General features: G+C 40.4%; 1 protein-coding gene across 1 annotated transcript; it reads left to right on the forward strand.

Moving 5' to 3' along the window:
- The first annotated feature begins 42,002 nt into the window (after positions 1-42,002).
- On the forward strand, positions 42,003-111,186 carry prkx (protein kinase X-linked). The gene is made up of 8 exons (XM_044187946.1): positions 42,003-42,742; positions 60,894-61,062; positions 71,408-71,671; positions 80,578-80,697; positions 92,546-92,641; positions 97,173-97,230; positions 105,929-106,006; positions 107,268-111,186. Exons 1-8 carry the CDS (start codon positions 42,595-42,597, stop codon positions 107,391-107,393), a joined length of 1,059 nt encoding a protein of 352 aa, XP_044043881.1. The 5' UTR covers positions 42,003-42,594; the 3' UTR covers positions 107,394-111,186.
- The last annotated feature ends 32,993 nt before the right edge of the window (positions 111,187-144,179 follow it).

The following is a 144,179-nucleotide window of genomic DNA, read 5'->3' on the forward strand; positions in this document are numbered from 1 at the left end:
GTGGCATGGTTGAGGTGTGGTTCTGCTCCTGAAACTCTGCTAGATAGCTCCAAATATTGTCATTGCACCCAAACACAATGTTGAGTTTTATAAAATCTGTATATATAAGATAAAACTGTAAAATGCAGTGAGATTTACAGAAATGTTTCTACCTTCTTGTGCATCACATCATTACATTTTCTTGAAGAAAATGAAAAAAATTGTAAACCTGTCAGCTTTCTCACCCATTTGGAGTTTACACCTCAGGTATTGAACAAACCTTCTGACTGACAGGTGATCTCTGAGATGTGCAGTGTTGGAACACCAAAGCAATGGGATCTTAGCACCACAGATGGAGACACACTGAAAAGAAAAGCAGTGATCTCAAGGACTAGCACTGTGCATGTATGATGTAGGCTAAAACACTCTGATCATCACTGAAGCATCTCAAGGTAATAAAAGCTTCTGCCTCATCAGTATTTTATCCCTAACCAAGTCAGAGAGAGCTGCTGCTGTCATGTCTTCCACCTCACAGCACTTTCTCATTGCTGGAAACATGTTTCTGTGCAAAATGAATAAGCTATTGTGACAGAATAGTAACAGGAAATATTCAAAAGCGATAAAGACAATGAAGATGTACATTATATTGTTGCCTTTATACATGTGTATCTGCATTCTTCAGCTACACTGGAGACGTAGTAATGTTTTGTCCCAGGGCATGCTGTCAGGTATTAAACACTCTGCACAGAATTTTTAAACAGGACTATTTTTAAACTTTCCATCCAATTTGCAGTCTTGCTGGATGATTACCACCAGAATAACTATGCTAATTGTTTAATATGCGCACTTTGCTCTGCATCAAAGCAGAGATTTTTGCACTTTTTCCCACAAGTTCAAAGCTGTCTTTATGCTGAACAAATGGCCCTGACTGTGGAGGCTGCTTTTAAATGCACCAAAGAGAGCAGGGTTAGAAGACGGCCATGTAACTGCGTAATTAAAACAAGGTTATCAAAGTCGAAAGCATAGCGCTTTTGTCATATATTTGCTGTTAAAAAGCTATAGGCTCCTTCTGTGGTCTGTGCTCCAGGCCTTACAGATCTTAATTGGGCACTGGTGTCAAGTACTTAGGTGCTAGCTAATGTGATTTAATTTATTCACTTTCTTCTACACACAAAAACCCCTGCCTACACAATGAGAAAATCACTTTTTTGTGTGTGTCTTTGAGTAAGTCCTCCTCCAATTGTCCCCAGCAGATTTCTTAATTCAGAGGGAAAATTTCAGCCAAGGTTGATTGAGTTGGGTCTCTAATCTCTCTCTGCTTTTAATGTAGGTGGGGGTTGGGGGCGATTTCTCCTTGAAGTTCACAGAAAAACAGTCTCTCCATACTGCTGCCTACCTGCCATGTGGCGTCTCCTGGGGTGGGGGTGGTGGAAGGAAGATTTTTGGCGTGACAGACACAGCCTCAGCCTCAGCTAAGGAAGCAGAAACCCTTGGAGGTCTAAGTTGACTGGCAGTTAGTCGACAAGGTTATGATAGCAAAACTGGCTGCGTGGCTCAGAGCCACTGCATTAATCCTCTCACTCTGCCTGCCTGCGCCCACTTTTGACATTTCAGCCACTCGATTACATCACATCTGGTCAAATGGGGAAAAAAGCATGAATGTTGCTGCATTTTATCATCAGTAACAACATTTTAAGATTAACCCCAACCTCTCACAAGACACTGAACATACCTAAAACATTTACTTTTATAAAATCCCTAAAAAACCTAACCCTTCATGAAATCTTTAACATACCCCTACCTGTCTATTCACAAAATCCCTAACATGCCTGATCCTAAACCTGACCACTATTCATCACTTCAACCCTAACCACTCCTCCAAAGACCATTCACTCCTTTGCATATGTTTTATTGATTGGTTAAACATATGCACAGTTTCATTTCGGAGTTGGTAACCTAGCAGCATTTCAAATCACTCACTTGGGACCTCATATATTTACAATACAACAGGGGCTGTTAGTAAAAGGTCTCACGGCACCAAAATATTCATCCTTTGCCAAAATAGAGTGTCCCTCATGAGCAATGAATCATCCACCCACTGTGTTGTGTCAGATTTTGTAAAGAAAGAAAATAGACATTTCATGAATAGAATCTCTCTCTCTCTCTCTCTCCTTCCCTCACCTCCCTCCATTTCAGTCATCCTCCCGCTCCTCTCTTCTCATTTTGCTCAGTGTTTAATGTTTAATTTAAACCTCCAATGCAGAGCGGAATCAACAAGAGTGTGTCACAGCTGCAGCTGGCAAAGTTCCACAGCACCCCCACATGGTGGTGAAGGGGATGCCCCCTCCCCCGTGGCCAGACATGGAAAAGAGACAAGCCTCCTGTTTGCTGAGGAGGTGTAAGGCGCAGCAGGCGCAGTTCAGCCATAGCCAGAGGGGCTTTGCTATGTTTAGTCAGGAAGCCTGTAAGTTGTCATTACGTACTCTCCAATGCCCCCTTCTCCTCCTGTGATAGACAGCTCGCATGAATGTGTGTGAAGGGAAGAGGAGAGAGGGGAGGAAGGAGTCGTAGAGGTATGATTATAGACATCCCTGCTCTGCAGACATATACTGAGGCCTCTGTAGTGAAGGCTGAGGCTGACAGAGACCCCCCACACCCCGCACAGCTAAGTCCTAGATGGATTTCATGCTCCTTTCATCCTCGCATTGATAACATCATTATTAGCATTACATCAGTCTCTCTTAGCAAGACTGAACTGACATATTGGGCAGACTCAGTAAGTTGTTTTTGCTTAAAGCTGCACTGATGAATTTTTAAATATTAGATTAAATGACAATGTGAATTGTTATACGTGTCGCTTATAGTGACAAACTCAGAGAATGTTTTCCAACTCTGCAGTTTCCCCCAGCTTTACAGATCTTTTTAGTGTCTTTAAGCTTGTTTTGGTTTTATGGCTGGCAAACTCTGCTCTCATCAACATTGTTTCTAGCAGCAGGCAGCTGTTTTCAGTGAAAAAGCTCTGATAAACCCACTGTACACTACCTGCTCAGCACCAAACAGCAGACATACACAGTTAGTGACTAGCTGGTAAACACAGTGGATTATTGAGGACCTGAGCTTGATGACACATACCACCACGGGGTGAGAGGGGGAATTTTTATTTTTATTTTTATGCCCATTTACAAATCACTAATTTTGATAACCATACCGCTCTTTTTGAATGTACTTTTCCTGCAGTTCCTGGCATACATTGGTTTTTGTTCATTGTGCTAAAATCAATTAACAGACTCTTTAAACTTGCTTGAGTTGTACAATCTGTCACAGTAGACAACCTAACAATGCAATTTAGTAGCTAAAACCTAAAAACACGTTGATTAGCAGGATGCGAACCTCGGGCTCTGGTCTCAAAGTACTGAAGAATTTACATCTTTACAGTATAGGACATCACATTTCCTGGACAGGAAAAAACATGACCAGTTAACATAATCCAAGCAGCAATTACTCCAAAACATATTTGGCAAAGGAAATTAGTAGGATATTAATATATTTTGTAGGACACAGGGCTGACTATTCTGACACGTCCGACACGTTATATTTATAATTGTTACAGTTCAGTTCCTGGAAGTTCAGGAAGAGCAGACAAGACACACAGGGAACTGGCATAATAAACAAAAGATGACTTTATTTACTTACTGCAACAGGATATAATACTACAAAGGGTGGCTGAGAAGCCCAGATAAATGTCCAACAAAGAGTAATCCACAAAAGGTCCAACAAACAAAAAAGTAGTCCAACAACGGTCAATCCATAAAGAATCCGAGAACAATAGAGAAACGTAGGAATAAGAAATTCTTATATTGTTAGTAAACCCCAAATTAAACTGGATTTGGCCTGTTCTCACAGGCAAAATGGTGGGTTTACAACCAAAAAGAAGTGACAGGTTTGCCTTTGGTTGCCTCATTGTGTAGGCGAGGCAGCAGACTGTGTCAAAATCCCATTAAGAGCCTCATTCACTGCACTCTAATACACCATCACCATCAGATGGTCAGCAAGTCATTTGCTGCAGGCTGCACATTTTGGGTTTGCTTAAATAGAATTATAGTTGGTGCTTCTCTTTTACTTTCCTTACTCCCTCATCTGGCAGGGACATCAAACAAACAGATCTGAAACCACAGTGAGGTATTGGTGTTTGCTTGCAGCACCACACACAACGAGAGCCTGCACGTTTATTTAGAGTATACTGCTGGCCTTTACCTCAATGGGACTAACCTGGTTGAATAAAGGTTAAACAAAACAGTGCCATTTCTGAATAAAATCTTCAAGGTTCAAGGTATATTGATTTGTCATTCTACAACACAAGGCTGCACAATGAAATATTAAAGTTGTAGCCCCCTTCACGATACACACACAGAAAATATACAAATATTCAAAATAAGAATAGAATAAAAATAAAAACAATGTCAAATGGAATGTCTGTTCACTATAAATACATCACAATATTGACCCAGGTTCATGAAAGTGTTTGCATTGGCTGTTAAAAACACGTTAGCTACCCAAATCCTGTAACATACAGCAACAGACACCTTTACTGTTTATTCACAGAGGCTCAGAGTTAATTAACAGAGGAAGAAGCAGGTAGTTAACATGAGCAATAAAACCACCACAAAGCAGCAGCAGTGATGGCCTGAGGCAACTGCCTAGAGCGTAGGGCCCCCATCCTTAGGGGTCAGGGGTGTAGGTGTGATCTGTGGACCCAGAAGACTGACTCTATCAGTGTTGCCATAACCACCCTGCATAAACATAAATCATATTTACTGCTATGTTCCCCAAATAGATCTACCTGTTCAATTACATGCTTTGCTGACGTACAGTATAACCCGGTCATCACTGACCATCATGGTCAATGATTATCTTTTCTCTTATTTTGACATGGATCCATAAAAATGTCACCATTGTAAAACTCATGGAGTGAATATTTAACACACTCTGGAGAAATGATGGGAGGTTAAGATGATGAGGGAGAGCCCTGAGGGTAACATCTTATCAGTGGTGGAAGAAGTATTCAGATATTTTAGTCAGTAAAAGTAGCAATACCACAGTGTAAAAATACAAGTAAACAAGTAAAAGTCCAGCATCAAAATCTTACTTAAGTAAAAGTACAAAAGTTTTAGCAGCAAAATATACTTAAAATACCAAAAGTAAGTCCTCATTATGGGGCACCCTGGTAGCTCACCTGGTAGAGCGCACACCACACCTCAAGGCTGAGTCCTTACCACAGTGGCCTGGGTTCGTGTCTGGCCCAGGCCCTTTGCTGCATGTCATCCATAGCACTGCATTTTTATCCCATTACTGCATGTTACTAACTCGACATCTTCTCTCTCCCGTAGTTCTGTGCTTTCTCGTTTCTCTTCTCTCTCCTTCTGTCGCTTTCAGCAGGTATTTCTGCTTCCGTAGCTGCAGAGTCTGGATCGGTGGTTGTGGGCCACCTGCTGCCCCCGTGTTCCTGCCCGACAACTGCCACTACAGTTGTTGTTATTGGCTCTGTTACTGATGCTAACATTATTATTCTTCCTATAGCTGTCATTCCTATTATTACTAATTTATTAATATTAACACTACAATTACTATTCTACTATTTAAAAAAAATACTAATTCTACGTGGTCTTTGCATTATGCCTACTTCCCCACCAAACCCCTCCCCTCTCTCTTTCTCGCTCACTCTCTCTCTCTCTCTCTCTCTCTCTCAAAACCTAACACGGCAGCAGCGAATGGCCGCCCACCATTGAGTCTGGTTCTGTCCAAGGTTTCTGCCTGTTGAAGGCAGGCCACTGTCGCCAAATGCTTGCTCATGGTGGGATTTGTTGGGATTCTGTAATTAATATTATAAAGAGTACGGTCTAGACCTGCTCTATAGGAAAAGTGCAATGAGATAACTTCTGTTGTGAATTGGCGCTATGTAAATAAAATTTTATTGAATTGAATCCCCTCTCTCTCCCTTTCCTTTCCTGTCTCTCTCTACTATCACAATCAAATGAAGTGGAATTACTCATTATGCAGAATGGCCAATTTCAGAACACATTAATGTGTACATCACTTTAATGTTGCAGCTGGTAAAGGTGGAGCTACTTTTATTACTTTATATACTGTATATATACTTTATATATATACTGCTGGGTAGCTTAACCTATAATGATATATCACATTGTATTAGTTGATATAATTTTTTTATTAATAATCTAAATCTGCAAAGTAACTAGTAACTTCAATAAATCAATATCAATATCACATTAGCTAGCACCTATCAATAAATGCTAGTATAAGTAAAGTACAAGTACCTCAAAATTGTACTTAAGTATAGTACTTGAGTAAATGTACTTAGTTTCATTCCACCACTGTATCGCATATAAAGCCCAAAAAGCCTAAAGATGGTCCTGGTGCCTACTACAAACCTCAAAATCATCTACAGTGGAAGACACTGCAATGATCTCTGGGAAATTCAGTGTAGCAGCACCACATGAATGTTTCACAACAAAGATGGAAATAAAAACTACTTTTAACTACAATGATAAATAAACTGTGGGACTCTTGTAATTGCAAGAAATGACATTGAGTGCTCTTGATTTGAAACTGCAGCTACTGAGCAAAATGTCCTTCCTAAACAGCTGCACATTTATCACACTGATGTTGTGTAGCAACAGCAGAAAAGTGGATAAAAACACATCCAAGCAACAGCTCCCTATCTTAATCATCTGCAGCGGACTCTGACAGCTTCCTGTATCGAGCCACGCTGCAGCAGATTAACTCGTTTTCTCAAAGAACACTTAGATATCTTTATCTCCCTGCTCTCAACGGGATCCTCTTGTGTCTCTTTTCTTGGAGACACTTTGTACAGAGGCACAAAGAAGATGTCGAAGAACAAAATATTTGCATCATTAGCAGGACTTTTCCACAGGTGGCTGAGATATTGGGCCATCAAAGTGTCTAAAAGCCCAAAGTACAAATCTGATGGAGGGTGCTTTCATCTGCGCTGTGTCCTTTTATAGCCTAAAATAGATGCAAGGCAGTGAGAGATCTCAGATTGCAGTCCTTTTTGACTGCAGGAACTATTCCAGCAACCCAGGAACATTTTGAAGGACTCGGGAACTCTTCCTGCATTCCTTCAGTACGAACCTAATTTTAGATCCTGGGCTGCAGTTCTTGCCCCCCCAAAAATCCTTGCTCTCAATATAGTACTCCTGGCCAGCACAATCACAGTCGAGGTGGATTTTGCAAAAATGAATGTCACACTGACAAGCCAAACAGAAGGCTCAAAATTGCCACAACTTGTGTACAGCATTCAATCAGAAACAAGCAGCAGTTGTCACTAGTACCATTTTTAGGACCTGGAAAGGAAATTTCTTTTAATGTCCTTGATGTTTAAATGGCAGTTGTGCAGCCAACATCCAAACAATACTGAACAGTAACTATTTTGTTCATTGTTTCATTGTGGAAACAGAGAAAAACTGAAAAAAATACTAAGTAGTGGGCATCATGGTGGCCTAGTGGTTAATAATTTTATTCATTGCCTTTTTATTGGGCATCAACCTTGCGTTTACGCGCGTATTGGCAGAAAAGAATAAGTAAATAAAGCTTCAGGTCATGGTCACACCTGTGAGACACAGCTGAGCCTGCACAGAGCCGGTGCAGACAGCTGCATAGATTGAAATGAGAGCGCATCTGTTGCGTGAGACGTGCGAGTAAAAAATGCATCTGACACGCTTGCAGTGTAGACACCAAATGAATGGGAATGATTGAAACGTCTTTTTACCATAAGTGTAACAATATGGGGGCATTTGCGGGGATACAATGATTCGCAACTTAAAAAGAATGCGGGACAGGGGCGTAAAATGGGGGGGGCCCCTTGGACCCCCTACTTCCGGCGCCGTCCCTGTCACCTCTCTGCTGTACATAAAGGCAAAAATATCTAAAAGATATCCTTCCTGCTTTGGAGCAGTTGTTTTTAATCTCCATTTCCACCTCTTCACATCTCCTTTACAATAACCATTCATACAACGCCAGTTTTGCACAGCAATTAGGTTGTGTTGTGTTATATTTAATTTAATAACATTGAAACCACACAGTCTATTAATCTGGTATTGGTATAATTTGCCTAATCTTCACAGCTCTTGATATGCAGAGAAAATGCATATAAAGAAACACCTTTTATGACCAAAATATTTCCATTTTTTGATACTTTCCGAATTTCATTCTCCACTGTCTGTAGCTCTCAGCTCCAAGCCCACTGGTTCTTACTGAAGACAGCTCACAAATATATACTTTCATTTCATATTCTTACGCTTTTTCATTGAAAATGTATTAAACCAATATCAGTCTTCTGGGCCGGGAGACCCTGTATGAGGTCCCAACCCCAAGGTTGAGAAACGAATCATGGAAGACTAAAACCTTCTGTTAAAATCCAGGATAACAATACTAGTGATACTAATACTGCTAAGCCTCCTAATGGTATAAATAAATAATAATACAATACTTAAGTTATACATACAGATCAAAATGTCTCATTGAAAGAACTTCAGGTTACGGTCTTTACACAGACAAACAAACAAAGCACTTTAAAATAACTTTTCAAACAACGTAATCAGTAATGTCCATCATATCAGAGTTGATGGCACTGAGTGAAGCAGATGAAGTTTAGAAGTGAAGTTTAAGCTGACAGACTTCTGACCAGAGAAACAACTCTGCTATATATTTCCAGTTGTCAGACAGAAGCAGTAAGCTGATTTTATAAACAGCTCTTCAAAGTAAAAAAAAAAAAAGAAAAACATTTTTGACATTTTGTGTTTCTCCCACAGTATAGCTGGGGGCATCAGACGGCAGATTCAGGTCAGGCAGCCAAGGCAGCCCATCTTCTCTCCTGGGTAGACACTGTAAATGAGTAAAGCTTGTTTAGCACTCGCACCAATCACTGTGTTCCTGCTCTGCCTCATGTCAACATCTCCGTCAGTCAGAGCCTCACACATTGACAGGAGCTGATACTACTGTAGCTATCCTCTGATATTTTCCAGGTAACTGAACTGATATTTACAGTGATGCGCTGTTAACTTGGCTTCAAGGTTTACTCAGTTGCCACTTCTACCAAGCCCTCTTCCACTTCCCAAACCATTACCCCTTTCCTCGTGGGTGGTGGTTCCCTATAGTTGAAGCCCCATGTTGTTTTCTTTGTCAGGCTAAGCCATGTTGTGCTCTTGTTTCCTGACTTTGTTGTAGCAATGTCGCCGTGTGCCCAGATCTCAGTGTTGTCATGAATGATCAGAATGAAGGACAAAACTATGAAAATGAGACCTGAAAGTCCTCTGAATTCAAGCACACCGGGGAAACACACAAGGAAAACCTGTTTTATGATGATATATGATGATACTGTTAAATTAAAGAACACCTTTAGGCTACAAAATAAATTGCATCAAATATCAACGTATACACTAGCAGAACAATATCCGCAACATGAGCCCTTATGTCCAAACCAACAATAAATTCCATTTTTATAGAGGCACTTTGCAGCCTGTGCATGCAACTGATAATAAATATGCCACTGCCTTCCTCAGTATAGCCTCACTAGAATTAACCAGAAAAGAGGACAAAACTCAGACAATGAAATTAAAATGACTGACAGTAAATGAAAAGTCTATGGACAACACGCGGGAGCAACACACATTATTAAGCCACATAAATTAAATAGCCTGACACTTCTTATAGAATCAACAGTAGAATAAAACATCACCGTGGCAGACAACACAGAGATGTACAAACAATATAAACTCCACAGTGACTGTAGCTCACAGTCACACACATATATAAGAAAAGGAGAGACTGCACAGTTTTTACACACCACGTAGCGCACGCACACACACACACACACACACACACACACACACACACACACACACATACAACAAGTGGTTGCTGATGCTCTCATCTGTACAGTGAGTCAGAACCATACGAGAGTTTGCCTTATACAGTCCAAATTGGATCGATGGTTACAATGATACTATATGGGGTGACTGCATATATGTTAATCGGCTGCGCGTGAACAGTCCACACGGATCCTGACACACACTGGGAAATGACAACATTTTCGTCACATGGACCCTCCTGGCTACATGGTTATAGTAAGTGTAAAGTCAGCTTTAATTGTCATTGTTTCAGATCTGTGGGGGTTGAGTGGGTGATACTAAAGTAAAGTATACCAAAGTTGCAAATTTAAAATTCTACACATATAGAGGTAGCTTTAAGTTAACAAAAACAGTGAACCTCAGCGCTGTTTGGTTTTTGAATCGCTCCAGGAAAAAAGGCATTCTGGATTTAGAAGGTAAATTAGTTTTTGTTCCCTGAATGTAACATTTTTGCTGAAACTAAAATAGTATTCAGGTACTAACAACATTTCTGTAATTATTATTCTGTGTATTACTCAGGAACGTGTTTCCACAGAACACAGGACATGATGCTTGGATGTTCCATTGTCCAGCCTAAACAGAAGACAGGCTCATTCAGCGTGTTCTCGGATGCCTTTGACCTTTGTGGTTTAGTCTCATGTTATCTTTGCAAACCTCAGGCCTGCACAATTTGTCTTTCACGCCACTCTGGGCTCTCCACACCTTATCAGTTAGAGCACAGAATAATGGTGCAAAAAAGCTCTCTGTTTGAGATTGATAAAGGAAGGGAGACAGTTTTCCCCATCAAACACTCTGGGCTTATCTGAGATGCTCATCTCGAGAGGTGGTTGGACAGCACGTCTGCCCCCAGAGCCATCCTGGCTGTTCGACTGTTCAGGAGAGAGTAGATTCTTTCAGTATGGCTAAGTCCCTGCTAGAGAACCTGGTTTATTCATTAAACATCAGGGTAGTCGCCTCAGATGCTTGCTCTGTTGCAGTGACAGATGGCCAGACGATCACTATGTTACTGAAACAATGGCCACTTTGTGACAGAAGGACCAAGTGGTGCTTGTCAGAAATAGGCCAACTCAAATTGCCCTTAAAATGACATAGTAAGCTCTTATTGTCTGATGCCAGAGTACTGTGGGTAAAATGCAGCAGAGTAGCCATGCTGAGAACACATCTTTTGAACAAAAATAGCTGTAGTGCTGAACACAGGTAACTGTAGGCTCAGTGCAGGTAATACAGAGATAGTCTGAGTTTTTCTTTTTGCTGCTGCATCCCCAATTTAGGAGGACATTTTATTTCAACCCTATTGCCAGACAAGAATGTAGATATTGGATAATTCTGTAAAACCCCATATTAAGTTCAGTTACAGTGTTTTTTTTTACATCCAGTGCCAGCATTTTTAGTACTCTCCCTTTCTAAAATATTTGGCAAAAGGTATAGTTAAGGTTAGGGAAAGATCATGGCTATGGTTAATAAAATGGTGAACGTTAATTTCAGGTTTGTGACGGGAGGCAAACTTTGGTTTCCTACATGAAAGTGACTGCTACACGGCCACCCACCACCCTGACGTCAGTCCCCTCGATACAAACATAATTCCTGGTGTGTGTGTCATTTGTGTTAAGAGGGCTTGCAGTTCACATAGATTTCAGGCACAGCAGCCCCTCTCAGGTGTCCTTTACTTCAATGGACAGCATACATACAAGTATTTCAGGACCCAATCAGCTCCTTGGAGTGGTTAATTGGTGTACTGACGGGTTTACTTTGTCTGCTAGTTCACTCCAGAGAGTTCGATGGATATGTTTGGGATAGAAGTTGTCTTTCTGGCTGTATAGGAGGTTATTATATTCAAGTATGCTTTTTATTTTTTTTGTCTTGATTGTAAATATATGATGAGTGAGTGTTCTGTGTTTTAATATGTGCAACTTGATTTGTTGCATTAGATGGCGACATGTGGCTTAGCAGTCAGTGCCAGTAGGAGGTTAATTTACCGGCAATTTATGGCAGTATTAGTTTTTAACTGGGCATTATATTTGCAGTTCTATTGTTTATTTATTATTGTGAAAATTTTCCATCCTCATCCACATGTCAACAAGTGTCATTTGATGTTGTTGTGCAATCTTATAAGTTAATACCTAACTACAAGGAGATAGAAGTTTTCTTATACTTCATAGTTTGGCTGTCCACTTTATTATTGACACCCTGTGGAGGGTTTTATAGAATTTTTATTGATTGTGTATCATGTGTTATATTGTATTTCCTTTATTATGATATTTCTTTCATTCTCTTGTGTTCTTGAAGCCACACACACAGGGTATATGGCCTTTTAGTAAAGTACAAGAAACATTTGAAGCATCTTCTACTGAATCCTAACAGATACACCACAGTGATTATCAACTCCACAATCAGTTGTAAAGGCTCAGTAAAAGCATTGTGAAGTGGGCTCTTCCTCACAGGCTTGACCTGGGAGACATGGAAAGTGGAGTGGATCCACATGGACCGAGTTAATCGACAAGGACTGCAGCTAGGTTGATCACTTTGGAGATGGGGAAGGATCCCACAAAGCGAGGAGCCAATTTCCTGGACTCCACCCTCATCCTCTGTCCCAGGATGTAGCAGGGGGCCGGTTGGCACTCTTCTAGTAGTGGTCACAGGCGCGGAGAAGTGTGGATTGGGCCCTCATCCAGGTGTGGCGACAGCCACAAACAAATTCCTGGACTGAGGAGATACTGGCCTCCCTTTGTTGTTCAGGGAAGAGTGATGGTTGATAGCCGAAGGTTGTTGTTTGGACCACGAGGCTGTGGGAGGAGAAGCATCGCAGAACCGTCACCATGTCCTGGTTCATACCATGTCTGCCCATTGGACTGCAGGTGGAACCCAGAGGCTGTTGACAAAGTCCAGGGAGATGGGGGACCAGGGTCACTGACAAAGGATGAGTAGTTGGCACCTGCCATCAATGTGTGAATGTGTATGAATCGGCTGAATGACATGTAGGGTAAAGCGCGTTGAGTGGTCGGAAGACTAGAAAGGCATTATACAGTCCATTTAAGCACAGTCCATTTACCATTTACCACCCCTGCAGTTCACGATTGCCAATGTCGTAGTTCCTCTCTGCTGGCGATAGTTTGTGGGAGAAGAACGTGTAGGGGTGAAGCTTCTGGACGGATCACTGGGAGAGAACAGCACACACTCCTGTCTCAGAGGCATTGACCTCCACCACAAGAGAGGAAGGGGCAGTTCGTGACTGCCTTGACCTTGGTGGGGTCCATCTGGATGCTGTCTGCAGTAAACCCCAGGAACGGCACTTTAAAGACGTGGAACTCACACTTCTCCGCCCTGACAAACAGCTGGTTCTCAAGCAGCCTGTGGAGGACACACCACACATCTCGCACCTGTTCCTGCTTGGAAAAGATCAGAATGTCATCCAAATATACAAAAACAAACTTGTTCAGCATGTCCCGGGGCATGTCATTTACTAGGGTTTGGAAAACTGCAGGAGCATTGGTCAGACCAAAATGCATCACCAGATATTCATAGTGGACACTTGATTTGATTTCACTTTATTATCAGAATATTTCTGAAAAGTGTCTTGAGTCCCAAGAGCAGCAGTTTCATATACAACAAAACACAACATTTAACCAAACAACACAAACATACTGCAAACATACATTACATCAGACATTACGAGTAAGTGGCTGCAGTGCAATAAATTTCATTGCTCATTTTTACATTCAGAGCTTAGTAAACACAGGTCCACTGAGGCCTTCTTAGAACCCAAACTGAGTTAATAGTTTGACAGACTGAGGAACAAAAGAGTTCCACAATCTCTTCAGTCTAATCTGTGGGACTCTAAAGGCTAAAACACACTGCTGCCGAATGGCACGCATCAATTTATTATTATTAACTGTTATTTATGTACAACCCTTTATGCCACTGTCCTATTTCCAGCGTCGCCGCCCTTGAAAAAACACTTTTTTGTACTTTGATACAATTTTGGCCCAATTACAGACATTATTTACTAGTTTGTTGCTTGCTTTTCACTGTAGTTTTAATGTATTTAATTTTGGCCTGTATCTACAAGGCAAAAATTAAATACATTAATAAACTCCACTTGCTCCCTGCCTTTACATCTCGGCATCTCGGCTCCCGTGGCAGCTCGATTTCCTTTCCTCACCTCTTGTTGTCGCTGTCTCTCGTGTGTGCAGCACTTGACGCGTGTCATATGCTGTGCTGCATCATATGCTGCACCGCGGCGCTGCAGCAGCAGTGTGTTTTCCACTTCTGTTTGATAGCAAAAGCTGATATTCATCGAATAAAATATGAACGGGGTCTGATACAATATTACCAACCAGACAACATTCCTATACGCACTTGACTTGACTCAAGCGTCTGACCCGCAATCTTTGAGCAGATACGTAGCAGTCTAGCCAGTCGTGCTTTAAGCTGAACAGAACTGTACCATGAACTGATTCCATACTGCATAAAACTCTGTATTATAGACTGGGAAAAAATATCAGGATCTGTTTGATTGTCTCCAAATGACCTCAGTCTCCTAAGAAAGTAAATACTGTATGTTGCTGTACCTTGCTACAGATACAATCTATATGTGCAGTCCAATATAAAGCAGCATCCACATAGATGCCTATATATTTATAGGAGGAAACTTGTTTTAAACTGTGTGTTATGGACAGTAACTGGTAGAGGGTAAGAGTTCACTGGAAGACCAAAAATTATTTCTTGCGTCTAATAATAAGTGAGTTCTTTTCACACCACTCCACTAATCTGTCTGCACAATACTGATGAATACTAGGATAATTTCTGTGCCTAACAAAGACAACAGTTTAGTATCATCTGGAAACTTCAATAAAAATGTATTGGTGTGTTAAAGGCAGTCTCCCACTCCTAATGCGTACCAAGTAATAATCATTCATGAGGTCTAACTTAGGAAAAACAGTGGCTCCCTGTAGCAGTTTGAAAGCTGAGGAAATGAGTGGGGCACCCGTTTTGAATCACTGATGTTTTTCTCCATTGCTTGAGTTTCAGGGGCAGGCAGTGAATGAAGCCGGCCCTTGGGTGGAAACATGCCCAGGAGGAGGTTGATGGCGCAGTCATACCTCATTTAAATCTAGATATTCAGAATTAATTCCCTGTTCTCCTTGAGGCGGAGCTAACGCTCCTCCGTGGGGGACCAGGTCCAGCCCAGTCCATTGCGGAGGTAAGCTGCTACTCGTGGCAGTAAAATGTGCTGGCCTGTGCTGCCAGTTCTTTATGAACAGAATCCGAGTTGGTTAGGTCCATAATGCCAAGATCGTACTGTAAAGGCTCAGTAAAAACAGGTTTGAGCCCAAAAGCAGGACTCTGAAACCAGGCCGATATATTAAAAAGTTTGGTCGAAAACAGGCAAAAGTCAAAGCCAGCAGGGGAGATTAGGCAAACTTATCCAATAGGGGATTCGAGAGTCCAAAAGGCAGTCTGGAAGAGAAAGTACAAGTACAAAAATCACAATAGATGATCTGGTGGGGAATGAATGGAAATGGGCTGGTATATATGCTACTGGGCTGATGGGGAAGTGGGAACAGGTGTGCAGGTGGGCGGGGGTGATTGCGAATGGTGGGAACACATGGGTTACTGCAGACCAGGTGGGAGTGGCAGGGTCTGAAACGACAGGAGAGTTAGAACAACATATACTGAACGATATTTTGGGATAAGCTTTATTAAATGTTAACGTTAGGGCTGCAACTAACAATTATTTTCATTATGGATTAATCTGTCGATCATTTTCTTGATTAATCGATTAGTTAGCTTCTGACATGGTTTCATTTAAATAACTGTTTGGGGCTCAGCAAGGTCAAATCATCCAACATTTCACAAAAAAGCAAAATGAATGCTTTGTGTATTAGAACTTAGTTTTCTTCTTTCCTCTTTCATTAATCATCTCACAATCCCACAGATTTATCTGGTGACCCTTTGGAGGGGCCCGACCCCGAAGGTTTGGAACCACTGGACTAAACTGACCACTGTATATAAAACAGTTAAAACTAGCTCCACGTCATAGTCCAGTAAATCTGTGGTTTTACCCAGGGAAAATTGCAATATTAATCATTCAAAGTTTTCCCTAGATCCCTAGGGACATCCAAAAAACATATTAAAAGCATACCATTATATACTTAGTGGATCAAGGTAAATTCACACAAGGTAAACGTCACACAAAGAAGTGCGTATCTCTGCTTCTGAACACTATTTTAATATAATTTATGTCTATATATTAGTTTTCTAGAGTATTCTTTCAAATACAACCATCAGATGTGTCCTGTTATGAATGGATATGTGCACTTTGGGGGTACCCTTACCCCTAGTTAACCTTTTTTTGAATCCAAACAAAGACAATCAGAACTATTTATTATCCTTGTATTTTATGCACAAACGAATGTGTCTTAGTAATATGTTTTCCATAAAAACCATGATGCATATCAGCACACAGATTGAAACCTTAAATGAGACCAAGCTTGAAACATGCCTTGACTGTAGGACATAATATTCACTCCTTGTCCTCATCTAATTGTTGTGCTGACATATTCGCAGACACACCTCTGCACTCTGAACAGGCTATGGGGAAATCAAGTCCTTGATAACAGCATTTGCAGCGCATAGTGCCGCAACCTGACTTGCAATTGCAGCACACAAGCTCCAACAAGGATTGAGGAGGAGGGTCCTGGTCGGAATGGATGGGAATGAGGCCTGATGGTACACTCTGAAGCTGTGAAACATGTCAGACGAAGATGTTGGTGGCAAGTTGCAAAGGTGGATAGTCATTTTGCTGTCAGTCACCTTAGCATAGAAACACTTCAGTCTGAGGTCATTAAGAAAATCTGTTTCTCCGCCTTTGTAGATCAGTATCATTGCCCTTTCCCCTGCAGCAGCAATTTCATCCTTGGTAGCAGATTGTTTTTAAAAAAAAAAAAAAAAAAAAAAATGCTGGCCTGTACTGAGGGAGTCACTTTCTCGAACGAGGCGCAGAGATACCCCTTTCCCAACTCCAAACACTCTGGATGTTTTATCACAGTCAAGCATGGCATGCGCGAATAAGATGCTGATGCTAACATCCTCACCCAACACATCTCTTGCATCCCCAATATTCAAAAACCTGCGACTTGACGAAGGCGACGTCTTGGGCTCAGACATGAAGTACAGATCTCCTTGCTGATAGAGGTCTAACAGAAGAATGAGGAGGTCAGTGACATCTCCAACAAGGACAGTTCTTTGTTTCAATGCTGCTGTCACTGCCATTTGAACTATGAGCACATCTGCGTCTCACTGAGCATTGTGAACGTCAAACCCTGCAAGTTTTAGTCCCTCCCCCAACAGGTTTATGAAACGTTGTTTGTTGTCATTGTTTGACAGAAATTCCTATTCATATAATTATTATTGAAATTACATAGTGTGTTAACAGTGATATGTTGGAGCAATTTATACCCAGTTTAGATGCTGATACACCCATAGGAGCAGTGTGGCAAAATTTGGTGTTAAAAATACAGGTATAAGACATTAGAATATCCTCTGAAAAAGGATTTTATTGGAAAGATTGACCCCAAAACCTTGGGTAAAGACACCAAATATGTTGGATAGGTGTACATAGACCCTCCAATACTAACACCATTTTACACAGACCACGTCACTCTAAAACGTCGAAACTTTGCTTTTGACCTTGAAAAAAAGTTTGTTCAACTAAATCCATGAAGGTATACTTTTAATATATGATGCAGGAGGGTATTAGGACCAATTAAAACTATGAAACATTAGTATTGCAATTTATTCTGGGTTGGGCCCTTTTGAGTTAGATTGACTGGACTATCAAGCAGCTACAACAGTAAAATGCTACTTACATATTGATGCATCAGTATTAATACTTCTTGGATCACTGCAGGACAGATATTTCAATGAGATCAGTGATTCCTTGTAGATGTCCATTTGTTTTCACACAGAAGTTGTTCTAGTGAATTTCTTGAGCTACTTGGGTTTTAATTTTTCAGCCTGTGCATTTTGTGCCTGCAAGCAGTTGCAGAGGGTTCAAAGATTACAACTCAAGGATAAACATTTTACAGCTTTTATCAGGATTTGTCAATGTTTTCTGTTTCTATTTCTGCTGTGAGTAAGTCTAGAATGTTCAACAGTGCTCTACTTAGAGACCACTTGTTGTTGATGAATCAGCTTCAGGGTGAACAAATCTGTTCTCTGTCTTGCTGATATTGAGCAGAAGCCTCTTTTGGACGATCCACCTCCCAGCTGCCAGGGGTTTTACAGAATAGTCGACTGAGTTGTTGTAGACTACGTGGTTTTAGCACTATGCAGTAATAAAGCAGTGGAAATGCATCACACAGCAGATATGCAGCTGGGGGCACTGTGGGTAGTTGTTGACAAGTCATAGTTGTCACGTGTGACTTCAACACTATGCCGTGTGGGGTGCTACAGCAGCAGACAAGCAGAAGGAAACATGTACGTCCCAATGCTCGACTACAATCAACAGTGTGGAAATACTTTACCAGAGCAAATAAACCCATCAGCTGCAATATACGTAAAGCTAACCACAGAAGGACCACAACAGTACCAGCGCTATAACTAGGGTTGGCAACTTCCTGAAATAGAAATACAAAAAACAGTTTCCATTTACAAGACTATTCCGTATTTTACGGGATGGTTGGCGACCCGAGCTATAACCATTTGAAGCTACACCTGCTTATGGCTAGCTCTAGCAGCGGCAACTTTAGCGTCACTATTATGTTTATTTATTTCAATAAACCAATACTTTCATAAACTTTATGCAACCTGTGGACATCGTGTTTATTGACAAGATTGCTATAGTTTTACAAGTTATATCCAAAGCTGATCTTGTATTTCAAACTGTTTGAGCATGTAATCACAGTGCATCATAGTAGGCTACTCAGAGCTTTTGAGATGATCAAACGACTGAAGGTGGACATAACTTGGTTGTTGTTAAACAGATTTGTTTGAATTGCTGCTATGTTAAATAAACAGAATTTAAAAAAAAAAAAATGTATTTAGAGGAAAGACTCCCGCTACCCCTGCAAGAAAGCAATCGCATTGTTACTGCAGTCAGATAGTATCTCCAAGGTTGGTCCTGCCTTCATTAGTTAACCATTTACTGGTTGTATTTGAGACCTTTTTTGATGAGAATTGATCATTGTTGTTGGGTGAAAAAATATGACGTATCTCCCATGATTAATCGACTACTTTTTGGGAGTAGTTGATGACTACTAAAATGCAGCAGTTGTGAATACCCTGTCAGCTGCTTCTAAAGTCCTGTAGCGCATCTGCTTCTCTTTATTAACATCTCCTCCTTGTTATCTCTACATTCACCTTTATCACTGTACATGTACACACTGTCCTCATAGTGTGTACAAAAAAAAAAAAAAAATCACTACCTGTTGTATGTTAGTCAAGCTGGGGAAATCAAGCAGCCTGGCGTAAGACCCAAACGCAGACGTCCAGACAAGGTGGGTACAATATGAGTAATTTAATGAGAGGAAGAAAAAGGCTTACGCTGATGTAGGCTGACAGGAGTCACACAAAAATACAGGTAAGCAGTCCAACTAAAGCAAACATAAATCCAGCAAACAGGCAAAGTCCAAAAAATCCAGCAAGGTCCAAGAGAAATAGTCCAAAACACAGAACACTAAGACCAAGACGTTTGACGTGAGTACAATGTAGAACGAAGGAAGAACACAGACTAAATACACTTAGGTTAGGGAGATAACAAGACACAGGTGCAACTAATTAGGGCATGGCAAACAATCAAAACTGGAGGGAAAAGCAAACAAAGACAGGAAGTGAAACAACAAGACATGAGGGAAGGAGGCTATTTCAAAATAAAACAGGAAATAACAGAACACAAACCCAAAACCATGACACTATTAAGAACTGTTCCTGCTGCTCCTCTGGGTGTTTTTTGTAACATTGCCAAAAGAGCTTAGCAAAGCAGTCTGGGGCCAAATTGTTCCCCTGATTGCAGAAAAACCTTTATAGTGTCAAATTGCAGGAAAATTGAAAATGTCCAATGGGACAGTACACTGAGTAAATGATGAATGTGACATACAAAGCCAAGAGGATTGGCTAACATTTCACAAAATTGTGTTTACAGGAGAACCAAAGATTATCATTTATGAACCTTTGTATAAACAGTTACCAATACAATGCTGCATAAATCCTCCAGAATGACGTGTGGGTGGAAATATACAGGTGTTTCACTTTTTTCTGGCCTTGCTGACTTTCACAGGATCAGCTCCACATTAAGCAAAGAGAAGTGTGACTTGATTTTGTAGAGATATGCCTTTCCTTCTGGCTTTAAGTGGAGTGGAAGAGTATTAATTTCCCAGTGGGACAATGAGCCTTAATATGCAGAATCAGAATTACAGTACATGCTGGTGTGCATGTAAATATATGCAATGCTTTGAACACCAAGAGTTCATCCTCAACTTTTGCGATGACTCAGTCGGTAAAGAGACTTGCACTTATGTATGCAGAAGTATGAATAACTGGGGCATTGTTCCATGTAAAGACAACATGCACAATAAGACTCATAACCTATAATGCTGCTGTTCATCTTAAAATATTTACTGAAGATTAGCAAACAGTGCGTATTTACCTTAATTTAATTCGTTATTTCGTTATTCATTATTTTTTCTTCCTGGGAATATTTTCTGATGCAAAGCATCTTGATAATTCAGGCTTATTATCAGTTGACCTGGCTTGACTCAGTTAAATTTACATTCCATGACATGCTAACAGATTAAGAGTTGACAACCATGCTATTGGCTTTGTGAGGCTGTACTCAGGCACAGCAGTGCTTTGAGCTAAATGCTATCAGCATGCTAATGTTTACCACGTTCACCATCTAAGTTTAGCATGTTAGCATGCTAACATTTGCTAATTAGCACTAAATACAAAGTACATCTGATCATATTATACATTATATGATATTAAGTAACTTCGATCGACCTTTACTTGCTGCCATGTTCTTTTGGTACCATTTGACTCCGACTGTAGAAGCAAGTTAAAAATCTGTGTATCATACATTGCCATCCAGTCAAACCAGCCATTAATCAAGTGTAAGGTCTAGAAATTCGTCTTTAACCAAACATGCATCCCAGCAAGTTCCATCCACACACACTTTTTTTTTTTGCCAAGAAGCCTCTCTGGTCTTGTTAGTTGCTGCTGTGTTGCAATGATTTGTATTGTAGAACTGGATTAGCACCACTCAAAAGGTCACATTATTTTGTTGAACACAATGTGATTATAAAAGTGTTCTCTTTGAACAAGAAAACTGTCGCGCACAACTACAGGAAGTACAGTAGGTCAAAGTTGGAGCAGGAATTGCGTCTGTATACTGTGATGGATGTTTACAACTGACAGTTTGGGTAACAATTTTACAATCCACATTATTTTTCCAAAAAACTCAAATATGTAAATGTATGTATGAGATTAGAGATGTTATTAATAGGTTATCCACACACAATTAACAGTGGCCTGCTTCATTTGTGGTTGAATGAAGGTACCACTGTTGTTTTTGCCTTAAAAAATGTTATCAGTATGGTATTTCTGTTGGTTGAATTGAAACTGTTTGAACAAGTCCTCCAAATTCAATTCAATTCAATTCTTTTCAATTTTATTTATATAATTATTATATAATTATACAATTCATAACAGAAGTCATCTTATTGCACTTTTCCTATAGAGCAGTTCTAGACCGTTCAGTATAAAAACATTTACATTTACAGAGACCCAGCAAATTCCACCATGAGCAAGCAGTTGACAGGTGACAGTGGCAAGAAAAAACTTCCTTTAAGAGGCAGAAACCTCAAGCAGAACCAGACTCAGGGTGGGCGGCCATCTGCTGCTGCTGGTTGAGAGAGAGAGAGAGAGAGAAAGAGAGAGAGTGCTGGAGGTAGGAGAGCATACAGTAGCAGCACAAATTAAATGACAAAATATGTTGTTTGTAACTGCCATTTAGAACGACATAGAAGCAAGGGCATAGGTTTCGTTTAAACATTGGAGGGGACACATATTGAGCGTTAAACACTTCACTTCCTTCTGGTGAATTTTTCTGTACCAATTTCTGCCTTTTCTGCATCAATTTTGGTGGAAATGTCTTCATTCATGTAAAGGGAAATACAAACTTCAGGCGGCAGGTGACAATTCAAAATATAAAAATATAATGGAATATAATGCAGTAAGGCTCTCAGGCATTCTGTATTGCTTTCAAATATATATTCCCCTGTAGATCAACTTTTCTCATTTAATATCATCCCTGCTGAGTCAACACACATGTAGGCATGATTTAGTCTTCCCTCCTCTTTTGAGTCTTTTGTTTGGGGAAGTAACCTCTTTAAATGTGCAGCGAGTGCACTGTTCTTTGCTGTGGTGTGCTGGGGTGGTGGCATCAAGGCTGGCGAGGCCAGCAAACTCAACAAACTGGTAAGGAAGGCCACTCTGTGGTTAGGATGGAACAGGAAAGCCTGGAGGCAGAGGCAGAGAGAAGGATGAAGGACAAGATCAAAGCCATCCTGGATAACTCCTCTTACCTTCTTTACGGCAAGATGTAGCAGATGGGCAGATCATCCCACCCAGGTGCAAAACGGGGCGCTTCAGGTGCTCATTTGTGCCCACTGCCATCAGACTGTACAACAGCAGTGGAGACCACAGGCTATAACACCACTTGCTCTCTTCACTTGTGTGCATTGATTACTATTAGATGATAAGAGGTCATACACTGTGGTGGTACCGGATCGCAGTTAACTTGGTGTGTTCAATGTTGTTATTACCAATATGAACAATTGCCAAAACTATTAAAAAATTAGACTGAAGTTGTGATAAACCGTAATTTTCCTTTGAATAATATTGCACTTTGTAAGGGAAGCCTTAGGTTTTTAAGCACCCTTTATAAATGATCCTTCTTTTCCTCTATTCCAGCAACAATGGTCAAGTGTTACCTTGGTAGTCATAATCTGCTCACTGCTAGCCACACCCACAGCAAACAGTATACACCCCAAAACCTGCCAATGTCACTGAAAATTGAATGTAGTAGGTTTAGGCGTCACCACAGAGTGATGGACTGATAATGCAGAAAATGTCGTCTACTATTATCATAATGTTAGGAAGCTAGAACCAATTTTGAAACAGGAGTGATTTCACTTTCCAAAAGTTGCCTCCATTAGATTGCATCTCCTATTTCTCTTCTGCTTGTAAAAAGGGTGAAAGTGTTACAGAAATGTTGTTTTTTGGGCAAATTGAGGCAGATGGATAATGAGAATTGCTGGCCTCAGGCTCTGTCAGTCTGGATCCCTCAGCTGTCAGGACTGCTCTTTTTTTCTGCAGCCCTGACAACTCTGTACTGCTGTGTTTTCTGGTGGAGATGTGAGAGCAAGAAAACACCAAATAGGTTTGTTGGAGATCAAGCACAATTGTCAACTGTCCAATTCAAGTCAAGTCAGGGCAACATTATGCCTGTGTACTTTCGATGACACTGAAAACACTGAAATCATGCTTGCTCTGTCTCATTTGCAGTTGAAATACTTGTGATAGAAAATTATTGGTGATGCTGCCCTCACAAATCTACATTTTGTCATTGTAAATTAGGTTAATTGTGGGCACAGGTAAATGCACAGTGAATGGGAGTTTTCAGACACTACCAGTGGACAGCTGCCAAAGCTTCATCCTTAAATACTGCAGCATAACCCAGGCCTCATTTCTTGACATTTTATCAGAGGCTATGAAGTCAACATCTGGATCTCATGCAAACATAAAGTCCATCCTGGTTTAATTAACCTCACTGACAGACCTTTAGATTTAGATTCAGCATATTTGCCTTACTGCTTTACCTCCATGTTAGGTTTACCGTGGGTGTTTTTCACAGTAATGGCAGCTGAATGGGAGCTCAAAGGGAATCCTGTCAGAGGACTTGCTTTACAGACCAGCTTTTTATTTAAGACATTTTCTAACACTTCAACTGACTGACTAATTCTTAAAGCAGAGACTTAACCTGTCGACCTAAGTTGTGATTTATGCATTCCGAAAATAAAAGCGGTTGCACCACGGAGAAGTTCTGCCACACAGCATAATTTTTTTCATTAATTGCATGTAATTTTGCAACACAGTAATTCAGTAGAGACCTAATAAATGTATTGATATATTTCAATATCGATCTAGCTTACTACGATATGCTACGATGCTAAGTGGCTCATGCTATCCAGAAAGCTAATGTGCGCGGTAACCATGACGATGGAACTCTCTTTGATCGTAGATTGGCCATTTGCCTTAGTTATGACTTTATGTCCAAACTAGTTATGCCCCAAGTAATCGTAGTGCAACCAGTTTTAGTGTGCAAGGCAAGGCCAGTTTATTTATATAGCACATTTCTGCAACAAGGCAATTCAAAGTGCTACAGACAAAAAAGCACTCAAAAAACTCAAAAGCATTGCGACAAAGTGCAAATGAAACACACCACAAAAGGATATTTAAATACAATTTTAAAAAGTCATTAAAGCACCAAGAGAATAGAAAATAAAATCAAGCTAAAATAGAAGTTAAAATAGATTAAAACAGGTGTAAATTTCAAGAATACTTCAGTGGTGGCAATTTGAGACTTAATAAACGAAATCTATAAAATTGGCACCTAGGCTTCTGAAGCCATAAGCATAACAGAGCCTCCCATTTTCTGCAGACCTGCAGTTTTATGGGAGTTTGTTCCAGATATATGGACCATAAAAACTAAACGCTGCTTCTCCATGTTTAGTTTTGACTCTGGGGATAGAAAGCAGACCTGTCCCAGATGACCTGAGAGGTCTGGATGGTTCATAGCGAAGCAGAAGATCAGAAATGTACTTTGGCCCTAAACCATTCAGTGCTTTATAAAATAACAGTAGTATTTTGAAATCAGTTATTTGACAAACAGGAAGCCAGTGTAAAGACCTCAGAACTGGAGTGATGTGATCCAATTACTTGGTTTTAATGAGGACTCGAGCAGCAGCATTCTGAATCAGCTGCAACTGTCTGATCGATTTTTTAGAGAGACCTGTAAAGACACCATTACAGTAGTCGAGCCGACTAAAGATAAATGCATGGATTCTTCAGGTGATAGTAGGCTGACTTTGTAATTGTCTTAATGTGGCTGTTATTGTTATGTAAATTTGTGTGTTGTCTGCATAAATATGGTAACTTATATTGTTGTTTTCCATAATCTGAGCCAGTTAAACAGAAGAGGCCCCAGAATGGAGCCTCGGGGAACTCCACATGTAAATTTGTCCGCTCAGATGTGTAATTACCTATAGACACAAAGTAGTCCCTGTCCTTTAAGTAGGATTCAAGCCAGTTTAGTACTGTGCCAGAAAGTCCCACCCAGTTTTCCAGTTGTTCTAGTAATGTTTTGTGGTCGACCATGTCGAATACAGCACTGAGATCCAATAATACCAAAACTGAAATTCTGCTTGATGACTGCTGTTTTCAGGGCCTGTGGGGAGACACCTGAGAGAAGAGACATGTTGATAATTTGTAGTAGATCTGAGGCCATGCAATTAGAAACATTTTTGAAAAGCCTGTTGGCAGAATATCAAGGCAGAAGGAGGAGCATTTCAGATGTTGGATAATGTCCTCCAAGTTTATATGGTTGATAGGATCAAATTGTGTCATGCGATTTGAATTGCTTTTAAGTGGACACAGGGACAACACATATCCTGTACCTGATATGGAGGCACTGACTGCCTGTCTAATTTTCAGACGTTTATCAGTGAAGAAGGAGGCAAACTCATTGCAGGCCCTGGTAGATAAAAGTTGAGAGGCTACTGACACAGGAGGGCTTGTTAGCCTGTCAGCAGCAGCAAACAAGGCACATGCATTATTACTGCGATGATGTCAGAGAAGAAGGACCGCCTTGAATTTCTCAGTTCTAAATTATAAATGCAAAAGTCTCTTTATAGATAATGAACCTGGAGATGTGTTATTCGCCACCTGCGTTCAGCTTTACGACACTCTTTTCTATTCTTACCAGCGTGGCATTTCTCCATCTTTTACCAGAGACCGCCTGTTACGGTCTGCGGGCGGTAGTTCATTATATCCTCATGATAGACAGACACAACTCTAAAGAAGCTCAGGAACAGCAGATTGCTACAGCTCAACAGAACGTTCAGGAGGCCTCTGTGGCTCAGCAACAGGGGATTCCAGCAACTCAGAAAGTTCAAGAGACAATTGCAGCTCCGGAGGTTCAGTAAACAGCTGCAGCTCAGGCTCAGCGTGTTGCTGTGATCTATCAGAGGCAGGACGTGGCTGCTGCGATCCAGCAGAGGCAGGATGTGTGCTGTAGCACAGAGAGTTCAGGGGGCTGCTACAGCCGACGAGCGGCTGGGCAGCGGTGAGGACGAGCGGCTGGGCAGCGATAAGGCATGATGTCGGCGGGAGTCACGCTTCCTTCTGGAGGGTTTTCCAGAAGGTGCCTCTAGCCCTTAGCTAAGGCTTGGAGGACACTGCATAGTGTGCAAAAGTCATGACTGTCTGTCTGGAATGATCACTGGTGGCCGTCAACCAACACTCTTTTAAGTTAACCAGGTCCAAAATCAATTCCACCAGTTCGTCTGAATAAAAGTCCGCTGGGTCCATGATGGTCAGATTGTTCTATTACATTTAGTGTTGAACAAGAAAAACTGTGAACTGGACCCAACTGCAGACTAGGAGGCAGAGCTGGTGCAGATAAAGTAATAAAGTTCACAATTGCTTACACAGGAATTAAGGCAGAGATGAACCAACCAGGACAGCAGTCCAAACAGGCAATAGAGTCCAAAAGGTAGAAGACAAAATCCAAAATTCATTAGACATGAAAAACACACGGCACAAAGGCCAGGACGCTTGACACCAGGTTCAACAACGATCTGACACAGGACAAAGGAAGAACACAGACTAAATACACTCAGATAGGGGAGACAACGAGACACAGGTAGAACCAATAAGGGCAAGCAAACTAATCACAACCAGGAAGTACAACTACACAAGACACATGAGGGAGAACTCTTACCAAAATAAAACAGGAAATAACAGAACAAAAACCCAAAACCATGACAAAATGGCAGAAAATCTAGATCTAGAAAATCTAATGTAGAGCACATTGAGCTGGATTTCTGCAAGAAATTTTAAGTCATTCGGACTTATGGTGTGAGGGGCGTGGCCTGTTCAAAATTGCATTTTTGGGTCTTTATTGCAGCAACACCATGTGGCCGATTGGGCTCATATTTCTGTGGAAGCACATGCACATCATTTCCAGTTACTGGGCCATGTTTCGTGTTTCTAGCTCATGAATGCAGATTCTGTTACTGCATTGCCTATTTCCCGCCTCAAATGTTTTCAGATGTTTCTCATACAGATGCTAAAGGATGCCTTGTGCATCTGTGTGAGATGCCATGGCGCGTGACAAAATGTCGGTATTTGACAAACTGGGGATGAGAACCCTGTGAAGAAGAAGACTACTAGTAAGCAAACATGTATTTAAACAATGTACGATTAAAAATATGTAAAAAAAATCCCCTCTGCAAATGTTTTATGAGGAAGGAAATGCATTCAGCACGTTTGTTAAGGATACACACAATGTGTTTTGGTGACAAACAAGGAGTGAAAACATAAATTTTGTTTCTTTACAAGAAAACTCCACAGGACACCTTTAACCAAGTGTTGTAGTTTCCTAAACCTAACCATACCTCAACCACAGTTTATTTGCTGTTAATAAAATCATTCCCTAACCTTTATTATTCCGTAGCTACCATGCACAGATAGTGTAGAAAGCAAGAATTAAAAAAAAAAAAATTGGCACGAAAGAAATGAAAAGTATGAAGTATGAATGAAAAGTAATAACAGCATCAGCACCAATGCATTTATTGCTGTCTGTTCCCCAAATGCTTATTTCACTCGCTGATCAAACAGCACATAGTCATGATGAGGTTGTTCTCACGGTTGCCTTTTTAATTAAGTATATCTGAAATATCATACTTTGTAAAATAGAGTGGAAACACACAGAAGAACCTCATACCAAAGCCTCACATGGGTCTTAACACCTCAGGTTATGGGTTAGTCCCCATTTAAGTGGTGTTAAGTTCCTGCACAGGAAAAAGGCTATATACAGTATGTGTTTTTTGGTATGCCTTTATAATATATGGTTAACAATATGGTTACATGATCCATCAGTAATCAGTGCATCAGTAAATGCATGACTCAGAAAGAATTTATGTATGAATTTAAGTATGACAGGACATGCTGAGTACATTATGCTCTCATCTTATGGGCCACAGTCATGGCCAGTGGTAATTAGCAGGGAGTGGTTATTTAACAAAAGGTCCACAAACTAAACTAAACCATGTATGTACACACAAGTTAAAAAAAAATGAAATTTATGGTCTATGAAATCATCACATTGTAAATTTTTTTCATGTTCAGAACAGTTATTTCTTCTCCTTTTAAAATGACAATCTGTTACAGCTGCAATGAAATCATTTAGTATATCTGTTTTTTCATATTCAGGATTTAATCTATTATTTATTTGGTTTAAAAGTAGAAACATTGACTTCTTAGACAAGGTTAATGATGTTGACTCAAGGGGAATGCTGAAATGGTATAAATCAGAATAAGCAGACTCAGTAGAAATAATGAAAAAAGGGAAATATCACATATTTGTTAAAAATTTAAAATGATATAATTTCCACTGAAAAACTTTTTTTTGTGCAATTTATTATCCCCCAAGAGAATCTCCATATTTTAATGAGGAGATTTTCTCCATCACAGAAGAAGCGATCAATGACTTCCAGGCCCACGGATCTGTGCTGATCACTGGAGATTTAAAGCCTAGAACTGGTGAAGAGCTAGACTACTAGTTCTGAAGGTGACCGTTACATCACTGGAGCTAACCTTAACTTCCCTATCCTTCCCAACAGGAATAATTCTGACAAAAACACAAACGAGTGGAAAACGAGTCTTACAGCTTTGCAGAGCGCTGGGTCTGTACATTGTAAATGGAAGGCTGCGAGGGAACTCCTTTGGACAATATATACTGTTCAGAACTTGGCAGCAGCACTGTTGATTATGCTATAACAGATTTAAACCAAACCTCTCTGAGAGCCTTCACAGTGAAAGAACAAACACAAGGCCCAATTTGTTTCGACAGGATGCAGAATTGTAAAATTTGGACAGAGCACGAGCACAAGTGTGTCCTTTTGTGAAGTCGGTCTTTGTGTGTTAACTGCTTGTTTAGTTTCCTCTCTGTGAGGCTGAAGTCGAGAAGTGTAGATTGTATAAAAGGTTCAGATCACTCTCAGACTGAACATTTTTTTCAGGGAAATAGGAGTATCAAAGTTAGATGCTAGTTCTTTAACAGATGTAACAAAATAATCATTGAAAGCGCTAGCAAGCTTTTCGGCTTCAATGATAAGAGTACCTTGTAGAGAAATTTGAATATTGTCATTATTTTTCTTCAAATTTTCACCAGTGATAACATGTATGTGGTTTCATTCCACATAGCTCCAATGTAGGACTCTCATTGATGGCTCTGCAAACTGTGATACATGACACATTATTTGCCAAATGACTATTACTCACATACTGGATGACTTTCCTGACATTGTTTTTGAAATGTGTAAAACTGATGTGCTGTAATTTTTATTGCTCCATTTGATTGTGATCATTGTATATTTAGTGTTGTCCACTACAGTTCAAAATTTGGAATTTTAGAAGACAATTAATAGACACTAATAGTTTTATTTTTATTTTATCCTAATATTGTCTTTTCTGTTTCTGACAAGTCCCTGCTTTTCTGTATGACATTAAGCTCTGTGCTGTGACAAACTATTTTACATTGATTAACAGATCCCTGTGAGTGAAACATTTTGTTCTATTGTAAGGAGAGACCAGGCCAGCCCTGTGAGGAGTCACACCTCACATGGGAACTCAGCTTGCTTTAGAATCTCAGCTGCTTTCCACCTTTTGCTCTTTTGTCATTACAATAGCAACCACAGTCTGATCTGCTGGCCACTGAGCAGCTCCACTGGAGCAGTTGGGGTTAAGGGCCTTGCTGAAGGGCACTCCCCACCGTTTAACAAATTTGTGATATAGGTAAGATTTTCATATTCTGTATTTTCTCTCACGAAATGTAAGAAATCACATATTTCACAAGTTTATCACGTGAAACTCAATTTTACATGTATACAAATATGTATACAAATATACTGTATAAGTACATGTGCTTTTTGTACAATTCACACATGATAAGTTAAACTCATGTGAAAATAATTTCACTTATATCAGATGTGAATCATCTGTACTGCATGATACAGACGTGATGATTTTCAGATATTTCACATGTGAAATGTAAGAAATTATATGTGAAAATGACAATTTCACATTAATATCAGAAACAAATTCACTTATAGGCACATGTTTCTTAACATATGTTAAACATCACATATAGGCACTGTGGGTTTTGGACATTTTAGATTTGAAAGAATTCACACGATACAGAAAAAGAAGAAATCACATGTTAAAACAACTATTTCATACGTTTCACATGTAATCAAATTTCAAATAAGGCACATGTGGTTTTCAGACATGATTTTTGTTATGGAAACAGAGTACTTCGTGTAGAGTTAGGCAGCTACAGTCTTCATATTAACAGGTCCAACCCTAACTCTTATTGATATACTCTCCTAAAATCTTGAGTAAAGCTTAAATTATGCAGTATTAAAAACATATTTAATTTTTAAGTCCCTCTTATATCCCCTTCCCCTCTTTGATTCCTCATTGAATACAGGGAAAGGGCATGTAAGGACAGGGACAAAGAGAATACTTAAAAAAAAAGACTTTTAAAAGAGGAATTTTGACCATTGGGAAGATTTGTGAGAAGGCAGATCATAACATAAAGCAGCTTAAGCCCATGTCCCCACCAACACTGTTTTCACTGCTCAGTGCCCCCCATCATCAACTGATAACACTGCAGCTGCTGAAACACCAGCCAGGAAGCAACATTAAGGGCAGGAGGAAACTTCTAGAGAAGGAGGGTTAGACATGAAATGTGTTGTGGAACATGCGTGGGGGTCAGGGAGGAACACACTTTGCAAAGGCAAATTACACATTTGGATGACGATATGACAGTATAACTGACTTCAGCAGATGGGAGAAGCATTTATGAGACAGATAATGGTGGTGTCAGCACACTACAATACCCACAGAAAGAAGTCGCATTCATGCATTACATGACTTATGTTAAAGAAATACTTTTTGGTCAAGAACACATTGTGACTTTCATGGTCACAATGTTAACATTTCAAGGTTAAAGATTCAAGGTACATTTATTTGTCATTCTACAACACAGGGCTGCACAATGGAAGTTGTAACCCCCTTCACGGTACATACCAACATATATACAAATATTTAAAATTAGAATAGAATAAAAATAAAAACAATATATACTTCTCTACATATATTATACAAGGTAGTTGAATGGTAATGTGTAAAACCAGCATGTCCTTTGTTTATGGTGGAGTGCAGCAGGGTGAGGCTGTGGCTGGGGTGGGTCTTTTAGTATCGCTATTGAAATGCAAGGAATTATTATGGCCTGAGTGTCAACAAGCGGCGAGGGTACTATTAATGGCTCTATAGTGCCATATATAGCAAAAATTGGGAGGTACATGTATCACCCCAAGACATGCAAACAGCCTTGGCATGGGGGCACAGCTAATTTCGATGCTTCGCCATGACACACAAAGCTGTTGTATCTTCACTTTACATTGTCCAAGCTTCCCCAAATTTCACATGCTGGATAAGAGTCTAGGCCTGAACACATCCACATCCCCAAACTGAGTCGTAGTCATAGCTCCAGGCAGTGACAACAGGAAGTCACTCTTCAAATGTTCAGCCCCTCCTTGCGATTTCACCCACATGTACGAAATTTGGGAGGCACATGTAAGATGCTAAGACCAAAAAAAAGTCTCTTAGTGACATGACCTAAACCCAACAGGAAGTCAGCCATTTTGAGTTCATTTTCATATTTTTACCGATTTATAGGGGTCATATTTTAACAAACTCGTCCTAGACCGTTAATCTGATCAACTTCAAACTTAGTCAGCATACATAAAACAGGTTGCAGATTAAAAGTTATCAAAAGTTTGAGTTTTTGTCGAATGATTTGGCTGTTAAGGGGCGACGTATTTCGATGTTTCTCAATGCAAAGACCTTGAGAATTTTTTTTATGTAGTAGAATAGTAATTGTAGTGTTAATATTAATAAATTAGTAATAATTAGAATGACAGCTATATTAGTGCGCATGCGCCAGCCCGCATGCTGCCTGTTGCCGTAGCTCCATCTCGTCGTCTTACTTTTTCCAACTTTTAACTTTCCCTTTTCGTCCAAACTTGAGTAACTTGTGTGTAAGTATAATTTAAACTACACTCTTTACAAAAATGAGAGTAGAAAGTGTTTTGGTACTTTTTTTCGCCGTGGAACTTCTTATTCTGCTACTCGGTCGGGGCACCGCTGCAGATCAGCTGTTTGGCCGCATTGTTTACACCAGGGAACAGGTGATCGCACTGAAGCCGAGCGGCATGGCGCCCAGGACAACCAATGTCCCCGCTGAGATCTGGAGGAGGACACACAGAGGATGCAGAGGTGGAACGAAGCGGCGAGGGAAGCGAGAGGGGTGCAGACAAAAGAGACAAAAGAGAGAATAAGAGATTTAAGCCGTGTCTGCCTTCTCTCGTAATGGGCAACATGAGATCGCAGGCAAATAAAATGGACGAGCACTCTGTACTCTGTGAGCCTCATGGAGAGGACATTGATGGGCTCACTGAGTGCATCAGTGACTACATTTTTATTACAACTTCTGTGTGGACTGCAATGTCCCAACCAAGATGGTCCATTATTATCCAAATAACAAACCGTGGGTAACAAAGGACATCAAGGACATCCTGAATGCCAAGATGAGGGCCTTTACTGATGGTAATAGGGAGGAGGTGAGGGCTATCTAGGCCGACCTGAAGGTGAAAATCATGGAGGCCAAGGAGAAGGGCCAGGCGGGAGACCCGGGGCGGACGGCCCGGGGGCTGGACAGGTGCGGAGCTGGGGACCTCAGAGCTGATCTCCCGAGGTCTGTGATGGAGACTGACACAGACCAGACAGAAGACCGGCGGCGAACACTGAGAGTCACAGGAGGCCGACGGAGAACACGGAGCCCTTCTGGAGGCCGGCGACGAAGGCGGAACCCTTCTGGTGGCCGGCGACGAAGGCGGAACCCTTCTGGAGGCCAGCGACGAACACGGAGAGTCGCTGGAGGCCGGCGACGAACACTGAGAGTCGCTGGAGGCCGGCGACGAACACGGAGCCCTTCTGGAGGCCGGCGACGAGACGCTGAACCTTCCGGGAGGCCGGCGGCTGACACTGACCCTTTCTGGAGGCCTGACCATCCACTCAGGGACCAATGGCGGTACAGCGGGTCGGGGGACTGGCAACGAGACGTCAGAGCGGGGAGCCGGCGACGGCGGGACATCAAGACAGGGTGGTGAGGTGGCTGGATCTGGAGCCGGCGACTGGGCCTCGGGACAGGGAGCCGAGGTCCGGAACTGTTGAGGTCCAGCGGAGAGTCCAGGGAGCTGCCGAGGTCCGGCAGAGAGTCCAGGGAGCTGCCGAGGTCCGGCAAAGGCGGTGAGCGCAAGCTGCTGTGATCCAGCGGCGGAGGCGAGGACAGGGTGCGGCTGCGATCCAGCGGCGGAGGCGAGGACAGGGTGCGGCTGCGATCCAGCGGCGACAGGGAGTGATGGCTGCTGCCATCCAGCGGCGACAGGGAGTGATGGCTGCTGCCATTCAGCGGCGACAGGGAGTGATGGCTGCTGCCATCCAGCGGCGACCGGGAGCGATGGCTGCTGCCATCCAGCAGAGACACGGAGTGGTGGAGAGTGACCAGAATCTGCATGCACTGCACATGCATTTTTCGGCATCATTTTGAGACAGGATGTGCCTGATTTTTGCAATATTATGTAGGTGAAAAAAGGCAGTCCTTGATGTTTGTTTCATTTGGGAGTTAAAGGATAAATCCTGATCAAAGATAACTCTGAGGTTCCTTACGGTGGTGCTGGAGGCCAGGGCAATACCATCTAGAGCAACTATATCTTTAGATAATTTGTCTTGGAGGTGTTTGGGACCAAGTACAATAACTTCAGTTTTGCCAGAGTTTAACATCAGAAAGTTGCAGGTCATCCAGGTCTTTATGTCCTTAAGACATGCCTGAAGTTTAGTTAACTGGTTAGTTTCATCCGGCTTGATCAATAGAATTAATTGGGTATCATCTGCATAGCAATGAAAGGTTATGGAGTGCTTCCTAATAATACTGCCTAAAGAAAGCATATATAAGGTGAATAGAATCGGTCCAAGCACAGAACCTTGTGGAACTCCAAGACTAACTTTGGCGTGCACGAAGGACTCACCGTTAACATGTACAAACTGAGATCGGGGGATAGGATTTAAACCAGCTTAGTGCGGTTCCTTTAATGGCAATTAAATGTTCCAGTCTCTGTAATAGGATGTGATGGTCAATGGTGAGGGCCTTCCTATATGTTTTAAGACTATCTTGCCAGACTAAACGGGATTCTTCCAGGTTGTTGGAACGCCATTTCACACAAAATTTGGGCCAATACTTTCCCGAGGCTCAGTGCAAAATTTGGCACCAATCGGCCACTATGTGGCGCTTTTGTTGCAAAATCATGACGTATGCGAAATGTACTGTAAAACTAATCTTAGATTACAAGTCCAATCTGCATAAATTGTAGCAAAAACAAAAATAAATAGAATGAGTAATCTAAGTCATGGAACAAGCAGCTGGCAGTGGCTTTAAAATCTTGAATGACAAGATTTTCCAAAGATGTCACTCGACTTAAGGCTACATATGCTTGGCCAGCTGAATTTTTTTTTTAAATGACACCACTGCTTGTATGATGGTGGTCTATACAGCACTCTGAAATTGTGTTTCAGAGGCTGAACATGAAACACGATAGCTTCCAAGTCAGTGAATGGCACATCTAGAATGTTAGAAATGATGTGTTTTTTGTGATAGAAGCCAACACCACCATGTTGTTCTTTCTTTAAACCAGATAAATTGCCCTTTTGCCAGCTGAGAATATTTTTTTAAATGACACCACCGCTTTGTCTAAAGTTGAGCCTTGCACTTTATGTATTGTGCAAGCCCAGGCTAGATGTAATGGAAATTGACATCTAACTCCACCACTGTTTGTTGCTTTGTTTTCATCAGCACCTATTGGGGTAGCATTTTCAAGTCCTGGCACTGAACATGGAAAGTTAAGTTTTCTGCCAATCCTTGTATCATCAAAATTGACATAAATTTACAAATTTCCATTAAGAAGACCATCTATGTATTTAGTCTTTCTACCCTTAGAGGTTGATATGGCAATGAACCATTATTACCAATCGCAAAGCTGATGTGTATTGTTGTAGCATTAATGTTAAACCAGCCACACCAGTAGGAGCACTTGAATGTCATCTAAAACATGAATGTCATCTGGATTATTAGACATTCTTGCTAACAATCTGCATGCCTCATAATACACTTTCCTGTGCCTGGTTCTACAGAAATAAATACATGAAATTGGTCAGAATTGTTCCCATTTACTTTATCTAGGCACCATTGACGTATTTTGTAAAACACCTGTGCCTGTAGTTCATTTAATGAGTGCTTAATAGATCATGCTTTTGATCGATTAATTTTCTGCATTTGAAGTTCAACTGACACTGCCATCCTTTCTAGTGGCTATAAACCTGGATTTTCTTCTTTTTCATTAGGACACACATCCCTGTTAATACTCATTTCTTCGAAACATTCTAATCACTCTAATTCTGCTTCAGGACAAAGAGCTGCTTCACGCTCATGGGACTGTTGGTCCGACTTGCACTGCCTCTGTGGGCCGCATGTTGCAACTTGCACCAGAGGCTTGGACTCCGTTCATACCTGCTTGTAGGTCTAGTTGTCTTTGTGATCACCACATCATCGACACATTTGCTGATGTACGATGTCACTGATGATGTATATTCCTCAAGGTTGATGCGGTTCTCCTAGATGACGGCATCTCTGAACATGAGCCAGTCTGTGCAGTCAAAACAGTCCTGTAGAGTTGCTGTAGTTTCATCTGTCCACACTTTAACTGTTTTCTTTTAAATTAGCTGGGAGTAAGTGGGCAGGATAAACCATTTTGATTTGATCTTTCTTCTGTCACTGTCAGTTTTTGGTATAGCTCTAAGTGAAAAATCATCACGTGGTTTATTCCATCTCTTTTTTTGTATTTAGGGGTGTAAGGAATATTGCTGCCTCTGGGGGGCTTTAGATGGTTTGTCTCATTTGGTTATCTAAGAATGTCTGCATTATCTCATTTTAAGTTCCAAGAGTGTTTCAGGTGCTCAGGTAGATTTAAATTCAGAACAGGCAAGGATCTGAAGGAACCTGCACTAAGTAAAAAAAGATAAAAAAGATATTTCATGTTCAGAACAAGGGGGTAGCATAAACAGAAAGCAAATAAAAAAAAGTTTATTTGATATTCACAAAAGTTAAACATTTTGAGAGGTTTTTGTCATAATGTGTCATACCAGAATTAAGTGTTGAAATTCCTTTTCTTCTGATCACTGAGGTCATTTTAATAAACTTAACACATTCTGAACACAGAACACATTCTTTGTTAACAAAATAACTTAAAGTCTCACTCATCAAGATAACCCTCTCAGTCACATCAGGTGAATCAAAAGCACTTCACAAAACCTTATCTTTTTGACTGAAATCCTCCTAAAACCCTCTCTTCCTTTCTGTGTTTGACAGACAGCTTCAGAGGAGCTGCAGCGGTATCACAGTGGAGTGCCAAATAGTTTCACAGCTTGAGGACGCAAGTGCAAATGTTAGGCCACCTCTGTTTAAATCAAATGCATCATTATTCCATTCATGCTGCAGACAGTCTGACGGAAAAAAAAACAGGCTGCAGCATGAATACTAATAGCAGCCGTTCTGCTTTGCATTGCTAATGTGGTCAAAAAACTTGCAAACCATGAAATAACTGTATGTGCAAATCAGGAAATCTGAATCATATGATAAAAATGAACATGCTCGTGTTACAACTTCTATACTTTATACTTTAAATAGCTGTGATATGCAGAATTGTGCTGATTTATTTAGGCCAGAGGATGGTAATGTCATACGGAAGGAGTTATGTCAGTGTAAAATACAAATTTGTAGGACAGACAGGATTTCAAAGAAAGCAGAGCTGCTACACCTCAAGCCAGATTTAAATGAACAAGTCTGAATTAGTGAACCGTGCGTCCAACCAGGACTTCAGTTCTCTTCTGCCAAGTCTGTCTGACTAAGAAGTGAACTGAACACTGAGGTCAGCTGATTTAGTATGGAGTATTTATTTCTGTTAGTTGGCACACGTGTCTTGAGTTTCATCTTTTGCTTTAGCAGTTATTTTTCATAGGAGTTGGTGAAGACCAAACCAGAGCCAAAGGAGAGTGAATATTGAGCTTACATTCATCAGGTGGACACAAACACAACAATAAACGAATGCTAATGTTGCTCTATGTCTGCTGGATGTGTAAACAAGCAACTGTTTACCATATCAACTTTATAAGGTGATGCTATGTCAGTTTTGTGTTTACAGCTTGTTTTGCTGCCCCCAAGTGGCAAAAAAGAATGTTGCTTGAAATTGAACCATTTATTCCAGTCCAAGCCAAGACTGGTAACTTGCAAGTCAAGACCAAGAAGTCCCAAGCCAAGTCTAAGTCCTACACTTGTGTCAAGTCCTAAACAAGACACTATCTATCTGCTGTTCTTAACTGCCAAACGCACCTTTCCCCTACTGCTTGTATAATGTGATTGATTCCAAGTTTATCCAACATCGCCTCAAATTGGAAATGTTGCAGGTGCTATTGCACACTATAAATAATCATAGTGTATCTTTAGCACCATCTCTTTGCTATTGATGACATGGTGCAGAACAACGCTAGGTTAATTTTCTGTTCTGGGAAAACAAATCTCTTGGCAGTCTGCGATGACTTTGATTATGAAATATCTTGAATATTGACATTTAGGCGTGGCGGTGGCACTAGACGAAAGCTCAAAGTATTCTAAATTAAAGGGTTCATTCTCGGGGAAGCTTAAATGTGATCAGTACGTTTTATGGCAATGTGCCAATTTTATTTTCATATTCCTTGTGATATTTCTTCCACTCAAGTGGATATTGACCTAGATGAAAAGTCATAGGGTTGCCAAAACATTAGGGCTCACACATTAGAGCATGAATGTATTCACAAAGGATCACCACATATTTAGGAGATGTTGTCTATGGACTATACATATGGACGGACTAAGTTTGCAATTTTGATTGATCATTTTATAATGACATGGAATTGTGTATATCAGATTGTTTAACTTAATCACACATGGAGTCTTCTTTGGGAGAAACTTTTAATCCATGTATATTTTAAATAAAATTCCCTTTGTTACTTTTGTAGATTTTTAAGATACTTAACATTATTCAACTTGTGTATTTTACTACTGTAGCTTTCCTTGATTTGGATTTTTATTTAGGCTACCCCTTGAGTTCATAATACCAGTCTTTATCACCACACCCTCCCTCACACATCGTTGGTTAATGTCATTGGTGGTGCCAAAAAGCAATCATCCACCAGATTGCTGTTCGCGGGAGCGTGCACAGCCTGTTAAAGCTGTATCGCCTAGTTTAAATACTTCTACAGCTGCTTTTATCTGGATCAAACAGTCATAATGTGCAAATACATATAACTTTATGTCCGTGTTAACAGCAAAGGTATGTCTTTGTGAATCTGTAACATGTCTTGTAACCAAATAATCACAATTGTGGCCAAAGAAGTGTTTGCAGTTTATGGTGTAATCAGGCATGCCATTTACGTAATTATAGGCAATAACGTTACTATAGTGCTAATCACTTTTTGGCAAGTGGAAAATTATATGTTATTGGTTGCATTGGGCCTTTTATTTCAACAGGTAAAAATGACTGGGTGGGCTATAATATGTAAAATATAACCCTCATGAATGAAATCAAGTCATTTTGAGGCAGAAACAACACATCACACATTTCAGTCACAAGGTAGGAGCTGCAATCCTTTTTAGCTAAACTGCATTTTATGGGTTGTAGGCCTATTGCCGCTTTAAAGACTTTTAAACTGTTAAAAAGGACTGCATTGGTTGGCACAGAGCAGGTAAAATAAGAGTCATAATGATAACTGCAAAAGAGATAATTTTAATTAAAGCAATTGAAACAATTGGGCCCTGGTTGCTATCAATTTTTAACAGCTCTCTATCCATGGGCTGACTACTGACTACTACCCTGACTACTTCAAAACTGCTTGTGTTCAGCCACTCCTAAAAAAGCCTGGGCTTGACCATATGGTTTTTGAAAATTACCAACCAATTTCAAAATGACGTTTTATATCAAAAAACACATGAAAAATTGTGGCTAAGCAACTTCTTGCTGCTGTGGAAGAAAACTATCTTTGAAACCTTCCAATCTGGTTTTCGTCAGCATCACAGCACAGAGACTGCCCTTCTTAAAGTCACTAATGACCTTTTAATGACGAATGATGCTGGCATATGTTCCATTCTCGTACTGCTTGATTTGAGTGCTGCTTTTGACACGATCGATCATGGCATTTTATTGGACAGATTGAGGAAACGGATGGGCATATCGGGCACTGTACTGAGTTGGATCAAATCTTATCTTTCAGACAGAAAATTCTGTGTGTCCATTAACAATCATAGGTTGTCATTTGCTACTGTCAAGTATGGGGTACCTCATGGGTCAATTTTGGGACCAATTTTATTCTCTCTTCATATGCTTCCACTAGGTAATATAATTTGTAGACATGGTGTTTCCTTTCCTTTTCCTGTATGTCCCCGTTAAGCCAACTGACCTCAGCATTCTTTACAGGAGTGCCTTATAGATGTTAGAAACTGGATGTCAAATAACTTACTTCAATTGAACTCAATCGAAACAGAAATTATTGTCATTGGCTCTTGTAACACAAACAGTAAAACACTGCCATCTACTGGGTACCTGTCTGAGTACATAAAGCCTGTTGCTAGAAATCTTGGCGTGTTTGACTGTAATTTAATCTTTAAGCAGCACATTACAAAACCATTTTTCAACTAAGGATCATTGCCAGAATGTATCCTTTGTTAAGTTTTAAAGATACAGAAACAATTTTACATGCTTTTATCTCATCATGCCTGGATTACTGTAGCAGCCTTTTTACCTATATAGAAAAACTGTAGACTGACTACAGACAGTACAGAACTCAGCTGCCAGGCTTTTAACCAAAGTAAACAGGGTTACACTGATTTTAAGGTGCTTTTAATTACTTACAAGTCACTAAATGGTCTGACTCCTCAGTATATCTCAGGTCTTTTTTCCCCTATGACCCTACTCGCACCTTGAGATCCTCTGGCAAGGGCCTTTTATGTGTTCCAGACTCTTGGCTAAAGACAAAGGGGGACAGGGCTTTTGAAATAAGAGTCGCAAGGCTCTGGAACACCCTGGCCAAGGAAATACGTCAGGCTCAGTCAGGGGCTTCTTTTAAATCTAAGCTTAAAACAAACATTTATCTTACCACCTGTTCTGATTTCATCTGATTCTAGTTTTTATTATTTATTATGGTTTGTTTAATATTTTTATTCTATTACTGCTGTGTTTTATTTTATGTTTGTGTTCTTTGCTTGCTATGTGAAGCACTTTGTAACTTTGTTTTGATAAGTGCTATATAAACATAGAATATTATTATATTTATTGAATCTTCTTCCGCATAAAATGGACCAGCCCTGTCTCCTAGAAATTACATTTATACGCAGCTAATTTGCAACAGTAAATAAGTTTTGAGGATAACTAAATCGCTACCTGGATTATACTGATTGTGTGCCACCTACTTCAGTCAAGAACATTCCTCTTGTCATTAGAATGGAGAGCTATGAAGAACAGGCATATAAACACTGTTGTTGCAAATAAGGCAAGAGAGGAATGCTGGCAGAATACGTTCATATATTAATTTTACCACTCAGTGCACTCTCAATGCCTCCCGTTTATTTCTAATGTAGCAGCTGCACATTCAGAGCTCTGAAACTTGATACTTAGAATCTTCACCTCGCTGTCTTCAAATATTTGTAGCTAACATTTGAAGACAGCAAGGTGAAGATTCTAAGTAGAGAGAAGAGTTGGTTTGAACGGGCTGTCAAGGAAGCCATTTTTGTGAAGAAAGAGAACCCCTCTTTGAACAGAAATGGTGGTCTGTGATTCAATCTGCCCAAAGTCTATCATAGTGTATTAGCACCTTTGTCACGCCTATCACATGCTAATCAGGTACTTAACAGTGATGAGGTAGATGCAGCCAGAAAACAATAGGCCTGATTACTGATTTCTGGGCCATCTGGGAAACTATTAGGTCAGTTTCAGGTGAAACTAGCTATTAGCAGATACTCAGGTAGACTCCTTCCTGAGGGCAGGGCTTATGTAACACAGAGTAGCTTAAATTTCTAGTTCCCGTCCCATTTTTTCACAATTGAGAATGATTTCCGGATGGGAGCCGAAACGTCTTGATTCTGAAAACAGCATCCAGATGACTACGACTGAAACCTTTTCTACCATGGTGATCTAGCCAGGTTAAAAGAGAGCCACCTTCGTGACACTGAAAACTCTGGCTTTAGGCTCAACATAGCTGGCTAAGCCACTAATCTCGCTTCGTAGTACACCCACAGACTGTAGTACACCCCTCACCAGTGTCAAGGTAGGAAGGTAGGCTATATACAGTCAGGTAGAAAGTAGAGGAAGTTGAGCAGTTTAGCACCAAACGTATTTGTAATAAAAAAAAATCTCCAGTTCAGTACAAATTTATCTTGAAAGAAAATAATGACATTCTCTCGGGGACTTTGCTTTACTCAGTAAACGTCGCCATGCTGGTTAATCATTTTTATTTTGAAAGTCCTGACCGGAAATTATTTGGACACCGATACTGTACCTCTTCCTGGTTGATGTGGACACCGGGAAGAACTGCGGGGTGAGGTCTGTAACTGAGTAAATAATGGAGAAAATCAGTAAACTTGAGTCAGAAAAGCCATGGGATTCGTCGAGTTAGTGAGGTTTTAAAACTCTCTTTTATTCCGGACTAACAGACATTTATTCCGGAGCTTTTCCTGTTCCGCTTCCCTTTCATACTTCCAGTGTTGCGGTGCATCTCCCATTAGCTCACTATGGATTGTTAGCTGCTAACCAAAGTCGCTAACGCTACATGCCACTGCAGTGCACCTGTCACCAGCTTCTTTGTCTGACTCATGTCGGTGGCTTCATTTCCTATTGTCTGTTAGTTAATTAAACTTGTTAACATAAACGCTTGCTCCCTTTTCTGCTCACTTTCTTCAACGTGGAAGGCGTCACTATCCGAAAACAACCTGCACTGCCAAAGCTAGACAAAGAAGATGAACTGACGATAACTCCCTGCGTCCAGATATGTATAATATGAACTCTGTATGCGTCCCGCTGGATATTTTTAAACCGAAATAGTCCGCCAGTCCCGACAGTAAGAAATGGCGTCCTCCAAAGCAACAGTCGTAGTCAACAGTGAGACCAGCTCCCTGAGAGAAAGTAAAAGCAACGCCAGCGGTTCAGCTGGAGAAGCATCACCAAATAACCGTTTATATTGCCTTGATGACCTGGAGACCATTGCCACAGTTGGTGAGTTTCGAGAACATGTCACGCTCATTAATTGCCCTGTACTGGAGTGTTGTCCCAAGCAGCTATAGTGAAACATAAAGTAGTTCCCAAACTCCAGGACAGGCAGAAGAGTGAAATGTATTATGCTTTTAGTAATACAACATAGTGCAAGATAATACAGTGGGGTTGGGTATTGAACCTCAATACTGCAGTAATGAGTACCAAAAACTGTCAAGCAGGGCTGCAACTAATGATAATGTTCATTATAGATGAATCTGTTAAGTATTTTCTTGATTAATTGAGTATTGATTTGGTCTATGAAATATCAGAATAGTTAAGAAAAGTTGACATTTTGAAAGTGCATGTTTTTCAACAACCAACAGTCAAAGAAGAGTTCCAGTTTCTTATCATAAAACACACAGAAAACAAGCAAATAGCATTAGGCTATCGAGTAATCTGTCAGTTATTTTCTTGATTAAACTATTAATCATTTCACACAAAAATGAAAGACAATTTCCAAGGTGGTGTCATCAAATTTCTTATTTTGTTTTTTTTTATAATGTAAGAGAGGGAGGGAAAAGCAGCAGTTTCTCGTTTGAGTAGCTGGAAGTTTGACATTTTTGTTTGAAATAGTCATTTTGAGGCAAATGCTTAAAATATTAATCAATCAAAATAGTTTGAATATCTGATTATTTTTCTGTCACTAATTGATTAATCTACTAATCGTTGCAGCTCTACTGTCAAGCATCAAAAGTTGGCGTTGAATGCTTGGTCCGAGTCTTACTCTTGTTGTGCTTTGATCAGATTTTTCATAATTAAATTAGTTCTTGTACAGCTGCTTGTGTTAAGACAATAAATGCTGTTGCTGTTTGGAATATTTTATTAAATAAAAAAGATAAGATAGTTGTAGATAAAATAGTGATTACATTCATGTTTCAGTTTGGTACCGAAACTGATATTGTACTGCAATCGAAAAGTCTGAAATGATAACCTGGCCTTGTACAGTACATGAATAATGCATTTAATTTCTGTGATTGAGCTTGACTTATACAAATGAGATCAGATGAATAGAAAGACAGTTCTTCAACAAGAGTTTTCACAGAAGAAAAAAAGAGAAAAAAAGAATGTAGTGCTGGGTGATATTTACTGGTTCAAATTTCATGATATTTTTGACAGAATACATCAATATGGATGATTGGAAAATACAGTTCAAATAGATAAATTAGAAATAATATAGATCACTTTGAACCAAGAAAAGACAACATGTAGTAATATAATGTAATCTACATCACATTACAATATCGGCCTGGACAATAAACCAAATTTAGCATATTACGACATTGTGAATCTCTTCTCGAACTAAATTTACTTTTATCTAAGTTTTCACTAACTACAGTGTGACTAATTAATGTGAATCCAAATAGCTACAACAATCAGTGACATTCGACCAACCAATCAGCCGAAAGTCTACTTGAGAAGTCCGGAATCGTAAACTGGGTCATACTGTAATAAATTCAAACATGTACAGACAAATTCTAATATTTTTACATTTGGTGATATTGAGTTAAATGTGACAGCTCATTGTGATATAGATTTTACGTCGTATCGTCCAGCCCTGCTGGAATAGCATAAATCTGAACTGATAGTCTCATATTAAGATATGAGTACTTTATCATTAGGTCACCCGGTCACAGCTGACCTACTTTATCCTTTATCTTTTTGTCCTTTTTGTACATTTTGTTTGTATAAACACTGCTGCTGCTGGCTGAGGTTGTTCCACCACAATCTGTACAATGGTCCTATACATTTGTTGTGTGGAAAACTGCACATTCTGTGCTTTGATCAAAATACTGTAGGGTATGTATTGATCATGTTTATTTTACATGGGAAGGTAATTTAATTAAGAATAAATCAGAACACATTTCATTTTTGAAGGGCTAAAAAGAGCAGAATTTCTCTTCACCAAGCAGTGAATGTTTCGTCATGCTGTAGGATTGGTGTACAGTATGGAGAGTTCAAACCTTAAAATTGGGAGTTTAAAATTTGGTGAAGCCAAACCACATAACCCGTCAAGCATAGTTTTGTACATGTTTTGTTTTGTGCTGTTTGCAGAGTGTGTAGTTCTTAAGTGAAAACTCAGCATGTCGCTAACGTTAGCTTTTGGCTAAGGTAGTAATAGCATGACAACAGTTAGCGTTATAGCATTTAACAAGCAGCATGTGGGCCGTATGTGATTTACCTTCAACCGACTGGTCATGCGTTTCCGTGTCACCACGGCTTCCTACAGCGCAGTAGCTGAGTTGCTCCTTGCCCAATCAGAAATGTTCAGCGCAGCAAGCCCCACCCCGAAAGTCCCGGTACTTCTGAGAAGTACTACCCCCGAGCAGGGACCTTTTGGGGGGTAAAATAATGTCCCCGGAACTTAATTTAGACCCTGGTCCCTGTGGTGGAAATGCACTGAGTTCCTCCAAAGGTTCCTAGTCCCTGGGGAAAGTTCCTGCGGTGGAAACGCAGCTCATGATTCTACCTCTTTTTACTCAATTGGCAATGTAAGGGAGCATACCTTAAGAAATGACTAAAACGTTATGTGTTTATTGGCTCCAAATAGGAATGAAAATGAGGTATAGGCCTACACGTGTTTTGGGAGGAACACTGACCTTAACTGAGGCAAGAGAGGCCTGCAGTTCTTTGGATGTTGTTGTGGGGTCTCTGAATGGCTGAAGAAGAACAAAATGAAGACTTTGGAGTGGCCTAGTGGAGATATGTTGATGTTGTTTGCGAATGTTTATTCAACATCTGTTGCATAATGGCCGAACCTTATATGGATTCAAATGTGAATTTGATACAGCATTCTAGTGAGGCTGACAGACGAAGAAGAAGAACAAAATGAAGACTTTGGAATGGCCTAGTCAAAGTCCTGACCTGAATCCTATTGAGATGCTGTGGCGTGACCTTAAAAAGGCAGTCCATGCTCAAACCCTCCTTTTGACATTTCCATCAAAAATAAAGTTAATCCTCTTGGTCTTCCTCGGATGGTGGGAGTAGATGAAGACTTTTGTGTTGGTTTTTGCAGTCATGTCATGTTCTGTAAGTCAGAGGTGTGCACACTGCCCACTAAGTGAGGCAGTATTCAGAGAAACTCACATGCCAAGGTTAGTCCATGTTCAGGCAACAACCTGCCCTTAGGGGAGTTAGTCATGACTGTTTGACTTGTCCAAAGTTTGAGTCACGCCTACATCATTGGATTACACAAGAACTTAGTCAGAGATCTTCTGTCCCAAGAAAGAAGCTTGCATGTTAGACAAGAGCACACATACAGGGCTGCATTTAATTTTTAATCACTTCATTCTTTAATCAATAAAATGTCAAAAACTATGACACATGCCACCCATAAGTCACCAGGTTTCACAGTGAGGCCCTGAGGCTAAGCTCATGTAGGTATTCAGTTTACAAAAATATGTTCTTAAGCAGTACTTTTTTTAGAGCCCAACCGGAATGGGATTTTTGAGGCCGATACCGATTTTAGAGGGGAAACATTCACAGATTACTGATATGGCAGCTGATATATTGAATTTTGGAGCTGGAATGAAAATAGACCTTTTCTATGTGGATTGTGCATGACTATGCAAAGATATTCAGAAGGCTGCTTTACAAATAACTTTATTAATTACGTGAAATTATTTAACATGTTAAAAGAATATTTAACATACATTGTCAACCAGAATGATGAACAGATGCTCTGACATTTACCTTTCAGTCTGCTACTGACTGACAAACTATAGTTGGCTAGCTCCCTCACTAACACAGCAAACAGTTGCAATAAGCAGGCTGAAGGTGTAACTAACTTCGGGGCTACCCTCCACTATATTAAGCTGCTGGTAATCAAAACTCAGGAAGTCTGCTTGGTTCTTGAGAAGCTGTCGCAGTTATTTTCAGAGAAACTGTAGCTCATACTGAACATTCACTGAGGGCTTCGAAAGGAGCTGCGCAACTCCACTACTTGCAACAGTATTTAGTTTTAGCTTCGTTTTGTCCTGTATTGTATGGAAGCGCATAGGGAACTATATTAAAATGATAATATAAACTTCCATAATAGCATTAAAATTTTCCACATGTAATTTGAATATTGGTTTTAATAACGGAAGTAAACAACACATGCACAAACAGGGGCTCTCCTGTTAGTTAGTTTCTGGAGTTTAACAGGAAAAAAACGGCATGTCTCTAGCTCAAACCGTCGAGGGGTAATGATGCTCTAAAGACAACATATTTGGGAGTGTATACACCCCCGTGGGTTTCCGAGGGTTTTAAGCACTGTGCCCCAAGTCTTATGATGATATAGGCAACACTGCTGTTTACTCTGGCATCGTGTTGGCTAAAATGTTGGTGACATTCTTATGTAAACAAAAGGGCAATATCGAGGTCGGCAAAAATGATCGAGGTCATGTCCATATATCGTACAATAAGTCGATAGCATAATTATCGCGACAGGCCTATTGACAGTGTAACCTGATTTTCTTTTTATGCAAGCATTATTTAAAGGACCAGTGTGTAACATTTAGGAGGATCTATTGGCAGAAATTGAATATAATATTCATAAGTATGTTTTCATTAATGTATAATGTTACATTATAATGTGACATATAGTATAACGCTGACGCTGTGTGATTATTACTATCACCCAGCGCGCTGACGCTGTGTGTGATCAGAGACGGCTCAGAGCGTCTTTGGTGTGATTTGACAGTGCGGATTACAAAGAGGAGGAAGAGAGAAAATAGCGAGGGGTGCAGAGAAGAGACAGAAAGAGTCCACGAAAACGCTGTACAGTGTAACTATTGTAAAACTGAACTAGCCTACCACAGTAGCACGACGTCTATGCTTCAGCATCTCAGCAGAAAGCATAACGTTACAGTCTATGCATCCAGTCCACAGAGCGGACGTGACACAAGGTATATGAAGGCTAGTAAAGAATGTAGGCTACGTTAATTATGGCTATGTGTATGCTACATGGCTAATTTACAACTTAAATCAATGTGGTGTCTAGTTATGGGACATCATAACTAGACACCACATTGATTTATATTTATTTATTTAAGGTAGCTAGGTAGCTAAGATATTAACCACAGAAAATAAAATGCTGCAGTCAAAAAGCCTAAGCTTCATTCAGGTTGAATGATCAAGATATTTGTCCATTGGTGATTACAGATGCTAAGGGTGTGTTATATAGAATCTTAATCCAGTTGATGAAGTAGGGGCCAAAGCCAAAATGCTTTAAGGAGGTGAAGAGACCCTGTCAAATGCCTTTTCAGCATCTAAAGTTAAAGTAATGCCAGGATGTTTAAGATTTGTATCCGTTTTGGTTATGTATACATTTATGTTGAATAATCTTCGCATGTTTTCTGAGAAGTGTCTCCCTTTGATGAAACCAGTCTGATCCGGGTGCACAAGTGATGAAATTACAGATTCCAGTCTTAATGCCAAAGTTTTGTTTATAATCTTTACATCAGTGCTTATTAAAGATATAGGGTGGTAGTTAGAGCAGTGTGTAGGGTTTGTGTTTGGTTTAGGGATAAGTGTAATCAAGGCAGTGTTCATATGGTGGGGAATTTTATAACTGGAGGATTTCGGATATCATTTTGAAAAATATGGTTGAAAGGAGAGACCAGAAATGTTTATAAAATTCTGCTGGGTATCCATCTAAACCTGGAGACTTATTGTTGGGCATGAGTAGTAGTGCTTTCCTCAGTTCACCTAGGGTGAGTGGTTTATCCACATTCTCTGCCTGTGATGTGTCTTTGGGAGGGAGACACTCCTCAGAAAAATCTTGGTGTCTGTAGATGTGGTGTCACGGTCTGGGGTGTATAATTTGGGATAGTATTGTTTGAATGTTTCATTTCTTGCAGTTTGATCTTGTGTAATGTTTCCAGAGATATCTTCTCTTGATGTGAACTTAGATTTTTCAGTTTGTTGTTTCAATTGGTTAGCTAAAAGTTTGCCAGTTTTATTACCAAATTCAAAATGTAGTTGACAGCTCTTTCTCATCTGCAACCGCACCCAGCCGCATTTCACCAACATTTTTGTCGTTTTGTATGAGGGTACTTTTGTGTCTTTATTATGCATGAAAAAATTGATTTGAGAGCAAAACTATCGGCACTGCAATCAAAAAATGTTTTACTGCAAGTAAAATGAATGTTGTTAAAAATGTATTAATGCAAATCCAAAAGTTTTGCTTTTGAATCCAAAAGTTTTGCTTGTTGTTGAGCTGACTCTGCTTATGATGTAGCTAAGACATGTCCCTATTGGCCAGTCTCGGTCAGAGTGACAGCTTGGCAACATCCACTGTTAGTAAATGGGAGAGGGAATAAGTCCACGGAGAAGAATGTGTTATTGTTAAATGTCGTAGCCACTAATGAATGATCCTTTAGACAGTGGTGGAATGTAGCTAAGTACATTTACTCAGGTACTGAAGTACAATTTTGACATACTTGTACTTTACACTGTTTCAATTTAATGCAACTTTATATTTCTACTCCACTACTTCAGAGGCAAATACTGTACTTTCTACTCTGCTACATTTATTTGACACTTATAGTTACTTTTCTCATAAAAAACATGATATTCTTATGTGATATGATGCATTACTGTGCTACTAATCTACCCGGTGGTATACAAAGTATCTAAAATTGGCACAACATTAAAATATTCTTACACGTATTTGTTAGTGATAAAAACAGAAGAATATACTATTCTATAATAAGACAACACTCTCTTAAAATGCGCCATTCTACATACTGAGTACTTTTACTTTTGATATTTTTTTGATATTTCTTTTGATAATTATTTCTGATAATGCTTCTGTACTTTTACTTAAGTAACATTTTGAATTGAGGACTTTTACTTATAATGGAGTGTTTTTAGACTATGGTATTTCTACTTTTACTTAAGTAAAGGATTTGAGTACTTCTTCCACCACTGCCTTTAGATACACAAAAAGTATGAATTCATGTTTGATGTAATGTGTTGATTGATACGCTAAGTTACCGTAACAGTCACTCATGTGAGCGAAAATAAGTTTTAATATTTGTTTTTACATTGTTTAACAAGACCAATTCCAATCACAATTATCCATTTACTAAAATACTTAAAACCCCAAATCATGTCTCTTGGAATTTATTACATTTATAAATATTTACACATATAGGCTCCTAGATATACAAGTAAGATATCTGTCAAGTATAGGAGACAAAGGTGTTTACAGTTACCATTGAGCCGTCTGGTGATATACATCCATATATGTACCAAAAAAGTAAAGGTCCACCTTTTCTTTCATCTCTGTTATCATCCCTCCAGACTATTTCACTGTTGTGTCCTCCTCAGTGTCAGTAATGGAAGTGGAAGTTGCACCAGCTCAATCCAGTTACTGCCAACTGACCTTGAATGTGCCAGTAAAATGTATAATTTCTTTTCAGTTTTGCCTGGCCTTTCACATATTTGACATGCCTCGCCTCTGAAATGTTACAGATGTCTGGGAATTTACATTCTGCAAGCCCAAAACTAGGAGCTGCATTAGGGTCATAAAGCTTTGCATCTGGGCTGGCACCAAGGTGAGGAGCACTGGGATGTATGACAAAGCCACAGAGGGAGACATTTACATTGAACAGTTTTGAGTATTGTTCCAGCACCTGAGGTTCACGCTCAAGGCCCTAGCAATGAAAAGTCATTGTGCTAGATTGTCGTACTCCCTTAAGTATTTGTGCTGCCAGTCCGACCACAAGACTCCCCTCACACATGGCAAACCTCATAGAAACTACTGGCTGTTACTCTGGGCTTGCACATATCTTTCTATAATAGATACTCAGACTGCTCTTGTGTGCCCTCCTTTGTCATAGCTGCTTCTCTCTGTGACAGTTAGGCTCTCCAAATGGAGAGTGGTGGCAGTTTGGGACAAGGAGTTTGGGGAATTCTGGGGTAGCTGGGTGTTTGACATGACTTGTGGCCACAATAGGAGGACACTGATATGACAGTGGTGAACCTCGCAGCACAGGTCCAAACCTGTAGTCAACCAGTGAAAGCTCAGACAAGCCACGCAGCACCGAGGATATTAGCGGTTGGGGTCTGAGGCTTTTTAGTCCCCAAGGGGACAACACTGATAAGTCAGGGAAGTAATGTTAAAAGTGCAGGTATTAAATTCATCATCCTTCCACACTTCTCTTGCAAGTTTAAATTGGTAACATGCAACAATATGATCATGAATCAACAGCCAACACTATAACAATAATTATGACCGTTACCTATTTATGCTTGATAGAGCATTGATTTACATACGCTCCTGGAAGATGGCTTTGGTTTCTTCACCTCCAAGTCCTGAATAGGCTCTCCACAGATCCCCTGAGAATGATATGAATAAGCAGCCATGATTGTAGTAATGTCTTGCTTTAATATATCATTAGTCATTGTCATAGGGTTTTACATCATAGGGTTTTTTAATGTTGCACAAAGTTACCTGTGTCCGTGGCCGATGCCATGTTTGTAGAGTGCTTGTGCAGGCCATAGTTGGTGGTACCGCCTTCACCTTCATGTTGTAATGGGATTCTGAAACATCATGGCCATGAGATGGTGGCATAGAACTTTGCCTGCTGCATGGGTGCATGATGATATATTTAAATGAATAGGCTCTGTGCCAACCTGGAAAACAATCTACAGTAAAATTAAGGTGCATAACATTGTAATGTGATCATACAGAGCAAAGCATAAATGTTATTAACAATTGATTCCCGTCATACACAAGCTGTACAATACTGCAGGACAATACTATTGTAATATTTTATCTCTCATTTCCCACAATGACAACACCATGCCCAAATGTATATATTAATTTGAAGAAATGAGCCAATAGCCTACCTGGGTATGATTTTTGAACAAGCATCTGTACAAAATGTACAATATAAAATGTATCTTATAAAGATGCCCACTGTTCAGCGTCAAAATGTAAATGTCAAAATGGCCCATGTCTCCAGATAAAAAATGTTATAGTCACATAGTTTTATCACTATTTAGAGTGCAGGTCAGTCTTTACTTAAAGCCTACATTATGTACACCTGTATAATAGCTTGATTGACATTGTCATGTCAGTCACTAAAGGTTTAGGTCTCTATTTCTTTATGAAAGCATTGATTACGAGTCCATATGTCTCTGATCTTGGCTGACACAAGTCTCAATATTTACTGGAAGAAAAAGGCCTCCTCTTCAGCAGGGCTGTGTTTCATATACGTACAGATGTGTGCTCGGTCTCAGTTGTAGATAAATGGTAGTTGTCCTAAGGAAATTTTGGGTACCTGACACAACATTCAATAGATGATTGCACAGTTTATTTGTGGTGGTGGCCATCTCTGTGTGAGGGTTGTGTTCGTTCCAGCAGTGGAGCACATTGAGCTTCGTTCAGGAAATGCTCCAATGCACATATTTGATTTTTAACTTGTTTTTACACAGTTTGAGTACTTCGGGGGATTCGTTAATGTTTTCTTATTTCCAAAATGTTCGTAAGAAAAAATTACAAGTGGTCGGACCACTCAAGTCAGTCTGTACCACTGGATGTGAGATGATGGCGTCATGTGCCATTAATATTTTTGGCGTGCTTGATTAACATTCCAGCACATTTGAGTTGCACTTGCCAGACTGTGATGCCTGATATGTGCAGTTTGATGTTCTCAGAACTCTTCATGAGTTCTGTATCTGAGGTGTTCATCATTGTCAGGCTGTTTTTGGGAATCATGTCCCATTGTCTAGTTCCTGAGACCTTATTACTACACCTGACAACCAACAGATGTTTTTTGTTTCTTATTTTGATATTGACCCCAATATGTGTTGATAACGCAGCAGAAAATGTCAAAATATATATCAGGTTTTACAGCTGTTTCTAAGGTTTCTGTGTCTGAAGATAAATCAGTACCGGTTGAGGGCAGGACGTGATGAATTTTTTCTCTTTAAATATATCAGTGGAGAGGGAAGATCTAACAGAGAGGGGCAAACTATTCCACAGCCTAGGGCCAACAATTGAAAATGCACAATCACCTTTAGATTTTAACTGGGACCGTGGAATGAAGGGCAGTGATTGGTCAGCAGATCAGGGCTGGGTACTGAACTTTGATGATGACGACAGCGTCCGAAATGCTTCGAAACTTCGAGTATCAAAAAAATGGTTTGTCATTCGGTACCTAAATTCGAAAACTAAGGAGTAAATCTCATCAGTGTAAGTGCACCAATAAGCATGCAGCATTCTTGTACCAGAATCAGAAACACTTTATTGATCCCCGAAGGGAAACTCTTTGTTACAGCAGCTCACCTTTACGTCAGTGCACATGGGAGAAAGTACTGTAAATTTAGTACCAGGTGGGTATAAGTATAAAATAAGTGTGAAGTACCATCATCTAATAATGCTGGTGATTGCCTGTCTAACGTTTCACGTCGCAGAGGCATGCAAGAATAACACTACGTTACGCCCAGAGACAGGGCTTTTTTTTTTTTTGTACCGCCAGCTGCTTATCTGCACAGATAACTTAAGTGAACTTTGTGCACGGTGCTTGTTAATTCGCCAGTGCAGCTAACCTATATCTCTGAGTCTGTTCACCACATCGTCCACCGGCATGAAAGCCCCGGCGCATCCTCTCCTCGCCACCGTGGGAATGGTTAACCTGGAGCCGAGGCAGAGAGCGTTTCTGACGGCAAACGTGGTGTTGCTTAACGTTACAGACTGGCAGATGGTTGTCAGACTTGGGCTAGCTGCTCTTTAGCACAGAGAAAGTAAGAGGTCCCACTCTGCCACTATTTCCCAGTACCACAAATGTCACCCATTCCCTTCTTCGGATTAGGCAGACTAGACGCTACAATAGCATATTGCTGCCATACTGTTTGTTATTAATGTTCCTTTCAACATTTATTTATATTTCTTGTAGTCCAGTCCGTCATTTTCCTCATTTAGTCCAGTTATCCCGGTTGAGTAAAGTGCGTAAGTAAGAACAGTTTCTCCTGCTGCACCCAAGTCTTACTTAGTAATTGTACTGTCATGTGTATTGAATTTTCTTTTTGATGCCAATATTATAATTTAGAGGTTACATTTTGGTATCAACAAAAACATATGAATGTAGCTCTTCTTGCACCTGAGTAAAGGAAAAAGGTGGAAGATCTGCTAGCAGTGACGTGACTGTCTGTCAGGTACACAATGTGAAACAATACATAATAAATAAAAACAAAACAAAAACAAAATAAATGCAAACAGTGCTGTGTTTTACAGTTGACAGTGTAACAGTGGGGGAGACTGATCAGATGGTGATGGAACTGATAGCAAACACTGCAGTGATGACACTGCATCCCTCAAATTTTTGATTTTGCAGGCAGATTTAACGTACATTGTGATTTATAATTTCATGCTGCGCACTTTATGGAAGACATCTAGCTCAATAATATGCACTAAGCTACATGCAGGTAACAAAGCGTGAGCTTAGTGCCTGTCAGGGAGGTGTGCAGCAGGGAATGGCATTCTTTCTGTGCTGTTGGGAGCAAGCTCCAAGCTTATGGGCCCCGCATAAAAATCCAATTTGCCAAACCATTTTGTCTGATGAGAGGGATTTACTGCCTAAAACAAATCAGCTAAAGCTCTTTATCTGCCTGCTGTTGTTTAATTGTCATTGAAATCATGAGGCAACTCTCTTGCGCCATTAGATTTATTTGTTGCTGTCGCATGCTGTGGTAGCCTATGACCCAGAGAATTTCACTTGAAGGCAACACAGTCCTGTCAGAGCACATTTATTCATTGGCACCATCCCTATCCCCAACATGATATTTAGGGATATGTTGATTTGGCTCGTCTGAATCTGTTATTCATAAAAGTTGCATCCTGCCAGTACAACAGGCATCTCAAGAGTTGCGCGCAGAGCATTTGTTTTCCTAAGCTTCAGAAACAGAGCAGGTGGAAGAGTAGTGAGGGATGACCCAGTTTGCAGAAGGGAAAATATCAGCTACAGTACTACTATTACTCTCTGAAATCAACTGGCCATTTCTAGGCTCATTTCGAGTCTCATTGTCAGTTGCCTTTGTCCCTGATTGGTTTCTGATAACAGCCCTGACTCAGAAAGCACCAAAGAAGCAGCCCTATGATTTATAACATTACACATAAGTGTGTAGAGAAAATAGGTTATCTTGTTTTTCTCTCCCCTTCATGTAGCATGTGTTCAAACGCTCACACAATGTAAGCCTTGTGCAGTAAAGGGGTTGTTCAGCAAGGTGAAATGTTACACTGGTTTAGAACATTGTTATGCAGAGAAGCAGTGGGGTTAAATACCTGACAGCTCCTCCTATCTCATCATCAAAAGCAATGGCTTCTCCTCGTGTTGTTCTTGTTGTGGAACTCCAATTTGAGGTCATTTTCATACATTATTTTCAGGCTAAACTTGTTTGGAGGAAACGGTTCTGCCACCCTTTTGACTTTGACGAAACTAAAGGTCTCAGTATGCTTCAAACGCAGTGATTGTCGGCTCGCTTGAGAGTGTCTGAAATCCCCTCCCCCCACACCTCTACGTCATCGTCCAACATTTTGTAACTTTACAAAACAATTACGCCAACTTCACACAGTCATTGGTCAGGTGTATGACAATGAACTTCTCTCCTAAGCCCATTTCTTTTTATTCTTCACACAACTACTTACGTCACTTCATGTGAACAACCGAAAATCACCTGTATTAACATCATATGCCAACATGAATCTGTATGGCCCACAATTAATTTCAATGGGTCCTCGGTTGAGAGGGTGGACAGCTTCAAGTACCTTGGTGTCCAAGTCCCAGTCATACACACATTTTCACTATTCCTATCCTATTTAATTATAATGCACAATTTGAAAGAACTGGTGGGGATTACATTTCACTGTTGTTGTACCTTATACATGATCAGTATTAGTGTTTATTTCGGCCACTAAGTAACAAGAAATGTTACATAGTTTGTCCACCAGAGAGCACTGACATGTTCATTTTTACACTGTAAAATGTCCCACACTGCTTCAATAACCAAATTTTAGGAAGTAGTAAAAAATGCATGTGTTATTTGCTTTTGTCAAACAACAAATACCAGCTGATATATTCTCATCAGATTTTTTAAAATTCTCATCATCTTTGGTCAACTAAAGATGACAACTATGTAATGAAGACACTGTATCTGAACTACCATAAACACATCTTTGGCATTTCTGTGCTGAAGTTTGTTGTTACTTAGGCTAATCTACGATAAACTAAAATTGCTGATGATCTTGGCTGATGTAACAGTCAGGCTTTAGTAGTTATTGGTGTGATGAATTAGTGAAGACTTATTTCTTACAGGTCATACTGTTGATTTCATTTTCACATTTATTGTTCTTATAAAATGGCCTTACCTAACCCAACCATTACTGGCTTTATGAGATCTGAGCTGTTTCTTTGTTGCTATGGAAACACCAATAGGCCTGAGACAAAGGTTCATTGTTGGTAAAGCATAGGATCGAAACAGCCTGCATTTCATTAGCAAGTTGCAGCAGTTCCATGTCTGACTCAGAGTGGCTGTTATATCACATATTGTCATCGGCCATTTATTGTCTCCCTCACCGCTCATCAGCACTGCAGAAATGAAATGCCAAATGCTTCTCCCTGTCTTTAGGAAGAAAACAACAACACAGAGTTCAGGGCAGTATGAGGCCACAGAAACTGTAGTCATTGTGTTGTAGTTCTGCTTCAGGAGGACTTTTTTTTTCTATCCTTAAACCGCCTGCTCCTGCAGGATTTCCAACTGTTACTGCCCACACTACTGCCTCGCCATCCTATTCTGATGTGGTTCCACTAACAGTCTGATCACTCATGTCCACAACCGTGTTTTATGTTGTCTGCCCCATCCCACAGAGAAATGGATTATTATTATTTATTTGAAGAATATCAGCACAGTTACTCAACAAGCCACTTTTACTAAAAATAAATACTAGCCTTAGCCACAGTAAATACCTTTTTAAAAGTAAAACATGTAAAAGTAAAAAAAGAAAATAAATTGAGGAACTATGTTACGTTGTTTCTCATAGCAGCAGATATAAACCAAATGTGTAAGACTTCAGAGATGGTGTTTACAGATTATATGGGATTAAAGATAGCAATCTCATTGAATATCACTGACTTGTACTCAAAAGGCATGTAACTGACTACACAGTTAGTCTAAAAAGACACAGAAACTAAACTGAAACTAAACTTTGATGTGGTTTTGACAGTTTACTAGAAAACAGTGCTTGCACATGAATGGTTAAGACCGATAATAACAGCCTGTTATAGTTTCATCAGAGCCTGATATACTGGATTCTTGAGGCTGATGCAAATATTGCCGTTTGTGTTTGTGTGTGTATTGTTGTTACCGATACTTCTTAGTTCTGTCTGGTGAATAAACTATGTAACTGTGACACTGTTTCTAAATGACCTTAAACATATCTTTGACATTTGTGTACTGACCTTTCAGGTACTTATCAGCCAACATGCTCTGATACCAATGTCCTGTATTTATGATATGAAGTCCAGTCCTTAAAGTTTTCAGAATCCGGTTTATTGCCAAGTAGGTTTTCATATACAAGGAATCTGCCTTGGCATTTTACTGCAAAAGTCAAGAATCATATATACACCAATTCACCAATCCCCTGCTGCACCTCCTGCAGTTCGCCTACAGAGCCAACAGGTTTGTAGATGATGCAGTAAACATGGCCTCCAGCTGGGAGAGCTTGTCCTGCAGCAGAGCCGGGATGATGACGTTAAAGGCGGAGCTAAAATCCACAAACAGGATCATGGAATAGGTTCCTAAAGAGTCCATGTGCTGGAGGATAAAGTGGAGGGCCATGTTTACTGCATCATCTACAAACCTGTTGGCTCTGTAGGCGAACTGCAGGAGGTGCAGCAGGGGATTGGTGATGGCTTTTAGGATGACTTCATTACCAGAGAAGGCAATAGGTTTGAACTCAATTATGTCTTGTGATTCTTGGTTTTTTGGGGACGGGGATGATGGTGGAGGTTTTGAAGCAGGATACCTATTGGCATGTCTCCAGTGAGGTTTTAACAAGGTCAGTTAATTAGTAATTCAAACTGATTAAGAGCCATTTAGGTTTTGGTTGGTGTCACTTGAAATGCTCAGTTAAGCTACATTAACCTTACCTTGGCCAAAACAACTGAGCGTTGAAGTGAGCTAACTTTAGCTTTATTCGGCTCAGTGACAGCAGTGTTCTCTCAAGGAGAAGATCTGCTGAGTGCGGTGTGACACAATAAGTACTTTTCCCCTTAAATTCCTATGAGACGCGAGCACTTCACTTCTCAAGGCATTGTAGCTGGTGGCACATGATGCATGTCCAGTAATGGAAAGTAATGTAACTAAGTACATTTACTCAGGTACTGTACTTTAGTACAATTTTGAGGTACTTGAACTTTACTTGAGCATTTCCATTTCATGCCACTTTCTACTAGGGATGCTGAGATCGATCGGACAGCGATCGTTATCGGCCAATATTCAGTAAAAATATACGATGGGGAGATCGGGATTAATGCTTTCTAGTCGGCGATCGCGAAAAGCGTTCGAGGACGCACATTGCATTTGTTTACTAGCGGATTTGACTAGCAGCGACCACGCAGACTCATCGCGGCGACATACAGCAGGCTCCTTTCCAGTCAAGAAGAAAGGAGAGGGAGAGCTGTTGACGAGTCAGAGAGGGAGAGATGGTGATGCGTTAGAATTTGAAAAAAGAAAAAGCTGAGTGATTTTCTGATTCTGAACAATTTAATTATAATGACTTGAACAAAACTTTGGTCAAAATCATTGGTGTTGCTAGTTATGCGTCCTGCGTCTTTGACGTGTTAAAATCCAAAAGGACGCAGAAAACTCACTGTTGATGCGTCCAGGGGACGCACCATATTTTTCCCTGATTATGCTACATTGTGAACAATAAATTCATGTTGAAATCATAGAAAGAAATAAACAAAAGAAACCTTGCTGTCAAAAACCCAGTTTCTTACCGTCTGCGCATATACTGTATCTCTCCAGCACAGTTATGTGTTATAGTGCAGTCAGTAAGTCACCATCTCTGGGGATACACAGGTTCAGGGTTCGAATCCGCAGGTGGCCTAAGTCCTACTTGCCAACAATGTCGCAATTCATGCAAGTGCACATGGTGTGTTTTCAAGTGGTGCTTGTCAGTTAAATAAGAAACAAGCTTGCAATCTGTTTTTAATGCCATACTGTGAAGCACTTTGAGCTGCATTTCATGTATGAAAGGTACTATACAAATAAAATTATTATTATCATCATCATCATCATCATTATTAACAAGAAAGGTGGTGGTGTTGCTGCTATTTTTTTTATCACGTAAAAGCATCTTATTTGGTTCTTACTCTACTTTTGAGTATTTAACTCTGGTAATCAGACCTGTATATCCCTGTCTAGTGCTCAGTTTACATCCCTCCAAGGCTTAAAAAAGGCTTTATATCTGATTTTGGTGAGCTTTTATCTAAAATTACTGTTGAGTATGACTCAATCCTTATCACTGGTGATTTTAATGTTCATATTGATAACACCACAGACCATTTTGCCATCCAGTTTACTGACATGTTATCAACCTTGGAGTTCATACAGCGGACTGCAGGGCCTGCTCATAATCAGGGTAACACTCTTGACAATCTGACCTGTTGCTTCTGCCCTAGCTGGCTCTCCCAGCATGTTGGCTGCTGTCCTCCTCCTCCTCTCCTACATCTCTCTCTTCATTAGCTACAGCTTACCCTTCTGATCCTCTCTTGCTGCTTCAGCTGCCACAGCAGCACTGGTTGAAGCCTGGAAATATTTGAAACAAATTAATTGGATAGCTAATCACACTGGTCGAACTGTTCAGCTTTCCCACGTTTGTTTCCTTAAGTTTCTAAGTACTCTGTTTTGCTAATACCTCTGGTCCAGACTGTCTTTGAGCCTCCTCAGGACGAGCCCTTTTGAGTCCTTGAAAATATTTTTTCAATATTCATCTGGATTGAGGGAGCAAACATTCAGCATCAGACTTAAAGAATTAACATTAATGTTATCCACTTGCATGAGCAGTCGATATTGACTAGCAGCTATACAGCGTGCTAACCTTGATAACCCAGCTCAAAGTGTGCACGGAGAGGAGGGGCTATTCACAGACGGGTCCGTTGTCATTAATGTGTTTTGTGAGAGAGAGCGAGAGAGGGGCAAGGAGGGGCTGACCAACAGTCCAGGGCCGACCAACCGTCCAAAACCCGAAGATATTCAATTTATTACCATGAAAGGCAGCAAATCCTCGCAAATGACAAGCAGATGTTTTGCACTTTGCTTGAAAAATTACAAAAGCGATTGATGGATTATTAAAATAGTTGCCTTTTCAATTGATTAATTGACCAATCGTTTCTGCTCGAATACCTAGCTCTACAGATGATAGTACAAACAGATTAATTGTTAAGAAAACAAATAATCTAAAAGCCACTTTTGTTCAAATAACTTAAGTCCTTAAGTCCTTACACACTTGGCACTAGCAAAGACACATGTTTTCCATTAAAGATCAGACAGGAGAAACAGTCTGGATGATGTATGTAGAGCTGAAACAGTTACTTGACAGGAAATTATTAGACTAAATATTTTAAAAATCAGTTAACAGAATTTCCAACCATACGTTAATTACAGCTGTTCCAATGTGAGGATTTGCTGCTTTTCTCTGTTTATATCATTATCATATCATTGTAAACTGAATATCATTGGGTTTTGGACTGTTGGTCAGAGATTTGAAGACATCTTAGAAATTGTGATGGGCATTGGTGTATTTTTTTTACGCATCACTTATATCAGTTTTTCATTTGAACGAATTTTAAGACTTTGACTGAGTCATTTGCATGGAATATTGGCTGATACTGATAATCCTTTTGTGATTGAGATCACCAAATATTTGTTTCGCATACATTAATGATAAGTGACAGGTTTGAACATCAGTGTAGAACAACACAGCACCCAAACATAATCAATACATGCAGAATGTTAGATAAGCGGTTATTTGTCATGGTCTAGTTCCCCTGTTTGCTGTGGATTCCTGTCAGAGTGGTTAATCCTCGCCCTCTCCTCCCCCCTGTCCCCACCGCCTCAGGCACAGGGACTTTTGGCCGAGTCTTCCTGGTGAAGGACAAGAAGAGCAGGGCCTTCTACGCCCTAAAGCAGATGAAGATCCCTGATGTGATCCGACTGAAGCAGGAGCAGCATGTCCACAACGAGAAGGAGGTGCTAACAGAGGTCAACCACCCTTTCCTCATCCGACTGTGAGTCTGCTTCCCAGTCTTACCCACAAACACACCGGGTAGAGGCAGGGATCTGGGTGACCATTTCTAATGAAGAGGTTCAAAGTTCAGTGTCTGCTTGTGCATTCGGACACATTGATTCCAATTAGAAATACATATCTATACTACTCTGTAATTCTGTTGGTTTTATCGCCAGGGCAGGTTATCGGTACTCTGTACTCGTGAAATATTAATAAAATCAATAGAATATTAAAAAGCACCATTATAGTACCATCAAATGATGCATGGCACCAATGAGTACTTTCAAAGAAAACTAGGGACAGAGAATGAACAGTTACATTTATTTCAAACTGCAGTTTGAGAGTAATAAGTAACAATTCATGAGTGTGATAGTACAAGCAATCTCTAATGCCACATAGTTGTAGATCATATAGACATCACACAAATTAATACTAAGGTCCTTAATCTGGAGACAAAATCATGAAAAATGTTGTCCCTAATTATTATTATTTTTTGGGCACCCATATCTCAAATTTCCATTGTACCTTTATCTCGGTCAAGACTCAGCGTCCACTAATATTGTAGTATTTGTTTAGCAATGATTCACAAAATTCACAGTTCAATTCAGTACATTATAGTGGCATCACAATGACTTCCCATACATGAAGATGCTTTTTACTGATATCATATTAGATGATATTTTTACAGTTGTGGTGCACTGCTTGATACTAAAAATAATAAAAAATTATAATTGAATTAAATTTTATTTATAAAATAAAAAAGAAATCATAAAAAATGTGGCAATATACATGCCCCTATACAGTGGTGTGAAAGTGTTTGCCCCATTCCTGATTTCTTATTTTTTTTGCATGTTTGTCACACTTAAATGTTTCAGATCATCAAACAAATTTAAATATTAATCAAAGATAACACAAGTAAATACAAAATGCAGTTTTTAAATGAAGGTTGTTATTATTAAGGGAAAACAACATCCAAACCTACATGGTGTGAACTAGTGATTGCCCCCTAAACCTAATAACTGGTTGGGCCACCCTTAGCAGCAACAACTGCAATCAAGTGTTTGCGATAACTTGCAATGAGTCTTTCACAGCGCTGTGGAGGCATTTTGGCCCACTCATCTTTGCAGAATTTTTGTAATTCAGCCACAGTGGAGGGTTTGAGCATGAACTGCCTTTTTAAGGTCATGCCACAGCATCTCAATAGGATTTAGGTCAGAACTTTGACTAGGCCACTCCAAAGTCTTCATTTTGTTCTTCTTCAGCCATTCAGAGACCCTACAACAACATTCCGTAAGTCACGCAAATGCTTGTTTGCAGTTGTTGCTGCTAAGGGTGGCCCAACCAATTATTAGGTTTAGGGGGCAATCACTATTTCACACAGGGCCATGTAGGTTTGGATTTTGTGTTTACTTGTTATCTTTGACTAATATTTAAATTTGTTTGATGATCTGAAATATTTAAGTGTGACAAACGTGCAAAAAAAACAAGAAATCAGGAAGGGGGCACTTTTTCACACCACTGTATATACAGATATGTAAATAAATGCAGACTGTGGAATTGTATAAAATAAAGACATTTCATTCCCATACCATAATTTAATTTTCAATATCTCATCCATTTAGCCAATTTTGTTCCCGAATAGCCATATACATTTCTCCATATTTATAAGAAGGCTTAATTTTGCATCTGCCCTCTTTCAATTTATTTTAAAGGAATTGTTCATATGAACATTTTGGGAGTCAGGACATGGTAAGCCTAGCTTAGCAAAAAGATGGGAAGCAGTGGGAAATCAAATTAAATTTTCACCTATTTGTCCATAGTCTCAGTAGATATTATACATAATAAAATAATTCATAGACCTATTCTGATAGGAATTTCCATAATACAATAAATGTCGTGACTGATATAAATCCAATATAATTTGAAAACTTAAGGAACAGACTTGAGTGAAATCAGCATGATTCTCTCCACATCCCTTCCAACACCAGGATGGTACAGATCAGTCACATTGGTCTTTATTTGGTATAATAAAAATACTGCATCTGTATCCTGTGTCCAAGCATATTCTTTACTTAAATGGGAAGCAGTTTTATCCCTGAGCAAATTTCTTCCTGTTTCCTAGTATGAATAACAACTTCTAAAAGTCTCTCCCATTCATGCTTTGCTGTAGTTTCAGTGTCAAAGTCTGATATATTTTCAATACAGCAAATGTAACAATGTCTGAGAAGATAGCTTACATTTCTCCTTTCTACTCATAAAAACACAGTGCCTGATCAAATTATAGTGGTTTCTAAACAGTATTTATGAAGCAAAATACAACCTCACTACTTTTATTTGCTTCATTATATTAAATGAAGCAAATAAAAAGGCTCACTATGTGTAGCTTTAGTTGTGTTATAACTTTGCAAAACATGAATTACTGCACTTTTGTTTCTCTTATGTTGCTGTTCTTACTTTCGTCTAACAGACGACAGCAGCCTCACAGTTTTCTGATACTTTCATAGCTGTGATCAAAGCTACAGGAAACTCTAAATCATGAATTTCTAGATAGCTCTTCGTTTTGTTGGTTGCAGGTCTCCAGACTAACTTTTTTCACCACCATTCCGGAACCGTTCCGAAAAACAATTTTGTCCTGGAGTGAATGTAAACCATCCCAAAATGTGTTGTTTCTTTACTTTGTTAGTATGAGCTATAGTTGTTAGTGGCATTATCAGCGAAAAAATAATATACTCACACACAGCCAGGATAGCGCCTGGCCAAAGTTAGCTAGCTGGTAGCAGGGAGCTGGCTAGACTGTTTCAATTAAATGATGAGCTCGAACATATTTGCGAGGTCCGGCTAGCCAGCCTGTGACTGAGGGGATAGATGGACCGGTACTGCGGGAACATTTGCCATCAGATCTCACCAGTTAAGCAGGTTAAATCACACATTTGGTTAAGATTAGACCAAAGCCTGGGCATAACTGATAGAGACGTATATATATGTGCTATTTACATACCCCCAGTAAATTCTGCTTATTTTGAAGAAGACATTTTTGAAACTCTCCACTCAGAAATCACCTATTTCCAGGCCCAGGGAAACGTGCTTCTAACTGGAGATCTGAATGGACGAACAGGAATTGAACCCAATGTCATCGACCTACAGGGCAATAACCATGTGTTTGGTCAGTCTCCCGTTTTTACCACACCAACCATCCCCCCCCGGAACAACCTTGACTCTGAAATAAACCAAAGTGGCAGGGAGGTAGTGCAACTCTGTCGGGCCGTAGGCCTGTACATACTTAACGGTAGGTTCAGAGGGGATTCTTTAGGGAGATTCACATACTCCTCAGCTCTTGGATCGAATCTAGTATACTATGCAATCACTGACATCGACCCCTTCACTATCAGTGCATTCACTGTCAGACAGCAATCCCCCCTTTCAGACCACAACCAAATAAATGTGTTCTTTAAACTCTCAGATCAAATGAATGACACAAAAGGGAACCCAGTAAGCTGTACAAATTAAACCCTACTTACAGATGGGCCCAAGACAGTGGAGACATATTCATCATGGCCTTGAACTCACCTGATCTGATGAATGACATATAAGTATATAACCAAAATCAATGTGTCCCTACCAGAGATGGTGTATAAAAGGCTATTGATGATATCAATGTGATATTTCAAAAGGCAGCTATTAAAGCTAACGTTATAAAACAAAAACAGAAGCCTGTTAAAAGCAAAATGCCAGCTAATGGTTTGATCAAGAATGCAAGACCATCAGAAAAACTTGAAAAAAATAGCAAATGAAAAATATCGCAAACCAAACAACCCAGCCTTACACATTAGGTACAATGACATTTTAAACAAATTTAAATGCACAAATAGGAACAAAAAAACAAAATTATACCCACAAGAAAATTGAAGATATTGAAAACGCCATTAATCAAATTCATATCATAACGCAAAGCAACAACAAGCACTACCTATCCAAAATAGTGACATCTGGAGAGCACATTTTGAAAATCTGTACAAAGACATACAGATGTGCTGTAAAAATTGGAGACAAACAAACTGAATCCTTCACCCAGAGAAGAGATGTGGTCAGGGCTGCAACTTAAGCCAGACTTTATTTAATGTGTATATAAATTAACTTGCTGTACAGTTAGATCAGTGTGCTGCTCCTGGCCTCTCCCTCCTAGACAGAGAGGTGAAGTCCCTGTTTTATGCTGATAACCTTGTTCTACTGTCTCCTACTGAACAAGGACTACTGCAACAGCTGGACATAGTAGAAAAGTACTGTCAGAACTGGGCCCTGGCAGTAAATATGAAGAAAACTAATGTCATGATTTTTCAAAAATGCCCCAGATGCCAGGAGAACACATACCTGTTTCCCATAAATCATATAATTGAATGCAGTATGAGTTATACCTACCTTGCTATAACCATAACAGCATCATGAAGTTTCAACATGGCAGCTAATGCACTAAATGAAAAAGCTTGAAGAGATCTAAATGCAATTAAGAGAATTTTATAATTATCAAATTAAAATTAAAATTTGGCTTAAAATATTTGAAAGTGTTATCCATCCACTGTATGGTAGTGAAGAATGGGATCCACTCAGTCATTATAGTTATACCGTTTGGGACAAACATCCAACAGGATCTTTACATGCAGAATTCTGCAGATGCATATCGGCAGAAAAACACCAACAAATGCATGTAGAGCAGAATTAGGCAGAGACCCACTGATAATTAACATTCAAAAGAGAGTGCTCACATTTTTTAAATCCAGCCCCCTAGACACTCTCCATTCCAAAGCCCTCCAAACCTAAGAGCTGAGCCCAGAAAAGAGTCACCTATGTCAGTTGGTGCTGAGACTAACTGAACCCTCTCAGACACACTCTGGAAAGCAGTGTTGTTGTGAGACTGGTCAAACATTAATCAGAATAAACCAAATTATGACCTCTCAAAATTAACAATACTTCTAGGAGAAGGAGACAGGGCATATCCTGCATATCCATATATATTAACATGCCACAACCTGATGGACAATGAATGACCTAGACACACACACACACACACACACACACACACACACAAAGTTGCAATGTTTATGTAGTTTTTACTTACTTGTATTTGTATTTTTAACTGCAAGTCAGTATTTATTATTATCATTATTATTCTGTGTATGTTTTTATTTCACACATGCTTTGGCAATGTTAACATCTGTTTCCCATGCCAATAAAGCCCAATTGAATTGAGAGAGAGAGATTTTAGATTTTTAAAAACCTTTATTTACATAAATAAATTAGTTAGCTAAAGTCAGAACATTATTACCATGAAAATAAACCAAGCTGTACACAGTGCAGTTAAGACCACAAACACTTCAACAGCTACCTAAAAATCGTATTGAATCTTAAGTCATCACCATCCATACATTGCATCATTAAAGCACCACGTTTTCATAACATCATCCATGTTACTCATTCCTTTAAAAACAATCTAAAATCAACCCAGACTCTGGCTTTCACCAATGATATGAAAACAGGAAGTGCTTCTTGCCCTGTCCTGTCTTCTACTCTGTTCTTCCTGCTGCTGTAGATGGACAGTTTGACCTTCCCTACTATCAGGTTTAGTAGTTGCTACTTTATAGCCGACTCCTAGAATGAAGGCAGTCTTAGACCACCTCTCACCAAACCAACTAAAAACATTCTCCTGTGCATTAAAAAGGTTAGAGTCTTTTGCATCCATAAAAACAATGAAAAACAATCTCTACTTCCCCACAAAATGGACATTCACTTGAGACTGCAGGGTTGATCAGAGATAAAAACATTTACTGCAATGGCACCATGTAAAATCCTCCACTGTAAATCACCAGTCCTTCTCTTTTAGAGGTGGTTATATAAAACCCTCCATACTGGTTTCACACTTCGCTTCCATTTAAACAAGTTGCATGTCTTATAAGGTACTTGATAAAAAGGAGGTAATCCACACAATTTTTTAAAAACTTAAAATCCATTAAAAGGGCTCCATGCAGGCCACCCGATGCCACAGAGCAGATGCTACCAGGTTGTTAATAATTAGTGCTCTGCCTCTAAAGGACATTTATGGATTCAGCCATTTCCACTTATTCAGTCTTCCTTCTACCTTCTCCACCACCCCTCCCATTTCTTCTGGACTAGGGTCTCATTGCCAACATGCACTCCAAGATATTTGAAACCATCCTTATTCCAAGTCAACCCCCTGGTAGACTGGGCAGACCCCCTCTCCAACTCCCAACTGCCAGTGCTTCACTTTTTGACCAATTGACCATTGCCTATCCAGTTTTTTTTTAAATCTCTTCTTGATTTTGGACAAGAACAATGACATCACCTGCGTAAGCTGATAAAATGTGGCTTCTGTTAAAATCCTTTAAAATCAACCTTCAATGTTTGCCCTTATTTTGCACAACATGGGACAGTGAATAGACAGCCCTGTCTCACTCCCCGACACACTTTAAAAGAGGCACTCAGATGTCCATTCAATTTTAGTACACTCTCAATCCTGGTCCTAGTCCTGGTACAAAACCTTGATCATAGCTTTAAGACCTGGGCTGAGGCTGAAGCTCTCCAAAGTCTTCCAGAGATAAAAAAGGTGCTCAACCCAGTCAAAAGTCTTTTCCTGGTCTAGAGAAATGAGAACGGTTTCAATTCCCAAAGAACCAGAGATGTCCAAAATGTCTCGAATTAAGGACACATTGCCTGGTAGGTCCATCCTGGACAAACAGTAAGTCTGATCTTGCTATATCACTAGGTCCATCACCTTTCTGTCTGTTGGCCAGCGCTTTGGACAGGATTTTATAGTCCGAACAGAGAAGAGACACAGGATGCCAGTTTTTGATCTTTTGTATATCTCCTTTTTTTGGTAAGAGAGTTATTACTGCTCTCCTGCAACTTCGCGGTAGCAACATGTCTTTAAAACTCTCATTAAAAACAGTTAAAAGATCTTCACCTATCTCCCCTCAGAACTCTTTACAAAACTCCACTGGAATCCCATCAATGCCAGGGGCCTTTCCCCCCTCCTTGCCCTGCAGGGCCGTAAGAAGTTCTTGCAACGCCAGTGGTTCCTTTCAACTCAGTGTTAACGTCTTGTGGGACTTTGGGCAACCCTTCACAGAAGGATTCAGTTCTTCATCTTCTTTATACTCACTGCTGTAAAGCTCTGCATAAAAACACACTGTTCGTCTCCGTATCTCATCTTGAGTCTCTGATTTCCTGTCCTGTAGCAGAGTGCAGAGCATTAATAAACCTGCTCTGCCTATTTTTCTTCTCTAGTCCAAAGAACAACTTGGACGGTGCATCCATCAGTACTGCACTCTGGAAACATGACTGGACCGGCACCCCCTGAGCCTTAGTGCCTAGTAGGTCTGTAAGAGCAGATTTTTTTAGACTTGAGATCTTCAATATGACCTCGATTTCCGATGGGTTCTGCAGTTCCACAATTCCAGTCTCTAGATCTTCCATAGATCTGGTAATGTCCCTTGTGACATTGAGTGTGTACTGCTGACAGAGCTGCTTTATTTCTACTTACCAACAATCCCACCACTGTCTCGGAGATTTAAAATCTTGTTTTCTGCTCTTAAAAACTCCCCAAAAGCATCACATAATAGAGCTGTGTTAAAATGCCACTATGCACTTTTAGGTTTTAAATTAATGATTAAAACATTACAAATAACCAGAGCATGGTCAGTAAAACAAACAGGCAACATTCAGCACTTTTTAAAGATGTTGTCTTTTATCATCATTCATCCTTCTCCACACATCTACTAAGTCATGTGCTTCCAGTAGTTGCCTCAGTGCACGCTGTGATGCACTGTGAGCTTCCAAGTGATTTCTGTCTAAAACATAATTTTCAGTACAATGTAAAATCTCCTCCTAAAAATAAAAAATCCTCAACATTAACTTTACTTAAAACGGTGCTTAGAACCTGTAAAAAAAAAAAAAAAACAACAAAAAAAAAAACGCACTCTGTCAGGTCCTGTAGTAGGAGCATACACATTCATAAAAGCAATATTAAAATGTTAAAATCTTGCCCTCACCACCATCCATCAGCCCTCCACCACCTACTCTACCTCAAAACGACACTGGTGAAAAGTTCTTTGAGAAGCGGATGCCCACCTCCCCACTAAATTCTTTCTTCCAGTCAGGCTTATTAAAACTGTCGCTGAGTCTCAGAAACATCACATCAGTGCCTTTAAGTCTCATCAGCTCATACAGCAGACATTTTCGCTGCATCTCTTGCCCCGTTTATATTCAGCGTACTGATATTAAAATGACCCATGGCAAGAGACATTAAAAGCAAACATAACAACAACACTGACCTATATTTAGGATGTAAGATCTTCTTCATCATCATCATCATCATCATCATCTTCATTAGTTGCCTGATTTTATGAACAATCTCCTTCAGTCTGTACACCTCCTGGCCACTGAGACCTCCTCTCCCTTTACTGCTCTTATGTAGCCGGGTAGAGTTAGAGAGCAGCTCTTTGTCAGAGAAATAATGCTCCACTTTCACTCCCTTCATGTTTTTAGTTTTCTGTAGGAACAGTTTGATTTTTCCAACACTGTCAGCTTTAATTTATCCTATGGCTATCAGCCACTTTGCAGCCAGATGATACACTCCCACTGTCAGCAACAGAGCCCTCCTTCATACTGGATCCAGACTCTGTATCTCTCTGTATCCCTACTCTCCTCCCTCTTGTCCTGCTCGCTGTCCCTTTCTTCGCCTGTGAATTTCCACTGTTACTTCTAGTTTTCTTTTCAGATGGGGCACTTTCAGAATCTCATCATCATCCTCCATGTCAACTTCACTTCCTCCCAACACTGCGTCTTCTACAAATATTTTATTTACACAGCTTTCCTGTTGTTTTACAGCTTCCTGTCCCTTACCTGTCTCCTCCTGTCCTCCCTCACTTACCAGACTGTCCTGTTGTACTCCACCTGTCTCCTCCTGTCCTCCCTCACTCACCTGATTGTCCTGCTGATCTCCACCTGTTTTCTCCCGTTCCTCCACACTGTCCTGTCTTGTCTCCTTATTGCTGTCTCATTCTGGTTCCGTTGTTCAGTTTCCTTTCCCTTGGCAGCTGCCTTGTTAGAAACATTCTGCCCTGACGTAGAGTTTTTCTCTGGACATGATCTGATGAGATGTCACTCTCTACCTGAACTCTGAGAATTCAGATTTAAATTCAGAATAAGGACCAGGAGCGCGGTACACTATAACAAATAGAATTGGCCGTCGAATTGGCCGTCCAGGTTGGGTGTGAATGACTAAGAACAAGGCTTTCGAATTAGTTATAATTTAGTTTAGACTTGTGGTCACTGTGCTATGCCATCACCCAGGGATTTACAACTTGTCAGTGTCACTCAATATGGCTCCCAAAACGTTTTCAAATTATAAGACGCATTTGAACAGTTTTTTTAATGCCACTTATCTTCATCTGGTTTACCATGTCTGGGGTGTCACACCATCTAATGTAATTTACTTTGGGGAGGGGTGTTGACTACCTTCTGTTACTAAGGTGGTACAAATCAGACTATGATAAAATAATTAAGATAAAATTTTTAGAATTCTTAAATTCATTGCAAAGCCTGACAGATACGGGATTTTTGAGATTGATACCGACATATAATATAAACAAACATTTTAAATAAGGATCCCATAAACTTGAATATTAAAGAATAGTGACCAAGATGTGAGCGAGACATTTTATAGCGCATACTACAGTTTATCTGGAATAAGCTAATATCAGCCAGCCTATTTATTGGTTGGGCGCTAACCTTTTGTAAATAAGGACCCAAGTAAAAAAAAAACAGACTAAACTGTTGTGGGTTTGAGCAGTTACCTGATTATTGTTGTAACACAATAAATAACTTTCACATGGTTGTATGCTCCACATGTGCAGTACTGTATATTTGGAAATAAATGTGATTATAGATCGAGGTAACTATATCTTGAGAAACCAGAAAAAGCAAAAGGAAGTGTTGAGATAAAATAGCAGTGTAGGACAGTAATTGTCTTTGTGGCCAGCAGCCAGCACTTATGGAAAACACTGGAGCCTCCTCCATCTTCATCAGTGACAGAGCTCTCATGTTTTATTCCTCTGAAATGCCCTTCCAGCTGAAATAGTTGTTGAACAGTGCTCCAAACCACACCGGGGGGTAAAGTCTTCATCTGATTTCCTCAACTCGTACAGTACTCTACAATACTTTAACTCTTTTACCCTCCTGTGGACATGTAGCACAACTGTGGACTGAAGAAGTTACTTAGTGTTTAGAATTTATTTAAAAAACTATGTTTTTTGACCTGTGTGGTTATTTTTCAGGTTTTGGACTTACCACGACGAGCGCTTCCTCTACATGCTGATGGACTATGTGCCAGGCGGCGAGCTGTTCAGCTACTTACGCAGCCGCGGGCGCTTCAGCAATGCCACTGGGCTCTTCTATACCTCTGAGATCGTATGCGCCATTGAGTACCTCCACTCCAAAGAAATTGTCTACCGTGACCTGAAGCCTGAGAACATCCTGCTGGACAGTGAAGGACACATCCGCCTGACTGACTTCGGCTTCGCTAAGAAGCTCTCTGACAGGTGATAGAAGTAATATCAGTATCCATTTTGACAACCACAATTGCAGAGTGATTTGGAAGTTAAAATCACCTAAAACGAATCAAATTGACTGTGAATGGAGTAGCCTATAAGCAAGGTAAGAGATAAAAAGGAACATAAATATCAGTTCATAAATCGTCTACAACCATGGAGTTTTAAGAAGTGATTTAAAAGATATTGATTTTCAGTCTGAGCTCAGACCGGTAAGTCCTAAGTCTAAGAGGCCTGATTGAAAAGAAGTAGTCAGCTTTAGTTTTAAATCCCGACTTGTTGTAATCTGGATTTGGAGGGGTCATTGTAAGCCATTTGTTTATTAAAACTTTTTAGGAGCCAATAACAATAACTTGTTTGTTCGTGGACACGGGGTTGTGATCTGACTTGAAAGAAATAATCAAGAGATTCACTGATAATGAAATAATCATTAGTTGCAGCCCTAAATCTGAGTCCTACAGGGTGTAAGCCTTAAAAATAGTTAATCCAATTTAATGGTGAACCTAACTGGTAAGCTGTTTAAATAGTGTTGGTGTGATCTTGTATTTTTGCTTCAGTAGTACTCTGAGCGGTTGTCTTCTGTACAGATAGGGGTGTCAGAGTGACTGGGTCATAGATAAAAGCATGGATCAGATTTATTACAAGCTTTACATATAAAGAAAATGCCTCATTTTAAAAATATCCTTTAAAGAGGATGTCTGTCTGTTTACTATTTAAATTTTCACTTCATTTACCATATCTGAGAAGTGCCGTCACTTATTTTAGTTAAGAGCCTTTCATACATGGCATACGTAATATTGCCTGCTTCAACTGTCTATTAAAGTGATGTCCTTTTGTCATTCAGACAGAGGTGTCCATTACATAAATGTCCAATATGGTTTTATTTTCTATTCAGACGACAGGACATCGTTTATTAGATAGAGCATCTATCCAATAGACTAAAGTCTGACAATGCACATGCATAGAAAGACATTAAGTAGGTTCTGTCATCAGTCCTATTTGCTCACATGCTGTATTTAAAAGTGGCGCTACTTTTTTTTTTTTTTTTACTTTTGTCCTGCACTGTGAGGGAAAAATTATTTTAGAAAATAATTTTTTCTATGACAAGAATTGTCTCAAGTGGCTCATTCACAGTGTTTCATAGTTTATTAAACTGATATTATTTTCTTAGAGCAGAGGAGAAATCTGAGAGCAGACGTTTCACGGGCGCACAGAAGCAGCCAGAGTGCGAGGAGAAGGGCTGAAGCTGGAGTGCAGGAAATCAGTGCGAACAACAATATATCTGAGTACATGCATACAATTTAAGCAGAAGCAGAGCAAATCTAAGCGCAAGCAGGTGTTATTTGAGTGCAAGGGCAGGGTTTTGAGGGAAAGCATTACAAAATCTGAACCTGAAATCAATCACTCATGCTCTCAAATTGAAAGACCATGCTCTTGAGAGGGCTTTCTTTGGGAAAAGCCTAATACCTGCAGCCATAGCCACCTTAAATAATAGGCCTCGCTGAACTGGCTAGAGCGTGTACTGTTGTCGGTCATTTTATGTTGTTACTGTGTGAGGTTGTTGTCTGATGTGTACAGTGCTGTAGAAAGGAATTTCCCCTCAGGTACAATAAAGTCTAAAGTCTTGAATAAAGATTGGAAAAAAGCCCTATAACGGTGGGGTCTATTTTGATTTCCTTCTTAGGGCGTTTTCATATTATGTACAATTGCTTTGTACCGTGCCTAAGTATGAGTTTTCTTTAGTTTATTGTAACTACGCGCATGAAAATACTCTCGAATTATTCCATAAATCTCTGCATTTTTGTGTGTAGTGTCCATTTGTGATTATGTTTTCATCTGCCCAAATTTCAAGCAAGCATTTAATTTCTTCATTAGACCAGAGTGATCCTTTGTTTGAACGGGACAGTTCAATAGTTATGACATCAAATTCTAAATAGCAGTCCACTTCTGTGTTTTGGTACAGTAATTTTCACACCTCATGCGAACCGTACCCGAATACACATGAACTACACTCAAAACCACTTTTAGAGTGGGCGGGATACCGTGTACACGAATCTAACGAACTGGACTTTGGGGTCAAGTGTTTTCGGATCCGGGCCCAGGTCCCTGATGTGAACCTTATAGTAGTAGTTAATAGTCCCTTAGTTGTAGGTACCTACAGAATTCGTGCTTACCCAATGTTTATCTTTCTTTTGGGCGGCTGTGGCTTAGTGGTAGAGCGGGTCGTCCACCAATCGGAAGGTTGGCGGTTTGATCCCAGTTACCCCAGCCCACATGTCGAAGTGTCCTCGGGCAAGACACTGAACCCCAAATTGCTCCCGAGGGCTGTGCCTTTGGTGTGTGAGTGTGTGTGAATGATTAGTTACTTACTTTTATTTTTTATTATTTTTTATTATTCTGAACCGTAATTCTTAGCCTGGCATCGCCAGACTAATTTGAAAATGCGTATTAGTCTGGAACCTCTTATTTTTGATTTCCAAGGGGTGTTATCAATGGGCGAAGACCAAAATGCCTGTGGACCATGGATCCATGCTTTGGACCAACTGAAAAGACCTACAACTAATCAGAGCAATGAAACGTGCTGAGCGACACGTGCAAGTTGCGGTGCTTGGTCTGTTTTCAAGCAGGAGAAAAAATGGCGGCCTGGTCACAAACTTGATCAAATTACTGCTAAACTGTACACTAAAATGTGTTTCTGAAAACATTTGACGAGGGAAATAGGCAATGCAGTAACAGAATCTTGATTCATATTTGATCAGCACTGCCTAGTTTGACAGTTTGAGCTGAGTTTTGTGAGCCTGGTGCCTTGCGCTGGATCAACCAGTCAGAGCTGCGAAACGTGTGACTTCAAGTCTGGACCCGTGACGCTCCTCTGTCAGTCATCGTATCAAACCCTCCCCATATTAGATAAACGGTTGTGATTGGCCCAACCAGATCCAGGACGGGTGGAAATCTGTCTGAATGGGAGGGGGCCAGACCTATCTGCTGGAGCAAATGAAACATGAGCTCGGCAGATTCGTCTGGTTCCCAGGCTACATACTTCTACAGTAAACAATGTAATTGAATCCATATGATTTTTTATTCTCCAAACTCTTTTACCGCTTCTTTCCACTTTGCTGTGTAATCTGGTTTGCACCAACATACAATATATCTTAAGTGGGCTTCAGTTTTGGGAGACCCTCTATCTTTTGGTAGCTGGAGAGTTTTATACCTAACTCTAGGCTTTTTGCCTCCCCAAATAAACCTTGTTATTATCCTGTCCCAGGTCACAAATTGGTGTAGGGATACCTCTGTAGGTAGGGAATGGAAAAAATAAAGAAGCCTAGGTTGCGCATTAATTTTTATGGTGTCATTTCTCGAGTTAAAGTCTAGCAGTAGAGTAGACCATCTTTCAATGTCTTTTTGTATCTCCTTATTTATCTTGTTATAGTTTGCTTTGTATAGTTTGGATCAGGGCTATTCAATTACAAAATCAATTGGGCCAGATTTTAAAACCAGGACATGTAGATGGGCCAGACATTATCAGCAGCATATTTAAAATCTTTTTTTAAGCTGTGTGGTGCCTCGGAATATTATATTCTTTAACTACCAAAATGCACTCATTGCAAATTAAACACACTGGTTTGGCGTTTGAAGATGGCAGTAAAATAAACAAGTACTTGCAGGCAAGGTTAAACTGACTGTTTTCTGACATTGTCAATTTTATTTTTCAGGGTGGACAGAGACACACCAGGTCTGGTTTTTATAGAAGTTCTTTGGACGTGTTAAACCTCTTAAAGCCCACTGGGTTGCCTGCTTGAGCTAGTTCTAAGCTGCTTAGATCGCGCATACAAATATAAATGTTGAAACTTTTGTCGATGGCTGCACATCGTTAGAAAAAGTGGTGACTACCTATCTTTTGAAGCAGTCAAATATGTTTCTTGATTATTTATATTCCTTTAGTTTGTAAGGGTCCACCGATCAAAATAATCACTCGTTAGCTCCTTTCATACACTATATATGTAGTTTACTTATTTACTTATTATTTTGTCATATAGATGACATTTGAGATTTATGTATACTTGGCCACTCGGAGGTTGCTTTTGGGCCGGATGTGGTCCGCGGGCCGCCACTTGAATAGGCCAATTTATATAGTCCTTTAGTACCCCCAGATATTTAATTTTCTTCCTGCATCACTTTTGATGGAGTGTAGTTGTGTTAGTATGTGTTTTTGAAATATTAATTTTGTATCCTGAAAGGTGTCCATATGTTTCTAGAAGCTTCATCAATTAAGGAAGTGACTTATTCGGTTTTTCAATGAAGGCAATGACATCATCAGCAAAGAGTCCTATTTTATGTTGGCCATGTCATTTACCATAACTCCCTTAAGTTCTTTTTTTTGACGAACTGCTTGTGCCAAAGGCTCTATAAAGAGAGCAAATAGAGTGGGTGATAGACAACATCCTTGCCTAGTTGACCTCTGTATTCTAAATTTGTCTAGCAGTGGGCTGTTACGCCCTGTAGCGTTTCAGTGGACAGAAACCCTTCATTTGGAAAATTCAAATTCACTCATTATGTTCCACTCGGGCGACACCTAGTGGTATAATTCGATATTACTGGTCCTGGCTTAATATCAAGCCAGTTTGAACAATTTAACATCGCTGGAGAGAGGAAGGCAGTTTGATGCAACCTGGAGGAGGTTGTGACAGCAGACTTTTCACTCCATCTTTGCGTGAGGACATTCAGAACAGGTAGAAACTTTGACTTTAGACGTGATCAGATGGCAAGTTTTATGGAGTAGTTTCTTAGTCTTTCGATCACACCGAAACCTCAATCTCTTGCTGTTTGCTGCAAGGGTTAGCAACATTTTGTTTCCTCTTTGTATTTAATTAGTTCAGCCCATTACCTCAGTGCTTGATTAACTTTTTAAATAGCTGATGTAGACATTTAACTACTGTGGGCAAATACAGTGTTTGAAAGTAGAAGAAAGCCAAACGCTGCTCATGTCCTGTGTGTGTTCATTGTCCTTGAAAAGCTCATATTTTCTTTTGGGAATTCTCCCAACTCCAAGAAACCCATGGCAGTTCCACTGAAGGACAAACTTCCCTCAACTGATGTCATTTAGTCTGAATTAAATATACAGTGAGCGAGGGCTCCTGGCGACCTAGGCAGAATTGTAACGATGCACTGTAGAGGAGAGAGACGCCTTTATATTTGCTCTGCAGCCTCACTACAGCAATATTTCTCCCAAGGGTTTCACCCAGGGCTGCTTTGACCCCCGCTGACATGTAAACATAATGGAGTAAGATTACATTTTCCCCTGGACTGGGAGATCAAAACAGATGGGGAGTAGATATCTCTCTGATGTGCAAGTGACTCACTTATATAAATGGAGGGCAGCAGAATTGCCTGCGATAGGAAGACAACTGCCTCATTGCCACTAGCTCTCTTGTACTTTCCATGTTCAGGATGTGATGGAACGTCATCACAGCCCAGTTCTCCCCATGCTGCAACAGTGTCCCCTGCTGACAGACACGCTCATCGACACATTTACACATGAAGCCCTTTATGATGACACACGACACCCTGAGGAGCAACAACACACAATGCGTCTTCTCTCCACTGTGGCCACACCTCCTCCGTACATCACGCTTCATTCCCCCGACATCAGCAACCTCCTCATCCTCCATCAGGACCAACATAATTTCCATACAAATTACTGTTGCCGTGGCAACTGGCCGAAGAGGTCATTACCCAGGTGATATCAGTGACAGGCAATGAAATTCTGGCGCTGGGCCAAGTACTCTGCATCAGAGTACAAGTGGTTTTCACAGAGAACACTGCATGTTTGTTACACAGTGTCAATCAGCTGCTCTGTCAGCCAGGAGGATGGAGGGCCAGAGGCAATAATCTGCTTTAGACTTCCTGTTATCGTTCACGCTCGCCAGGTATCCTATACTTATTGTCCAATACCTGGATTAGGACTGGCTCTTATTACAATTTCATCCTGTGGCCAGCCAGCCAATACTGACTGGCACTTCCAGATCTATTACTCCTGTATCCACACATCTCTCTTTGTACACACAGTGTGTAATTTACAGATGTATACAGATCGAGCAGAGGCTATCACATGTTATCACCTGTCAAACAGTAGTGGCCACTTAACACACTGACAATAACTGACAATGTGGAAGGGGGGGTTCTAAACATTACATATTAATGTGGGCAACCTACTTTTAACTATGGTGATGCACAATAAGTCTACTTGTTCCTGGCAGTGTTTTCCCTGTTTCAGAAATGTTCTGTGTACGAGGGTCAAGACATGTTGCTGCCCTAGAAAAGAAAATGACACACATTCCTTTTGATAATCCATCATTTTAAGTAATTTTTCATTCTATTTGCAGGTTTAATTTGTTTGTTTTAGTAAAGGGAGAAGAAAAAAAACATTAAACTCTACCAAGGATAAACAGAGAGCATGGATGCATGTAGTAAAGTATAGCCAGTCCAGCAAGTACAAAAAGAGTTTGCACAACCACATTTTAATCTCTTTTTAATTCTATTCATCCATTTTTCAGTATGGCAACTTATTTGACCAAAATTACCCAGCATACATCTGCTGGAGAGAAACTGATTGATACTCATTGTTGGTGACAGGTTAAAAAGACTCAACACTGAGAAAATAAATAAAAAATAAAATAAATAGCTAAATAAACATCAGTACTGTTCAGTAACAGTCAATTGCTGACTATTTCAATACTGCCAGTCAATTAGAGGCAGGTTGTAAAACAAGAAGCATAGCTTCTCTGCATTTACACCTGCCAGGGAGCTAAATATTGATCTGAAAAGTAACTAGTAACTAACTATAGCTGTGAAATAATAAATGCAGTGGAGTAAAAAGTACAGTATTACCCTCTGAAATGTAGTGGAGGTGAAGTATAAAGTAGCAGAAATGCCATGGAAATACTCAAGTACAGTACAAGTACCTCTAAATTGTACTAAAGTACTTGAGTAAATGTACTTAGTTACATTCCACCACTGCTCCCTACTAAACCGCGTTTTCTCTACTCGATCAAGTTATTCATGCTACAGCTTTGATCCGATTCCGAACCATTACTTCAATTGATTGAATTCCAGTCAGAAATACTTTTTTCTTGCTTATCAAAACATGTCATCTTAAGTAATATTTCGCTGTTAATGTATAACATGTATGATAAGCTCGTTGTCACAGAGAGTAAAAGATGGGGATGTTGTTTATTTACTTTCGAGCATTGCGTCTCACCTACTGGGTAACAGCGTAGCGTGAAAACCATCTCTGATGCTTACCTTTCAATCTACTATGTTACTGACTGTACTGACAAACTATAGCTAGCTAACATAGCAAACAGACAAACGGTTATAAGCATGAGTGACATGGCGGTTGTCAGGGACAGGGTTAACGTTATATTAGTTATATTGAAAAGGGAAAATGATGGGGTCATTGTTTATTAACTTTCCAGTATGTAATTCACAAACTTGTTAGCAAACATCGTTTTCTGCATTATATGCTCTGTAAAAAAAAGTTTTTGGGAAGCCCTGGTAGAGTGCGCACCATGTACAAGGCTGAGTCCTTACCGCAGCGGCATGGGTCCATATCGGTGCATATTGGAAAACATATACGCCGATACCGATATATCTGTGATAGGCCCATATCAGGCCCATATTGGCTTATCGGTCGGGCTCTAATGACAGTAGAAGGCATGTACTGCCTGAGTCAATAACTCTTATCCAAGCTTGGACTGGTTCTGAATGCTGCAGTGACACTAGTCACAAGATCCAATATTATCTTAATTTTAGCATCTCTACATTGATTGCCTGTACACTTTAGAATAGATTTTAATGATTAACTTTAATGCATGTATTGGGGTGGCTTCTAGCTAGCTTTATTGGCATGACTGCATACAATACAACATTGCCAACGCATATTACCACAAACTATACAATGATAATAAACAAAATAAACCATAAACAATTCTCAATAATAAACATTCTCTCCAATGTTTTTTTTTCTTTTTTTCTTTCTTTCTTTTTTTTTTTTTTTTACAACAATGGTGGATCGCGGAGCTCTCTACATGGCCCTGGGTTGCTCCCCGCTTCAGCTCTGGGCAATCAATCAGTGCTGGTTGGTGTAAAATGCATCATTACGGGTGCACCAGTGCGGGAATGTTGCCACAGACACCAGATTTAAAAACTCTGTATACTGCAAAATACAGAGAGATTTACCTGCCAGTGGTAGGCTTAATCAGCATTGTGTGAACTCGTTTGGCAAGGGCTTGAATGTAATGGACATTCATTTATATGTAAAAGTCCCGCACTCTAGCTTTAAAGTAGGTCTCTATGATTCCAGTCCTTTGCTTTCAAGGCCCCTCAACTCTGTAACAACCTGCCTGACGTGGGAGTATTTCATGTGCATTAGTTATTCTTATGATTAATTCATTAATCATTTCAGTCTATACATTTTAGAAAATGGTAAACGATGTCCACCACAATTTCGCAGATGTTGCTTTCATGTTGCTTCTTTAGTCCAACCAACAGTCCAAAACCTAAAGATATTCTGTTTACAATGTTAAAAAATAGAGAAAAGAAGCTAATTCTCACATTGGAGCAGCTGTAACCACTGAATGTTTGGTTTGGCTTTGACTTTAATTAATTTACTTTAATGATTAATTGATTATCAAAATACTTAAACTAAATAATACTCAGTCGAGCAATGGATTCATCAACTTATATTTAAAAAAAACAACCTTAAACATGTGGCTCATAGATAATAGATGAAGCCTCTTGGAAATAGAGCTCAACACATTCTCACCAATAAAGAACCTTTAACCTTTGCTCTGTTTTAAACATGTTTCCACACCTTCTGTCCCTCTCTGTCTGTTCAGGACCTGGACTCTGTGTGGCACTCCTGAATACCTGGCTCCTGAAGTCATCCAAAGCAAAGGTCATGGCCGAGCGGTGGACTGGTGGGCTCTGGGCATCCTCATCTTTGAAATGCTGGCTGGGTAAGTGCTGCAGTGCACTGTATACATTACACTCAGCCCATTTTAAACACTGGGGGGCACTCTCCTCCACCAGAGCAACTGAGGTAAAGTAACACTGATCCACACCACTGGTAAAGAGCATCTAGATTTCAGCCCGTTTGACAAATAAAGACACAGTTTATCTAAAATGTTGTTGTTTAGTGGCTAGTAACAGGGTGGGATCTACTGCTGTGCACAACATGTCTGAGAAATTAGGCCTGTCTGAGCGATCAGTGAAATGTCTGCTGAAAGAATTTCTCATCTTCTAACACACACACGCACAGGCGAAACAATTCCTCTGTGAACTGAATGGTTTGAGCTATTCTCCATGTGACTGGAATAAACTTGATGATCATCTCTCAAAACAACTGGATAGACACACAGGAGGTGGACACAATAACATGAACACCTGTACGCTATGATGCAATCCAACATAAGAGCCCTGCAAGAAAAGCGAGTGAGAGAACAGAGCAGTGGAGGAGCCTGTGTACATGGAACAGAGGAATTATTCAATTAATCGTACTGCTGTTATTGTCTCAGTGTGGGAAATCTATTCATTGTGTGTTTATTGGATACTGCAGAGCTGCGACAAATTAATCTGTGAATGGGAATCATTGTTGTAGATGAAGAACAATGACGTTGATCCCCTTTAGAAAGCACTCTATTTATTCTAATATTCCCCGTCATTCGTGATGAATAATAATGTCCGTGCCTTATTGGCATTTTGGAAAGAACAGGCCTGAAGGTTGAGACTGACTTTAATGTTGATTGAGACTTTGTTTCAGGGACATACCAGGTGATATTCTATGATCCAGCAGTTAATTAAATGAACCAGTTCAATAGCATGGCTGGGCCTACCATTGGCTGGATTTTTTTGGCAATATTCATTTGATTTTCTTTTTATATTTGGGTCTTTTCATACAGAAAAAAAGAATAACAAAATGCAAGTATTCTGTTTTCCTTCAAGATTTGGTTGCCTCTAACACAGTATTTAGAGCACTTACTTTCTCCTATGACACCCTGCTTAAAGGGTCAGTTCACCCAAATTACCTTAAAAATACATTCTCATATTACAGGCAACATACTATTATTAGTAGGGGGTATGGCTCAGGAGTTAGAGTGGTCGTCAAGTAATCAGAAGGTTCCTGGTTCAATCCGCAGGTTCAGTGTCCTTGAGCAAGACACTTGAACCCCTAATGTCGGATCACAGAGATCTCCAGGCTTGGGCCGAAGAATGAGTCTGGCTTCCTTTTTCAGCACTTAACCAATATCTCAGATGAACAAAACTGGAGACACTGCAATAGAGTTTATTCTTTCACAAGAGATAAACCCGAGTCGGTACCGGTACTGAACTAAATACCAAGCTCTGTCTCTTTTATAGCCCAAAAACGTCTCCTTCTCTGATGGATTCTCCACTAATAATCCAACTTTTCCAAGAAACAATGGTGTCATGTCTTCCATGATCTCATCTTAACGGAGGAGCCAGGAGAGAACCTGATTTCTCCTGTCTCAGCTGGTTCAGACCAGTTTTCTGACACTGTAACTGGGCTCTAGAAAGTACCGAAACTTTCAATGATCTCATTCTAACAGAGATGGGGAAAAACCTGATCTCTTCTGTCTCAGTTTTGACTGTATTTTTTTTTACTTTAATATCTTCACACCTTATATGTTCTTAATATATTTCATTTCTTCACACTTTATATGTTCCATTACATGCCATTTCTTCAGTGTTATACATCACAATCAATCAATCACACTTTATTTATATAGCACTTTTCAGACAAATCAAATCCAATTCAAAGTGCTTTAGGGATTTACAACATTTTGACTAAAATGGATTTAGAGACTAATGCACAACAAAACAATCAAAAACTAAAATATGTATAGTTAAGATAATAAAATAAAATATTAATAAAATAAATGATAAAATACCTAAAATTATTTAAAAAATACTACGTTAAAGCCAGACTAAATAAATGGCTTTTCAGTTTACGTTTAAAAATATCAATGTTTTCAGCTGATCTCAGATCCTCTGGAAGGCTGTTCCAGCGGCTTGGACCATAGTGGATGAACGCAGCATCTCCAAATGTTTTTGTTCTGGTTTGTGGAACAGCTAAAAGAGAAGAACCGCAGGATCTGAGGGGCCTTCCTGGTTCATAAACTAAAAGCATTTCTTAGAGGTAGCCTGGTGCAAGGCCATGTAGTGCCTTATAGACTAATAAAAGTCAAATAAAAAATTTTAATCAATACGAAAACTAATAGGTAACAAGTGTAAAGACTTTAAAATAGGTGTTATGTGTGCTATCCTTTTGGTCTTAGTCAGCTCTCGTGCAGCAAAACTTTGAATTAATTGTAGCTGATTTATTGTATTCTTTGGAAGCCTAGTGAGGAGAGCATTACAGTTGTCTAGCCTTCTAGTTATAAAAGTGTGCATCAGTCTCTCTGTGTTGCTCAGAGAGAAAAATGGCCTCACTTTGGAGATGTTCTTCAAATTAAAAAATGCTGTTTTTGTGACACCCCACATATGAGCCTTGAAATTGAAATCAGAGTCAAAAATCACTCCTAGTTTTTTTTTTTTTTTTTTTGGTTCTTGGCTTGGGTTGAGTCCTAGTGTATTTAGTATGGAGGCCAGTTTTGCTCTCTGAGCCTTTGAACCAATGATCAGTACTTCTGTTTTATCCTGGTTGAGCTGTAATTCTGTGACATCCAGCCCTTTATATCTAATATACAGTTAAAAAGTAAGTCAATCAGCCCAGTGTCATCAGGAGACATGTCCACGTAGAGCTAAGTGTCATCAGCATAGCTGTGGAAAGAGACACTGTCCAGGGCTGTCTCTGTGCTGTGATGTGTCCTAAAACCCTGATTGAAACATTTCCAACTTGGTGTTTGAGTTTAAAAAGGTACTTAGCTGATTAAAAACTAGTTTCTCTACAATTTTGCTTAAAAATGTGAGATTTGAAATCGGCCTAAAATTGCTGGGTGTTAAAATATCCAGGTTGCCTTTCTTTAAAAGAGGCTTTACTAAAGCAGTTTTAAAATCAGTGGGGAGGACACCAAGCTGTAGGGGGGGATTTATTATGCATGTCTTCAGATACAAAATTAAAAATAGTTTTAATAAGGGAGGTAGGAATCGGGTCAAGTGAACATGTGGAGGGCTTCAGTTCTGTTACTATTTTCCTGAGAGTTTCAACATCAACCAGGTCAAAACTATCCAACTTGACATTACTCTGTACACAGGTTATAGGTAAAAGTGCAGTGTGCTTGTTCTGCTGGCAGATACCAGATCTAATGATTATTTTCTCCCTGAAGTAGCCAGCAAACTCTTCACATTTAAAACCTGGAAGCTTGATACTGTAATACGCTTGCCATGATTTTCGAATTGCCTTGTTGTAATTTTTCAGTTTTTCTGTGAGTATATTGTGATGTATTACTAATGTGGTAACTCATTCTTTTACCATCTGTGCACAGCAATTCTACAGTCTTTTTTTAGTTCCATGGTTTGACTATTTTTCCATGGGGCAACCTTTTTTGTAGTTTTTTTTTGTTTTAATAGGAGCGACTGCATCAAGCACTGTTTTCATTTTATCATTAAAATCATTAACTAAGTCTTCACAGGATGATGGTAAGATGTTATTTTTGTAAGTTGCAATATGTGATGTGAGAGTTGTGGCTACTTCAAGGGGTAATGTAATGTTTTTGACAATATGTACTGTTTTACTTGGCAGTGAAAGATCAAAACTGTTAAAAAACACACAGTGGTGGTCAGACAGAGCCAGATCAGTGACAGAAGGTCTATTGATGTTCAGACCACATGATATATTTAAATCCAAGGTGTGTCCATGTTTGTGAGTTGGTATGTTAATATGCTGTTTAAAAGCCATACATTCCAACAATTCTAAAAAGTCTTAATTCCAAATTAGTCCAAATTATCAACATGTATGTTAAAATCACCAATTAAAATGCAGGAGTCATAGCTTGTGTAATGATAGTAGGTCTTAGAATGCCATTAAAAACGAGGAAACAGATCATTTAGGAGATCAATATATTGTCACTGCAAGGAAACAAGGCTGAGAAATGAAAAGAGTAGCATTATATTCGAAGGCATGAAATGTGTCTAGGTCCACATCCCTCCCCTTTAGTGTCTCTCTTTAGATTGCAGCTGTCCCTCCACCCTTCTTTCCCCCTCTGGACGAATAGGAATAGGTGTCGGTGGGTGGACAGGCCTCAGTCAGTGTGGCAGGTGCATCTGTGCCCAGCCAGGTCTCAGTGAGAAAAAGACATTGATGAGGTCATTGATACAAAAAGATTTGTTTGTTAATGCCCTTATATTAAAAAGAGCCATGTTGATTTCTGTTCTTTTTGCAACCAAAAATGAGATCCTGGTTATGGGAACTGTAACCAAGTTATTTATGTTTGGCCCCTTTATACCTCTGTTGACAGTGACAACAAAGGTAGGTAGTCAGGGTGAAATACACTGTACTATGTTGTGGGCGAGCACCTGAGAGTCCCTGTGGTTGGGGTGCAGTTCATTGCGCTTGAAGAAGGCAGGACGGCCCCAGAAAAGATCAAAGTTGTCTATAAAACTGACCTTAAATTTGGCACATGCAGTTTTTAGCCATGAATTTAAGCAGCACAGACAAATGAATTTTTCTATGCCCCTTTTGTAAGTCGGTAGGGGTCCTGAAATTGCAATGTTTTTTTCCATTTGCTTTAACTGTGAAGTTTTAAAATGTTTTTTCAAAGTTTCGGACTCGCGGTGTGAAGTGTCGTTGCTGCCGATGTGTGCCACCACAGTACTTACGTTAGCAGTGTTTTCCAAGCACTGCTGGAAGATGTGTGTTCAGGTCCAACAAACAGGCTCCAGGGAAACAGTGTACCACTTCAGTGGTTCCGTGGGAGGGGAGCGAGAGCCCCCGAAAGATGGAATCACCCATGACGATGGTGGAAGCAAGCAATGGTGAAGGGGTGGGTGCAGCGGAGGGATGGTGGTCGGGGGACGAGTCTGGGCTCAGCACCGTAAAATGGTTTTTCAGCTCTGGACGAGATGATAGAGGGCGGAGGATTTCCCTCTGTCTTCCCCGCCTGCCTCTGTCACCCACCCTATTCCACTGATGTTCCCTCTGGCATGGTGTGAGCATCCCAGAGTTGGAGTTGCCATGTCGGTGGTCAGTGGTTGAAAGGACTCCTCAGCCAGTGTTTCCACACTTGGCTCTTGAACTGGGAGAGTTGATGCAAGGAGCGCAGAGTTTTGTACTCCAATGCCAGCTGATCCGATTAAAACTGTCTTAAAAGAAACATCGAAACTTCAGGACACTTAATTCCACAGTGTTTAGCTCAGTCATTTGAGTTTCGTGTTCAAATCAGTCAGCTTCTCCTGTAGTTATTTTATTTTATCACAGGGCCCTCTTCCTCTCGGTTGTAGTTGCACCCTGCATTTCTTAGGAAAAGGTCCTGAGGAGCTCAGTTTGCACAGATCTGAAATGTTCTTGTCTTCGGTTTCAAATAATATTAAAACTGGTTAAAATAAGTAAAGTTAAAACTCACTAAGACGATAAAACAATTAAAACAGTCAAATAATCCGGGGAAGACGGAGGCAGCCATCTTGGGAGTCACAGGCTGGTTATATGATAAATACATACACGACATTCCTCCTTTTGGGACTTGCCAGTCTCACCCTCCATGAACTTTTTGAAGTTCAAGTTATTAAGCCAATACCATATCACTGGCATATTAGTGTTCTAATTATAATTTGCTACATGCTCATCTCTCAATCTCTTCAATTTCACTATGGCTTTTGGGAGGATCCCTTCTTCCCTAGTGTGCATTGTAATGACAGTACAACACTCATCTCCTATGTAAATGCATACTCCTTGTTCCTCTACCACTAATGTGTCTTTAACAACTCTATTGTGTAGAGCCACCAAAGAGGTTGAGTGCAACTGCTCATGTATGGCTCCCACTGCTGATATTGTCCAATTTATAAATTTTTGCTGATTGTACCATAGATGATTTATCCATCTACTGTTGCACGCTGTATACTGTGCATTTCTATTGCCCCCCAAATTGGTATCAGTCCCACTGTCTGTCCGGAGATAATCCAATCTTCCCCTGTAGCCGTTGTGTCTGACGGAACACTGTGTGGTTCCTGATTCCAAGCAACATAGACTTTTTCGTCTACTACCCAATTTTTGCCAAGATGTCTTTTGACTCTATTTTTAATTCTATTTTTACTCTGGGGCGTGGGTCTCTTCTCATCTCGAGATGAGGTTTCGTTTTGGTGTGATGGGCCAAGCCCTGCTTCTTGCTCTGTCAACATTACTGGTGTGCATATTCCCGTCCAATTTGCTGGTAGTACTACTTTTACTTGTTTATACATTGATATTTTGAGCTCACCACCCCGTCATTGCTGCATCATTCATCTACAGGAACAGTGTCCAATTTAGTAGCTTTTTGGCCTAGGGTTAACGTTTGGTTATGTGTGACTGATCTGACTCCTACTACTAAGACGCAGTCACTCAATTGCTCCTGTTCTGGGACTGGTTTTGGACTGGCCAATGGATAAGACTAAGTATTATTACTATTTTCCATAGTCTCCCTTCCTAGTTTTTCTACCCTCATGACCCTGATGGCCCCTGCCCTGGGTTGGCTTCATGCTCACCTTGACCTGCTGCTGCGCTTGTAAGTTCATTATCTTCTGTTTCTAATTGCTCAAGTTGAGGTCCTTCATATGGGCCTCTAATATATGGCACTGGCATTGGTCTCCCTGTGCACATTTCATGCGTTGTTGGTATGTTAGTCTGTTATCTGTAGTCTGTAATCTCATTGACATCAGTACTGTGCACACACTTCTCATTCATGCAATGTCCTGTCAACTGTAGCTGCCAAAAATGGCGACCACAAGGTGGTCTGCTTGAAGACGCTTGAGGACCTCCCCCCTTGCGCAATGGTTTGAACCATGCGCATTCCTATTAGTAAACTGCGTCAATGAAATAGGCAACACAAAGTGTCCATGACAACTTCTCCATAATCCTTTTTATTGCATCTAACAGTGTGGAGAATGCTTCTCTGTGCGTAAGTGGCTTTCCATCAGCCCTTAGGAAGCCTCTCTGCTTACAGATATTTCCATAAACGTGGCACGCACCGTAAGCAAATGCTGAGTCTGTATATACATTAATGGTGCTTTCCCTGTGCTTATTTACACGCGGCTGTTAAAGCGTTAATTTCTGCAAGCAGTGCAGAACATGGTTGAGCAACCTTGGTTGCCTGAATTTCTGTATAGGTATCTGTTATCTTTATTTAATTGCACAATGGCATAACCTGCCTGTAGCACCTCTAAAGCAGGAGTCGTCTACAGCGTGAGATCTGCTGTGTGAAAATATTACCTTATAACCTGTCTTTCTAGCTTGGGTCAGAACAAATTGAGGGCTTGTGAGCAAGGCATGCAATTGATGGGACATATACACGCATACTGGGTGTCACATGGGTAATGAGGAGGCTTTTTGAAAAGCAAAAACTGCTGCTGCCAATCGTGGATAACAAGGTGGCAAGCCTGACTCAATGGAATATGGCGGAATATTGGAGAGCAAAGTGTGTGAACAAAGTGTGTGGGACTGGGACAACAGTCGTCTAAGCATCAACAATGGCATTAACAGTGCGGCTTCTGAATTGGAAAGATTGGGGTGTTGCAGGGGCTCTTTGTTTTTATCAGGACCCCTGCCTTTACCAGACCCTCTATTGTGGGTCTGATTCCTTCCAGAGCATGCTGTTTAAGTGGGTATTGCTTTTGGTATGGTAACCTAGCTTCTGGTTTTAGCTTAATGCGTACGTGCTATGCTGACTTAACCTGCCCTACATCTGTCTTATGTCTTGACCACACTTGCTGTGATATTTGATTTAGCAGAGTCTCATGTTCTGGTGTTAAAGGCATCTGTGTGGGTGCTCTTGAATTTACTAAAACCTTTTCTGCCTTTCCCTCATCACAGGCCCTCAACAATATTCTAAGGTACTGTTTGTCTGAGGAGGTGTGAATGTACTGGTTCTTGGTTGGCTTCCATTCTTGCACTTTCACAATCGGGCCGTGTTCATGAGATTGATGTCCTTTATGCCACTTGTAGTGTGTGAGCCCGGCCTACCCTCACCCCTACATCAATCTTCTTTTATATCCTGGTAGGAAAAGCTGCATGGGTTTGAATTTGTATAAGGAATGTGACCTTCTCCCAGCATTCATTAGGGCAGGCTTTGAAGTGTTGCAGCCCTGGCAGAGATTGGACACTGTGCTGCCCTCAGCATATTACCAGATGTGACCAGGGAGGGGCACTACTGTAAGACCCCCCCAGACAAAGAGCTCTCTTCATCTTGCAGTATTGTGTAGCTGTTCATCAGAGGTCCTGATCCAAGAATGTAGTGGCTGCTTCTGAAAACTTAGCTGTGGTAGATCCTCCTCCTCTGGGGTGATGCACAAAAACATTCAGTGAAGGGTCAGGGACCCCATTGGAGGAAGCCAAACGTAGAAGAAAAGAATCTGTCTTCCCTTCATAATCCTGCCTTCAGGGCCAGATTTCTGGTCTTAATGGAAACCAATCATCCTGTGTGTATATGGAGTTGTACATGAAGACCTGCTTCAGTTTGTAGGAAAACCATGGCAACTTACTTAGAGCGGTTCACTCAGTCCCACTGGCCTGAGAGTTTGGCTCAGGGTCACTTTCATGTTAATTATTGAAATAAGTTGCATCAAAAACTATTTTTTTGATGAATCCCAATTTAGAATTTTAATCAAAGCGTGTCTATTTCCTGACTCAATTTTATGGATTGACTGCATAAAAATTTAATTGACCCCTTTCCCGTCTCTCTCCTCTTCTTGGCTCCTTGGTCAGTCCTCATCCACCTCGTTCAGTGGAGCGTCAGTGTGGTGATTAGATATGGAGATCCTTAAGGAGAAACACTGCCAAATTAAACCAGCCTGTCACCCACAAAGTCAAAGTGTCATGGAGTAGTTTTGACTTAGGAGACACAGTTTACTACTGGGACTCCTTCCTCTAACATCTGTGGTACCTTTTTAACATAAATCACACCAAAGACAGAAAAAAAGAACACAGGTGTAAACCTTCTAGCAGCTCCAAGAGGCTGCAGTGGTCATTATACTCATGATACAAAAGTGTCTTACTACAAATTTTATTTGTGTGGCTCCAAAGGAAAGCTCATGGGGACATTAAAATACAAGATACTTCCCCTTGGAGTATGAATATGCTCAGTATTTCCTATGACAATCTGTGCATGAAGCCTCTTTCAGACATGCACCTCATTACAAAAAGGTGATGACAATTTTACAGGTTGGTCTCGTGTGAATATATGCTGGTCACTTACGTATAAGTCACAACAGTAATCTTACTAGGTTGGATGTGTAACATCTCCGTAACACTTTGAATACACTGTCTGAACTGAATGTTGTGACATTAAAACAGAGGTTGCAGTAGCACAAAGTTAAATATGCACAGAGAGAAATTACACACATGCCTTGTCCACCGTATTAAGAGCTCTCTAAAAATGTACCACTCAATTATCTCTTATGCACAAAGAGAATAGAATGAGTTTAATGAATCGGGAAACACTATGAATGAGCCAATTTTGAGTTGTTGAGAAAATTCAGCGCATTTGAGATCATTCTAACAAAGAAATTTAAGAAGTCTTGTGCAACCACAATAATAATCAGACCAGCAAGTCCCAACTTAACATCTTGTCATTCATTCTATGTGTGGGCACTGACAGACATTAGGCATCCTTCATCACTAATAAAGCCATGTGGCCACAGCTATGTGTAGAATTTGTATGCGTTCATAGCATCTTCCAATTTATTGTAACGGAATTGTCTGTTTGTAGAAAAAGGCAGGTGAAAGTTGGTGCAGTTCGATGTGTTTACCTACTACCACTGGGGGGCACCAAAATCTGAAAGTTTTGAATTCAACGCATAGTGGCTTTAATATTTATACAGCTGGAAACTTCAGCCTGATTATAGCGCTACAGTGGAGGTCAGTGGGAGACCAACATCATTAGGAATCTTCTTCAGGAGAACATGAATATCCAAATCAAGTTTTTAATGGCAATCTGGACTGTAGTTATCTGGATATTTTTCTGTGGACAAAAGTGTTGAATGGATAAATCGACTGCATCCTCAGGCCCCTCTGCTAGCTGTGTATACAATAAAATTGAAAAGAATAGAATAGAACTTTACTGTCCACCCTGGTGGAAAATTGACTTTGGACCAACAAATAGATAAAAGTTGTGTCTCTAAGATATGAGCAAGCCAATTGCCTGTGGGATAGATATCACACCTTTAAAGTTTAGCCTATCTAACTTGGAGTACAGGAGATGTAAAAGTTCCCCTGTGATACTCAAAACCTCTGTTTCCAAAGAGCCCCCGACTTGCATGTGCTAGAAGTGATGTCAATGCATGCAAAGTCAATAAAACAAGGTGACTGAAGTCAGATGGATATAGCACACATTGAGGTTATTTTTATGCTATTTTTATGGATAAAAAGCCTGCATATTCTCAGCCCACCGTGACACTCAACTCCACTGTTCATCCCTTGGTTTTAGGAAGACCTTACACAGAAAAAGATGGTGTTGTCTTATTTAAGTGACAATCTGGTGTGATTACAGTATGTCAGTGAAGCACTGTGGTGACACACCGTTTTGGCGTTCACCAAAAGTCATTTGCTTTACAGTGCTCCACACTGTACTAAAAAGGGCTGTTTAAAGCATTATTCATTATCCACTACACTCCCTGTATCATTGGAACCACCCCGTCTTTCACATACCACATCTCAATCAGCATAAAAACCTAATTCAGACTGTGAATTGGAATAAAAAAAGATGTTGAAGCAGTCAGGACTCATCACATATTAACAACTTGTAAATGACATTTCTGATGGCAAAAGACCAAACTTGTTTTGTAAATCTATCTCCTCTTGATTGTAATGTGATATTTTGGTTCATAGATACAGTTTGTTCTCAGGGTGTCAATGAGAGTTTTAATATCACATTGTTTAAATACCTTTACTATCCATATAATAACAAATTCAAAGGGAATCATTTCAAGCCAAAACATTTCTACCTTAAACCATTCTGACCATTTACTGTTTTTGTGTAAAGTATTTGTCATATATTACATTGTCTACTGTTGGACTATCAAATTGTCGTATCATGTTGTCCTCCTCCCATTTTGCCACAATGACCCAGATTCTCCACCTATGACGGCACTAGTTTTGAAACAAAAAACACGGGAGTGGAGTCTGTGGTGCACAGCCAGCTCCCAGACGCTCCCATCCCACAGTCTCCTGACTCTGGAGCTTTTCACTGGGAAGGCAAGCGGTGTATGACAAACTGGCGCAATTATGTGCCTATATGCGCCATACGTAATGCATTCAGAGGCCGGTCCCATTATGTAATTTGTGGGTAATGACTTGTCCAGGCCAGAGCAGAGGGAAGAACAGGAGAGCTGGGAAAACATTCAGTGGAGTGCAGCAGCAGAGACCCGTGGGTGGTAGAAATACTAACATACACACAGAATCGTCAAAATAGCTGTGAACAAAGTCAGCTCTGTCTACAGCAGAAAGTTATCATAGCTCCCCCACTCTAAATGGTGACTTCGCCACATGTTCACTCACCATTTTGTTCAAAGTAATCCAGGTGAGTGTATGTAAGCTCTTACCTACTTTACCTGTTCCTTGCATCATGCTGTTTTTGCAGAGGACAAATTGAGTGTGCACACTGTGGCTGTGTGTGTGCAGCTGCAGAGAGGCAGGCCAGAGATGACATTTATTTCTCTCCACAGGTACCCACCATTCTTTGATGACAATCCATTTGGAATCTATCAGAAGATCCTGGCCGGAAAACTTGAATTCCCACGCCATCTGGATTTCTATGTCAAGTAAGCTCCGGACACCAGGCCAGAGTCAAATTATACAAGCCAGGAATCTGTGTGTGTGTGTGTGTGTGTGTATTTTCGGCATACATTAATCCTTAATGTCTTTGCGTATACTAGGGCTGTCACTTTTTCAAAAAGTCAAGTTTGAACAAATTTGAACTAACACATGATTCGTTCAAATTGCATCCCTCCTCCCCACATACTGGTTTACTCGCCAGTGGGCCGCATATACTTCTTGCATAGAAATCTTGCTATCTTAACGGTGATGAGCGTTTTACAAGCTTCTGGCGAGGGTCCTGAGGATGAGTGTGGAGAAAAGCAGGCAGTCAGATGATGCTGCCTCACTTTGGTTGCAGCTAGCAGGTGAGTCCTCAGATTTGTTGTGGTTGTAGAGTAAGGCAGGTGCTTCTTACAAAGTCAGCAAACAACCTTATCTTTGTTGGTAATTTAGCCATCTATGGTGCAGAACTCAAAATTAGGGATGGGAGGATATACAATATTATCACAGATCGGGATAGAAAACACTCAAGATAGGTTGATCATGGTGAATTTCCATTATCAGGATAATTGTGAAGATCCTCATGAGTTTATATATTTATTTTTCTATTGTCTCTTTGCCACACTGCCAGTTGGACTTTATTTTTGTTTAAGGATAATTACTGTATTTCTTCAATCAGGGGTAAATTACATATACTGATGCAATTGATGAAATTGTTGTGTACCATTTGACCACATGGTAGAGAAGTGAAAAATAGAGCCTCAGTTAAAAATACAGGAATTATCATGTAAGAAAGAACAGACTCACACAATGTTGCTATTTTTTTTTTTTTTTATTTGTCCGTTATTTAAGCAGAGGGACCTTATGATTACCTTATTTAAGATTGTTTGTTTGTTTGTTTTTCGTTAAAAAGGATGTTCACTAAAAATGTGTGATGCAATAAAAATATTTTTCTTAACAAAATGTAAGAAAGTAATTCCAGTATGTTTTAGTGCCATTTTTAGAGTTTTAAGCATATTTTGATGATTATCGGGATATTATCGTGAATTGCAATTAATTTGGCCAGGATAATCGTGATATGAAATTTTCATATTGTCCCATGCCTACTCAAAATACTTCGACGCACTGCTTCTCAGATGCTTTGGTCTCATGAATATTTGATCAGCACAGCTTTGCTCGATAGTGTCCTCCTTGGTTTTTATTGATTAGCTTAGTTTACTGTAGGTCAGTAGACCATGCAATAGGTCAAGCTGAAAGTGAATTTTAAGAGCGCCCTCTGCTGGACCACAAGGCAAACTACTTAACATGGTCTTTGAATTCAAACAGGTCATTACAGTTTTCCCACATTCAAACGAATGTTTGAATTTCTAATATAAAGTGACAGCCCTAACATGTACCAGGATTCCTATCTTTAGATAGACTGGTGTCCATTTAAAGGGAAATTCGGATTTATAACAACTGAGATCTTATTTTTGTACTTGTATCTATCATTTCTGTCAGATATGACGGCATTGACATCATCTCCATTTTCCACAGCCAGAATCCATTGCAAACAAAAATGGTGACAAGTGTGGATTAGATTAACAAAGCTTTATAGGTTGCTTTAAGTCGACTTGAAGAAATAGAAACTCTTAAATCAAAATATTTCTTTGATCAACAGGACAAAAAAAGTTGTCAACTGAAAATGACTTTGATGGAACAGATACAAGTCACTACTCACTTCTCAGGGCAAAATAATTAGAAAACAAAACTGACATGAACAGTGAAAACTAAACAATTCAGTCTGATTAGTTAGCGCACCTGAACTGTCATTAACAATACCTCATTTTATAGGAAAACTGTGTGCACACAACTACAGTAAGTACAGTATGTTGAAGTTGAAGCAGGAAGAGGGTCTCTAAACTGTTGACAGTTTGGGTAATACTTTTACTGTTCATCTTTGTGTTGTCTTCCAAATAGGTTTGACCAACCTAGACGTTTGTTTACAGCCATTTTTCATGTTTTGTTTATGCAGTTAGCTGTTCAATTATACTTTCTGCTATTTCCTCTGAAAATAGACAATAGACAAATTGCCTCACAGGGCTTCACAATCTGAACAATATATGACACCCTCTAACTTTAGATTCGGAAAAGGACCCCCGCCCTAAAAAAAACCTTTAATGGGAAAAAAGGAAGAAACCTCAGGAAGAGCAACAGAGGAGGGATCCCTCTTCCAGGACAGACAGACATGTAATAGATGCCATGTAGACAGAAATAACAATAGTAAAAAATTACAATATTGAAAATCACAATGACTATTAGGTAGATAGATTGCAAACATATGTGAAGAATAATAAAAAGCCTTCCTATCCAGATTCTAAGATACCAGAGCAACTGCTATAAATGGTGAAACCTTTATTAAAACACAATTAATTTGTCAAACCTCAGTTCCCATTCAACTTTACCAGCGCTTTCTTCCATTTCCATGATAACTAACTAACTAACTAACTAACCAACTAACTAAAAGAACTGTCTCAGAACTTTGTATCTATATTCCATATTATTAGTACAATATTACATAGTTCTTTCTAGGAACTATGTCGTTTTTTGGTACCTGTAGCTGCAGCCCTGGTGCCCGAACTCCTATCTTTACCCACACTGGTGCTCATTTAAAACCAAAACCTGGCCTGCAGGTGGACATGTTCATAGGCTGTGGCCAGTCAGGAAATGATAGTCTCCCTGTTGAGGGTCGCTGACGCACTCCACCTGACCCCCCCCCCTACCATTTGGGGTCTCTTAAGTGCTGCAGCATCTAACCTGGGGTCAATGAGCTCCCTGGAGCTAAAGAGGGGCTTCAGGTGGACCTGCAGTCACTAATGACACACCCACATGATTTGTACTGGTTCCCCCACTGCTGACACTTCCCATAAGACCAGCTGGAGGGTGCAGGAATGTGCAAGATTAGAGGCTCAGCACACTCTGGGTATGTGTGTGTGAGTGTGTACGCACTCACTCAATCAGTGCTGGCACAGTGGCCCCCGGAGAGGCCAGACACACACTGCTTCCCCTGATAATTCAGCGAACCCACAGCTTCCCACTGTTAAGCCATCTATCTTGCAGCCAACAGACAGAAGGATTTTTAATATTTCCACCATTTATATCTCTCTCTACACAGTTCCACGTCACACACTCCCATCCTTCAAGAAGTGAAAGGCCATGAACATAGACAATCGGACAGACAGGTGAACTGTCCCTGGGTGACCCCAGCAGTAAAAATCTTGTAAGGCATTAGTCATAAAATGAGTTGGTTGTTAAGGACTTGTTATGGACATGTTGACATTGTGTTGACTTCCTTTGCTGTCTGTACAGAGTGGGGAGCTTGAGTGTTATTCCTGAGTATGTGTTTGGTTCCCTATGGGGCTGAGAAGAATGTGTTAGAGGGACTTTAATGAGTGACACTAACCCTACTCTCAACATCTACTGTCAAAGTGCTCTTGAGCAAGACACCAAGTTCATTTGTGGTGCCTACACAGTCTCACATGAGTAAAATTACTATAAGGCAGCTGCTGCAAACAGCCTTACCTTGATCCTCAATTTTCCATCTATGGCGTCAAATTCAAACTTCTGCTACACATTACTTCTCAGATGTTTGGTGTTGTGATAATCCGCTCAGCACCGCTTGCTAGTTTTCTTCATTTTGCTTTAGCAAAGAGAACAATAGGCTAATTTTCTGAGAGCATGCATTAGATCCGAGTGACAGTAAATTTTATTATTGGAGTACAAATTGTGGCCATTTTTTATAGTACACATACTCATTTAATCCATTGTGAATATATAATTGGAAAAGGAAAAAAAAAACATTTTTGAAAAATTACACAAAATATAGGCTTTTTTTATCCTCTCTCCTTTCTCCACGTTTTGTTCCCATCATTTCCAGATGAATTGTCCTTCATGAAATCTATGAAAAGCCATAAATACAAATATTTTCCCCCCCTGGAGCTGATTAGAATATTTCCCTGTGACATATCACTCCAATGGCTTGTCTTTAAGCAAAGGAAGGATTTAGACAAAAACTGAAATAGCTGACTTGTCAACATCCAGTCAGTATTTATGAGGCTGTCAGCAGCTTATCGGATGCGAGATATGTTACCTTTATCGAAAGCTCTCTCTGTTCGTCAGCAGCTATCGCATTTCTTCAGAAAGCTTACACTTAATGCCATTTTAAGACCCCTGTGAATCATCCTCTTTCCCCTCACATGGATGTCTACATCATGTGCACAGTTTATAGTCTAATAAGTTATAAGTTCCTGTCTGCAAAAAAAGTGCTCACTTTTTTTTCCAATTAAAAGATTGTCAAGCTCACTTAGCCAGCCCTTGTCACCTTTTATAGGTTGTCAGGCTACCTTTGATGAGAATGCATTTGTCATTTCGACAGTGCTGGGAGGACCTTCTGACAGTTTTGTCTTGTGTGTGTGTGAGAGAGAGAGAGAGGGAGAACACTTTTCAGAGACACGCTGTACAGCTTTGGATTCACTGACTGTTTCTTTTTCCCCCCAGAGACCTCATCAAGAAATTTCTGGTCATTGACCGAGCCAGACGGCTGGGCAACATGAAGGTGAGTTGGTTAGACTTCCTGTCTCCATGAACCACATGGCAGCTCACCATATTTCATACCTTCAGTAGGTAGTTTGACGTCAGCAGGACAGGACAGGAAAAGGCCCACAGTGTGACGAAAGGTCCACATGGTTCCAATTAGTCATAAATGAAGAGAAATTTACAGAAGGCTTATTTGGACTTTTTAAGGTTTTTCACTTCCAGCAAGATGGATGCGTGTCTGTGGGCGCTTCTATTTGTAATGTCTGATATGTAATCAAAATATCGTTCGTCCCTAATGAAAGCAACATACTTGCTCCTCTCAGCAACACAAAGTTATGGAGGTTTGACCAATCTTTGAAAGAACACAGACACATTTGCACAACAATTTTTCAGCGCAAAATCTTGAATTTGTGTGCAGTCACCTTAAAATCTGTCCTCAAAAGACTCAAACTGTATGACTGTTAGGTAGGCCAATACCTTACTTCAGAATATACAGTTGCAAGTTTGTTAGGTACACCTAGCTTAAACTAATGCAGTCTAATACAATAGCCCATTTTAAGCAGTGAGGGTGGACTAAATATTAGAAACACCTATCGATATAACATAATACAATTCAACAAACTAGATCCTCCAAAATGATCATATAGTTGAATCCACACCTCTCTAAAACAATTTGACCAAAATCTGACCATTATAACTTTAATGAAGGTTGAATTTATTGCAGGACTGTTGTAAGGAGGACTGCATAAGTTTTAGCTAGATGGACCTAACTGGCAACTGGAGTGTGTAAAATAAATAAATAAATAAATAATAAATATATATATATCAAAAAAGATATGTATGTATCAATGCTGTTTCCTTCATTAATATACATTTATATGACTTTAACAAATAACACATTATGATGACATTGGTTATCATGCTTTCCTTAATTGCAGTATAATAAAAAGTTCTGTCTGTGCAAATGTTGTCACTAGAGAGGCATTTTCACATTCCTCTACACAGACATGATGTACAGAGTGTACAGTTTTTGGATGTAAACCGGACCCTGGAGCTTCCTGCCCCTATCTACTAATGTTACGTAATATTGTAATTGTATGTTTCACAACGCTGTGTCGGCCACTGCCAATTACAAGCTAACAAACAACATAAAAGATGCTAACTACACTTACCATTCTGATACGTCTCCTGATTTTGGTGCACAACATACTCCTCATCTGGGTCTGCCCGAGGCTCAAACATGTATGGCTAAATCTCTCCAATGTTTCCTCTAACTCTAGCTATCTTGACCTTAATACATTCGTGATCTTGACACGCACCGCTCTCTCACCATGGATGTATGTCTCTCACCCACATCCATGCTCTAACCGGCACCGGTCGACCTAACACGCAGTGTTGGTGGGCGGGGCATTCAGAGATCCAGAATTTCTCAATGAGGGAGAAAGAGTAGATGTGCTTCCAGCCCCTTTTCTGAGTTTTTTTTTGTTTTCCTTTTTATGTGGGATAACCATGTTAAAATATTAATCATAGCAGAGTATTTTTACATACTTTTACTTACTTTACAGGCTTGATACTTTATAATAGATAATGCTGCATCTTCACTAGAAAGAACACTGTCCTTTACTGCCTTCTCTTTTATTAATGTTCAATTCTAGCACATTTTTAGAAGATTAACTGTCAATAAAAGTATAAGAGTAAATCATTTATTTTACCTAAAAAACATAATTTTAACTCAAGGTCCACTTAATATCTTTTTCCAGAGCTTTCCAATTTAATCGTGAGACCAACGTTCCACAGTTAGGTCACGCGAGCAAACTCCATATACAAATATAGACGATGAGATGTAGTTGAAAGCTCCGGAACAAGCTATTAAGTGGAGTTAAGATGCTCTGTGCAAGAAAGTGCTTCTTTCAGGCCTGAGTAGTGCCTGCAGTCTTGCCCTCAGGCTGCATACAGCCCCAACAATCTCCACCAAATAAAGGAGAAACCCACACAAATTGTCCACACATTACTCACTGCTGCTTGTAAAGCTTATTGCTGTGAGCACATGGTAATACAGAATGCGGCCCAGATGTTGTGTAGATTATGACAGAAAAAGGACAACATTTAGAAAGTCAAACTGGAACTGTAAAAGCTAGGGTACAAAAAAAGTATAGAAGTTAAATATAAATATTTTTCACATATCTACCATAAATATCAAAAAGTAGATGGACCACACTGGTAAGGAAACATGAAGTTACTTAGAAGGCAGACTTCAATACAACAGTTTAGCTCTTAGTTGTACTTTGTGTACTTTGAATTTGAGAGACACAAACTTTTATGTTACTTTGATGCTCAATAGTTGAGTTGTTGAAGAACTTCTATACAGTTAGCTTTACTTGAAACAGGGTTGCACAAGAAGTTAAGAGTACCTAGGTATCAGGGAGTTAAATCTCACATGAATAGCTCCAAACAGAGAATCGAATAACCAATTTAGCAACAATAATTTCTCCCATTAGCAATTTGACCTCATAATGACCCTTACTGTTAGAGCTCCAACTGCTGCTTCATGTGTAGAGTCTCCTTTGGCAAAGTGATAAGTTGTTTCTGGAGTGAATGAACCTCCCTGCCACCCTCATCGAGTTTTCCCCCTGTGTACAGCCTCAGGAATTTGAGACATTTTTTTCTAGTGATCTCTTGGAAGACTTACAGAGTGGAAAATAGTGTAGTACTTAGCACAACTTTTAATTGCCAAGGTCTTTAGATTGCACTGCGAAAGTTTGAAGTTGATCCGATTAATTCTCTAGGAGGAGTTCGTTAATATACGGATCCTGTAAATAGTGAAAAATGGCCTAAAAGTGCGCATTAAATTCAAGATGGCTGACATCCTGTTGGGTTTAGTGTATGGCTCCAAGAGGCTTTTTTGCATGTCTTGGGGTGATAAATGTACCACCCAAATTTCATACATGTAGGTGAAACATAGGCCGGGGGCTGCTTTTTTTTTTTTTTTCAATTTTGTGGGGGGCGTTATGGAGCCATTTTGCCACACCCATGCACAAGACCCATAAAATTCGTAAACTTTGCACACCTCTGACAAGTGTGCAAAGTTTCATGAGTTTTCGAGCACCTTTAGCCCCTCAAAACTGCGATTCATTTAGACAAAGAGGAAAAAAATAAATAATCCGAGCAATTCCAATAGGGTCCTCGCAGCGGTTGCTGCTCGGGCCCTACTAATTTCTTGCATGCCACAAGGCCCTTGGCCTGTTGTTGCTCGGGCCCTAATAATTATAATCCTTCCAAAAACAGTAGGTGCCTTGCACTTTCATTGCCAGGGACTGTTCGGCTCTGGCACTTGGGCTTGGGCCCTAATTAAGTCTAACCCACAGAGCTGCAGCAAGGAGGTCTGATTGGCCAGCTGTTATGTATTAGCGGGAGTTGAGTGTTGTTAGGTCTGGCCTATTAGAGCTCCTGCTTCTGCTGTGTGGGGTGGACTTCATTTAGTTTTTAGGTGGTCCATTTTAAGATAAAATTATTATTTTATCATCTAAAGAACAAAAAAAGGGATTTAATTAATACAATTGTTGTAGCTTTTTTTAAGATCAATGTATAAATTGATTACAATTTAAAAACTGTAAAAATGTAATTGTCTTGGCATACACTATAGACTTCATACCAGCAGACATTTTTCTCTTTTTGTTATATGTACTTTAAACTGAAGAAAACTGGAGGTTAACCACAGGAGGAAAGAGATGAATATCATGTGTGTTTGGACTTTGTTATTCCCAGTAGATTTCAGGAGATCCACTAATTCAATTCAATTCAATTTTATTTATATAGCGCCAATTCATAACAGAAGTTAACTCATTGCACTTTTCCTATAGAGCAGGCCATCCGCCCACCATTGAGTCTGGAATACTAATTCCAGTATTAGTGTCACACACCCGCTCAAGCAAAGTTATACAAATGTGGTATCTGTTGTTATTGTTGAAGTGAAGGTGCTGTCAAATGATATTTCGCACCAGTTTTCTTTGTTTTGTTTTGGGTTTTTTTTCAATCTGAATCTTTTCATGTTTAAAAATGCCCAGATGTTTGTTGTTGTTATGGTGGTAAAAGTGCTGAAACCATTTAAAGTGGTCATATTACGCTTTTTAGCTTTTCCCCTTTCCTTTATTGTATTATATATCATTTTTTGTGCATGTAATAGGTTTGCAAAGTGAAAAAGTCCAAAGTCCACCCCAAAGGGAGTTACCCTCTCCCACAGAAACTGCTCCTGAACTGCCTGAAAACAGCTCGACTGTAGTTCAGCCTTTACTTCCGTAATGTATCTACATCATCATCATTAGTCCAAAGTAATGCTTTGTCATGTTCAGGAAGTGTGAGCAGTGCACTCAGTTCAGTATTAATTTCGTTACCGAAAACTATGACAACTTTTTTTCCATGACCAAGGTGGACAAGCTAAAAATAGATATTTGAAAATAAAAGCTATGACGCAATGTATGTTTTGTTTTCGTTCCCTGTCATAGCTTGACATGTGCAGTAGTTTATTAGTTTATTTGTTAAGCTATCCAGAGAGCCATTATTCAGCTTTGTGAGAGCGTCAGGAAAAGACGATTCTAGAGCTGCTCTGCCTGCTGTATTAATAACGCAGCTCATTTTGGGAGGGCAGCAATATTGAGAAATGGGCGGCATATGAACATTAAATTGAATCAGAGAGTGATCGGATAATGATGGAGCGGAGGAGACTGAAAGATCAGTGACAAGAAAGACCATGGAGTAAAAGTAAATCTATGGTGTGATTTGGTCCGCTGCAGGTTGTGGGGTCAGAGACAGCCTGGGGGACGATATAGGGACAGCAGTGTAGAAAGACGGAAAGTTTGTTAGGCGAGGGCGGAGAGAAGGACATTAAAAGTACCTCAAATGATGAAAAGCAAGTATTAGTTCTGGGATGAAAAGAGTAATTGGAGTCGTAGATTAGTGCAACACCACCACCTTTTTTGTTGGAACAGGTGATATGGGACTGTAGAAAATTAGGCGGTGACGCTTCAACCAAAAGTAATTTGTTATCTGTGGGTAACCAGGTTTCACAGAGTCCAAAAATATTAAAGCTGTATTCGGAGCCTAATGATCTTATGTTAATAAAGCCAATTTTGAGACAGGTATTGCTGTTAAAAACAGGTGTAACCTTCACAGGCTGTAAGTTCTGTATATTCCGTTGGTGTCTGTTCGGTATGATTTTCTCTTTTGGATTACCTTGATTCATAGAAAAGCAGTTTGGAACAAAGTTAATGTCGAGAGAGTCGATGCCCATCAAATGGAGCTGCAGCATTGGGCCCATGAGGGAACCACTCCTGTGTAGTAATATGATGAGAAGGGGGGAAATGCAGAGAATAGAGTTATGGTTGAGTTTGAAATATTGATATGTTAGAGGGTTACCTGAATGGGCCATGGACTGTCTCAGTTGCAGGAAGCAACAGTGTATCGGAGGTGCAGTATGGAATATGAGAGGTTGGCAGCTAAAAACTTAGTACCGGGTAGATTAGGGTGAAGTCCATCAGATCTAAAGAGTTCACGTCGGTTCCAAAATAGGTAGAAGATTTCCACCAAATTCAGCTTGCGAACATAACATTCAGATTTAAGACAGAAATGAAAGAAGCTGAGAGTGTGTCGAAGGGCCGGCGGACTTACATGACTTTCACGACATGAAGCCAGGGAGGAAGGTGAACCGTCGCTTGTCACAGCCATAAGCGACCGAGGCAGAGCAGCGCTTTGCAGGAAACTGGGCAGCTTTGAAGTGGTTCCAAGACCAGTTGACACAACAAGCAGGCATCGGTGATAAGACATCGTCAGCGAGACAACAGTGCGTCGGCCCCTGGCTGGCCGATGGAAGATGGGCCGCTGGCGGCGAGCAATGTCTAGGGCACTGCTGGTATCACGGGTCGACATCGGCGAGGGATGACGGGGATCCTTTGCCTGAGGGAGACTCCAGGCCTTTCAGTGGTTCACAGCGATTCTCCAAGACCAGGTCCTCAGGCGGAGATGACACGTTCTTTCCGCCACTTACTGCTGGCAAGAAGACACTGAACATCAGAAGACAAATCATCAGAATGATCACATTTGACATTATCCCCAAAACCCCCATCATACAGCAATGAGCTCCTTATTGCCATTTTACCAGACTAATAGACAAAGAAAAAAAATTGCTATCAAAGTGAACCACAGAGCTTAAATCTGACTACAATAAATGCACCTTACAACACCAAATAGTCAGAAGTGTGTGTAGGGCAAAACAACACAAAACAGTGGCTAACACTGGCAGAACAACAGAATTTCTTTTTTTTTTTTTTATTTCAATCCAGAACAGATCACTTAGCTTTCAGAGCTTTCAGTTCCCAGGCGCCTCAAATCTAGTCCTAAGACACAGCTGTGTATCTCCTCTCCCTCTCCCACTTTTTAGTGGTCGCTGGCATTGACTGGAAAAACACTGATTCTGTCCAAGCTTTGTGTCCCTCCTGCGATGCTGTGCCCAGTGTGCAATGCACTGCCATGGGCAACCGTCCACACACGCTCACGTGATTAAACCAGCACGAGAAGCGCACACATAATCACAGTCACAGTTCATCCTCATGAAAACACAGCGCCATTAGAGGTGGTCCATAGGTTTGTCGCTCCTATACGGTCCAGAACAGGCCAGCATACTCTTGGCAAACAGTCAGCTAGCGGTCCATAATTGTAGCTCCTTTAGCTAGCGGCTGAGGAAAATGTAACTTAGCACAGTATATATCCACTGAATCACCGTCTTTACTTATAAGACTTATAACACAAAACTAGTGACAACAGCTCAGTCAGGCATCTTCCCCATACAAAAATAAACTCAGACTCTTTACGGCGGGAGTATAACGTCACTATATAGACACCCAAGAAGCAATCATTGCACCACGTTGGCCTAGCCTGGCTGGAAGCCAGTTTTTCTCGCAAAAAACGTTTTCAGTTTGCGGTAGCAAATGAATGAACATTGGTTGGGTTAATGTGTTAGCGATACCAATCATGGGAGGACAAACCCCTACACGGGATGTACCACCGGAACATAACTGAAGTGGCTGATATCAAGAAGTCCTACCAATGGCTAGAGCGGGCCGGACTGAAGGACAGCACAGAGGCACTCATCATGGCTGCACAGGAGCAGGCCCCTTCCAGATTCAGACTGACAGAATGGTAATGGCGAACCAGCCTGACATCGTGGTGGTGGACAAACAGCAGAGGAAAGCCGTTGTGGTTGACGTGGCGATACCAAGCGATGGCAACATCAGGAAAAAGGAACATGAGAAACTAGAGAAGTACCAAGGGCTCAGAGAAGAGCTGGAGAAGGCCTGGAAGGTGAAGGCAACAGTGGTGCCCGTGGTCATCGGAGCACTCGGGGCAGTGACCCCCAAACTGGAGGAGTGGCTACAGCAGATCCCTGGAAGAACACCAGACATCTCGGTCCAGAAGAGTGCAGTACTAGGAACAGCAAAGATACTGCAGAGAACCCTCAAGCTCCCAGGCCTCTGGTAGAGGACCCGAGCTCGAAGGATGAGACCACCCGCGGAGGGTGAAGGATGAAGTTTTATTTATATATATATATATATATATTGTCCTATTGTTCGATTGAAACATATGGGGAACAACCCTGTTGGCTGTTCAGACCTGTTCCCCAATGTGTCTAAATGCGCATCACGTGTTCCATCCATCCATCCATTTTCTACCGCTTGGTCCCCGTTAGGGGTCGCGGGTGACTGGAGCCTATCCCAGTGACTTCGGGCCTTAGGCAGGGCACACCCTGGACAGTGGCCAACTCGTCGCAGGGGGCGAACACAGACAAGGACAGACAACCATTCACTCACACATTCATTCAATACGGGCAATTTAGAGTTATCAATTAACCTACACATGCATGTCTTTGGACGGTGGGAGGAAGCCGGAGAACCCGGAGAGAACCCACGGTAACACGGGAGGACATGCAGACTCCACCCAGAGAGATTGTGTGATGTTGGTCCGGTCCGGGAATCGAACCCACGAACCCACGATCTCCTTATTGGGAGGCAGGAGCTGTAGCCGCTCTGCCACCGCGCATCACGTGTTGCTGCTGTTTTTTTATATATTTGGACAAGCATCTTTATTATGCTCGATCCGTTTTCACTTACTTGTCCTTACCAGAAAAAGCTTAATGGCAAGCCCTGAATATGCATCGCTCTTACTATCTAGTCAAACTGATGTTTCTAAGATTACACAGCAATTTATTTGGAAGATATTTGTGTACGATTTCTTAGCTCTGAGGCCAGGTAGTCACATTAATCGACTAATTGTTTCAGCACTAGTGTGATGTTGGTAGTAATATTTGTAAGTATAACCTACACAACAGCCTGATCAAACTGTTTTTCATTTCATTTTCTTTTTCATTTTTAATAAGAAACACATACTGTCACCTTGATTCTAATTTCCAATACCTGTATTAGCCTGATTGAATTAGTTTTAAAGAGAAAACATTTTGACTAAAAGTTGTCTAAAATGTAATGACTTTTAGTCGACTAAAACTGGACTAAAACGTTTTGAGTTGTCGTCGACTAAAACTAATAGGCATTTTTGTCTATAGACTAAGACTAAAGTTAAAATAGCTGCCAAAATGAACACTGGCTCAGTTCCAAGCTGCACATGTCTGTGTTGTACAGTATATCTGTAAACAGCCATGTTTTCTGTTTCAGAATGGAGCAGATGATGTGAAGAAGCATCGCTGGTTCAAGACAATTGACTGGGAGGCAGTTCTGCTGAGGAAACTGAAGGTGAGAGCAGTGTTTTAGGCATTTTAGTCTCTCTGACGGAAAATCATTTTAAATTATAATTCAGTAGTTTGTGATTTAAATTAAGACTGGCCCATGTAACACTAATCAGTTTAATTTTTCATTCAAAAAAATCTATTTTTAAAAAAAAAATAAGAAATCAGGAAGGGGGCAAACACTTTTTCCCACCACTGTATATATGTATATATATATGTATGTAGTTACTTAGTGTTAGTCCTTAAATTGTAGAAAAGGTTTCAGTCGTAGTCATCTGGACACTGTTTTCAGAATCAAGACGTTTCGGCTCCCATCCGGAAGTCATTCTCAATTGTGAAAAAATGGGACGGGAACTAGAAATTTAAGCTACTCTGTGTTGCTTAAGCCCCGCCCTCAGGGAGGAGTCTACCTGAGTATCTGCTAATAGCTAGTTTCACCTGAAACTGACCTAATAGTTTCCAAGATGGCCCAGTGATCAGTAATCAGGCCTATTGTTTTCTGGCTGCACCTCCTTCATCACTGTTAAGTGCCTGATTAGCATGTGATAGGCGTGACAAAGGTGCTAATACACTGTGATAGACTTTGGGCAGATTGAATCTCAGACCACCATTTCTGTTCAAAGAGGGGTTCTCTTTCTTCACAAAAATGGCTTCCTTGACAGCCCGTTCAAACCAACTCTTCTCTCTACTAAGAATCTTCACCTCGCTGTCTTCAAATGTGCGGTTTGTAGTTTTTAGATGCAAATGCACGGCGCTCTGTAATCCTGAGTTAGCGTGTCGTCTGTGCTGATAAAGTCTTTAGTGAAGTGGCTGTTTGGTCTCACCTATGTACCGCTCTTTGCAGTTTTCCTCACTGCACTGAATGGACTGGGCCATCTTGTCCCATTTTTTCACAATTGAGAATGACTTCCGGATGGGAGCCGAAACGTCTTGATTCTGAAAACAGTGTCCAGATGACTACGACTGAAACCTTTTCTACGATAGAACACTCCTGGACGAATGAGGGACTACACCGTCTTAGTCCTTAAATGTTAATCACTGCAGAAGTTTGATCAAGCTGTTGTGTATTTTCCAATATGGTGAACCCTGAGAAATGGATATATTGAGCTACGTTTCTGGAAAACATTGCTTTTTTGTTAAAGAAATCAATTTAGAATGCTCATGAATCGACAGTAAAGAAAATTTCCTCCACATCCAGCGTTAGCTTTATTGTTTCAGACCTGCACTTGAACTTGTACTTTGTACTAAATGTTCGGTTGTCTCCACAGCCTCCCATAGTTCCTAAAGTTTCCCATGAGGGTGACACCTCTAACTTTGATGTTTACCCAGAGGACGACTGGAAGAAAGACCCTCCTGTGCCTCAAAAGGACTTAGAGATCTTCAAGAACTTCTGATCACTCAGCTTGGTTATTTATTGATGGAATATCCTGAGAATTGACACAACATATTGTAAAGTTACAGGTACTATCGTGGAGAAAATCCTTATTTATCAAAGCCGGGGAGTTTTATCTGTAATAATGGTCTCCCCAAAGACAAACTCCAAGTGATCAATGCTGTGACATGTATCATACCACAGAGATTATTTGCTTTTTATATTTTTATTTATCTGACTAAAGTCAAACCTTTGCTGTTTTAATTTTTTTATCACAGTTTTTTCTCTGAGCCTGCTCATATGCAAGAATTTGCAAAAAAATAAATAAATAAAAAATCTGGTTCTTTTGAAACCAAAAGACTGTTACTTTAGGGGTTTAAAAAAGAGAATTATCAGGTCTTTTTTTAATATTATCATGTTTAATATTTTATCTCTTTTTAAAATATTCATGCAGTCACATTTAATGTGACTCTAAACTGGTGCTGTAACTGTCAGCTGGCCAGTAGTCATTAATGTGCGGTTTTAGACTTATTATACTGTATGTTAGTCATGAGTCAGCCACTTTATTATTTGAAAATGCGTGAACAGTAGCACTTGTAAAAAGGTGCCTTACATCACAGTGCATCATGGGACTCTCAGTACATGAGAACAGGCTACTGAATGTGCTGCTTTGTCTCCGACTGTAAAGTTCTTTTTCCAGCTCTGTTATTTCCTCTTGCAAGTCTACAATACGGTTTATTTACAGCCAAAGGACTTCGGTATTACCATAGAGTCACAGCTGTTCTACAAATGAACTACAGACTTTCCCATGACACTTTGCGCTCGTTCACTTCACGCATCATTATCAGCATCATTCATGCTTTTAAAGCCAAGTCATGTGAGGTGGAAGGTGCTGGGGTGTGAGGAACTCACTCTATAGAGCAGTTACAGTTGACCTAGTCAGTATTTATTCGCATTTCAGTTTATTGTGTAGTCAAGGCTTAATTTGGTATTTCAGGACAATATTGGCCTTTAAAATAAACTTCATATGATTTTGTTCGCTGACATTAAAATCCAAGTGGTGATGTGATTTTTGTGCCTCGCCCTTCATTATAGAACTGCTACCCAACTAACAGGATCTCATCGGTGTTGAGACCAAAAACAGTGCTGGGTCAAAAAAGCTCAAGCAGCTGCGTTGGTGGGGGCGTGGTGTTTCGGGTACCGGCGACACCGTGTCTACACTGGCTGCATTGCGACCGCAGCAGCTTCAGTCCTCTGTCAGTGTCCGCACATGATGCGTTCAGGCACAGTACTGCCATGGGTTTTTAAGGAAAACTAGGGTTTGTTACAATATAGGTTTTATTTTCGTAGTTCTTCATCATGTTTATCAAATGATTGTTGCTTGCAAATTGTCGATTGATTAAAAAAAAAATTAATCAACTTTTGATTGGAGAAACTTTTAAAATGAGAGATATGATCTCATGCTGCAAATTGCAGCTTCCATGTTGTTGCAAATTTGGTGAAAATGGGCCCTTGCAGGTAATTGATTGGCCAACACAGCACCTTGCAGGATGACATCACGTTGCTTTGTGGCAAGCATTTGAGCCAGTTTCAACTTTCTTGCTGGACAACCCTGCGTTGCCATCACAGTGGAATGAATAAGGAAGCTGCGTTTTTTCACACAGTGCTTAATGTTGGTCTGAACAAAGCCATAGTTTTATATTCAGTGCACAGTTTTAGGACGTTTTGTCATCTGCTAGCCTCTCATTAATTTCGGTGAATATTGTTTTGATACACGGCTGACAACACTAGCTCGCATCAGTGAAACTTCCAGTTCTCTGCAGTGTATCCGTTACCTTTTATGTGTTGTTGCTTGACCCTACAGGAGTAAACACTTGAAACACAAGTGTTTTTGTGTGTTTTCTCTTAACAATCCAGAATATGATTTGTTAGACCAAATATTTAGCAGGCACCTGACATCCTCATCACTCCATGTTTTTCCTCATTCACACATTTTCGTCTGGCTGCTGCTACACTCACCACTATCAACTAAAGTCTAAATCTGGCTCCTGTGATTTACTTTTGTTTGCTTTCACATTGCAACTGTTAGAGCATTATTATGTGCCAGAGGAGTGAATCCTTCTGCATAGAGCCTGGTCAGTACTGGATTTGATGGCAATGTCAATATTTGACATGTTGACAGATATTCTTCTTTTAACACATGAACACATGACGTAAGGTAAACATTTTTGAATAAAAATTGGTATCAAAAACAACAAAAATATATTATAGTTGAAAGAAGAAAACTAAACCTTTTTTGAATCAGGGGCTGTATTCACAAATCATCTCAAGCTCAAACGTTTCCCCTAACTGTCTGAGTGAGGAGAAATTCTCAAAGCATTTTAACACTAAAACCAGCTCCAGTGTGAGAGAAGTTAGACTAAGAGAGTTAGACAGTCCACTCCTGCCTGCGCTGATGAAAGTTGGATTTCCCATTCTCTGACACAGGCCAGTCCCCTTGTCTGTCAACCAATCACTGTGCACATAGTGAGGATGCCCATTCATGAAACACAATATCAACGCTTTGTGAATATGTCTTACTCCACTGATTTAGCATTGCACTCTTATAACATTGTCAGAGTCACGATGGACAATCTTTAAAAAAGGCGATGCAGCAGAACCAGAGATATCGGCTTTTTTTTTTATTCAACACATTCTTCTTCCTTGTCAAAACCTGGCATCTACATTACCCACAACGCAACTCGGCAGGCCGACAGTTTGGTCAGAGATCTGGCTGTGTTAAGCTAGTAGCGGCTAATGTAGCCTGGAGCTGACTCAAGTGACATCACTTGAGGACATTTGTCAGAATTTACACAGCTCCCTCTGGAGACACTAAAGGCTTTATACTACTTTTAAAACATATGCAGTAGAAGTGCCCAACACCTGGAAACACACTTAAATATGTAAAAACATGAAATGGCCGCAAAACATGTCTTTGGCATTTCTCTGCTGACAGTTCTTGTTACTTATTAGATGTATACACTTATAATGATATATCTGTGATAAGCTATATTCACCAATAATATCTGGCTGATATATCAGTTCCACACTACTGGAAAATGTTAAATTCAGTAAGTTTATGCATAAAATATCAGATTCTAGCAGCTTCATATTGAATCCATTGCCACTGTGTTCAAAAAGGCCTACCAGTCGATCCTGTATTGTTGATTCAGCATCAATGAGACAAACTTCTTGTCACTTAATTTCAAACGTAAAAGCACATCAGTACCTTGTCCCTTCTACAGTGAACATGTGCAGTATACTATATGGGCATGCACAAGACATCAGTATATATTCCCACCACATTCAGTAGCAGCTCTGTGTCTCTTGTTTATGTGTAGCGTTTATAATGTAAAAAAAAAAAATCATTACCACTGTTCAGTCTGTCTGTAATGTCACATGTAATGTATGTAACGTTTTTTCTGCTGAGTAGAGGAAACTGGACTGCTCTCAGTATGGTGCTCGTCCATTTAGAGCAGGTTTTGTATAATGCATGTGTTGTCTTTAACCTCCAACCCCAGCCCATTATGTCTTACCCAGCGATATGTTTTATATTTCTTAACCTTTGCCTTTTGAAATGTTTGTTTTGTCAGCGTAATCATACATCGTTTTCTACCCAGTACATAATGCCTTTTAATGTACAGGAACACCCTTTATACCTTGAATTATGGAACTTTAAGCAATGGCACATGTTTGTATGAAGACTTGTATGAAGAGTCTTTGGAAATGTTTGAAAAACTGGAATTGACAAGAAAGAAACGTTGTCTTTTCTCTTCTTCTCTTGTCTCGCCTGGTCTTTCCTGTCCTCCTCACTCACTCTCTCTACGTTCTCCAGTCACTCTGCAGCTGCTGTCAAGCATTGCTCTGAAGGTCAGCCACTGGCCTGCAGAGGCAAGCACACTTTAGCTCTTCATTTTGGAGAGGTTTAAAACTTCTCTAGTTCAGGTTTTTGTAACAAAATGCACTGATTCTCTCTGCACACAGCTTTGTGTGGGGCTGCAACAGAGAAGAGCATCAATATACACCATGGGAGACTGCACAGAGTCATCTTATTCAGATAACATGCTGCCATATTAACATTCATTTGGAGTTGTATGTAAGTCCAACATTCACTCTTTTTTAGCTCTGGTTTGTTACCTACCAACTCCTGTGAAAAATATGTCTTTAGCTGCTAAATGTTCCACTGTGTTCACCAGCTAGTCTCTAACTGTGTCTGTCTGCTTTTTGGTGCTGAGCAGGTAGTGTTTAATGGGTTTGTCAGAGCTTTTTCACTGAAAACAGCTGCCTTCTGCTGCTGGAAACAAGCCTGTGGCCGTAAAACTAAAACAATGAGCTAAAAGAGGCTAAAAAGCTCAGTAGAGCTGAGGGGAACTGCAGCCGTGGTGATAATTCTCTGTGGGTTCATCAGTGGTGGAAGAAGTACTCAGATCTTTTACTTAAGTAAAAGTAGCAATATCACAGTGTAAAAATACTCTGTTACAAGTAAACGTACATAGATATTGGCATCACGTTATATAAAGTACCAAAAGTAAAAGTAGTCATTGTGCAGAATGGCCCTTTTCAAGCATCACTAATGTTGCAGCTGGTAAAGATGAACTTTCAACTTATATACTACCGGGTAGCTCAATCTATAATAATAAATCAATTTATTAGTTGATTTCTATTTTGTGTTAATAATCTGAATCTGCAACTATTAACTAATGTTGGCAAATAACTGTAGTGGAGAAAAATAAAATGGAAATACTTAAAGTACAAGTACCTCAAAATTGTACTTAAAGGTGGGGTATGCAATTCTGCACAAGCCCTTTGGATCGGGTCGTGGGTTGCCAGGTTGCGGTGATAGATGGGTTGAAATTGTACGTAGTGTGTGGATTGTGTTTCATAGACGATCTGGCAACTTGGGTGACGTCAGACAAACATCCAAATCTTGGATCCGTGTAATGTATTCGTAATAAAGTTTGAGTGCCTTGCAAATTCCGTGAGTTTCCTGGGAGAAACAACAAAACGGGAGGGTGCCGGGAGATGGTCTTGAAATACGGGAGTGTTGGCAGGTATGGTCACTACAGTTGCTGCTGCGAAGCTAACAGCCAGAGAGGACGAGACGGTTTCCCAGAGCAGCACAGCAGCTCCAGACAGCGACGCTCACAACTCTCCTGCTGCTATAGCTAACATCACAACAACAGCAGATCTTGGCAAACCAGAAAGTCAGCTGAATGTCCGTGGGCAAGTCATTTAATGTTACCTGACACACAAATCATGGCTGGAATAGTGTTGTGTGGCCCGGTCCGAGCCACTTTGTTTGTTTCCCATTTACAGAGCCAGAGTCCATCACACTGAACGGACAGCTAGCGGACCGTGAGGAGATATTCGCTGAATTTGACAAAAAGACGTGTAGTGGATTAGAATTGCATACTCACCTCTAAGTACAGTACTTAAGTAAATGTACTTGGTGACATTCCACCACTGGAGTTCGTCACCAAGAACTACACCTTTATAATTACGCAGTCATTTGAGCCATTGTTATTATAAAAATATTGAGGAGTACAGCTTTAATTTTTGTAAGTTTTTAACAGAGTTTACATTTAACATTCTCTACAACCACACGTGTAGAATACTTATGGTGACAACAGTAGGCTATATTTAAGAATATTCAGATGACATGCATGTTGTGGCTTTGAGGCAGAGTGGATCGCCCACTAATCGGAAGATCGGCGGTTCGATCCCCGGCTTCCCCCAGCCCGCGTGTCCCCGATACCGAAAACCAAATAGCTCCCAAAGGCTGTGCCATCGGACTGAGTGTGTGTGAAAGAAGACCTTGCAGTGTGTGAATGTGGCATGTAGTGTAAAGCACTGAGTGGTCGGAAGACTAGAAAGGCGCTATACAAGAATAGCCCATTTACTAAGAGATTTGACGTGCATTACTGATTGCCAAAGTCCAACTTAAATTTCTACACATGGCGGCTTTAAATTTAAAGAAGTGAATGACAAATTCTGTTTCAAGTACATTAGTTATAAAAAGAGGAGTTGCAAGGAAAGAATCATGAGCAATTTTGCAATACATTTCCCAAAACTTGTTAGGGAGTGTCTAGACTCACTGACAGCTCCAGGAGGTCACTGTTGTTTTTTTCTCTACTATGACTAAGGAGACACTTCATTACTGAATAAGTTCCTCAGAAATGGCTTTGACCACACAATTCCTCTGCATGTGGTAGGGAAATTACCAGTAATCATGAGTTGTTCATATTACCCTTGATTCCTCAGAGACTGAATGTCTGTGTAGCAGAGTTACCCTTTTGCTGCTTGGATGCTCATTGATGAATGCTTGGTGATAATTAAACTGTTTGACAGCAGCAAGGTGTTGGTGTTTTTTTGGTTAACCGCCTCATGAGGAAACCCCTGATGTGGCATTTCCCAGCTATTACTATGTGTTTTCCTACAGTTGGGACTGTATTCCCTGTAGCTATTGGTCATCTGCATCTCTTTAAGTCTATTCGCAGTTTAATTCAGTATTTTACATGGATCATGTTAATTCTATTAGCTTTAATTTCCTCTCTCTATGTCCAAAATCCAAAGGTAGGACTGCTGTTAATGTGCTGAACACGTGGAGGGTTATTATGTTTACAGTGGAAAATTGAGTCATGTTTTGTCTGGAGTCCCTGCTAGTCTCGCTCTAAGTGATGGCAGTTAGAACTGTGGAGCTGCACAGCTCTAATAGTCAGCTAATGAATGCCTTATAAAGTGCTTTCAAGGTGAATTTGGTGGAGTGATGGCAGAGGCTGTGGGAGTACAGGCTGATACTTCCCAGAAGCCCTCTATGACAGGAAATGCTCACAGTCAAGAGGTAAGAAAATCTCCCAGTATAAAAAATAATACATCTACCAAATCTGTAGCATTTACACTAAATGACAACCTTACGGTTTAGACAGTATGTGATGAATTAAATCCCTCACAGTGCGCATCATGCCTGCTTTTATTCTCGTAATTGTTAGTTGTAATGCAGTGCATCTTTGTTAAATGAATCCACACTTTCAAATATGATAATGACCACGTAACCTGGACAACAATAAAAGCAGTCATGATATTTACTGATATTACCTTGCTCAAGAAAGTTTCAAGTTTCTGCAATTCTCTATTAAAGATTTTCGTATAATAGTGACTTCTAATAGTATAATAGTAGTATAATTGTAGTGACAAACCCACAGAAAATCACCAACTCTGCAGTTCCCCCCAGCTCTGCAGAGCTTTTTAGCCTCTTTTAGCTCATTGTTTTGGTTATTGGTCCACAACCTCCGCTCTCATCAAACTTGTCTCCATGTATTTACATTATATAAATATTATATGTGAGATATTGTGTTTTCAGCTTGTTTCGCTGCACCCAAGTGACCAAAAAGAAAAAATGAATGCACCGTTAAAGATGTCTGTCGTGTGTCACAACACCTGCATCCATTGTTTTCTATGTAAGCCCAAAAGTTTCCACCCAGGATGACACGTGTCATTGCGTCAGGATACACCTCTGTCCTATTTGCAAACATCAACACACATCAACTATCCAGGAAAGCAGCAATATTATCACATTTGCGTCTATCAGCAAGGATACTTTGACTAAGGTCAGGGAAAATAGCATAGCAAATCTGAATCTTTTTGAATTCCTTAGTGATTCTAATTAAGTTCATCTTGATATTTCTTTCCCCCTCAATCTTTTTCAGAGCATGGGCATCAGCTTGCAGAGAGCACATTAACCAGTCAACTTTAATGATACAATTTTAATTCTTTCATAAAATTATAATTATTAGACAAAATTCAAAACATCCTGCCCTCAACCTGCAACAATTTACAGACAGGAACCTTAGAAACAGCTGTAAAACCTGATATATATTTAGACTGCTTTTTTCCCCCATTGACCTTCTTCAACGATTTCTTTCATCTAAGCCATCAACCTGTCTCTTAAACCCAATCCCAACTAGGCTGCTTAAAGAAGTTTTACCCGTAGTTAGTACTTCTTTACGAGATATGATCAATCTGTCTTTATTAACAGGTTATTAACCACAGTCCTTTAAAGTAGCTGTAATTAAACTGCTTCTTAAAAAGCCCACTCTTGATCCAGGGGTTTTAGCCAACTATAGACCTATATCTAACCTTCCCTTTCTCTCTAAGATCCTTGAGAAAGCAGTCGCCAATCAGTTGTTGTTACAGACAGAGGAGACCGGAGACACCAAGATGAGACAGGAGGTTTTATTGTTCACGATGCAAACTGACGTAGTGTAGGAAAGTTATTGATACCGTTCTTTGGGTAGCTGAACCGGAGATCTGGGACTGAAGGAAACACACTCGGGAGGTTGGAGAAGCACGGGATCGGGAACTGGAGCTCGAAGGCCGGGAGGACATTTCGATGAAGCGAGGTAGGAGTCTGTGACGTTGAATAAGGTGGATGCAGAGATCTGTCCTATTTCCAACAAGACCGGACACTGACTGAGGTGAGGGATGGTGTTTTATAGGGGAGTGGAGTGCTGATTAGGTGCAGGTGTATGATAGGTGACAGGTGTCTTGGATTACTGGCTAGTGAGAACATGACAGGCTGTGACAGTTGTGTGACTTTCTAAATAACAATAGTTTATTTGAGGATTTTCAGTCAGGATTTAGAGTGCATCATAGCACAGAGACAGCACTGGTGAAATGGACTTATCTCAGTACTTGTCTTGTTAGATCTTGCATGCTGCGCTTGACACCATTGACCATCACATCCTATTACAGAGACTGGAACATTTAATTGGGATTACAGGAACCACACTAAGCTGGTTTAAATCCTATCTGTCAGATCGATCTCAGTTTGTACATGTCAAAAATGAATCCTCCATGCACTTCAAAGTTAGTTACGGAGTTCCACCAGGTTCTGTGCTTGGACCGATTCTATTCATCTTATATATGCTTCCTCTGGGCAATATTATTAGGAAACACTATACTTTCATTGTTATGCGGATGATACCCAATTATATCTATCGATCAAGCCAGATGAAACTAATCAGTTAGCTAAACTTCAAGCATGCCTTAAGGACATAAAAAGCTGCATGACCTGCAATTTTCTGATGTTAAACTCAGAAAAAACTGTTATTGTTATTGTACTTGGCCCCAAACTCCCACATCAAACAAACTTCAAGGACTGCCCTTTTTTCACCTACGTAACATTGCAAAAATCAGGCACATCCTGTCTCAAAATGACGCAGAAAAACTAGTGCATGCATTTGTTACTTCTAGGCTGGATTATTGCAATTCCTTATCAGGCTGCCTGAATAAGTCCCTTAAGACTCTCCAGTTGATCCATAATGCTGCAGGCATGTGTACTGACAAGAACTAGGAAAAGAGATCATATTTCTCCAATATTAGCTTCTCTGCCCTGGCTCCCTGTAAAATCCAGCTCAAAGCTCTTAATGGTCAGGCACCATCAAATCTTAAAGAGCTCATAGTATCCTATCACCCCACTAAAACTCTGCGCTCCCAGGATGCAGGGTTACTTGTGGTTCCTAGAGTCTCCAAAGGTAGAATGGGAGCCAGAGCCTTCAGTTATCAAGCTCCTCTCCTGTGGAATCAGGTCCCAGGTGATTGGGCTGCCGGGTGCTGGCCCACTGTGGTTGGGTATCATAACTGTCAGCCTCTCTCTCCCAGCCAATTACTTCTGGTCAAGTTGATTCTAACTTTACCTTAGCCCCGCCCCTTTCCCAACTCTGTTATCGGTGACATCACACATGATACAACTAAACATGAGTGGCTGGTTAGTTGTATCACGTCATTTTCAAATTCTGTTGATAAGTTTAGTTCATTTTTTTATGTTAATTGCCCCTTTAAGCTACTGGTCATACTAGACCTGGTATGGCTATAGCAACAAAACCTCTGAGTGTGTTGAAATGAGAAAGGTGTGTTTTATTGCTTTTTTCAAAAGTTATACAGTGCTTTATGTGATTTGTTACAACTTAAAAAGAAGGTGAAATAAAACATTACACTAATAAAAGTAGGTACCATTCTAGCTCACACCTTACCCTCTCAACCCAAATTACAGCCTGAAACAGCAACAACATAATATTTAAAGTCCATTTGGATTTACAGATGAGGTCCTGTCAAACCAAATGAACTCCTCCTGAACTCTGCATGCAAATGGGAGCTGTGAATGGGGAAGACATAATTAGTGCTTTTGCAATGAGGCCACAGGCCAGAGACAAATGGAGTCCCACTGCTCCTTTGGCTCAGTGGCTCGCTCTGGCCAGAGAGATGACACGCTTAACAGGGGCAGTAAAGTAAATTTGGAAGGTTCTCTTTTTAATAATTAATTTTGTCTTTGTTGTAATATTCTGAAAATAATAAAGATTATTATTATGTTTTACACTCCTCGGTCGCATCTCATGTCTGATTTTAAATTTAAGTCTCCACTTGTGTGGAATTTGTCTGGTGTTGGATTCGAAAGGTTAATGCAGACTTTTGGGAGGTTATAAGCAGACTTTTTCTTACCTTACTTTTTCTTTCCTTCACAGACCCAGTGCTCTAGGCACCTGGACCTTATTGGAATTGCAGCCTATTTGTGCCCTCTAGCGGCTTGCCACTGGCTAGTTTAGTTGTATCATGGTCACAAGTTGTCCTTTGTCATATTTGATTAGCTGCCAATCTCAAGAGGGCTGGTCTTACCTAATATGAACCGGCCAGAGGGCAGACACTAAAGGGAAGTGAGAGTAGAGGAAGAAGAGAGGAGAGTGACGTGTTGCGAAAAGTACATCTCTTTTGTTGAGACAATGATGGACAATGCATGATGACTCATTCCTGAAGTATTTTGGTTTAGTTTCTGTCTTCATCTGTTTGTTAACCTAAATGAACTGAAATCAGTGTGGAGCTCCATGTACAGCTGTTGACACGAGAAGAGGACCGGTGCCGACCTTAGCGACTGCGTGGTCAGACCGACCACGCAGTCGCTAAGGTCGGCCCCGGTGAGTGACACTGCGGGAACGAGTAAGGCGAGACGCCGGAAAGCTGGGCTCGTCTGAGTTTCAGGTAAGGTGTTACAGGTACTGTCTGGCACCACGTAAACAGCTTATATGCTCTCTCTGGAAACAGGAGAAATAAATGAGACAGGGCAAACTCTGCGTCCGGTTTTCATCTCGCTCAGCAGAAAGAGGAGAGAGGATTTATTAGCCATTCACAATTTAAATCCTCCTCTGTTACAACACTCAATGTCCAATATGAAATAAACGCAACTTCAAAATAAAATACAATTTGTCTTTTTTTCTCCATCTTTCAGCAAATTCTGAGTTATAAGTTTTGTGTGATTAAATAAATCAAAATGACAATAACCACCGTTACCTTGTAACCAACCTTGTTGTCTCTTTTCACCTCAAAATAAAACATATCTTATGTTATCCTCATATAAAAAACATTGCTTATGTTACCATTTACATTTGCTTACTAAATGCATTTTCCATTTCCAGCTAAAGTCTTTTTTTACTCTTCCCAAAATGCCTGAGCAGACAGATTTTTAACCATTTTAGAATATCACATTTGTTTTTAACATTAGCTTTTAACCCTTACATAAACTCAGTTTTTAACATTTGCTTTTAACATCTTACACAATATCAAACATTTCAAAAGTATTAAGACTTTACAAAAATGTTCAAGGAGCTAAAAATAAAACTCTGTCCGACGTGACTTTGGTAGCAACAGGAGACGTTAGCAGGCGCGAAAATGCGGGTACTGCTATATGTACATATATGTCCACATATTCATAACACAGCCTTATTAGCGGACATTAAAACATTCAGCGAAATGTCTACATATTACACTTCAGGTACTCAGCTTAGTTTACTATTCCACCAACCTGGAAACAGGAGAAATAAATGAGACAGGGCAAACTCTGCGTCCGGTTTTCATCTCGCTCAGCAGAAAGAGGAAAACCGCGAAGCGGACAAAACTGAGGTAAAGCCTCGTGGAGCACAATAAGCACCACACCACCCCCTGCTGGCGAACTCCACAATTACTCCTGACCTCTATTTACATATTTTAGTGCATGGATGGTGGAACCAGGTTAATTACCCCTGAATAAATATTCAAAAACATTCATTATAACATTACAGAAACTACCACAAATGTGATAACACTTTAGTGGGCATCACAAAGGCTTGCATCCCTTTCTTGTTGTTGGCCACCGAAGGCAGTTATATGTATGGCCTGTTAGTATCTGGCATAAGGCTTAGTGGTAATTAAATCCCCCAGAACAAACAACACGTAATTTTACTACTAGTACGAACCTCTGCCATGACAGATGGATCAATGCTGATCGATAAATATCAGGTCCTGAATGATGTTAGAACAAATGTTAATGACCTGCCAGTTATTCATAATTCAAATTTGATACTTGGCACAGTTCTGGCTTTGGATGGAAAATGCAGCATTCATGGTATGACGAGTTAACCTGATGGTCATCTTAGCAATGTTTGTATGAGAATATCGACATTAGAAAAGGAATACAATCACATCAAAGAAATTGATCATGATGCAACAGCCTGTAACAAATTAATCAGAATCAGAATCAGTTGATGCCTGAATTTTCATCCAATAATGAAAATGAAACAAAGTGGGAATAAGTTTTAAATGAAAGAAGAATAACACTTCTAGCCCCCCATAGAAATGAAATACTTGTCCAATGACTTTGTCTGGTGCCAGCACTGATCTCACAAGGGCTGGTTTGAGATTTGACACAGTCTAAGACTGATATATTTACATTTGAGCCCTGATACTCTTGGATATAGAGTACAGAAATATGCTACTTAACACTTTTCCATCAATCATCAGTTTACCTATTTGCTGTTTTATTGTTTTATCATCATACAAAGCACCTTGAGCTGCTTTTGTATGAAATGATGCAATTTTAAATAAAATGTGAATTAATTAGCTTTAACATTATTTTTTTTGTTTGTGTGTTTGTTTTCCACACTGTATGACAGTATCACCTATTTGGTATCTGCTTGTTTCACTTTTACTTTACACTTTATTGTAACTATAAAGTATATGTTTACACTGGCTGCAAATTCTAACCTAAGTATATGTTTTTATGGCTGCATTATTCAATCAAATGGAAATATACTACTGTAGATCATCTACATTATTTTATACACATTCCTAAGTTCTGACATATTGGGTACATGTGAGAAATTTGGGACCTCCACTAGAACTTAAAACAAAGACCTGTGTGTTTGAACTATACTTGGTTGAACAGCATGAGTCTGACGGACCCACCAGAGGTTAAAACAGAAAAGCTTGTTTATTGGTTTCACCAACCCTTCAAGGCTGTGATAAATGGTGCCCGTTGGATTCCGGGGTAGAAAAAAAAAAAAGGAAAGCAAAGGCACTTGGTCTTTGTGTACAAATAGCTTTTTATTTTTCTGTGTCAACCATCATTGGCTTCCTCTGAAACGGCATTTCAACCATGATGGGACTAAAAGTCTTGAAAGCCTAAGACTAATGAAACTCCTGTAGATGAGTCAGCAGCTCTTTATGGCAGAGCAAGACTGTGTAATGTCCTGTCTTACTACACTGAAGTCATTTCTCCACTCAGACATCCGATAAATCATATTGATTGGCTCTGTTCAGGAGGCAGGTTCAACACTGACTGGCTGATAATCTGACATTTAAGACAATATATTCACTGTCAGTCATCTCACCTTGTCTTGTAAGGTCTTTTTAGTGGCATTGGCCCTGTGAAGCCCCACCCAGCCAAACAACAGGGTGCACTTGTTTACATGCCCTGTGATATCGCTCTAATAACAAGTCAGCACTCAGGTCGTGTCGGCAGCGGTAACCTGGGATTCCTGTCATCAGTGCAGGTTGTGAAAGCACCACACCCCTGCTGGGAAAGAGATGACACCTCCACACACCACCCCACCCCCAACCAGGGTGCCCCCCGCCTGCCTGGACTCATGCTCATCTTTGCATCTGTCCTGCTGAGGTACAGCCACACTGGATCTCTACAGGCACATTTACCGCCATTCACAGACACGCGCTCTTCTATCAAAGATTATTATGGCCAAGCGAGAAAAACTGAAATAGTTAAAAGAAAGACAGAAAGAGAAAATAGTTCAGAAATGAATCTCTGAATTCTGAGGAAAAATGTCAGACGACCCAGAATAAAGTCCGAATTAAAGAATTAAGGCAGAGGAAAATTTAAGAATATAAGTAATGAGTTTGACAAAATAATCACAATGAAAAGGTCAACTTACTAGCTTTTTTCCAGAGCTTTTAACTGCAGTTTTTGGTCTTCATCAGCAGATGGAGTTTTCGCAAAATGAAATTCTCTAACTTTAGTCCTAGAATAATGACATTTGTTTGTCATAATACTGTCTTTATTCCTACAATTGTGACCAATCTGTGACAATTTCCTGCTACAATGATTAAATTTCCCCACGAGTATCACTGAAATTCAGCTGTGACCTGTGTTGAGTTTCACAACGTTAATCAGGGAGTGTAAATTTAAAATGATTCATTAAAGAACAACAGAAACACTGCATTTGTATAAAGAGCTTCAGTTTTCATGAGGCTAGTCTTGCTGAGACGAGGTTCAGCGCGGGAGAGATATTGTGGGATCTACCTTAATCTGCTTTAATTAGAGGGTGCTTGGTGTTGGAACAAAGTGTGGTTCACTTTGATTTGAGAGGCAGTTAATTGTACGTGCCTGGACATGGTCACTGATGCCCTGGGGTCACCACTGGTTAAACACCAAGGTGCCAAAGTACACTTTGGTCAGATCCCTCTTCACCACAACAGTCTGGCAGGGTTCCTGCTCCTGTGACTGAAGGTAGTGAGGCCACATGGCATCCACCTCATGTCGTCTTTGGAGGCTGAGCCCAAAAGCCAGGCCCCATGATCCCGACTCAACCAGCAGACGCTCACCTGAGAGTTCTTCTAATCCTCTCTCATCCTAATCTGTGAATGGCTCTTAGTCTCACCCCTTGCCAAGGGCCACTTTGCTATTGATGACCCTACCAGGAGCCACAGGTACAACAGCTTCCAGACCCGTGGGGACATGTAAACTCCTCCACCATCCAAGGGGGGCCAGCAATTAACTTTTTGCTTAAAGCTGCTTAAAGTGAGTTTTGCCCGTTAGAGTCAGAAAGCAGACTCACACCAACCACACTTTTTTTCACATTGTTTTGCTAACTTGTTAGGACATTTCTTAGAAACCGAGCAACATGGGAATCCCTTTGTTTAAAATTCTCTAGTGTTGCATCCCAACTTTGGTGCACTAGCTTCTGTGAAATATATTTCAGAAAATGTTAGTTTGTTCTCACTAACTACCAGCAGGATGCAGATAGTTCGGGCTTTAGTGGTCCAGGTTTTGAGATATCCGAGGCTTCTGTCTCCACCCCAGTGCTGCTGGAGGTGAATGCACAATGACTGACTCAACAAACAAACTCAACAGTGGTGTGTCCATGTCTCAGTTAGGCTGGATAATGTACAGACCTCCCTGTGGACTGTTGACAGTAAGGTCTGTGGATCATCCAGAGCAACCAGGAATCCGTTTCTGGACAGCTGGATTTAGGATAAACTTAATTTATTGAAATTGTCGGATATTTGGGGTAGTTAGGGCCGCCAAATACAGTAGGAGGAGCTGCAGACAGACAGCTGTTCTGAGGTCAGAGTTGGTGTGGACTGAACAGATGGGACACTTTAGTAGTGCTTACATGCTTCAGTGTAATTTTATATTGGTAGAAATATACTTGTTTAAACTTGTAACACTCTTTGTATATACTGTATGCTTTCAGTGTAGATGGATATACAAATTGTAACATGCAAATTTTCTACTTGGGAAAATGCTGTGAATTTCATTCACCTCCATCGCACTGGGGTGGATGCTGAAATCTCAGAGACAGACATCTCAAAGCTGGAAAAAATCAAACCAAAACCATCTGCATGATAAATAGCTCTATGGGAAGTTGCAAAATATGTTTTGTTTTTTTGTTATTTGGATGAACCAACCCTTTAATGCCAAAAATATTGCTTGATGGAGCTGCAAATAAAATCTCTGTAAACCATTAGTTTATCAAATCATGGTAAGCACGACTCAGCACCACTAGAAACATTTGGCATAACATCTGAACTGACAAAATCTATTTTTTTTTTTTTGGTTTGAGTGAGCACAGAAACTTTTTGGATTTTTCCATTTCCACTCAGTATTTCTAACATGACAGGTTGGGCTTTGCCAAATTCTCAAAAAGAGTGGAGAGCCAGCTCGTGTTAATGTGCTGCTTGTCTCTTTGTGTGCACATCACACCCGGACTCCTCTCTCAGGAAACAGACGCGCATGCCTGGTGCTTCCATCCATCAGCACAACAGCTTGATGTGATTGAGCGTTCCTCTGCTCCGTCCCTAAGTCCTCTGGAGACGAAGACGCGCGCATGCACACACACACACACACACACACACACACACACACCCTTTCACACACAGTCTAGTCTCGCGGTCTCTCTCTCTCTTCCAAGCTTTCTCTCTCACATCAAACCAAAGCTCTGGAGAAAGTCCATTTTCAAGGCTCCAGTAGGAGCTCAATCATCCAGGCTCCCTCAAATACCTCCCATGTGTTTTGAATGTATGCCTGACATTTCTTTCCCAGCTCTGTCATCCCTAGAAACATTTCATTTCATTGATGGAGTTTCATATTAGCTTCCCCTCTTCCCCCCAGATGCTACTTAGCTGTTCGGCCATGCTTGTTTGCACATTAAGCCCACTTAGCCTTGTGACCCCTTGACACACAGAGTAAGTGTTTCGCTGGTGCCCTGGCACTCGGCGGACGCTTTGCTGTCTAGCACAATGTGGGATTCAGCGCTATTGGAGACATCTTCTTGGCACTGGAGGAAGGAAACATTAAACACAGGCTGATAGCTGTGAGAGAGAGAGAGAGAGAGAGAGAGAGAGAGAGAGAGAGAGAGAGAGAGAGAGAGAGATTCATCATCCTGCTGGCCAGGAACACATCCAAACACTGCTGCCTAGCTCAGTTGGCCCACCACAAGTCAATGACTCATCCTAATTCCTGACGGTTAATGTGTCTTCTTTACAAAACTGCATATCTGTGGCTATGTTAGATAGTGTGCAGAGCATCAGTTGGCCTAATTCAGCAAGCAAGTCACAAAGAATAGCTGCCACACTGCCAGGGAGTGTGTTTTGATATTTACTCTGTGAAAGGTCCAGGAAAGAAATTCATGCCCCTGCCATCTGTCCCTTTATGAATTATGAGTAACTCATTGAAAATGTCCAGACACACTGCTAACGTGTTATCACTGAAATCTGGTTACATCAGACTCGGCAGTCTGCTGTTGAAATGTACAGTGATCCTGTTTTTAAAGCACAGCCTCCTCTGCCTGTCATCGCCCGGTTATTACTGCTCTGCGTGTGTGTGTGTGTGTGTGCATACTGATACGCGCTGACGGTGCAGACATGGCCGATGAGTGTGTGTTCGTGTGCATGTGTATAAATGATGACTTATGTGGCTCAGTCTGTTGTATCAGTGCTGATTCAGTTTGAACAGGGGACAGCTATATGCAGTGTATATGGAGTCCAGCTGCTGATTGATGAAACCTTTGCTGTAGAGAAGTATTGTTGAGAAAGCGGTGGCTTTTTGATTTTTTCGGTTTACAGTTTTATGAGGGGTTTAGACTATTTCTCAGGGGGGTGACGTCCTCCTCTGCTCAGGACGCCATTACTCCACTATATCTTCACATAGCAAATAGTTGTTTGTATGTACATTAATGTTCAGAAGCTCATATATACAGAACTTTTAAAAGACGAAACACCTGAGTTGGAGCACTTCCTTGCTGCTGAAACACATAAGGTCAATAGGCCAATGAGACAAGATTTTCCAATTTTGAAAAGTTATCATGACAGCTATCACTCTATCATGCATCTAGGAAACAGGAAGAGGAGGAAAGCAGTATGTCTGGCACATATTTGATTGGCTAACGTAGTGCGTTGCCGGTTGATCATTTGTTTTTGTGTTGAGATGGACCCTGCGTTGTTTTGCACTTTTACAGAGTGCTGATGTTGGCCTACTTAAAACACTTGCTTAAGGTTAGATATTTATGGTAGTTTTGATTAAATATTAAAAATATCGTTTTGGGCTGACAGCTAAATTTCAAAAAGTAGCACAAAACTACGCCATCTCTTATTTATGATTGCAACACTTTGTGAATTATATGCTGATAATCTGGATGTGTAAAGACCGCGCTCCTGATTGTGACATATCTATATGTGTGGAATTTCCTACCTGAGGCAGGTGTTGCTGAGTTGTTGGAGCATGTTTCTCCTCATGCTGTTCCTTTCTGTCTCCATGTGTCTGTCTGGCGTTGGTCCCTGTGATCCCCTTTCCATATGCTCATCCAGCCTTCTCTGCTGCACTGCTCACAAGGCGTCCATGTGTTTCTGTTTCAGAGATGCATCCGCTTAACTCCCAACACTCAGAGGCCTGCTGTCCCATCTGCCTCCTCCTGAGCATCCCATATTTTTTTACGATGCACTACCTGTATCAGTTTTTGGTTTGTAGTTAAGTAAGCATGCATCCTCTGAAGGAGGAGGAGAGCCTGGAATCATATTTACTTTTGTTCCAAATACGACTTAATAGCTTTAATAATAATAATAATAGCTTTATTTCTATAGCACTTTTCAATACAGGTAACAAAGTGCTTTACAACAATCAATATAAAACACACAAACAAATCAAAATAAAAATAGGCATCACACAATAAAAGCTTTTTTATAAAAATGTGTCTTAAGAAGTGAGATAAAACAGGCGACTGACTCTGCAAGCCTGATCTCCTCGGGCAGATTGTTCCAGAGTGTGGGGGCCCTGACAGCAAAGGCCCTGTCTCCTTTGGTTTCCAGCCTCGACCTCAGAATGGCAATGTCCTACCAGAGGATCTCAGCCTGCATCCTGGCTCAAAGGGCAGAAATGTAGGGAGGGACCAACCCATGCCTGGCCTTAAAAGAAATTAAAAGAATTTTAAAATCAATCCTGAAATAAACAGGCAGCCAGTGCAAGGATGCTAAAAGAGAGGTGATATGGTCACATTTTTTGGATTGAGTTAAAAGCCGAGCTGCAGCATTTTGGACTAACTGTAGGCGGTGGCTTAATTTGTGACTGAGACAGGTATATAGGGAGTGACAGCAGTCGAGGCGGGAGGAGATAAAAGCATGGATGAGTTTCTCCATATCTGTGGGTGAAATAAAAGTCTTAACCGTGGCTATATTTCTCATGACTGAACAACTTTCTTTACATAGGGTTCAAAACACAAGTCCTGTTCAAAAAATCACACCGGGAAGGGCTTTGCATAGTTGCTAGTTCACCTAGGTTTGCCATGATTTGAATTCTGTTTGTGGAGGGACCAAGTACAATGACGTCAGATTTTGTAAGGTTTAGTTGGAGGAAATTGTGTGACAGCCAGTGTTTTATTTCTGCAAGGCACTTGTGCACATGTTATGATCAAGTGTGTTGAAAGTCCCAAAGAACTAGAATAGAGCACGCACCAGCATCTTCAGCCAACAGATGGTCATTACAGACTTTGAGAAGAGCAGTCTCAGTACTGTGAAGACCCAATTGGAACAATTTGAATAAATTATTATCTTTCATAATATGCTACTAATTGTTTGAATACAGCTTTTTCTAGGATCTTGGATAAAAATGAGAGTTTTGAAACAGGTCTGCAATTATCCAGAGTTGAGGGATCTAAATTGGGTTTTTTAAGGAGAGGTTCAACCAGAGCAGCTTTAAAATAAGCCGGGACAGAGCCGGAGGTCAGGGAGCTATTTGCAGTAGATAAGATGAAAGGGCCAACAGTAGGCATAGCCTCCTTCAATTCAATTCAATTTTATTTATATAGCGCCAATTCATAACAGAAGTTATCTCATTGCACTTTTCCTATAGAGCAGGTCTAGACCGCACTCTTCAGTAGTCTGGTAGAGACCACATCCAAGGGGCAAGCAGATGACTTCATGTGCTTAACCATATCATTGAGAGACACTGATGGAAAGGAACTGAGGGATGGGACATCAAAAGATCTATGGGTTAAAGGCTCTGGGACAGGTAAATTATGGGGCCGGTTACTATCAGTCTGGGATCTGATTTTTTTCAGTGAAAAATATTTTAAATTGCTCTCAGAGGTCAGGTGTTGCAAGCAAGTTAATGTTAGGGGGTGCACCAACAATCCTGTCAAGTGTTTTAAACAGTACTTTTGAGTTTTGGGCATTCTGAGAGATTCAAGTGGAAAAGTAAGTTGCTCGTTCATCATTGACTGCAGCATTGTATTTCTTCATTGAGTCCTTTATGTGCTCATAATACACATTGAGTTTGCAGGCCTTCCATTCGTGCTCTGCTTTGCGTCACTGTCTCTTCAGGGAGCCGGTTTGGTCGTTGAACCACAGGTGGACTTGATTTGGTTCTGAGCGGATGGAGGCCAGTGTAACCTTGTGCGGTGGAGGATAATACAGATTAAACATAACACAACGATGATCAGATACACAGAAATTAATAACTTTCATGTTATCGATCTTGATCGATCGAGATCCAGAATACGGCCCTTATCATGTGTAGGCCCTGTGGGATGTAAAACAAAATTAAAAGACTCTAAGAGGTTAAGAATTAATTCCCCTGCGAGTGTATCACTAGGACAACGTATATGAATATTTTAAATCACCAATAATACAGACCCGGTCATAATTAGGTAGAAGCAGAGAGAGCAGGTCTGAGAATTCAGAGATAAAAATGCCATTAGATTTGGGAGGTCGATAAACTAAGAGAAATAAAATAGACTGGTGTTTGTTAACACAAAACATCAGGCTTTCGAAGGAGGAAAATTCCCCACAGGATACAGGCTTATAGAAAAAATTATCTCTGTAGATAACAGTCAGTGAAGAGAGGCTGTCGTAACTGCATGGAAAATGTTCTGTTGTGCTGAAAGTGCTCTTGTGCCATGGAAGCTGGGGTGGATACCATCTCTGCTAAAAAAGGAGGCTCGTTTCCAAAAAGAAAAATACGTTGTGAGATGGACAGGCTGCCTGCAGCCATGTGTGAAGGGACAGCAGTCGGCTAAAATGTCCGATGCCCCAGCCTAAGGTGGGGATAGGGCCTGAGATGAAAATGGACTTTCCACAGTTTTTGAGTTTGTTAAAAAGACGTTGGTGGAGGGATCGGAGGCGACAGTGAGCTGAGGGGTCTATGGGACGGCGCCTCCCTCCTGCTGCGAGCACCGACCAGCTTCCAGCACTCGTGGTGGGAAGGAGTGGAGCTGACCAGGGCTTCAGGCTTAGCCCCGAGCTATAACCAGGAGTCGTGGGGGGACATTGACCGGAGGAGGTGGATCAACAGCAGCAGGAGAGCGACTACCAGTCTGGTACCATCTGAAATCTGGTACAGTGTGGGGATTCTTCCCTCCAGCTCAGCAATCTTTTTGGCCAAGTGGATGCAGCTGGAGCCATAGGTTGTTGATTGTTGAAACGGGCAAAAAGTGCAAAATAATTTAGGCAAAACAACATTTTCACAATGTGGAGGAGTAAAATTCCTATTAAAGCTGTTCTGGTCAGGATTTTTAAATGGATATGACCACAATGGTCAGGAAACAGTACAGATCAGGAAACTGTTATAGACTCAGTTGCCATATTATTAGATACACCTAGCTAAAACCAATCCAGTGTAATCAATCAGAGCAACAATGCAAGAAATACTACCAACATGAGGGTTATACTGTAATGCTCAGTCGTTACTCTGTGTTGAGTTGTACTGTATTGCATTACACTAAGAGGTGTCCACCCCATTAACATCAATGAGGGTAGAATAACTGACATACAGCAAACCTGGGGCAGGGGTTTCCAGTGTAGGAATGTTGGTTAATTTCTGGTCCTCTTGGCAAAATGAGTTGGGTCAACGTGTGTGTGTGTGTGTGTGTGTGTGTGTGTGTGTGTGTGTGTGTGTGTAGGGGTCTCAACAGCTGCCTGTTGTAGTTTGGAACAAGGTTGAGTGCAGTGAGACTGAACCAAAACAGTAGTTCTTTCAGTTGTGGGCCATTTAAACCAAAACAATGAGCAAAAATGGGCTAAAAATCTCTGTAGAGCTGAGTGGAGATGGTGTCGGTTCTCCACTATGTCACATTCTACAGTCATTTGATCCATTGTTTATATGAAAATGTTGATAAGTGCAGCTTTAAAGTAATGTAGAAAATAATGAATTACTTTAGCTTATAGTGTCTTCACTGTCATTGAATTGTATTATATAAGAGACTCAAGCAATGCATTACCTTGAGCAACACAGGGTATATTTTCCCATATTTGGCCGACTGCTTTGCTTCCACTGTGCTGGGCAAAGTAAACCCAGCATGAATATAACATTTCATTACCCAAGGGGAGCATGATAACACAAACAGGCTGCTATTATCACATGAATTGTCAGTGACAGACTCACAGTTGGCCTGAGCTGAGCGTGTTTGCCTGGCCTGTGCAGTTAATGGTGTGGTTTCAGTTCACTGGAGTTTTACTGAAGTGAATTCCCATCTCTGTCTCTCTTTATTAACCTATAGAAGAAGCAGTTTGTTCATATTCAGGTCATGCAAGGCCATGGGACATCATAGGAATCATATTTTTGATCCGAGTCCAGTGTGAATTTCTTTACATCCTGTCTTTGATCATCAGTTTCATTTCTCCTATAATGAATGGATCTCTTTACCTATCCAGCAGCTGTAGCCACTTAAGTATGATTTCATCCTCTCTTCACTCTCCCCGTACAGTCTCTTCAGAGAGGTCAGGTTGATTTTAGCTTCACAGCTTTTTACTCCTAACAGGATCTCCTTTCTTTCCCCCCTCTCATTGGCAGTCCTCCTGTTTTCTTTATGAAGTCGATCTCTGTTTTTTGCCCGCCAAAGGCCTCCATCTTTTGCTAATGAGGTCTTGCCGCTCACGCCCATTTGGGATGGGGAACCTGGGAATCAGAGTTATGCATCAAAATGCTGTGTGGACAGATGGTTTCCATCAGCTCCTGGTAATTTTTCTGCTCAGGTGTGACTCCCTCGCCTCGGTCCTGTTGCTCCATTAGCTGAGAGAGGCGACTGGGGAGCAAGGATAGAGAACGAGGTGCTACTCTGAAGTGATGCACACAGATATTACAAATCTGCTAGGAAAGCATTAAATGGGCCTCTGACTTTTATAGCAGGTAGCAGACATTGTTACGACACATTAACACGATACCCATCTTCTGCACACCACTTCCCTTTTGAGCTGTGTGAGCAGTGGCCTTAAATCAAGATGAATGAAATGTATTTGTAATCAGCAACCATACAAAAAATGTGTTTTTGTTGTTCATTTGTTTCAAATATACACATCGAGATAAACAATGATTAACTGTTCCTTTGTTGGTTGAGAAAATGGTCCTATTCCTTAAGATAAGCAAGTAATTTAAAACCCATTGGATTTTCTGAAAATCATTGTCATAAAGCTGAAACCAAGCCAGTTCCTCTTAGCTCGTGAAAAGTTGATGTTTTGAGATACGTGGAACACACAGGAAGTTGACAATATGCTAATTTGGAGCTCTGGGACTACAGATTGTAAAAACATGGATGTGGCATGATGTCAGCCTTATATAACGGAAGGGTTGTTTGAAGCCTGATTTCTGTCGCCAACTGTCGGCTACTGGAGCCAAAGAAAATATTTGCACTTATTTTAAACTTCCACAAGAAAAAATGAAGCAAAATTAGCAAATGAAACCATAAGGTTTTGTGGGGGAAAAAAAGATATTGCTTTTGTATTTTGAAAAACACATTGGCAGTTTGTGGGGCAGGAGACATTATGCAGCCAGCGTCTACTGGCTGTTAGTGGTACTGTATCTCTGCATGACAGAATCATCTGCCATGGTTTCCACATGTATGGGACATGACAGATGTCATTGTTTTCTAGGCATTACAGTAAGTACATACAATTTTCTTTTGTATTGTACTAAACATTGTTTCAGCTGAGTTGGTTTTTGCCAGAAAGTACCCAAAATCCCATTTATCAAGCTTCAATACAAGTTAAATACACTTTAATTCACTAATATGATGTGTAAGAGAAATCAACAGTGTGTTTTTCAAATTGTGTTGTCACTCCTCAACAAACAGTATATGGTATGTGAATAGTCAAGAATAGTCTAGTTCACAATCAGCTGTGAAAAATAGTCTTCAGTATAGAGAGACAAAAAACATAGTTGTGCAAAGAACAACTGACCTGAGGTTTTGAAGGATAACAGTGATATCAGTGCTTTAGTCTTTGTAAAGGCGGGGCCCAAGGATGGTGACTGATTGTTTTCCAGCACTTTGGTTCAGAGCAGGATGTCAGCAGCCCAGACTTGTGTGAATTATGCTGTGAATATTCATGGTCCCCAGACAATGAGTCCTTATATTTTGGTGACTCCTTGACCTATTTTAAGATTAAATCATTCCCTAAAACAGCTGGTCACTGTACTTTTTAATCAAACATTACTCAAACAGGAGGAAGCAGGGCATTTGTTGGGGACTATGTTCAGCTGCGGATAGTAGAAGAAGTTGAGGCCACTAGAATCGTTGTAGTAGTTTGGATGCCTTCATCATTTTTGCAAATGTCTGTCAATATACAACTTGTATGTTGTAAACTGCCCTGTTGCTTGACCTACCTTAGTGCTACTGTTGTCCTGTTGCTCATATCTGTCTTTGCTTATGTCTGTTTTCTGTACTTAACTTTTCTACTGGTGCTCATGTCTGTCCTTGCTTGTGTTTGTTTGCTGTGTTGTTTGTCTTTGTTCTGTAGAATTGTAATTTGCTCTGCTTTTATTGCTGCTCATGTCTGTGCTCTGTTTATATCCGTCTGTTACTGTAACTGACATGCCTTACATTGTGATCATTGTTTTAAACTTGTTTCTTGATTTTAGATCACCTGGCCAGAGACTGTGGATGAAAATTAGCCTTGTGGCTAACTATGGCATATTTACAGTAAAGTTTATTAATATACACTGTCCCTGACAAATAAACTGAATAAATGAATTCAGACTAATTGCATTACAGGTGACTGAGCAGCTATAATCCTGCTACACATTCCTGGACTGGAATAACTTCTTTTCTTAACACATTTGGTGTAAAACAACACTCCAGGCTTTAGATCATTCAATTGAAAGAACTGGAACTGACTGAATCTCAGTCCTTGACTTCAAACTGGATCAACTGTTAGACACCAACAACAATCCAGAAAGTCCCGTTATCACTTCCATTATAACATCTTACTGGCTGATGTCCAATTTTTATTTAAAGGCCAATATTGGCAAACTGATACATCAATGTAACAGCACTGCTTCCTGCCCACAAAAGTGCTGCCTTTCAACCCTCAATCCTTCACTCCAGCTATAATTGAAGTAAACACTGGCTTTCAGCATGCTCTTTAGCTGCTTTGAAACAGCCAGCAGCTCTCCAACGTGTGTTATTTTGCAAACTCTGAGCTGTATGAGCTGTTCTGGATCGCTGAGCATTATTCTGTGGATACGGATCTCTCTGCTTATGGAGACAAATGGGCCTGGCTGAATTCCCCATCCCCAGCCAAAGAAACAGAGTGGCTGGCTCGTGCCCAGGGGAGCAGACACTGCCGAAAGGGAGACACTCACTGGAGAGGAGATTTGCCGAATGAGCAGACGTGCCTTAGATTTGAAATTATGCTCCCTGATACTGATAGCTCCATGGGGACCATCTGGAGCAGGGGTATCATTAGAGAGTCTGGTTTATCTCTGTGATTTGGCTGTATGTGTTACTCCAAGACTGATGCATTCAGGTCACAGAGACAACTGGGATGAGATCTTTCAGCAATGAGACATCCAAACATTACAGAATGCGTGCAGTATCCTGTTCAAAAACAGGTGGCCACCAAACAGCCCTGCTCTCCCATGAAACTCTAGCTTGTACATCATTATTCCCCTGCATAGCTTTCTCATGTTCCAGCTGGCTTCCTCATCTTTGGGTACTGGAAATGGCAGACAAGGAAGGCATTTACAGCTGATCTGTTGCTCCCTTGAGTGTGGAAACACCTCCCCATGTGGAACCATCCACAGTACATGTGTTAGACTTCAACTGAATATATATATTCATATCTATATTCAGTTAGCATGCTAACATTTGCTAATAAGCACTAAACATAAAGTACAGCTGAGGCTGATGGGAACGTCAGTTTTGCAGGTATTTGGTCGTAAGTGATGAGTATTAGTGGATTAAACAGTGACAGTGCCTATTATCAAGGTTGCCAACTCTCTTTTGGTGTGAGACACCTGCATCGGGCTCTGGCTCACGCTCTCATGCCACCCAAACAAATCTCACGGCAAATATGAGGATGCCACGAACAGTGTTGCTCATGTTTTTGGTGAACGGTGAACTGAACGTATCCGTTTGCAACTAATGAACGTGAGCGTTGCTCACTCGCGCGAGAGTTACCGAGGCTCCTGCGCTGTGTTTTACACATGGATGTATTATTAGAGCTGGATACCGGTCCCCAAGATGCCGCCTATTCATTCCAATGAGAATCGCTCGCCTGGCGTATACGCCAAAAAAGTTTTCTTGCTTCCGGGTTTACTTCCGGGGTATGCGGCCCACTGAATATGCACAGTGTTTCTCCCGCTGGCCCCGCCTGCGAGTTCCCGCTCCTAGACTGTACATTGTGATGATGTCACAGATTTTTAAATCGCTTTTCTCGGCTTGAGGAAACTTTTACAAATATAGAACCTCCATAAAAATCCATGATAGAAAGAGTCATAATTGACCTTGTTTGCAGTTTGAGGTGTCCTGTCAACAGTTTTACCAATGTCTCTTTTATAATGGGGAAAATGCTTTTTGGGTCGGATGGGAATTTTTCATTGCAAGACCGTGAATGGCCACTGTAAAAAAAATTGGAAGCAAGGATGAGCGGCGGTGGCGGCAGCGTATCAAGCTCTTATTATACATCCATGGTGTTTTGGGTCAGGTGAATGATGATCACAAGAAATCATTAAACAGTAAGACAGGCCAACAGCTGCAAAGTTCCTCCACCCAAGTCAAACTAACAGCATTTTGTAAAGGAAAAAAATGGAAGAAATTAATGTGAACTAGTTCATTTTAATCTGTGTGAACTTGCACAACACTGGCCACGAAGCACTCCTTTAAGAAGATGTATAGTTATATAGGTTAATAGGCTTTTTTCAACATTTCAGCACCAATATTGGTCCATTAGAGAGCGCAAAAGCGCAATATAATGGAGGTGAATGGTGTCATGGTTTTGGATTTGTGTTAGTCATTTCCTTTTTTAGTTTGTAATACTCACCTCTCCTCATGTGTTCTGTACTGTACTTCCTGTCTTTGTTTAGTTTCCGGCTTGTTTTCTGTCACATGTGTTGCCTCAGTTAATCAGTCTCTTGTGTATTTAGTCCATGTGCCTTCCCTTTGTCAGTTGTCAGGTGGGTCCACTTCCTGAACTGAACTGTAACAAACGGATGATCCACAGAATTAACTGTCTACTACAATTTTTATGGGAATATTTTCTACTGAAGAAATAGTCCATATGAATACTGTCCACAGTGAAGTGTGTTAAAATTTTCACCTCTATTGGGGTGGAGGCAGAAATCTCAGAGACAGATATCTTACCTGACTTAGGCTTACCTCTGCTTACATTGTACGTCTTAACTCCATCCCTCCAACACCCACCAAAAAAAAAAAAACAGGATCCCACTCAAGCTGTTTGTCTTAAGTTGGCAACCCTGATATTAATAACCATTGCTGTATATGCGCCATAGTTAGCCACATGGCTATTTTGTAGTCTCTGGACAAATGTGACATAGTCCCCCTAAAAAGGAATATTAGATTAACATTAAAATAGTTATTGAAATAGTTTTTAAGTATATAGAGCAATAATAAAAAGGAATATTAATGTTAGTAAAGATTTCATGCATTATGCTACATTGTCAGGTACTAGACATGCTGTACAGCAGACAATAAACAGCATGCAGAGCAATAACATAAAATGGAAAAATTAACGCTAATAAAAATTATATGTAAGGCCACAATGAAATTTGTCCATGCAGGTACATAAAGACAGAATACCGACTGATAGCAAGGTGACAGCAGACGGGACAAGAGTACACAGCACAGACACACTGAAGACAGCAAGGTGAAGAGAGCAAAGAGCACCTGACTTCTGATGATGACAGAGCTGACCACCTATTAATCTTTCTGTTCATGAGCTCTAAATAAATAGTATCCAGTGTCCAGCTCTTTAATATATGCTGGGATAGAGTTCTGTGTATTTACCAAAGTTTGTGCCAGTCTATCTTGTAGATGTAAAGCTAACACGGCAGCGGCAGATGGCCGCCCACCATTGAGTCTGGTTCTGTCCAAAGTTCCTCTTAAAGGAAGTTTTTCCTTGCCACTGTCGCCAAATGCTCGCTCATGGTGGGATTTGTTGGGTCTCTGTAAATAATATTATAAAGAGTACGGTCTAGACTTACTCTATAGGAAAAGTGCAATGAGATAAGTTTTGTTATGAATTGGCGCTATATAAATAAAATTGAATTGAATTGAATAGATGTTGAAACATTTCTCTGGATAAGTGAAAACTCTGAACTGCTGCTGGCGCTAGATGAAAAGTCAGGGGATCATCAGTCATTAGAATTAGAATAAATTGAAATCCATCCAATATTTGTCGAACGGTGGAATAACCTAGGGTCTGACAATGAATCCATAACATTTCACCCTAAATTCTATTGTGGGTAGGGTGATAAGGCTTATACAATTAATTAATCACTAAAAATGTTTGTGAAATGAATTTAAGATGTGTCATTAGAATCCATCTAGGGCCAGGGCTGTCATTTTGTTATTGGCAAGTGTTATTTTGATCAGTTCTAGAGTAAACATACGATAAGTTCATTAAATATATGTCAGACTTGTTTTACATATGTTGTGTATTTTACCCTTTCATCAGTTATTCATTGAGTCATACAATTGGAAGGTTGGGATGTTACCGAGTCCCCTATGAGTCATTTGGGGGGATTGCTGGGATCCTATAGTGAGTTTTTCTAGTGTTTTTAGGGGAGAAAAATGGAGCTTGTGATCAGAACTAAGCACACAGCCTGAAGCAGTAGAAAACGTAATAATGGCTCCATCAGTCATCATCAGTAAAATAGCAAATGTAACTTTTACTGAATATATATTGTTTTATCCTCAAATGTGAAATACAAACATAATATTTCATTCAATTTAATGTGCCCCTAAAAATACAATCAAAGGGACAGGAACCCCTCTAAATTCCTCTCCCTGGTCCACATGTGTGTGTTCATTTGTGTCCTTGTGTTTAATGTGTATGAACTCTGTCACATATCTATAATTGGTGTGTATATTTAATGACAGCGACCGGGCTTCCCAACACCTGGCAGCCGGTCGCAGGGCTCCAGTCTGACCTGCTGCTCCTCCATCTCAGGCGGCTCTGCGCGTTAGCGACTGCTTTATGATGGCGGGCAGACAGATTCCTTTTTTTCTGCTCACCAGCCAGTCGACATGAGGCATCTGAGCACAGCTGCGGCACAGCAGGCAGGGGCAGGCTTTTTATTGTCTGAAGTGAGGCTGCAGGCCAACGGAATACAGAACAGTGAAAAAAGCTTGCCTTGAATTGAGGAACTGACCTAGAAACCTGTGAACACACAACTACAGAAATATGAGGAGGGAAAACAGCTGCCAGCTGCTTCCTCGGGGCTTCTGATCGCCATTTGCTGATTGTATGTGGCCATATTAAATAATCATTTATTATTTCAACTGTGACGTGAATGCATGAGCACACTAGAAATCATGGTCCTTTACATTTGTTATTATAATACCACTTTCTAATAAGGCACCCTTTATATAGGGTTTGTAAGTTGTAACTCATGACTTTATTAATCATTACTGAATGATTTACTTAGATAAGCTGTTAACAGAACAGTGTGTGGGTCGCCGGGCTGTGAAAAAGCCCTCTGACAGGTGCTCACCCTCCAGCAGTGCTCTTTAATTCATCTGGAGGACCCCGAGGAGAATCTGGACCAAAATCCATTTGCTAATTTATTAACATGCATAACTGCAGATTTGATGGCTTATTAGACAGCGTGGAACCCACAATTATTTATCCATTATTAACGGATCACCAATTTTTATAACAAATAAGTATTATTACAAAACAGACAGGATAAACACCAGCCAGAGGAATTTTTCACAACCACATGTTGTTCTTATTATTGGCTTACAACTGATCTGTAAAGCATTTGTAAATGATGTATTAAGTCAAGCCAAGTCAATTTTATTTATATAGCCCAATATCACAGATCACAATTTGCCTCAAGCGGCTTTAACCAGTTAGTTAACCAGTTAACCAATAGTAAAGACATAGAAGCATAGAAGCAGTGGGCACAGTTGTTTTGACATGCATTCAGATCGAAAACAGCTCTGCATTAAAACAGCGCGGGGAACTGAGTTGGCGGGGGCCGCTTATCGAAGGTACTGGGGAGACAATGAAATGCAATCCAGGAAATCCAGTCCGAGTAACAGATGAATGTGTTCAAAAGCTTCTCAGATTCTTCTCAGAGGTTTATTATACTCGCAGACAGGATTTTACAACTCTGGAAAAGTTATCACAACAGTCTTGAAGTAAACTGTAGAAATACGACGCTTAACCTTTTAAACTCGGACGCGTTTGTCCTCGGCCAACATTACTGTCTTTTAGAGGCCGTAGCGGGCTCTGGTCTCATATGGAACTAGATAACATAAGGCATCCGTTGGTACCAACCATGTCATGCTAACTTGTCTGGTAGGGGCTAAATGCCGAGGGAAGAACTGGCAGCCATTTTCAAAGGGGACCTCTCACCTCTAGATATCTGAATGGAAATGGGTTTGAGCTCGCCATCCAATCACCAAAAAATGCAATTCTGACAGAAATGTCCAAATGTCAAAAGCTCTTGATACCAAATCACAGCATGCATCTTTCTATTGTGTTCCTCAACGACTTGGTGTCTCAATGTTGTATTTTGGAGAGATTCTTGACCGTTTTTATCAATTTTTGAGTGGTCAAAAATGGTTAACTTTTGCACCAAATCTGTGTAACAAGTGGTATCAACCCAAAAACTGCTGCAGCAACTTGTGAGACATAATTGAGCACGGGAACGGCCATCATATACTTCTGTTATAATGTTCTCAGGCCTTATACACTCTAAACTTTCTAAATTTCAATAGGCGCCTAACCAAAACACGATGTTTATTACAGATTTATGACTAGTGAAACTTTACACACAGTGCCACAGTGTGGCATATACTGTTGACCTGCTATCTCCCCCTAAAGATCCCCTGCCCCCCCTTTAAAAAGGACAAAAATGGGTCTATGGCAGGGAGGAGTGGAAGAGGTTAAGTTACGAAGATACGTACCAGGAATGTGCGCTTGCATGTATTTGATATTTGATGACGGATGTCGTCTCATGCGTTACGGCAAAAGTTGAGCACGTTTCAACTTTTTTCAACTTTTACATTGACCTCAAAATAAAGGTTTGGATAATCTGGATATCTAAACCTAATCCTGGCTTGTGTTCGACATGTCAGCATGTTCCCAGATCTCAGCAGTTAACTTAGTGAGTTCAAAGTTATTACTACAGATAGAACCAACGCCCAGAGCTGTGATGTGCCATCCCTTTCCTTTAATATTTGAACTTTTCTGACTTCGGCCACTCTTAGTGGTAGTATCAAAAAAGACCCCTGGTAATAATACATGAAGTGTCTTCTGGTGGTGACATATTAATGCAGTGGATATGTGAGTGCCTGTGTTTGTGTTTGTGAGTGTGCTGTTTGTTTTTGTGCAGCTCTGTGCCTGCTAGGTGTGTCTGAAGAACAGATGTTATTCCTGGTCCCTCTGTGTGCGTGTGTGTGTGTGTGTGTGTGTGTGTGTGTGTTTCTGGTGGAGAGGGTCTGGCTGACTACATCACAGAGCATGGAAACTTCAGTGATTTCTAGCTAGGGCAAGCTGAACAGCTCAGTGAGTGCAGGAGGCAGTGCAGGATATGAGATTACAGTTGGCAGAAACCTTCAGACAGTAATCAAAGGACATTGTCTGTTTGTGTTCAAAGTAAAGTGTGCTTCAAGTGCTTTCTTCTCTGTCTCAAGTGGAAGATAGCAGATGATGGAATGGTGCTACTGAAATTTTAAAGAACTTTCTGTTTCTAACTTTCTATTGTCTATTAGAATTTGTGTTGCTGTTTTGGAGACAGAAATGATCTCGCTGAAATCTGAATCAAAATGCAACAAACCAAGCAAAAAGTATGACTAAAGAGTCTTAAGCTATGGTTCCTCTGATGGCCACTAGATGCTGACTCCAAATGGAGGGAGTCATTGTCCTAAAATGGCAACGTGACTTGTTTTGATGCGTGTCTTGATGAGTAGTGGCAAAAAAATGGATTCAAAACCACTTCAAATGTATCAAAGCACTTGTGCAGCATGTTCCAAACCTCTGAGTGTAGGTAACATGTCCAATTTGCTCAGTGATTCAAATAAGTGGGTTTGTGCCTAAAATGTATTATCATTAGTGTTGCATTTGAGTCACAGAGCACTCTCCGCTGTTCTGAATCAGCGGTAAGAAGACTAATGCTGATACATGAGAGACACAAACTGGGGCTAGGGTAAGGTTAGGTGAAGATCATATTACTGTTAATAAAAAAGCAAACGTTAATTATTGGTCTAGGACAGGACGCAAGCTCTGCCCTCTGCATGAAACGATACTTGGCTGTAGAAAGTATGTACTTTTGTGATTTGGGTGAACTGTCCCTTAAAAAGGTGCATTTAAACAAGATCTAGGTTGCTTTCCCTTACTTCCTCTCTTCCCTGATTTTCTAGCTTCAGTAACTGACAAACATGGCAGCAAGTGCAAAATGATAAACTAGCAGCTATTTTGTTTTATACAAAGTCACAATAGTCTCTACAGATACGTCTGCTTCTTCTTGGCTGATTAGTAAAATGGGAGAAGATTGGGAAAACATCCAAACGGCCCTTCAAAGAGTCGTGAAATGAACTACTGGAACTAGACTCCCTTCTTTCAAGAATCCTGTCTGGTTGAAAAAATGTCTCTGCTGAAGTTTGAGTGACATACATCAACCTCCCCCGCTGTCATCTGCACTGGGTCAGGCTCTTACACGAGGTCATAGCCGTCCCAGCGAGGAGGACACGGAGAGAAAATCAGTCGAGGCTGTGTTGTAAAGGCTGACACATGTTGGCGTCTGAAAATATGTCCAGGGGTGATGAGTTCATGGAGGATTTTCCAGCCGGCAATGAGTTACTTTTTCCTCTCCTCTCCTCGGACTGTAAAGCTGCATTTTCTCTGTAATGACTTAAAGTTCAGGGAAGCTCATATCTGTACCTTTTTCCCAACTTCTGCCTCGGCCTCTGGAGGCTGAAATGGCTTTTGGTGTGTGAATAAATCTTGAGGGATTCTGCTTCACCTTGCGCTGCGACTGAAAACAGTCTGGAGGGAAGCGTTAACCCCTTTCTTTACCTTCAGCTGCTTCGTCAGCCTGGAACACCGCAGCCTGGGATGCATCTCCAGATGTTGAGGATTTCAGCTTCTAACTTCCCAGGCATTAGGCTTCCCCTGGTGTTTACGAAATGTCCATACTGTATCCAAGCGCTCTCTGGCCCGGGCTCTGTGGGCTTTTTCCAAGCATTAGATCGCAGAACGTCACCCTGAGCACATGCGAAAGCCATATGTCTGACTGCGAGAGATTTACAGTGTGTGGAAAGGCAGGAATACTTCGATTCTTTTCACTTCTTCTCTCCCACTTTTATTGCCTTTTCATTCGGTCTGTCTCTGTCTCACACAGGCACGCAGTCATGCGCTCAGCCTTTCTTTTAAACTCGGTTTATTTTCAGGTGTGTCACGGTTGCTGGTTGGGTACAGTGGGTCTACTCACCCACAGGCCATCTCTTCACGTCACAGAGACTACAGCACTGGACTGATGGGTGTTTTGAAGGCCGATATGCAGAATTCTACATGATTTGTACAACCTCATGTCCCACATTATATTCATATGCAAGTATTATAATTAGCAAAATACCATCTGGATCACGAGTTTCTTCAACATTTTAGAAAAAATTTTCCTGTTGAACCTAGCTGCAGATTAACTGCACATAGCCAAGTAAATGTATGGTTAATGTGGTTATTTAAAGAAAGTTAGCCTACAACAAAACTAAAAGTCAGGACATTATGAAATGAAGTGATCAGGGCAGGTCCGGCATTATTATGTTGTCTATGTGTCAAAATTTACATAGAGACCATGATGGTGGTCACAGTTAAAGGAATAGTTGGACATTTTGGGAAATATGCTTATCTGCTTCATAGATGAGAAGATCAATATTAATCTCATGTTTGTACAGAGCTGGATCTAATTAGCCTAGCTTAGCATAATGACAGTTTGTGGTTTTAGGGTAAGTTACGTGCTGTAACTATTTCTTGATGAACAACAGCCAGGTGTAGTGACTTCCCAGAGTCAACCACCGGGGGCACTGCACAGAAGTGCTGGTTGGATGGATACTCTGTTGCTCATCAAGAAATAGTTCCGCATATAACTTTACCCAAAACCACAAACTGTTATTGTTACATTGCTGTTTGGGGAGAGATTAAACAAGCAAGAAACCTTGTGTTAATCAGAGAGTTGTAGAGGTGTGAGGTGAACTTTGGACAAAACCAGGCTAGCTGTTTCCCCCTGCTTCCAGCTTTATGCTAAGCTAGGCTAACCACGTCCTGACTCCAGCTCCGAACTGAACACACAGACATGAGAAATACAAAACAACATTATATATAAAATTATGAACAACATATTAATGCACACACAACTGGACACATTTACAAATGCATTATTCTCATAACCATATAAAGACTGTGTGGCTGTGTGATACATGCTGAAGATCATATAACAATATTTTTCTTCTTATTCAAGTTATCTGACAGTTTTTGTCTTTTCAGTTGAAATTACAGTAATTTGATGTTTTATTAAAGATTTCCAATGCAGTAAACCTGGACTTCTACACTTCACTGTTCTTTTAGCTCTGTTTTGGTCTCCACCAACTCCTGATGGAAACATCTGGCTCCGCTCACTGTGTTCGCCAGCTGCTCTCTGACTGAGTCCGGTTGATGAGAGTGGTGAGACTCTACAATTCAAAACAACGAGTTAAAAGAGGATAAAAAGCTCTGTGGAGCTGAGGAGAACTAATTAAACGACAAACACGTTGTTTGTCTTTGTCCTACATTAAAACGTTTCCTGATCTGATGCCCCATCAGCAGAATGACATGTTTGTCTTAAAGGTGTCTGTACGTGTGCAAACAAATCTCTATCAACAAATCTTTAAACTGAACTGACTGTACTGAATCACTGACTGAATCAGTGGCTTTTCGCAGTGGAGCTCCTGAGAGTGCTGTTGTCAGCTCCGCCATGATTCACAGTACATCACTTCCTCATTAAAACCCTTTCAAAAGACTTCTAAAGCCACAGACACAATCATAATCTGATAATTCTTTCATCAGCAATGAGCTGCTGAGTTGTTAATCTCATGTACTGAGCAGACTGAATGTACTACAGAACTGAAGACTGGGAGGCATTCATTTACTGATGTACATACTGAAGTGGCTTTGAATGGTGATGCGGCCGCTTAGCTTAGGAAAAAAGTGAACAAACTACATAGTCCGTGACTAAGAATCTTTGAAGTGAGCTGAACAAAGTGATTCGAATCAGCAAGGTGAATGGTGATTTCCACCTCTGGTTTGTCTGTGCCTTCCAAATCTGTCACAAATCGCTGTCGAAAAATCCCACTTGTATGATGTGACAGCGCCATGGTTACCGCTTGGTTAGGTGAAGGCACAAAAACCGCTTGGTTAGGTTTAGATCATGGTTGGGGTTAAAATTACTACCTTGTTAAGGTGACCTTCATCGTCATGGTTGCAATAATAAACGTGGTAAAGGCTATGGAGCGATCGCTGCATCCTGTGTTAAAGTCGGCAGTTTCATTGTCGCTCTATAATAACGTCACCTTTGCTCCCGTCATAATTCCCACGGCCACATGTCAGATGTTACAACAGATGTTGTTTTGGGGCACTTGCTGAAACGACTGATGCTGTCGTTCTTCTTGGGAGGACAGTCAGTTATTTGATCCCTTAAACATTCATTAGTGCAGCTTTAAGTATATTCTCATTTGGTTTTCAAAACAAATCCTTTAATATTGGCTAAATGTGTAATATGAATGATATCAGTGTTCGCAGTATATTGCCCAGCCCCAAGAGGCCACCACGTACACATGATTGTGTGAGCTAGTGTGTTTGTGTACCACCTAACTCCTAATTTCACGGTTCACAGTTGGGTTTTAAATCATAAGCAGCGAGCTTGGAGGTGCTTTGGAATTTCGGCCACTATTGGGTGCTATAACGGAATCAGGAAGTGCCACTTTTAAACTCATTGAATAGTAGTGTTTATTCTAATGTGAGAATGGGATTATATATTCAAAACAGCTTGAATTTAACATGGTTAAACTGAATACAGAGAATATGGTTCAGTCATAAAAATGTAAGGATTCACTACATCAGAAGATATGAGAAAGGCTCTGTTCTGGTACATTTTCTTCGATTAAAGCACCGCTCTGCACACTCTTCTGCTGAAATAAATTCACTGTTGACAGAATTTTCCAACGGCAGTGTTTTTCTGTGGGTTTTT

The sequence above is a fragment of the Siniperca chuatsi genome, linkage group LG24 (genome assembly GCF_020085105.1).
Source record: "Siniperca chuatsi isolate FFG_IHB_CAS linkage group LG24, ASM2008510v1, whole genome shotgun sequence".
NCBI classification, from domain to species: Eukaryota; Metazoa; Chordata; class Actinopteri; order Centrarchiformes; family Sinipercidae; genus Siniperca; species Siniperca chuatsi.

What these genes read in the sequence shown, in the direction of transcription:
- prkx (XM_044187946.1), top strand. Translation starts at nt 42,595, where the DNA reads ATGGCGTCCTCCAAAGCAACAGTCGTAGTCAACAGTGAGACCAGCTCC. An exon ending in CACCCTTTCCTCATCCGACT is followed by an intron (nt 61,063 to 71,407) that starts GTGAGTCTGCTT and finishes GTTATTTTTCAG; the next exon opens with GTTTTGGACTTACCACGACG. An exon ending in GCTAAGAAGCTCTCTGACAG is followed by an intron (nt 71,672 to 80,577) that starts GTGATAGAAGTA and finishes CTGTCTGTTCAG; the next exon opens with GACCTGGACTCTGTGTGGCA.